This window comes from Macrotis lagotis, chromosome 1, assembly GCF_037893015.1.
Source record: "Macrotis lagotis isolate mMagLag1 chromosome 1, bilby.v1.9.chrom.fasta, whole genome shotgun sequence".
NCBI lineage: Eukaryota > Metazoa > Chordata > Mammalia > Peramelemorphia > Peramelidae > Macrotis > Macrotis lagotis.
In genome coordinates, this window is record NC_133658.1 from 180,716,650 (window position 1) to 180,860,828 (window position 144,179).

Sequence of the window (144,179 nt, forward strand, 5' to 3'; positions counted from 1 at the left end):
TACAGTCTTTCTGTAATCTGAGAGAGAAGATGATAGAACTGAGGCCAACAGATCTAAATGCTTCTCTAGGCTATTGCTGGTCTTGTTTTGCAATGCTGTGGGCCTCAGGAACATCAAGGACCAACAAGTCCATTACATGCTTAATTGCTTTAGGGAAGCTTTTCCAAGGTAGCTGCAAACTCCATTTTTTTTCTCTAGAGCTGGCTCACAACTATTTTTCCACTTATCAATCTCTTTTCTTTCCTTAATGCATTGATATCCAAACTTCATACCCTATACTACTTCTGGTTGTATTTATCAAGATAAAAATGAAGAGTTGCCATCTTTAAGTAGCTTCACAAAGTTCATATTCAATCAGGGAAATACATATACACATGAGTAAATAAAAAAAAATTTGTAAAATACAAGGTTTTTTGGATGAAAAGAGATACTAGCACATGTATAGATAAATAAATATAATCTAATTTGAGAAGGGAGAGAGTACTACAACTGATGAGATTGGGGGAGAGATTTAGAGAATAGGAGGCATGTGAGCTGAGGATTGAAAGAAGATGCAGATTTTGATTGGAGGGGATGAAGAAAAAATGGAAAATGGCCTCTATAAATGCTCAGAGGAATAAGATAGACTGATTCAAGGAAGAGTAAGGAGTTGGAGTTTGGCTGGAATATAGAATATAAAGGTTGAAGAATATGAAATCAGTCTGGAAAGGCAGGCTCGGCTTGTGGTGGATACAATGACAAAGTAGAGCAACCATCTTGGACCAACATGAAAGATTTACAGAGCAAAATTCTCTGTGGCTAGAGGATCCAGATCTTCCACAGACAGATACTAACTCAGATCTTTTGAAGAGTTTTGCCATCATCATCTTTCAGTCCTATTTCACACTAAATGACAAACTATGAAAATTTCATAAATGAAATCCTGACCACAACTAGAATTCCTACATTGTCAGTATGTTGTCCAAATATACTCAGAGAAGGTTAGCAAATAGGGTTTCTTGGGGTTCTATTAAGATGGTCAACTAGGGGCAGCTAGGTGACACAGTGGATAGAGCACTGGCCCTGGAGACAGGAGTATCTGAGTTCAAATATGGCCTCAGACACTTAATAATTGCCTAGCTGTGTAACCTTGGGCAAGTCACTTAACCACCTTGCCTTAAATACATTTAAAAAAAAGAGGCAGTCAACCAAAGGCAGCTCAGGACATCAAAGAGATGCTACTGGGATCTATTATAACTGAACCTTAAGCAATAAGCCCTCCATTGCACGTGCTAACATGAAATAATAGCAACTAGGTGGCATATTGATTGTGCATAGCTAAATTAGATGGATTTTCTATGAGGGCATGTTATAATAAAAAGAAGATTAGGCTAACAGTCAGGAAACCTTGATTGTTTCTAGTCCTGGTTCTACCCACTAATTAACAGTGATAATGTCTTACATCTTGGACCCATATAGCCTGGGTTCTCAGGTTCCTCAGCCACAAAAGGAGAATAATATGTTCTCTTCTCATTTCACAAAAATATTGAAAAATGATACAGTAAGTGAGATAATATATGCTGTCATTTGTAAGTCTTAATGTGCCATGAATAAGCTGGTTATAATCATCATCATCATCATCATCATCATTACTGTTATAATAAAGAAGTTGAACCAAATGGTTCCTGGATCACTCTAGTTCCAAATCTATGCTTTTATGATTCTTTAACTGATAAAACTTGTGAAAAACCCTTCTCACCTTTAGTGTACAGGACTCTTTACTAGTTGCCCAGATTCTTAACTTCAATCATCATTGACTTATCCCTCTTGTTTATATCAATCTAACTAGTCACTAAATTCCATTAGAGTTTCCATCTAAATTCATTCAATCACTACATTTCTCCTGCCAGACATGGGAAAATGGCCTATATAAATGCTTACTATCTTATACCTGATTACTGCATTTGAGTTTAATTGACCCCAATGATTTCTTTCTCTTTCTCAGTAATACTTTATGTTAACAAATTCTTATCTATTGATGAGTTGAATAACTGATGATTCTTTGATATATGTAAAGCCCTGCAAAAATTCAAAATGATTATCTATGTTAAGTCATGGAGGCAACCATGTATGTGTTATTACCTAGATTGATCTAGTCTCTCATATACATAGAGAGTAGTAAGGTCACCTTTTGTAATTAAAGTAACATTATAGAACTTTAACCTATTCTGAAACACAAAGTAAGGATCATCAAGGATACAGGAAAATACAAATAAAAAATTCAGTTTAAATGGAAAATACCAATTCGGTGATATAGAATTAGATTTAGATGATCCAGAAAAAACTTTCTGTGAAGATTTGAAATTGAAACTCAAGTTTATGTCTACCCCTCCAGTCTCAAACAAAGAGCTGATCATATGAATTTGTTTTAAATTTGGTGGTTCCTTATATAATCTCCTATTATCATACTTTATAAGAATTTTGAGGGAAGGAGGTAGTAGCCTGAGGAGTTGGGAGGGTGAGGGCAGGGATCTTCAACCATTCTACTGTTTGAAATCTAAACCTTTGAGTTCTAGGATATTTGGCATTCAGCTTCATTTCTCTTTTCTTTATTGGGCACTCAGAGTCTCAAATTTATTTTCACCGCTTTGATCTTTTCAAAAGACACAAGTGATAAGTTTTCAATAGCCCTAAGTGTCTCATTTCAGGTCACCCCAATGTACTTCTACCTTTATTATACTAGGGGTAAGGAATCATTGTGCCTAGTTTCCATGGGAACCAGAATTTCTGTAAAGAAAAAAGACAAAGCCCTAAAATGGAGTTGAAAATAACAATAGAAAAAAGATTCCTCATAGTTGTAAGCTTGAAATACTGTAAAGACAAAGACATTGTAGTGTGTGACTTAGCAACACAGAAGAGAAAAATCACTACCATTACTACTTGTAAAAGCTTTAATTTCTCTTGAAAATGGAAAAAAGGAAGGGAAGGAAAAGAAAGGAAGGAGGGAGGTGGTGGAAGGGGAAGGAGAGGAAAAGAAGGGAGGAAAGGAGAAAAGAAGAGAGAGCAGGGAAGGGAAGAAGAGGAGAGGAGAGGAGAGGAGGTGAAAAGAGAAAAGTGAGTGGAAAGAAGGAAGAGGAGAAGAGAAAAGAAGAGAAGAAGGGAGGGGAAGGGTGGGGATGAGGCTTTTGGGAACTCTTCTGGAAACTTTCTCCTATGGCTTGGATCTGTACTATGCTGAGCCACTCAGCATTCATCATTTTCCAAGAGATTGGTATGCTCAGACTTGGAGTATAGCTCAAGATAACAAAAAAAGTGAGCTTTACAAGAAAACATTTACTTTATTTTAATGTTGCTATGAAATTAGGAGTATTCTGAGAAGAACCATTATAATCCCCTGACCCATTATATGCCAGGCTTAGACAGACCTGTGAAGAGTTTGTTTTTTAATATTTTCCAACTCTTTTCACAACCACCACTCTCCCTATGCCCAACCATTAATGTTTTGGTTCTATATTTCACCAGGACTCCTAGGGGGTCGTGCCCTTGTGCTATTCCTAACTTCTATAGCTGTCCATGGTCCCTTAGTACAGGATGTTAGGATTTTTCTTAACAGTTTTTTTCCTTCCTCCATCAAAACTTAACTATTCTGTGTCCTCTTTTCCAAAGGAACAGATATATACCAGATGGCTGATTCATCATGAATCTAATAAATTAATCTTTGCTGATATGATGATGGTTACTAAAAAGAAGAATCCTTGATCCTATAACTAGAAGAAAACTTAAACTTTCCTGATAGTTTGATCCATCTTACCTTCAGAGATGTAAAATATAATAATATAATTATTCCCATTTTATAAATGAAGTAACTAAAGCCTAGGAAGCTTGTAACTTATCCTAAACATCTCATCACAAATGAATTTCTTAACAGAGGTCTTCAGAAAAAAATACCATAACCCCCCTCCCCAATTGTCATTCTACTGGTGATAACTTTCAGGCACCAGGGGGTTAGTGGAATGTTTGGGGATAGGCAATGTGTGGTGATATTCCTCAAGAATTACTTTGTAGATAATCATATAATTGGCCCACGAGGAGGCCAGCCCTAAGGAATGTGTTTTCCTACCCAAAGCCACATAGGAATTCATAGGATCTGGCAGGAACCCTGAAGGTTATCTAGAAAATTCCATTCCTTCCCAGTATGATGGCATCAAAACTACACAAAATAGTTGTCCAACAGGCTTTGGGCAATTTCCAAATAAATCGATTTCAAATTTTCCCTTTTTCTCTTCCTATTGCTCCATAAACCTCCAAGAGCATTTCTAATTAAAAATAAACTTCTAAATTGCTCAGAGCTATAAAGGATATTTTATTTAAATTCAGAGGACCAGGGTTCAAATCTTGTTTCCCAGTATCTCAGTCACCTTCACCATAAAATGAGGAAGTTGGAGCAGATGCTGCCTAGGCTCTAATTCATGCACCAATGAAACGTTTCTGGATGGAGGCTTTCTTCATCAACCAGAGGTGAAGATAATGGGAGCTTCCTCTTAAGAAGACATGAAAGTTTCTTTGAGCTATGCCCAGAAGTTTTCTTCTCAATCCAAACCATACTCAAGCTTTTTTGAGACTGTGAAATTGGACTGGAAGTCTCTTGGATTGATAAGATTGCTAGTATTTCCTGTTTCCAGTCAGCCTTGCAATATCACAAGCATATCCTTTCTCTCTCTCTCTCTCTCTCTCTCTCTCTCTCTCTCTCTCTCTCTCTCTCTCTCTCTCTCTCTCTCTCTCTCCTCTCTCTCTCGGTTTTTATACTTCCACTTACCATCCCAACTGGATCCAAGAAGTGCAAAGAAGCAAAAACAAATATGCAAACAAAAAACAAACAATGGGGAAAGTACCAAGGAAAATAAAAGAACTCTTAAGTTTTGGAACTTCTAAATGAGTTTCATTTCATTTCCTCTGGAATCTGGTTTTCTTTAATCCTTTAGCTATGAATCAGTATAAAAGGTATGTAAAGATAGAAGCTCCAAACATCCCAGACATTAGAAGGGTGTCCTCCAGGCTCCATGGATCTAACCAATTTATAACAAAATGACTGATCTCCAACTTATGAAAAACCTCAGTATTGGACAAATTGGGCTTGGCTCTTTCTCCTATAGAGAAAAGATGACTATTTTGAGTGAAAAAATAATGAATGACTTAGCCTTCTTCTATGGAAAGCTGGCATACAGAACTGCAGGAGAAGAAGTCAAGAAGGTGATTGACAAAGGAGAAGATAAGCTAGTGAAGACATGAGAATCAGGAGGAACACAAATATCTGTGGGAATCACTCAAAACTTAGAAAAGGAAAAATTATTTCCTTTAGAGGAGAAAAAAGAAAAGCTTTTAAAAAATTTTAAAAAGAAGATTTATAAGTCAGGTATATAGATTTCTATAGATAACAATATCTATAGATATCTATATATATATATATATAGATAGATAGATATAGATAGATATATATAGATATGAGAGCTGCTAATAGTACCTACATTTTCCTCACCTCCCTGTAATTAAATCCTTGATATTGTATTTAAGAAAATCAAGTAATCAGAAACTCTCTATACTAAATACCTAACAATTTCTAGACTCTGTACTAAGTCCTGGGGATAAAAAGCAATGAATGAAACCATACCTACATGTATTATGTAACAACATTTAATGAAGGAAAAGGAATAAGTATTTACTAACCATTACTATGATCTAGGAACTGGCCCAAATTCTTTATAAATGCCTCATTTGAGCCATACAACAATCCTAGGAGAAAAAATTATTATTGGTATTTCCATTTAACAGTTGAGAAAACTGAGTCAGAGAAAATTAATTGATTTTTCCAGGATCACATAGCTAGTAAGTATTTGAGACTAGATTTTTTTCATTTTATTTTCAATTTGTAGAATAAAACAAAAATTTCCATAATAGTACAGTAAAAATGATTATAAACAAAACTATAAAGCTACTATGCTTAATTTGTTATTCCTTTCAAATACACAATAAAATTATCATGTGGATTTCTTTTCTTCTTCCTTCTTCCCAGCTCAGAGATGGCTATTATTAGAAACAAGAAACTAGATTTTAATAATAATCATAAATACAAGAACTGACCTTTATATAGTGCTTGCTATGTACCAGGGACTATGTTAAGCATTTTACCATTATCATACCTCATTTGATACTCACAATAGCCATGGGAAGTTGGTACTATTATCATTTTCATTTTACAGATTAGGAAAATGAGGCAAACAGAGGTTAAGTGATTTGCTCAGGATTATAGATAGTAAGAGTTTGAGGCAAGATTTGAATTCAGGTTTTCCTAACTCCAGGGTATCAATTTTTTTTTCTTTCTTGTCAAGTCCCACTCTCCACAACATCATTTGGTGTTTTCTTGGCAAAGACAATGAAGTGGTTTGCAATTTCCTTCTCCAGCTCATTTCATAGATGAGGAAACTGAAGTAAACAAGGTTAAATGCTTTGCCTAGAATCACATAAACTATTAAATGTCTGAGAATAGATTTGAGCACAAGAAGATGACTGAATCTAGGACCAGCACTCCATCTCATTGTCTCTTATGAGCCAAATAATATTACTATGAAGTTACAGGTATGAGGCAAATAAGGTTATGGGGAGCCATTCTTTGAAGTGTAAGATAGAGCCCCATACTAAGAGCACTCTCCTTCCTCCACACACACACACACACACACACACACACACACACACACCCCTTGTTTACAATTTTCCCCTTTAGACTTATAATAGAGATATGATAGGAGATCATCATATTTAGCCCATTCTAAATTTACCACACCATTCTCTATCCATCTTCATACCATGCTCCTAACATTTCTTCCATTGCTTTGCACCCTTGATTGAACAACCAAATTAATATCACCAGTCATGGAAAAGGACACATCAATCGATTTTCCTTATGTACTTATTCCAGTAATTTCTCAGAACCAGTTACCCTTTCCTGGCTACTACTCCCCTATGTGTTATCTTCTATTAAAATGTAAGAAACATATGAGGATAGAGACTCTTCCTTTTTTTGTATTTGCATTTCTGTCACTTAGTATAGTTCCTGGTATAAGAACTTAATCCATGTTTCCATTCATTAACAAGATTTTGCTTTGTAGGTTTCCAATCATAAAATATCATTCATTATAATAATATGTATTCTTGTCTTCTCCCTCATTAGATTATAAAACTCCTTGAGGGCATGAATTGTACCATATATAAAATTTGTATGTACTGTATGTAAACACATTTGCATACATACATATAGTGTGTGAACACATTTTTAGGTGGGTAGATAAATGCATAAATCTCCTGGTACAGATGGGCTAGGCTAGAGATCTCTAGGAAAGATATTTCCACAAACTTCTTGTTTCAATGTCCTCAAAGGATAATTCATAGATTTGGAGCTGGAGGAATATGTCATTTTGTTTGACTCCAACATTTTTCAAATGAGGAAACAAAGATAAAAAGATTTGTCAAAGGTCTCAGATGTAAGTAAACTATAAAGCCTGATCTCTTGCCTCCACTAAAGCTTTCTGTTGTACCAAGTCAACTCTGGGATGATTGTCTGGGACATCAATGAAAGCTTACTGGCCAATAACTAGCCAATACAGTCTCTAAATGTCAGAAATCATTATAACTACCCTTACATACTTCTCAATCTGCCAGCACTTAGTTCTCAGTTAGTCTCTCAGTATAGACAGGTGACAATGACCAGGCTCTAGTTGGAAGGCTATTTCTAGTGCTTGAAATGGCTCTCAAGAAAAGCTCCATCCAGTTCAGCTGAACAACCAATCTACTCCTCAAAAGTAAGTTGAATTTCCGGGAGTAGTTTGTTCCCCTTCACATTGGGCCTCTAAGGGCTAGCCTGATTCCAAATATTACTTAAAACGTACATAGTGCTTTGTATCTTCAAAGAGCTTTGCAGACATTAACCAATTAATCTATTTTTGGACCAATGCCAGGACACACTATCAAGATTTGACAAACTCCGTGAACACTCTGTAGTTATGATGGAATGTAAGGTTTGTCTATTTCAATCAAAACTGAAGCCAAACTGAGACCTTCAGTTGAAGGAAGCCTTGACTATTTAATATTTAATACAAACATCCTGTTCTCATAAACCAATCCCTTTTTAACAACATAAAACTTTATCATTAGGATATAACAGAGCAAAGATGGAAAAAAAAGGTTATAAACTTTGAAAGAACAAAATAGTTAATGTTTAGAACTTTCAAGTATTTAGAACTGACATGCAGATGTGCAGCTGTAGTAGCTTATGAAGTCTTTTTAACATCTGTTTTAATCTTCCTATGAATGCCAGATATTAAAGGTTTGTGTTTTATTTATTTTCTTTATAATGTGTAGCTATTTACTCTCCCTTTTAAAATCTCCCACCCCCCCAAAAAAATCTTATTTTATTTTCATCATTGTCCTGAAGGGGAAGGAGAAAAACAGCAGTCCTGGAAAATAACAGTGTCTTGGTTAAACCAAGGTCAAGCATTGTGTAGGAAGCTACAGCCCATGCATCCCCACCCTGCCCTGCCACTGACCTGACATCTAACCCAGGAGGACCACCCTCCCTGTCTCTTTCTATCCCATTCTTCAGCAAGCCATCCTTCAGAACTGGCCTTCTTTGTCATTAATAGAGCCAACTGGCCAGACATGTTAGAATATCACTGTGGCAAAATAGCTCTACTTGTCAGGCTCCTGAGCCTTGGACTACTGGATAATAACCAAGACCACCAAATTCAGTTGGCAATCTGGACTTGATTTATAAGCCAACCACATGGCATTTGTTCTTCTCCCTGAATGACAAGTTAAATTGCAGGCTTACTTTGGGCTTCATCTCCAACTGGCCCATGGGGATTTATCTGGGTAATTTTGGCTAGTGTGAAAATACTCATAAATTTCCAACCAGTGAATGTGAACATGCTATTACTATACAGTTATATTATCATGTCTAAAATACAAATTAATTAATTCTGTCACAATGAGAGTAAGGACAGAAAGAAGACTCATTTATATGGTGATGCAAAGATAGTAAAGGAATATTTTAGGCACTGTCAACTGTCAACAAGTAATGGGCTTATGATCTACTATGAAAATGTTGTTGACTATGAATACTAGGAGTTTAAACTCAGGACTAGATATTAAAGTGCTCATGTTTTAAAGTTTCATTTAATTAGACTGGCAAACTCAGACATTCGTTAGAACTGCATGTAGAACCTCCTAACTCCATTCTGCTTCTGTAGAACACTTCTAGCTCTTTATTCAAATCCTATTCATCCCTCAAGGGTCAGCTAAGAGTCCTCCCTCCTCTATGAAATCTATCCAGGACCACACCAATTCACAGAAATTTCTCTTAATTCTTATAACATTAATGTTCTACCATTTAGTCCACTCTTACTTATTGCCTGTGATTGTTATCTTTTCATATAGAAAAGAGAAAAGAAAGAAATAAGTATGTCCCAGATACTGTGTAATGCAAATACAAGTAGAAAGAAAGAAATCTCTGCCCTCAAAGAACTTATATTCTAACTTGCTGAGGAAGAGAATACACAAAAAGAAATTGAAAGGGGGGGAGAGGGAGAATGAAGATATCTGGCAAATATTTCTGACAGAAAGTCTGGAATAGGTCCAAGAGGGAAATGAGAATAGACAGACTTTGACCCTACAAAAAAATGGAGTCTCTGGGAGAAAGTCATCAGAAGGAGGAGAAGAGGAAAATATTGTGGAGGGAGGGATATTATGGGGTAAGCAGGGTACATGAGTAGTAGTTCATTACAAGTAGAAGGGAATCCAGGTGCTAAGGAAGTTTTAGGACACATCGATATCTTATCCCCTTATCTTATTTATAGAAAACAAGAATGGTGTTTTGTATTTTGAATAACAAACATATCAATTGATACTAAGTATACATACTAAGTACAGAATAAACATTTGGTGTTTGATAATTATGTTTAGATAGTAATGCACAGTAGTGAGCAGGTTGGTCTTAGAGACAGAAAGACCTGGCCTCAAATCACACATCTAAAGCATATTGGCTTTGTGATCATTGACAAGTCACACAACCTCTTGCAACCCCCAGGTAATTCTTTTAAGACTATAAATTAAAGAGGAGCTACTTACCTGCATTGGTAGAAGGATATTTCATACTGGGATTTCCATTAAATTTTTTAAAAAATCAAAGTCTGGAAGAAAAAAGGTTTAGAATGGATATTCTCTCTTAAAACTACATGTCTTGTTTCCTTGTTTTGATTCTTTTATTCATTTGAATAATTTTCTCTTGTTGAGTTTCTTTGCTTTACTCCATCATTTTATTCTTGTTCCTTTCTAGATTTCATCCTCTTCATTAATCTCTACATCATGGGTACTCAATGTTTTAGCTCTTCTGGACCACATTGCCCAATAAAACTAGCCAAGGACCGCATGCAGAATTTAATATTCATTTAGGACTATAATGTAACCCATATTACCAATGAATATAATAATAAAATGTAATAATGTAATAAAGTATGGGCTTTGAGGGCCATGGGGCCATGGGTTGGACACACTCTACAGGTAAAAACTGCCTATTTATGACCTCTACCAGGAAATTGTGCTGGACAGTTCCAATCACAGATTAAAAAGGGTAAGCATTAAAGGAAATTCTTTGAGGAGAGAACTAAATTAATTTTGTTTGTGTTCTCCCACAGCACTGAGCCTGGTGTCTTTCACACAGTATGATCCTAATTAGTATTTGTTGAATTGCATTAAATTGCAAATACTAAGTGTCCAATAAATATCACATGAATATATACAAGTATCTAGTAGGTCACAGTGCCCTGCTCCTACTCTAAGTAAATAGGCATTTATTAAGTATCTACTCTCTGCCAAGCACTATATGAGGTATTGCCTTGAGTGCCTAGAAATAATCCCTATTCTCAAGGAGTTTATAGACTGTTTCTAGAAACAACATGAACATATTGAAAACTATATAGAATAAACCAAATCATAATAAATACAAATAGTAGGATGGATTTCAATGACTTATAACATCATCAGATCAACTACTCAGTCACCAGTAAGAAAAATTAGCCTCCAATTGGCAGAGTAGATTAGTGGACCAGAAGTCATTTTTTCTATACCTGTTTCACTAAGATTACCTCAGTATAACATTTTGATTTTCCAGGTTCATGCAAATTATCAATTGGAAGGAAGCCATTCTCATCAGTCCTATTTCCCTATAGTATTCAAATGCATTCCAATCATCAGCTCTCAGATGCCCAGTGACAGACTGGAAAATAATAGTAATAATAATGATAATGACAATAATAATCTGTGACCATCATTAAGAACAATAATAACTAGATTTGATACAGTATTTAGGGTTAATAACAAACATTTTATGTATCATATATATATATATATATATATAATTTCATTTGATCCTTCAAAGTAGGTACATTTTACAGATAAAGAAATTGAAGCTAAACCAAGTAATTAATTTTCAGAGTCAAAATGGAACTCAGGTTTGCTGACTCCAAATGTAGCACTCCATTTTCAGTACTATCTAATTGAATCAATAAAGACAAAGCTGAAATGACAGGGCACTGGATTGGTCAAAAGTGGATAAAAGGTGAAGAAAGTATGTTGTCTACATACAGGAGACTGGGTCAGCATTGCTTCCTGGGTACCACACATATCTACATCCCCATCTTCACGATGATCAATAGGGTTCCTCTCCTGGAATGCCCTGCCTTCTTTCCATAAGACTACTCCCACCATTTTTCTAGGTTGTGCTGAAATATTTCTATGTCCACTGTCCAATTCAGTTGAAGGCTTCTCTAATTACATGCCTCCAGCATCTATTTTACAATATTTAATTAAATAGGTACTTTTTGATAATGTGGAGATTCGTCTGCAATATACCATCATTAAGGATCATCATTTTATCCTATCAGTCCAGGTTTCACCATTATAACTTTCCTCAATGCACTTTCAATATAGCGACAATTGAGAAAAGAAATTAAATGGGAATTTGGAGGGAGTTTTGCAGAAGCAGCAGACAACACCTGAAGGACAATAAATGACCCAGAAAAAGTTTAGAAACTCAGAAATTCATAAAATATATTTATGGTATTGTATAATATCAAGAAAAAAGTAAGGGAAATCCATAAAACTAGAAAACTTCTTTGGCCTGAAGGGAGAAACAAAAAATTATATATGGATTTTCCAGATTCCAGGGGGACAAGAGGACATCAGGCCCCTAATTTCCATGATATGGAAGGATAACTCTATCATATAATATCCTCAAAAAAGGTAAAATTTTTCATTTTGTCTATTTATCCCCAATATCTATACCCAATGCTTTTCACATGGTAGTTCTTTAATTAATACTTGATGAATTGAAATGGACATGCAACTTTCAGTTGTTCTTGAGTCTCTGACATCTTGGACAATTTGAGCTATATTACTTTCTTCTTGAAGTCATAATTCAAAGTCAGCAAAGCAACCATGAGCAAGCAGAGTTTCTTTCTGACTAAAGTGATTCACCCAACATAGGGATTGAATCTGTAACCTTGGCCTATTAGCATCATCCTAAAAGACAGCTGGTCCATATGGTTACACATAGCTACAAGTGAATTAATAGCAGCTAAAAACATAGAAGGCCTTCTGAATATTGAATCTGGGTGGTTTTGATTTCTTTGAAGCCAACTATTTTGGTGGTTATTGCACCAGCTTCAAATGAAAAGCCCTGATTTAAAAAAAAAAAAGCAGACTGAGAGATCTCTTAATTGTTATCATTAAGACACTAATCGCAATGGCTGTAGAATGAAGTCTTCCATATTACCCACAGACGAAATCAAAATTTTCTTTTGAAATCTTTTAGATTTTTTTCAAAAAAATAAGTATTTTCATTACAATAACTTCTTCCCAACTATTGTCTGACAAGAAAAAAAAGAGAAGTTGAGATTTTTTTAATCACATTTTCTGATTGTGTTAATTAATTTAAAATGAGAGCCAAATCTGGATTGTATTCTTAGGAACCTAATAGGAAGGATCAGGTGTTTGGGGACAGAGAGGAGGAGACAAGAAATTACACTTTGGTTTCAGAGAATGTAAAAACATATTCATTTAGGTTGAGCAAAATCTCCAACTCTAGCCCTTGTCCTATTCTCTCATTGGAAAGAACTCTAGCACTGCCTATGAGGGATCTCTTTGAATCTGAAAAAGGTGAGGAAAACAACAAAATAAAATACTTGCAATGCTAGTAGAATGTAAGCATCCATTTAACTTCCTATTTCAAAATCCTCTTGAATGGATGAATGATTACCTATTTGGTACAAAATAGCTGACCAGATGCTACCAGGGGTATAGGATAAACCAAGTACCTATACTCACTTTGAGCCCATTTGATTGCATTTAATAGATTGTTGTTGCAGACCACCAAACCACTTAAAGATTTATTGGCTCTCCAAACACAATGTAAAATAAAAGTCTGGTATTCTTCTAGGAGATTTTTATACTTCATGGTGCATCTGGACTTATCAGGCTATATTTTTCCCAGACATGTTTCAGTACTAAATATTGTTCCAATAAAGGTTAATTTTCCTAAGCTCTACCAGACATGGTCCACCATCATCACCACCACCACCACCACCACCACTACCATCATCATCATTATTATCTTCATCTTCATCTTCACCATCTTCACCATCATCATCATCATCATCATCATCATCATCATCATCATCATCTTCAATTCCTTAGTTTATCTCCTGCACACTTTTCCTCCATCTCTTCCCTCTTTGTTCACTCCAGTTCCAAGGCACTTAATGGTACAATAGATAGAGCACTGAATCTGAAGTCAGGAACACCTATGTTCAAATCTAACCTCAGGCACTTACTAGCTGTGTGACTAGAGAAGTCCCTTAATCTCTCTTTGTCTCAGTTTTTTCAACTATCAAATGGAGCTAATAAAAGTTCCTACCTCACAAGGATGTTGTAAGGATAAAATGAAATAATATTTGTAAAGAGTTCTTAGTATAGTATTTGGCATTTAGTAAGTCCTATATTAATTCTTATTCTCTCCTTCTCTCTCTCATACACCTAAAAACCAATATGATACCATCATCAACTACCTTGGTGGCCATCATTAAACCTGCTTTAGGGAAAGGAAGTATGAGTCTGAAACACATGCCACCCAGAGATCCTTTTCACCTGTTTAACGAAAAGGAATTCATTTGATGTTGAAGTGATATGTAGAAGCACATTTCAGGCACTGGATGTTGACCAGGCAAGCTTTCCCTTGGGTAATATCAGTGTCTGTAACCCTAACTCCTCTTTTGACATTTTTGTTTTAAAGATACCAGGACTGTAGCCTCACTTGACTATGGAGAGAAGAGTCTTGGAGCCCCCTTGACAAATCAGTCCTCCATTAGCCGGGTTAGTTTGGTGTTGTAAACAGAATGCTCTCCCAATCTGTTTTCCAAACTGTACTGTATATAAAGCATGTGTGTGGCAGGAGATGATAGCACTCTTGAGGCTTTCAGCTCTCCATGTTTACAGCCTATAATGGAAACCACAAGTTTCTTCTTTTACCCAAATCAGTATACATTCCTACAAGCCACAGGCAAATTGGGGAAGGGAGGGGGTTGGGAGGAGTTCACAATGAGTCATCATTTTACATTTTTGACAACTTAATGAGCTTCTAGAAGTGCCATATTAGCCAGCAAAACACACACACACACACACACATACACAAACCCACACCCCCTTTGTTTTCTTTTCACCAAATTCAGCAATGATTCTATTTGTACTTGGAATTCCTTGAGCATCATCTCTCAATGGCTTTTATTCTGGAAGGTGAGTATGTATCTCTGTTATAGAAGAAATGGAAGACTGACTTTTTACGAACAAAAAACATGGAAAAGAAAACAGCATCTCTAAGTGAATAACCTCACAAGTGGGAGGAGGAAAGGTTTATTTCTCTTAGGTTCCATTAATCCTTTTGGAAAGCCCATTCCAGAGGTGATGAGGAGCAGAAGTAATAATATTCAGATATATGAAATAGCAGACTTAGCCAAGATTTTCTGTGCTTACAGACAGATGATAAATACAGTCAATGTTCTAAGACTACAGCTGTGTGCCTTTAGATCTCTCAGATCTATGTGTGTGATCATTGAAGATTTTCAAATTATCTAATGGAGCAGGCTCCAAATGATTTGTGCAGCTTGTCTCCCAGTCACACAAACTCTACTTTTTACCTCTATCTGTCTCTCTTTGTCTCAGTTTTTCTCAGTCTCTATCTCTCTCTTTGTTTTTCTCTGTCTTTGTCTGTCTTTGTCTCTATGTCTCTCTGTCTTTATCTCTATCTCTGTCTTTGTTTCTCTGTCTCTGTCTCTGTATCTCTCTTTTAGTCTTTCTGCCTCTCTCTCTCTCTCTCTCTCTCTCTCTCTCTCTCTCTCTCTCTCTCTCTCTCTCTCTCTCTCTGTCTCTCTGTCTCTCTCTGAACTAGATATAGGTACCAGATACAATATGGGAGAGAGGATGAAGAAACTTCCCATTTCTTAATTTTTGAATATGGCTATTTGAGTATATACTCAGTAGAAAAGAGGTGCAATAATATATAGTCAAAGGGGCGGCTAGGTGGCGCAGTGGATAGAGCACCGTCCCTGGAGTCAGGAGTACCTGAGTTCAAATCCAGCCTCAGATATTTAATAATCACCTAGCTGTGTGGCCTTGGGCAAGCCACTTAACCCCTTGCAAAAAAAAAAAACTAAAATAATATATTGTCAATAGGTTGGCACTAAAGTTATTAAGACCTGGGACCAAGCCTTATAACTTCTCAGTATCCCCAGAAATCGCTCTCAAATGAAAAGTTAATATTGTTGATCTCTATCACTGGAGAGTTATTAATGTTAAAACTTCTTACACCAAAGAATGCATGCTTGCACACATGTACACACACACACACACACACACACAGCCCTACCAATTATGTATGTCACCCATCCATGGATATATATATATATATATATACACACATACATATATATATATATGTATGTGTATATATATATATATATATATATTTACAGATGCGTATATATAAAAAACCATGTACATAACTCTCATGTGTATTATATGCATGGCATGTGATACATGTGTCATGCACGACCCCCATAGGTAAATAGGGAGCAGTACTTCCACTAGACAGTCTCAATTCTAGAATTTCGCAACTATAATCATTCCCTCATACCAGTCCTGTATATAAAGATGTAAGCCTATATACAAGCATATCATGCATATATATATATATATATATATATATATATCAATGTATGACTCTGTATATATTTATGTGTATGTATGAATGAATCATGAAAATATATATACACATATATATCATCTCATGCATTGCACTGTACATGTGTATATTATATATCACAATGCATATGATAGATGCATCCATGCAGAGTCATTGTGTCAACATTCTGTGAACATATATGTGTGTATAGATATCCATGGAGAATTACTTTGTGGATTGTACATGTCTTCTGTGCATATGGCATGTGTGTGCACACATCTTTAGAGAGTCACAGCTTCTCAGTGCTCTGAGACATCTTTCTAGAGTAACAGGCTATAAATATATCTGACAGTTGAGTTATGTCAGGATTCCCTTTACCAATGAAATCATAGCTTTCACACAAATGCATATGGGTGCTTTTACACACATAATATTCTAGGTGAGAGAAGCCAGAAGGGTAGTTCACTCTTCATTTTGGACCACATGGGAAAATATGATCGTTCCATTCAACCCCAACAACGCACCAGTAACTTGGTAGGATGGGATAGGAAAGCTGACAGAAAGAGACTGGTTGGATAGAATGATCATAGTTGTGAAATTCCAGAGTTGAGAATGTCTAGTAGAAGTACAATTCCCTGTTGCACTGGCACTGTGACTTGGTAATGAGAACAATTCCTCATGAATTGCTAAGCTCATTTGATGCTCTTCTTGTGAAAGGACGAAGCTGATTCAGCCTCTACAGCTAACAACACAGAATCCTGCCTTCTTCCTTTTCCTGTGCAGAAAACTAGAATTAGGGTGCCCCTCATGTAGGCATTCAACCTCCACCACACATATGGCAAAATCTTATTGATTAATTGATGTTTACTACAAAGCAAGCAGAAACTGAGCTTCCTCCAAAGCCTTCCTCAAAGTACTTTTTGGCTTTTTTACTTACCTCTCATCACTAATTCTATACATGCTAATAAACAAGCCTGTAGGAGATTCTAAACATATGTACTTATTATTTAATGTGAAAATTCATCTTTTGGATGACCATTTTTTGATGATGAAAGAGTTAAATAAAGGGGTTATATAAGAAACAACCCACCATATAAGAGAAATTTGATGAATTTTTCTCCCTTTGACTATTTGGAGGGGAGGGAGGAAGGCAATAAGGGTTAGGTGACTTGTACAGGGTCACAGAACTAATAAGTACCTGAGGTTGAATTTGAACTCAGCTCCTTCTGATTACAGGGTCAATGTTCTAGCCACTAAGTGCTGCTTGAGTAGCTTCTATCCATCTACTCCCATAAATCCTCCAAGGGACAAACTGATCTTCCACCATACTCTTGACATCATGTCAGTGAAGAATTCTATTGTATATGAAATAAGAGGATTTCAGAGAGAGAGAAGAAAATTCAGTAGCTAGCTAGGTTTTTAATCTCTTTAACACACTTCACAGGGGTCATCCATTCTTTGTTTGTAGACCTCCTTTGAGGGAAAATTCATGCCTACTACATGGAAAGTGCTATGCTAAGTATTTTTACTCATGCACATTACCTCATTTTATCCTCACAAAGAAGGTGCTTGGGAGATAGGTATCATTATCATCCTCATTTTACAGATGAGAAAACTGAGACAAACAGAAGTGACTTGCCTGGCCATGCAACTAGTAGATGTCTCAAACAAAGATTTGAACTCAGAAAGCTGTGAATCCTGGGCTCTACACACTGTACCACTAGTTACCTCCTCGTCAGATATTTCTGAAACCAAATTTCAATTCATAGCTTTTACAATTTCTATTTTACACTGATTATTCCTAGTTCTTTCCTCTAGGATCCAAAAGAAGAATCATTCTTTCATGTGACAAGTTTTGAAGTTCATAAAGATAGCTATCCTGTTTCTCTTTGTCATCTCCTCTTCTTTTCTCTCCCAATGACTGACTTTGACTCAACTATTTAATGATTGACTTTGACTCAAAGTCCTTTGTCATATAGGTTGCTCTTCTTGGGATAGTCTCCATCTTATCAATGTTGTGTCCCCCAACTGTACACAAGACTTGAGATATAGTATGGGCAGGCCAGGGTACTATGGAACTATCACCTCCCTATTCCTGGAAGCAAGGTCTTTAATTATAACCCAATACCATTTGAGGATATCATATTTGTATATTGTGTGTTTTGGCTGCCATGTGACACAGCTGATTCATATTGAGTCTGTAGCCCACAAAAACACTTTAATCTCTTTCAGACAAACTACTATCTAACCATGGCACACCCATCTTTAACTTCTGAAATCAATTTTGAATACAAATATAAATCAATTTTTCCTCAATAAAAGCCCATCTTAAAATTCAGCCCAATTCTCCCTAGTCAAGTCATCTACAATGTGCACTCCTCCTAGTTTTGTGTCATCTGAGCCCTGTAGAATTTTAGTCCAATTTATGTTTCAATCCCACAGTTCATGAGAATCTGAGAAGGAAAAAAGGAAGGGCTTCTGTTGTCTCTTTTTCTATTTATGGTAAGTCCTTTCAAATGGCAAAGTGAGAACCTTAAATGTATACTGATTCAACCTGACAAGCCATTAACCTGATTTAACAAAGGTCAGTTCTGAGTATTTATTGATCTGATCCTTTTGGTAAAGGCTTTCAGAGGACACTGCGTCACTTCAGTCTGTAGCCCACAACTTGAGACTTCATTGGCTAGAGAGGAAAAAGAAAAGACAGCAACCCATAGTTCCCCTTTACCATTGGTCAGAGAAGCATGGGCATAAAAACCCAGGCCAGCAGTCTGAAACCTGTGGACAATATAGAACTCTACTTGGGACCTAGGACAGCAAGATCTGCAGATGGGGGAAAAACATTCTTGATTCACAAATAGGTTTCTTCTAGACAAAACCAAGAAGCACAGGGGATCAGTTTTCTCTTGTCTCTCCCTTTCTGTCTCCAAAATTCTTCTTAGGAACCTAAGAACTCTGCTTCCTAGCGTTATTACTTTAGATCCACCCCAATCCACCAACCTCCACTCTCAAGTCTGCATTCCTTCCCTTGCCTACAAGGAAAGGGATTTTGCCCATTGCACAGCTCCCCATCAAAACTGATTCAATCTGAGTCCCAATTCCCTCTGATGGGATAGCTAAGTTAGCCTTGGCCCTTTTTTTAACCAACAGTTGGCAGGTTCCATTTTTGTAGAAAAATAATTTTAAAACTAAAAAGGGGCTTTAGAAAGTGGTTTTGTCCAACCCACACATTTTATAGATAATGAAATCGAGGCCTAAGGGAGATTAAGTTCTTTGTCCAAGGTCAGAGAGATAATAAGGGGTAGAAATGGATTTCAGACCCAAATCTAGTGCTCTTCAAGCTATACTGTGCTTTCTTTCCTGCTTCTTTAGAGCAATAGCTAGCTAGGATTTTTTGGTACCTCTTAAAAATAACAGCAACAAAGGGTAGGTGGACACATCTTATGTAGATACTTGGAGAAAAAGCAGGTATATCTGAAATATTAGGAGTTTTCTTAAAAGACAGGACTACTGCCAGGAAAAAAGAATATACTGCAATGGTGTTATTTACATTCTTTAAATATCAATCCTAAGACAAAGTTCTAGTGACCCTGCCCCAGTATCAGATCTGCTCCTAGTCTCTGATTGGATGGAGCTCTCCTTTCATCTTCTCTACACAAAACTCCTTCAGAGACCAATAATTTACTTTGACCATCAGTGTGTCTTTGCCTCTCTCATTTCTCTCCATAGTTCTCACACACATACACACAGACACACAGACACATATACACATACACACAAATTTAAATGCAGAGACTACAAACAAGTTTGTCTATTATTTTCCTCAACAAATTAGTTGAGAACATAAACAAATAAATATGATATTGCTTATAGGAAGAAAATACAGGCTGATGCTGGAGTGACCGACTCCAGTAAATTAAATGCCCAGGGCCTCACCGCTTTCATCTGGTCCTAATTTTAAATCGGTAGTAAGCTGATATGTTTTTTCACTTTCATTATAGCTTGTTTTCATCTAGTTTATATTTCCAAATGAACTGTTTTTCAAGCCTGAACTGTCATATTTTTTTTAAAAAACTACTTCAAAAAAGAATGAAAGCTAGCCGACCCAGTGGCACCATAGTCTCTTGCCTCTCCAGCCCACCTCAAAGATTGGCTGTTCTCTGAATCAATTCCATTCAGGAACCAAAGACTTTTAGAAAAGACAAAGAAGGACAAAAGGTAGCTCTCTCTTTCCATCTATGCCTCCATTCTCTTTCAGAAATGAATCAGGGTTATGATCTGAATGGCGGAAATAGTTCAGCCCCTTCGACACAATGCCTCCAATCCAATCTCCTACGTGAAAAAAAAACATACTCTCTAGGGTAGGAGACAGAGTTGAAGAAAATTGGAAAATAGAACAGGGAAGAATGGACAAAGTCGTGAGGAAAGGAAGGAATCAAACTTATTCTATTGGAGATAACTGCTTAAACACTTCACAGATAACTTATTTAATCATCACAACAACCCTGTGAAATTGGTTCTATTATGAACCTCATTATACATTTGAGGAAACTGAGGTAGATAGATATTAAGTGACTGTGTAAGCCCATCAGTCACCCATAACACAGTTGTCATGTTTTGCTACTAAGCAGAAGTGATGTGAAAATAGTGATGAGTAAAGAAGTGACAGATCCCTAGCAATTTGCCTTGCTTTGTGTACTGAAAGGGATTGCCCCAAAACCTTTAATCCTAGAGAGGATTCATCAACAAATAGGATGAATGCTAATGAGAATGATCTGTTAACACTCACATCTCCACCCCTTGCCCTGCCCCTGGGTTGCATGGGTAACATAAATGTAATCCATTTGTTCCTCCTAAGTCATCAGGAGTGACCCTCATGGGCCTCTGCCAGACCCCCAGCTGCACTAGTATCTGAGGATCAGTTCATTCCCCTGGGCAGATGTGCTCACTCCAGGAGAGCACACTGCTTCTGGGCCAAGGGAGTGCTCACTCACACACAGCGGGAGGCATGGCAACACAGGGGTTGTGCAAACAGAGTTAGGAGCTCCCACAGAGAGATGGAGTGGGCTAGGGCTGTTTCAGGGGCCTCACTCAGGAAGCCTTCAAAAGGGGCTAGGGGATCTTGAGAGATTCATCTTCATGTGTCTTCCATATTCTGGAGTTCTTTCTCACAATCCAAAGATAGTCTTTTTTTCCCTCTCAGAGAAATTACTCAGAAAACCAAGAACATGTTTTCCTAACTAAATGAAAAAGTTTAACTTAACATCCTACAGTATGAAAAAATAAATAAAGAGTCTCTCCTATCCTCTTGGCTACAAGGAGATTGGAGGGCTGGAACCTTGGCCTTGACACTCTTCCATTGCATTCCCTTCCTTTTGCTGAAACTTGCAGGGCCCTTCTCTCTCTCTCTCTCTCTCTCTCTCTCTCTCTCTCTCTCTCTCTCTCTCTCTCTCTCTCTCTCTCTCTCTCTCTCATCAACCTTTATCCTTTTAGCCCCCAGGTTGGAGCAATCTTTCTTTATCTCTTTCAATCTTGCTTTCTGTTCACAAGTTTCTATCCTCCCCTTCTCCTCCTCTGGAGTCCCAACAGATTTTCTATGTCATTGACTCTCTTCCAGATATCAATGTTCCCAATTATTTTTAGAGGACTCCTTTCTACTATTCTATCCCTAATTACTTAACTCTTCTTCTAATCTGCATTTCCTTCATAAATATGCCTTAGCCTCCAAGACCTTTAAAATGAATAGCTTCAAAGCTGTATAACATCAAAGGTAGAAGACCTGCCCTTGAAGTCACAAAAACCTGGGAGCAAATCCTCCTGTGTCTGATGCAAACTGGTGATCCTGGGTCAGTCATTGTAACTTCTCAGTGTCCAAGGCAACACTTTAAGACAATAAGTAAAAGAGTAGCCAATTTTCATTCTACTCTGTAAGTAGAGTGAGTATTCATATCAGAACCTCCACCATTGAGATCACTGGTCTGGAATCTGACTGAAAGACTTGATTCCAGTATATTCATGAGAGTCTGAATCCCACAATAACTCAGCTCCCAATAGAGGTGTGCATATTTCTATGCAAAAGCCAAACTCTTCAGCTTTCTCTAAATAAACTAGGGCTAAAAACTCTTATCATAGAAGCTGGCATTATTCTCCATAGAAATAGCTACCTCTAGCTCACCAATCTTATAAATAGACCATAGTGTGAATAGATCCAGGGTCATCGAGTGTTAAAACTGTGGTTTTGTCAATACTGAATCTTCTATATTTTCCTCTCTCATTATATAACCCCCACCCCCCAAAAAACCTATCAGAAATCCTCCTGTTCTTTCCCTTTTAAAGTTAAGGACCCTTTAAAGTATCTCTCTTAAAAAACTTATTTTCATAGAAAAATCAGGCTAGCTCACTTATTTTTAGGTATTTTCCCTTCTCTGTCTGAAGCCATAGATTTCATCATTGTAGACAGGAGTGTGCTGGAAATGCTTAACAATCAGTTTTTGGGGTGGAGGGGAGAGTATATCCTTGTTACATTTTTAAAAATTTAATCTATATTATTGACTTCTCCTCTGTCAGCAGAGTCATAAATCAAGTCCTAATTTGTAATTTTTATCAAACTCCAAAGGTTGTAAATGATCATGTTTAAAATTTAACAATTGGCTTTCCCAAGTCCATAGGAGCTGGCTCCAGCACACCACTAATTGTAGGGAACTCGGCGAGGAAACCCATTGCACTGATGCAGATGGGAAAATTTTCTATAACTTGTAATTTTGGAGAGTTGTAAAGGAATAAGGGACTACTATTACTACTGTTGTATTTCCCACTAATGTTTCAGTATGCAAGTGTCGTATCTAAAGACATGAAACTAATAGTAGAATTTCAGGCTTCAGTCAATAAATCAGAGAGATAAGTTAATGGGTTCTTTCCTCTAACTTTGAATTCATATTTGTGCTATAAGTTGTATTCCTCCTATCAACGATCCAATTCTGAATGAGTATGACCAGTGTGTTAGTTGAACAACTCCATTTTACACATTTTTTAGGAATGATCTTCTGTCTAGTCCCTCTTACTCAATTGATCATTTTTTCATCCCTTTCAAGATTCAGGAGTATATAAGCTCTTGGCCTATTTTTGTCTTTGACTTTCCAGTCCCCAAACGAATTCATATGAGTTCATAGGGGATAAATTTGCAAGAATCCTTAGAATTCATCAAGTTCATCCTCCTACAAATGAGGAAACTGAGATTAACAAAGGAAGTAACTCACCAAAAGAGGTATTAAGAAGCATTTCCAGAATTCAAAATCATTTCTCCTGATTATAATTCTCACACTCGTTCTTCTATACAACATAGTAAGTGCTATATCTATAGCTAATTTTGATTTTGATTTTGAGTTTCTGAAGGCCTTCCTCTCCAAAGCCCTTATTTTTCTAACAGACCCCCACCTCCCAATCCATATTTTGTACAGACATAATTTTAAAAAAAGAAAAGAAAAATCTAAATTGCTCTACTCTGAGAATCTGTTCCCCACATTCCATATCTGCTGTATCTCTTGACATCATGCATAATACATAGTAGAATTTTGAATGGTATTGATTCAGGGACTTTACATATACTGCTCTAATGACCAAGATTTGGTTAATGATTCAACAACCTCTGCACTAGATTAAACAAGAATTTCTGCATAAAAGTTTCTCTTATTACAAATAGGCATAGTCAAGTCAAAAGAATTCAAGGTTCATTGCATCAACTAGAAATCTGCAGAGCTCCTTCAAGACATCATATAAATTGGTTAAAGAAAGCCATAACAACTTCTATTTGATCAGAAGCTCACCAAGTCACGTTAGCTAATTGATTCTCTGTAAGAATTCACATGGTTAAGGCAATTTAAGCACTTATAATTCCTTTAAAAAATTAAGTGCCATAAGATCTGATTCTTCTTGAGACTAGGTATTGTTTTACACTTAGGAAAACAAATTAATTTATTTGCAAAAAGTGAAGGCATAAGATAAAAATTTCTCCATTGCATGGTTTTAGAAAGAAGTGATCAGGGCCAAGATAGGAACTTTTCAAGTCTGAGAAACCTGCTTCAATATTTAAGAGTTTGTTTTTTAAGCTTCTAGGCCCCCCCACTGCCTTGGCCATTTTCCTTTTCTTAATAAAACATAGTATTTTCTATCTGGGCATATTCCAGGAACTTAAGGGATATAACCTACACCATTCCTTGAACACTTCAGGCGAAGTTCCATTACAAAACACTGGAGCAGTGGAAATCAAAGGCTTTTCCCAGTACAATTGCTATCCCAGCTATTTCCAAAAATGTCTGATATAACCAAATTCTAATTTTCTACATATTTTAGCTAGTCTGGGAGAGTTTATCAGAATAGAATTTGATTTGTATTAGTTCCTTCAGGTTGGGTGGAACTGGTAGATACAATAGGGAAAACATGATGTAAGAGAAACTTATAGCACAAAAAATTGGGCTATTCTCCACATGACTCTTTTCAAGTTATAGCTTCCAGCATTACTGATACCATTGCATTGTGTTTGTAATAACATGGATGTCCAATGCTTTATATTTGCTCTTTTAACTTTTTTTATTTCACTTTTGCATTATTTTCTCATTCAATCTTCACAACAATCCTAAAGAAGGTGGTAGATTAAGTATAATATCCCTATTTGACTAGAAAACAAGAGCACAAGATTAAGTGCTTAATGTCACACACTTAATATTAGATATGAATAGGTATTAAAACCCAGGTCTCTCAACCCCCAAAACCTGATACTTCTTTTCCCAAAAGATTGAATTCTAAACAATCAAATTCTATGTTGTCTAGACCTGGCTCCCCATCCCACTGCTATTTTAGGTCTGACATGAAACCTCTCAGGTGCGTATTTTTAGATGTTTGGGCCTTCACTCTCAAAAGGGATCACAACATCATGGAGGTGATGCCATGACAAACATATGAACTGGATTTGGGTGCAGGGCTGGTGTGCTAAGTCATCAGAATCATTTTCTCCTCCAGAGCCATCTGGGTCCACTGGCTGGAATAACTGTATATAGCAAATCAGGGTTAAGTGACATGTCCAATGTCACACAGTTAGCAAGTGGCAACTGTCTGAGACTGGATTCCAACTCCCATCTACTGATTCCAAGGTCAATGCTCTATTCAATGCACCACCTAGCTGCCCCTCAAGTGTGGAGATATAGATATAGATATAGATGATATAGATATAGATGAGAGATAGAGATAGAGATAGAGATAGAGATAGAGATAGAGATAGAGATAGAGATGATAGAGATAGAGATAGAGATAGAGATAGAGATAGAGATAGAGATAGAGATAGAGATAGAGATAGAGATAGAGATAGAGATAGAGATAGAGATAGAGATAGAGATAGAGATATAGAGATAGAGATAGAGATAGAGATAGAGAGAGCAGTAAACCAGATCTTTAAGATCTCTTAATGATGCTTTTATACATCACAAATTCAGTTATAGAACAGGGTAAATATGCCCCTTGTATGTTACAGTATACACTGTACACAGTAGGTATGCTCTCCTATGTGGGATATTTCTCCTTAATAGAATGTAAATCCTTGAGATAAGAGACTATATTGCTTATTAATAAGCAAGTATAACCCTTAACTCAAAGGGTCATTTGATTAAGACTCTCTTCTTTGGTGGAGAATGATTACTCATTGCCCTGATCCTATAAAAGTAAATTGGAAATGTAGATAGAAACAAAGAAAAAGGTAGTCCTTGTCCTTAACGAACTTATAGTCTAACAGAGAAAGTCAACATAAATAAAGGGAACTGAAAAAAAAATTGTATCTACTGGTTGGTCTGACTCATAGGAAGCATTTAAGTGTTTTTCCTTCATGTATTCATTTAAAACATGTGTTGAATTGAAGTAAATAACCCAAAAAGCCTAACCTAAGCATATTATTCTTGTCCTCTAATGCCAAATTACAATGGGACTATGTACTACTTATAACTCCTTCACATTGACATATAAAGTATGACTATTTTCCAGTTAAGAACTACAATACCCAAAGCTATAGAATATGTTTTTGTTACTCTAAACTCATAAAGTGAAACTTGCACACATAACAAGAGTTTGGGAGCTGCAGCATCATAAGTCCTAGCATGCTCAGAGAAAAGTCCATTTGTGCAGGTGATCATGTAAACATTGGACAGGAGAAAAATATTTGGGACCTCAGCAAACATAAACCAAATACTGAGGGCATTTCATTTTTTAATTGATATTTTGTTTTTTCCAAATACTTGTCATGAAAGTTTTTTCAACATTCATCCATATGCATACATTTATTTTGAAGTTACAAAATTATCTTCCACCCTCCCTTCCCACCCACTCCCCTCAATGGTGAACAATCAGGTTAACACTTTACATAAATACTTTTGATAAACATGTTTACAGATAAGTCATTTTCCATATGAGGAACTAGGATTAAGGGAAAGACATACATAAGAGAGAATTTTTATAAAGGGTTCATCAGTTTCTGAAGCGTTTTGTTTTATTTTGTTTTATTTGTCTTCCTCTGGATGGGGATAGCATAGTCTGTCTAATACGGTTGCCCTAGTTCTCTGAATTGCTGAGAGGAGCTGCTTCCATTGGGGTTGATCATCTCACATTGGTACTGTTAATGTATATACATTGTTCTCTTGGTTAACAGTAGGATTTCTGCAAACATAGGTATTCAAACAACTGCTTGCCATAAAAGTTCAGACAAGAGAGTCGGTTATGCATCTGGAGGTAAGATATGGTAAGATATGTATCTAGACCATGTTGGAGAAGTTGACGATTTATCTCACTCCATCTCTCTCCAAGATATATATCAAGTGTGGTAGGTTACATTCTATTGGTAAAGTCTCAAGGTGGATCTTCTATTTTCCCTACTATTCCAGTGGTAGATAGGTGGATGATGGATGAAAGGGGGGGGAGCATTATTATTTGCTAAGAAGTGGGAATATAACATTTTCTAAATACTTTGCTTTCAAGGAGTTATATACTAATTGGCGGTGGCGGGGGGGGGGTGTTATAGGTTTAGATATAGGGAGATAGATCTTATAGGCTTAAAAGTTCATTTGAAGGGAATATGACAGGGTCCAAGAGTCCTCAGGATACAAAGATAAGTCAAATGGAATTATTCAGACATGCATGCAATAGCAAAGTGAATAGTCCTCCATTTTACTGTAATTATTGACCTCAGCTCATCCAAGCAGTGTGAGTACCCTTGTCCATATGGTGAAGAATGAGAGGAAGGGAATGAATATGGTTAGAAGAATCTGGCCCAGTATTCTGCAATCCTTCCCACAGAAGTGCATTGTGGATCCCCAAAAGGGAGAAAGGGGAAAGGCACACAGTAAAGAAGGTCTGCTAAGTCAGTAATGGCATGATCTCAGAAATACTAGTCCTAGACCATAGGGGTGGATAGAAAGTGTCAAAAGATGCTCTCTATGCATGCCTATGACCTAGACTTAAGATATCAGAAGGAAGAAAATGGATTGGGTTACCTTTGGGGAATCTATATGCAGCTAGGTGGTACAGTAGATAGAGCACCAGTCCTTGAATCAGGAGGACTTGACCCTAGATCCCTGACATTTGCTAGCTGTGTGACCTTGAACAAGTCAGCCCTGATTGCTTCACATCCACGAACAAATTCAGTCATCCTGATTCATTTCTGGTCACTGGACCCAGATGACACTGGAGGAGAAAGTGAGGATGGTGATTTAGCACAGCACCCCCTCACCCAAATCCAATTCACTTGCATGACATGACATCACCTCCCTGATGTCATGGTCTTCTCTGAGAACAAAAGACAAACATCATCATCAAATTAGAAAAGGGTGCAACTTGAAAAAAATAACCTAGATCTAGGGGCAAACACAACTCTGCTAAAGACAAATCTCTTATTTGATTGTCCAGCCTTTGGGATTTCTACCAGTGAAAAAATATATCTCTTCTTTCCTCAAATCACTGCTTAGCTATTTCATTACAGTGTCCACAGTTCCTGATTGGCTAATGGAGCAGGAACTAGAATCAATTAAAAAGGAATCCAAGTTGAATGAAAGCTGAACATGCAAGGTTTACAGATTGTGGAAGTTTAGAATGAATAATAAGGAACAGAAACTCCCCTGAGTCTGTCATACATTAAAAGTCAGGGCTTTGCAAGGACCTAATTTTAAAAGTTAGTGGTAGAAATAAATACAGAAAAAGAAGCATTTTATAATTCAATTTAATAATCAACCAACAAGCATTTATTAAGCACCTTTGTGTTCAAGTAGATAGATAGGTACATGGGCAGATAGACAGACAGACAGACAGGCAGGCAGACAGACAGACAGGCAGACGGATAGATAGGAGATAATTTGTTGTGCTTACTATGCACTAGGTACTATATTAGAAATAAATATAAACTTTTTAAAGTGTCTACCCTAAAGGGATTATATTCTAACAAGCAAAGACAGCACATAGAAGGGAACAGAAAAAGTTGGAGTTAGAATAAAGTACTTAAATGATAACCCATTCAGGAACTCACCAATCAGAGGAAGGGAAGACTACAGGGACAAGAGGTGTCTGTCTCTAGGATAAGAAAGCACCTGAAACAGAGAAGGGAAAGTCCAGCGATTTAGGTGCCTATGGGGAGAGGCATTATGTTATGATCTGGAGATACAAGGAAATAATCAGAGCAGTCCTTACCTTCAAGAACCTTGAATTCCTATTGAAATTAATTATAATTATACTTACAAATGAACAAACATGCTCTCTCTCACACACACACAAGTTAGTATAACTGAAAATGTGTGAATGAGATTGCATGCAAAGCACTTTGTCCATTTTAAAATACTTATAAATGTGAGCTATCATGATTTAGACAGTCAATCAAATGCATTTATTAGGCATCAACACAGAGCTGGCCAATGGAACTACAAAAAAAATAATAGTAAAAACAATACCTGCCCTCAGGGGGCTTAGGATTCTAATGAGGAGATAATATGTGCACATAAAATACACATACATATGCACACACACACACACACACACACACATATATATGTATAAATATATACATATACATATACATATATATATAATATGAGGTAATTTGGGTGGGGGAAAACCCTAGCAGCTAGGGGGATCAGAAAAACTTCATGTAGGAGGTGAATTTGAGCCAAACTATAGTAAACTAGGAATTCTAAAGCACAGAGGAGGGAAGAAAGGTTTGAAACAGGTCATGTGTGAGGAACAGCAAGACCAATTTGGCTGGTCCATAGAGATTGTGGAGAGTCATGTTTATTATCCAGGCCCAGTTGTCATTGTATACTCCCAAAAGGAAAAATGAAGGGAAGAGCAAGTGAAGGGATTACTGAAAGCCAAGAATCCCAGACATGATATAAAAAAAAGGAGAGCTAATCCAAGTGTTTTTGTTCCTGCATCCTCTGCAGTGAAATACATAGAATTCAGAAACATTGGTCTTCAGGGCTCCTTAATAAAACCATCTTAGTCCTTTGATAGCAGCACCATCTTGTCTTTGTAAACTTCTGTACCTTCTTGGGAGACAACTGAACCATCTTTAGAGTAGGAAGAATTCCACTGCCAAGGGATAGAGGACAGGATCCATTCTGGGTACACTCATAGGATCTGTGAGACTGTTTTCTTTCAACCAGGGCATTGCAAACGCACTTCTCTCACTGGAGAAGAAACTTCAAGAAAAAAATAATTATTCTTGTCTGCCTTGTAATATATATTAAAAAATGTTCAAATGTGGCTTTCCAGGGAATTTGGCCAAATATTTGTAGACACTAAATCCAGCTTTATTTAATTTTAGATTGCCTTCATAGGCTATTATGAAATGCCCTTTCATGCAGTTGGAATTTTTTTTAGAAAGACTGAAACATACTTATTTATATATTTTTAAATTTTCAAAAATCTTGCAAGGGTTTGGAGTAGAGGCTGGTAGAGGTGTTTCCCCTTCCCTATTATAAAAATTCTGCTATAATTAAAGGGTCTTCAAAAAATGCCAAGCATGTGAGGGGGATCTCACTACCATAACTGAACAAAGTCATAACCTTCCAGGAAAAGCACTGTATCAAGACAAGAAGGTCATTTTCAGATAAATTGTCTATTTTATTACTACCTGAGGCACGTAATCTTTCTACCAAATGCTTGGTGAATTGAATGCCAGTAGGTTCTATGCCCATTTTACTTTTATGAGTTCACATCAGAAACTAGATAATTAGCACAAAAGTCTATGTGAAATGTTGCGTTTGTTGGAGTGTTTGTTTTGGCTTACTGAAATCGGCTGATATCCAATTCTTCTCCACCCCACCTTCGTTATATTTATACTGTTATAAAGAACAAACTTGGATCCATACTTAAATATGAAATTCTTTGAAACTGTATTCGTGCAGATCTTTTTATCGGAGACTCACACATTAACTCCCTTCACAATTGACCCATAGGTTGATTGTTTAACATAGCTTTTCTAAAGGGCAGGTTTCACAAAGTAGCGACATTGTTTTTACTTTTCTTAGCTTTCCAGGACAATCAAAAGGAAGTGGAGCAGAGACAGCTTGCTGAAAACTCTAGCAGCCCAACGAGCTCCTCCTACCTCCTGTCTCGTGGGTATGTTCATCATTTATGGTAGTGCAGAATGCTGAGCCAGGTCCTCTAACGACAATTTCTTATATTCTTTCATCCGCTGGCTGCTCCCTCCCAACTCCGGATTAATGTCAAGGCTGGCTGAGTCAGCCTCCTGAGTCCAACTGGAGACACTTCAGTCTCTGAGAAACTGGGCTGGCTGCTCGTTCTGTTTGTCAACCAAAGGGGAAAGGGGGCTCTCTTTGGATCCCTGGAAACTCCTCTTTCTCTGATTTCAGCCAGTTTTATAAGCCCATCAAGAATTCTTTCACCTCTACTTATGCTGCATCTCCAAAATTACCTACTGACAGACCACAGCATTTAGGAATGGATTTCTTACAGATACCACCATTCTCTCGCCATGCAAGGCCTGCCAGATAAGAAAAAACTGAAAAAATTTTAGTTCCCTCTACTCCCAACTTCAGATATTGCAACTACCTTCCTAGATAATATTTGCAAAGAGAATAGCAGTGTAGGGTATGCAAAAGGTCTTAAATAAATACTTATTTTCTTCTGTTCTCTCCCCTTTCATAGGGTATTTGTAATATTCTGAAATTATAAAACATTGTTCTAAAAAAAGATTGCTTTTAGTTGCTCAGGTCCATAGCTTAGTCAGTCAACATGAATTTATCAAGAGCCTACTATGTGCCAGATACTGGGGCTACAAAGAAGAGGGAGAAAATAGAGCTCAGAGAATAATTGGAGGAAAAGCCTAGGTCAAACAAGATATAGTCAGGATCAATCAGGTATGATAGCAGTAGAACACTGGAATTAGAGTCAGGAAGACCTGACTTCAAATTCTGCCTCAGACATTTAACATGTGACCCCAAATAAATCACTCAACCACTCTTCAGTTCATTTTCATCTTCTGTAAAATAGGGAGAATAATAGTACCAACACCCAGTGTTGGGGGGAAAATAGGGGCTCTTGGCCTGGGGTTTATAAAAATAGATAAGTAGATGACAGATAGATGATATATGGATAGAGATAGAGAGAAATGATTTTAATTGTTTATTTTTATAATTCTATGTATTTTACTGTAAGTGTTTAAAAATATTATTCTAAGAAGAGGCTCATAGACTTCACCACTGCCAAAAGGATTGATGATGTAAAACTAGGTTAAAAATCCCTGGGATAAAAGGTATAGATAGATAGACATAGACAGATATAGAAAGATAGATGTGTATAAACATATACTCATATATACATACATATTTTATGTTTTATGCAGTCACAAGATACTATATATTATATATGCATATATAACATACATAATATAGAATGCATTGTACATGTGTGCATGTATACATATAATGTGTCCTATACATTTGTGTATTTGTATGTGTATATATACATCTATATTGCTTAATAAACTTTAAAATAGCTATTATTAAAAATCAAATGAGGAAATTCTATCTACCAAAACATGCCATCACATTCTCTAAAATTTAGAGATTATTTAGTGACTTCCCCAGAATTACATGGTCAATTTGTATCCTATGCAAGATTTAAATCCAGGTCTTTCTACTCTAAGGCCAGCTCTCTATACATTGCACCATACTGCAATGTACTAAGTACTAAAGATACAAAGACAAAATCCATTTGCACTTTCTGTGCAATATAGACACCCTATACACAAATAAATAAAAGCAAAATAATTATAAAACTATAGCAAGTAATTTTAAGAGGGAGTCAGTTCTAACAGTTTAGGGGAATAAGGAAAGTCCTCTTGAAGAAAGTGGCATTTGAGCAGAGAGGCTATGAAGAAAATTGGGATGTCTGCAAGGTAAAGGTGAGGCCTTCATTTCAGACACCATCAAACACCTGTAAAGAGAGAGGGCTCAACAGCAGGCTAGTTTGAGATAATTAGGCATAAACAGGTGGCACAGTGAATAAAGCACCATACCAGGAGTCAGGAAGATCTGAGTTCAAATTTGTCTACTTACATGACCTGGACAAAGTCACTGAATCCTGTTTGCCTCAGTTTCCTCATCTCTAAAATGAACTGGAGAAGGAAATAGTAAACCATTCTGGTATGTTTGCCAAGAAAAAGTCAAATGGGATCACAAAGAGTAGGACATAACAACAGCATACTAGAAGTCCTTTTTGAAACAAAGTCTCAGTAAAAAAATCTAATTATCTTTGTTAATGGATAGATAGTTAGGGCTAAAGTATAGAGTTTGAAAGGGTTTGTGTAAAATTACTTAGTTTTTAAAGGCTCCATAGAAATGACTAATCCTAGAAAAAATCAAATGACTGAACCTTGCTCCTGGAGCTTCTCATTACTCTATAATGACATTGACCCTTCTGGTTGGCTAAAGTCTAAATTGCTGTTTCCTATATATATATAATATTATAACCCTAATCTATTTACATCCTGAAACTGTTCCAAGCCCCTGCACCCTCCCCTCATACCTAGAATCTAGAATCACAGGCTTCCTTTCAAACTCAGTTAAAGTGATGCATTCTATCAAGATTACGTGAATACTTCCTCTGCCAGGAGTACTTAAAAGTCACATGACTCATCCAGGGTCATACAGCCAATAAATAACAAAGATAGTCCTTAAAACCGAGATGTCCAGAGTGGCTAGGTGGCACAGTGGATAGAGTACTGGCCCTGGAGTCAGTAGTACCCAAGTTCAAATCCGGCCTCAGACACTTAATAATTACCTAGCTGTGTGACCTTGAGCAAGCCCCTTAACCCCATTTCCTTGCAAAAAATAAAAAAAAAACCCAGGGGCCAGCTTTCTATCTATCATACTAAGTTTTCTTTATTACTTATTTTAAATTTTTTAGCATATACACATTTTTCCTTTACAAATCTGAATTTTTGACATCATGAGATAGCTTTTTTTTAAATCTTTGTATGCCCAGAACTTATTCTAAAGTGCCTGGCACATGTTAGATATTCAATAAATATTTATTAGACATTTTATAGCACTTTAAAGTTTACCATGCCCTTTTATACATATTCACAACAATCCTGTGGAATAGGATAATCAAAATTATTTCCATTTTACAGATGAGTAAACTAGAGCTAAGAGGAATAAAGTGCTTTGTATAGAATCAATCAGTTAATAAGGGTATGTCGTAATTCAAACTCAGATCTTCTTGACTCCAAATCCAGCATCCCCTCCACTACAAAACCTAGTTGTCTCAGGGACAAATGATCGTCAAAGACAAAAAGCATTAGTCTGATCAAAGAATCTGTTTCTTATATTTTAAATCAGTAACCAGGTAGGTGAAAATGTTCACCAAGTCATTTATTTATTCATTCAGCAAATATTTATTAAAAATTTGAGAAAACTAGCAGCTACCTCAATCTCTAAGTTCCAAAATTATTCCGGCAAAATTAACTTCTTGTTAAAGATATTTTTCTTTTAAATACCACATCCTACCTTTGGAGATGACCCCTAAATATAACTATGCATTATGATCAGTTCTTTATAAATACTCCATGGCAGTGATTGTAACCTGGGTTCCATGAAATTTATTTTTTTTAATTTGATAATGGCATTTCATTATAATTGTATTCTTTTGTAATCTTATGTACATTTATGCATTTGGGGAAAAAAAAACATAGTTTTGAGAGTAGTTCCATTGGCTTTGCCAGACTGACAAAGTGGGAGGGAAGAAAAGGGGGACGGGGAGAGGGGAGTATGATGTGGATATAAAGTTAATATAAAGTTAAGAACCCTTGCTCTAGTCAGAACTTCCATTTCTGGGTAATGGTAAAGAGAGTGCTTAGTATGAACCAGAAACCATTCTAAATGTTTAAGTGAAAACCAGAATTGGCCCATAACTAAGGTAAATATGGCATTTCCCCAGGGGTATTTGATCTAGTTGTAAAGGTTCCCTAGACATATTTTTATGGTCCCTTTTTATTCCATGTATGCCAAATCCTATTGCAAATTAAAAATGTTGTGCATGTAACACCCATGAAATAATTTATTATTATCCCCACCAAAGTCTTGTCCTGTCAGTATATAAAAATCCACTTAGAGCTTTTCTCATTGACAGTGGGAGTTGATACACTTTCTGGCTTGGCAGAGTTGTGAGGTAGATTCCATACAGATCAAGAATTCAACATGCTGCCAATTCAATGACACTTGTGTGGGGCCATTCAAAGGGTGTGACCACCAAGGCAGCTACCATAGGCACACTGAAGGAGGGGGCTTAGTCTGGCTGTCCTCCACAAACTGTTGTTTTGGCTATCCTCACTTCCTTCAGCTAGCAGCAGCCACACCTACTCCCTTAATTGAATCTGGTGGTGACCTGGCTATAGCTCCCTTTTCTTTCCCATCTAGAAGTTGTAATGGGCACCCTTCCCCTCTGCTCAAGCATCATTACACTTAGGGACTGGTGTATTATTGAGAAAGGGAGTACCCTAGATAAATAATTTCTAGCCCTGAGTGATATTCCTATTTATTTCTTTCCATGGAGACAATTCAAAGGGATATTAGAGTAGGCAGTACCTCCGGAGTTTTATAGTTGGAAAGGATATTTGGCCAACCCCTCTAGTTGTACAGATGAGGCAACTGAGGCAAAAGAAATTAAGAGATTTACCCAAGGTCATATTAGTTATTTCTGGAACAGGGAACAGAAGCCAGTTATCTTTATTCTGACCCAGTGCCCCCCGCCTTTTCTAATCAAACCATGGTGTTGCTCACCTCCTATTTCAAGGTTCCAAACTTTACTTAAACTGTCCTATTCCTAAAAGTTAACAGGGAAAGCTCATACTCTCACTCTGGAATAAGTCTTAAAATGAATGATCATGGAAAATGTTATTAGTTTAAAAAGAATCTGTACAGAATCAGTAAAGTTCAAAGCTGGTTGTTTATGGCACAATCATGTTCTGAAGAAAATGGTTTTGTTGGAGACAGGAAGCTCAGCTTACTGCTCAGTGTACACAGCTCCTCCACCACATTATTTTGTACTATTTCATAAAAGGGAAATTCGAGGAATACTCCATGGCTTCTCTTTGTCTGGTGAATAGCAAGGTTAGCAGTTTACTGACCACTGGATTGCTCTTTCTGGTTTTGGCATTAGACTTGACCTTACATAGAAATATGAGGAGGATAAAACATTTCTTTTTCCAAAAAAAAATGGATCTTTCTTCTTTGTTCCAAGTGAAGGGGAAAAATCCTCTGCATGATTACGGAAAAGGTCAATATCTAAAAAGTATTGAATTAATAGACAAATAGATCCTACATTTTCTTTCCCTATTAATCATTCTAAATATGATAAAAAGGCTAAAAAGACTACAGTACCCATCTCTCCACATTTCAAGACATACTCTAGTTATTCTGGCATTTCAGAGCATCTCCAAAAATGATAGTCTATCATTTGAAGTAGATTGCAGCCATATTCAACATATTCCAATCACTTCATTTGCACTAAATTGTCCGGTCATCCATTATGTAGTTAGACAGACCTTGTATTCAGTCTGATACTTTTGCATCTTATTTGCTGTAAGCTAGAGCATTGTGGACTACATAACATGGCTCTGAACAGCTGAGATAACAAAGCAATGGTCTGGAATGCACACACACACATACACACACACACACACACATTCATTCTTTCAACTACTTCAACATTTCTCTATTATTCCAAAATGCTTTAGCACTTGTACTTTTTTCCTTCATTTTCCTAAAAACAAAGAATATATTCCTCATAAAAGGATTGTTTTTAATGCTAAGCATTTAAAGATATTCTTTAGGTTTAGCTCTTTATTAATCTAATGATAAAGTATTATTGATTTACAAGATGCAACTCATCCGATATGCATCAGGCCTGCAGGAAAAAAAAAAGTTCAAAAATTAAAAATGGGTGATGTCTTTCTGGCAATAGTTAGCTGAAATCAGCCAATGGCAGACCCTGTCCAACTGGATGGAAAACAGCTCCATTCTTTCTGTGTGTTCTGTTCACTTTTGTGCCTGTGTTCCAGATAGTCTGCATTCATATGCATATATTTTTACATTAAATCTCATTTTGCAGATCCTATGGTCCAATTTGAACATTTATAATTCCATTTCCCTCTTGTCCCACAGAAAGCCTCATTCACACCAAAGTGATTTCAAAAGCTAGAAAGAATGTTATGGCAGGAATCAAAGCCAACATTGCCATACAATCAGGCTGGAATTATATTCACTCAGAAAATCCAAAAGGAGACCAGTTGTTACTATCTCCTCCCCTGCACCAACAGAATGAAAATTTTCTTCTTCAAACTAAATTCTTTTATTTGTTTCTTTGGATATCTGGCACCTGGAACAGTTCTTCATGCATCTAATAGTGAATCCATAAATGTGTGCCAAATTGAATTGCTTTTTTTTCCTATTTTCAATAACATCCAAATGAAATCTGCTAAAGGACTTTTATTTACTTTGTCACTTGTTTCATTTGAAATAATCTTTCTCTTCACATCTGCTTAACCTTGCCCTAAATCTTCAAAACTACTTAAGGTCCATTTTCTCCAAGAGCAAATGGAACTGACATTAGCAATAGAATGTAGCCTTAATTCAACTAGCTCATCATGCTGAAAAACTAGACTCCTTAGAATCCTTAGAAAACTTAGAGCACACATGTGGCACCAAGTGCTTACACTCTCACTCTAAATATATTAACATACAATTTGTATTTGTAACTTTATGGATGATAATAGTTCTTCCCACAACACAAATTCATTCATATCTTCTCATTCTGAGCAATTCTTGTCCATGATTTGCCATAAAGCTTGACCCATGATAAAGATCTTCCTCTAATTTTTTTTATATTCCTCTCTCTCTCTCTCTCTCTCTCTCTCTCTCTCTCTCTCTCTCTCTCTCTCTCTCTCTTTCTATTTCTTTAGAAGGCAGTGAACTTCTAAGCAATGAAGAAGAATATGTGGAAACCAGTTAGCCACTCTTTGTTGCTGATCAGTCATTTTCAGTCATATTCAACTCTTTATAACCTATTTGGGGTTTTCTTGGTAAAGAAACTGGAATGGTTTGCCATTTTCTTCTCCAGCTCAATTTACAGATGAAGAAACTGAGGCAAACAAGATTAAGTAATTTGCAGAGTCACACAGCTAATAAGTATCTAAGTCCAGATTTGAACTCAGTAAGAGTTTTCCTGATTCCAGTCCAGTGCTCTATTCAATACAGTACAAGTAACATTGATTTTCCCTTACTCTAGCTCCATGATCAACCCACCTTCATTGGCAGTTAGACATAACTATATGTATAAATATGTATATATACATATATTTTTGCATGATTGCCTTATAATCAATAATGATTTGTCTTTAGATTAATGAGGAACTAAGCCAGATTCTAATAAATTTCTGTAATTTGCAGTATGTCACAACCTTTTCATTTCACATCTTCCTTTCCTTTGAAAAAAATAGTAATGTTGATTCTTAGGAGATTGGAGTATTAAACAATTTGCAACCATTTAACATCTCTAGGGGAATATTGGTGTTTAAAAAAAAGAAGTGTTTTGTTGTTTTAAGAAGTCTAGGGTCATTGAAAGTCCTGGGTGATTTCCAAAATTCAATACAATCTGTTCTCTTGATCCTTCTTATGTATGCACTATGTATTCATGCAAAATGCATGAAATCAAAATGAAACTGTGCATTCACATGAACAGGCCCATTGCCATTTAATTAATTCTCATAGTCTATTTCTGGATTGTTCCTGGTTTGCAAGCTCTTTCAGGGTAGGAGACACATGTTCTCAGAACTTTAATGTAGAGGCAACCTGGCATGATGGGAAAAGCATTGGCCTTGGAGTTATAGGACCTATATTTATATCTTCCTTTTTAGAGGGAGGATAGTCAAGTAACTGTGAATGAGGAATAAACCATACCTAATAAGATTTAGGCAAATCTTCCTGTGTATTTGTCTTTCTTCCAATTCAAAGAAAAGGCCTCCAATTCTCTATGCTTCAGATTCCTCATTTAAAAAATAAGGAGAATAACTCTAATTCTACATACTTTATAGCAAGTTTTGAGGAAAGCGTTTTGTAAACTGAAGTATGAATTCCTAACAGTAAGCTCACAAATTGCAGGATAGTATCAATCATTACTGACTCACAAAAGCATGGTATAAAGCACAATTTTAAGGATATGCATGATTAAAGAAAGATTGGGGCATAGTGGATAGTGAGACAGTTCTGGAATTAGGAAGACCAGGGTTTCCCCACCTCTGATCCATTCTGGTTGTATGAAAAAAAAAAGTCACTTACTTTCTCAACATTCCAGACTGTAACTAGCAGAGTAAATGATAATCAATATTAAAAGATAGCATCTCTCTACCAGTGAAATTACTTAACCATAGTTCTTCCCCCCCAAAAAAAACTGACAAGTAAATTAGATCATTTTGGAAGAGATTGATCACCTGAATGTTAGTTACACTGGTACCCTTGTTAAATTAAAATGAGTAGAAGGAACATTCCAAAATGCAATGTGGATCTTCTCTGGAAGACATAAAGATTACACACAAACTTCTCACATATCAGTGAGATCACTAATACATCCAAATATGAATATACTATATCTATGAGACAATGCTTCTTTTTTGTGGCTCTACTCTATGAATATTCATCAGCAAAGAGAAAACAAAGACTAGCCAATCAGTTCCATTTAGAAAAAAATGGTTAAATGTTTCAAAGTACAGAGAATATATATGTATATATATATATATATATATACATCATATAAATATAAAGTAGACAGTACCAAATCTAGATTAGTATCTTCTTTCTTCAAAGACAATGTTTGAAAGAGTCCAAGAGGCTTTATTTACATTTTATGTATAGTATCTAAGGATGCACATTACTATGTTTGTCTTAGGACCCTGGAGTTTAATGATCTCTCTAAAACACCAAGTGAAGCCTGTGGAGATGACATTACAGTATCCAATTACAAAGGCAAAAAGATGTGAATGTGAGTCTGTGAAGGCAACCACAACATAATCTACTTCTGGGTTGTTCTCTGCTTGGAGAATGCTTCAAGAACGTCTTTTTGAAAAATATTTCTTACAAAGGAAATGGTTCAGGATGTAATAAAGACATGTTTTCCAAACTAAATAGATGTGTTTATATCTTGTGGAATAAGAAAATAAACATAAAAACAGACAAATCCCCACTTGGGTTCAATGTATAACCCCAGGGTTGGGCTGTCTGGCAAAGCTCTTTGTCCTTGGCTCACACTCCCCTTCCAGGTCTCCTCCATCTTCCTTTGGTCCCTAAACTGCATCCATCTCTTTCAGGCTCTGTCTGTCTAGGTTTCCAAAATATTTTCTTGGCTTCATTCCTTAGCACCATTCAATAAAATTGTTCGCTACCTTGGGAGTGTATGTGGTAATATACTTTCATAATATATTCCTAGAGTGATATGTCCCAATTCATGTAAACTGGAATTAGATCTCACAATGAGCTCATGAAGATGGCCAGGAAGTGGACAAAGATTACATCACTGTCTGAAGATGAAGCCATCATGGCAATGTCTACTTAGGGAAGGCCTCTTTCAATGGCAAACAAAAATTCAGTGGAATCAGGACTTCTGAATCTTCCTTTCTTTTTTCCTTCATTTAAATATCTTGGACTTTTTATGGATGGGTGTGGAAAGGGAAAGGGAAAAATGCCTTCTTGGCGGGAAATATAGGGTGGAGAGAAGAATTTGGGACCATTGGTTTTTTGTGGGGTTTTTTCTCCCATAAACCCATCATAACGTCCTGATGTGAGGGGAGGTATGCAGATAGATACTGGTTTTGGAGTCATAACACCAGAGTTCAGAACTCAATTCTTCCCATTTGCTAATCAAGTATCCACTTAACTTTTCTGAATTTTCATTTCTATATCTACAAAAGAAAAAGAGCCTTCCTGAGACAATGGATAGAAGATAGAGAGGACTGGATTCAAGTCCCATCTCTAACTCATACTGGCTGTATGAACCTGAGCACGTTACTTAACCTCTAATTTCCCTCAGTCATTCTCTAAGTCTATAAGTTACAACTAAGGTATTGACTTGAATTGGCAGGTCAATTCAGGTCCAGTTCCCAACCCAATCACTATCCTACAAAAGGGGAATAATACTTTAAGCATCTGCTTCATAAGATGTGAGGGGGGCAGCTAGGTGGTGCAGTGGAAACAGCACTGGCCCAGGCATCAAGGAGTACCTGAGTTCAAATCCAGCTTCAGACACAAAACAATTACCTAGCTGTGTGGCCTTGGGCAAGCCACTTAACCCCATTACCTTGCAAATAAATAAATAAACAAATAAGCAAACAAACAAATGAATGAATGAATGAATGAATGAATGAACGAACAAATAAACAAATAAGATTAATCTGAGGATCATATGAGGGTAACATATCAAACGTGTTTTATAACTATAAAATTGTCAGTTCTTTATTATTATATAAAAGTTGATTGTCACCCAGTGGTGAATGTAAGAAGTATATGATATATATATATATATATATAGATATATATAGATATATATATAGATATATATATGTGTGTGTGTGTGTGTATGTGTGTATATATATATATATATATATATATACACATGATGTGTATACATTACTAATCAGTTGATATATAGGCATCCATTAAGAATCTACTATGTACTTGCCACCATTTTAGCTTCTAGGAATACAAATACCAAAAAAGTAGACTACCAGGATTTCAATAAGCTTACATTATAACTATTTTTTTTGTAATTAACTCAATAATTATCAGTGGAGACCATGTCCCTCAATACCACTCAGAGAAGTTAATCAACTCAAGTTTTGAATTCCACTAGAGGACTAAGATCTCCTATTTAGTTGCTGAGTGAATGCTACTCCTACTATTAATAATCATCACGATCATAATAACTATCATTTTTATATTTAATATTTATGAAGTATATTATATACCTTGGATATAAACATATATAAATATATAAAACATAACATGCAAAGTATAGCATCTCATATGATCCTCACAAAAACCTTAGGAAGGTTTAGCACACCTAATTTACTAACAAGGAAACTGAGTCTGAGATCAAAGGACTTGTACAGGGTTCCTTAACCAGTCAATGTTGAGGTGGGATTCAAATTTAGATATTCTCAACTCCAAGTTCAAAGGATCTATCCACTGTTATGTAACTGAATAAATACTTATTTCTAAACATGTATCTTGCTACTCTGAGACCAGACTTTATAAGTCACTTAACTACCCACCAAGACACCAGAACCTACCCAATACAAATACCTTGCCATGATGCCACTAGGTCATCAGGGCCTTCCAACAAAGGTTTATGTAGGACAAATAAAGTAGAAAATGTCATTAAATATATGTCTGATTGAAGAAATAATAATTGATTGATAATCTACATATTCCATTTATTCACTATCAAGAGAGTTAGAAGAAAGCTCCTACCACCATGAATGTACAGTCATGAATGGATTACTGTCTAAATTATTTAAGCAAGCATCCATATTACTGAGGTAATGTGTTTTCAATTTCATGTATTGTCTAGCAGCTTAAGTCCATAAGTATTATTTTATATTTGGTCATATTTGGATAAATCTTTCTATATATGTGTCATTATTTTTTAAATCTAAAATATAGACTTCCAAATCATCCCTTTAATCTGTTTCTGTGTCTTACATTTTCCAAAATTTACCTACTTATAATATTGTAATGAATGTTTCTCTAAGCTTTTTTGAACTACATTTGCATTTATTGTATCACCATTACATTGCCCCTCTAGAATTGCCATGGCCATATATGGTGGTAGTGGTGGTTTGACATTGCCAAACAGTCTCCTTTTCATTGTTCTCTTATTAGAACTTGGCACCCATAGGTTTTCAAACCATTGTTAGGCCATTGTCTAGAAATCAAATTATTTGCTTAGACTTGTTTGGACACTATTGCATTTCCGCCAGTTTTCAGCAATTGGATCATCTACCCCAAAGCCTGCAAACATTGCAAAATCAACCTTTCAAGATCTTAGTTGTGATCAAAAGAATTACCTATATTCAGAGTGCCAATCAAAAGGCCATTTTGGGGCCAACAGTAGACTCTGTTCTTTTTCCCGCATTTTAATTGTCCATTTTGGCGGGGAAACTGTTCCAAGAGGAATTGAGGTGAAAAGGAATTGGGAAACAGAAAAGGAAAGATTATTTTTTAACATTATCTATCATACCAGATGCAAAAGAAAATATGATTCAACAAAAGGGTTGCTTTAAATTCAGAAACAGCACAGATGTCTAGGAAGCAAAGGATGGGGACAAGGCCTGAGTGTAGATAAATAAAGATTAAAGAAGAAGAATTTACATACAAGAGAAAAAAAATTGTGTTACCACAAGGAGTGTGGCACTTGGAAAATTGCCTGAGGATGTGGTCACAGAAGACAGATGGACAAAGTTAGGAGGGGTCAGAAAGTAAAAGATAAATCTTTATTACTAAATCTATTGATGTAAAGGTTATTTTGTTAGAATTTTTCCTATTGCTTACTTCATCCTTAGTAATCAATTGTTTATCTAGGCTAAAAGAATAATACCTTTCAAATTTACAAAGGCTTTAAAATCATAAAGTTGTTTTTATAAGACTCATGGTTAAAGTAATAGTGTTATAGTCAATCACACTGAGTGGGGATAATCTTTGTTATCTGGGTTGGTTCCCTGGAAATGAAGAAATTTGTAGGTATAAAAAGTAAAAAACAAAAGATATCAACAAAATTATATTTTAAAGAACCCAATAGAGGTATTTTAAGTGATCATTTTGATAGGGAAATTTCAGGCACTGTACCACAACACATTGTTCTGGCTTCAGTAATGAGGTCATGGAAACCAACATTTTGTCTTTAGTGACCTTGTTCTAAGGGAGTCCTGCTAAAAGGGGAAGGAAAATTCTAAAGAGAACTCAGAGGGTTCTGAAAGGGTGAACAGTCAGAAAAAGTAAACATTTCTTCACAATTCATGAGCTCTTTGGGAACTTCAACAGTTCTCTTGCTATTAAACATTTCACCATTTCTGCCATATGCTGGGAAGCTCCTCTATAGGTTCAAGAATTTAAAATGTCACTCATACATCACATGAAGAAAACAGCTGCAGAATCCTCAATAGGAAGAATGGTTCCATTCACTAAATTTCACAATAGAAATATATTTCAAAGAAGTATTTTAATATCGAAGAGGTAACTGAAACATATTTTTGCTAAATTACAACTATATACATGATATATATATATGAATCTTAAGTATATGTGTATATATATATATATAATAAAATATTTTTGCTATCAAATGGAATAATATGTGCTAGTGAATAAAGTACCAGTTCTGAAATCAAATTCAGCCTCCAATATTTATTAATTGTGTAACCCTGGGCAAGTCACTTAGCTCTATAATTTAAAACATTTTTTTTCTCAGAGTTGGACATAAAAATTAAATTTCATCCTGAGTTATCAATTTGAAGATATCTGGGAGGGCATGAATACATTTAATATGAAGACTGTAAATAAAAATCTTTGATTTCCCAATTAAATTCATTTTCTTGAATGAAGCAACATTCCCACATCTACTGGATTTCTAATGAAAACCTATGAGATTAACTAGAATCCAAAAATAAAATCATAAAGGATATGCAGTGTCTTTGATCTCCTTCTCTATCAAGATTCTATTGCTACCCACCTCTTCCACCCCCTCCAGGCAGTTCTTACACTATTTGAACTAGAAACTAATGCTTTAAAATGTATCTGAATAAAGCGTGAACTATATTAATTTCAATAGAATTGATTTTCTTTATAAACCTATTTATTTTGCATATTTACAAGCATTATTCTGACAAAGTGTTCATGAACTTTATCAGACTTCCAAGGGAACTTATGAAACACACACACACACACACACACACACACACACACACACACACACACGAAAAGTTAAAAATGCCTTAACTAGATGATCTCTAGGACAACTTTCATCTCAGACACTGAGTAATTTTTTGTATCTTTAATTCTAATGAAATTTCATAGTATCCTAATGGAGCTGGAAGTTCAAACTCCCTAAATTGATATTAAATAGCTTCTATAAAGTGACTTCAGCATGTTTCTTCTGAGTTAGCTTGGCAGGTCTACTCAGCTTCACTCATCCACTCCTTACTTCATGCCCTTTCTCACACTGAGGAGTACCTGAAATCCTGCATCATATTCCTCTCCACTAGCCAATCCTATATTACTTCACAGAGTGTATTCCCCAAATCTAACCTCCTCTAAGAAGACTTGAAATCTCTCTCAATCAGTTTAAAGCAATGATGGTCCATGACCCTCATTATAATAATATATTGCTTTATATTGAATTAGCCTGATATAAATATATCTTAAATCTCCGATAATACTGTAAGTTCCTCCTGGGCAAAAGCTTTATTCCTCACGTAGTAGAAGTGCTAAAAACATATTAGATATAAATGCATTTTTAAAAATTAATGAATGAATAAATAAAAATCTATTTCCATATTAAAACCAAGAAGGGCATGTTAATACAAACATTGATCAAGGAAGTTAGATGGCATACTGAAGGGAGTGCTGGGTCTGGAGTCAGGAAGATTCATGTTTTTTGAGTTCAAATCTATCCTCTGACACTTATTGGATGTGTGACCTTGGGCAAGTCACTTAACTCTGTTTACCTCAGTTTCCTCATCTGTAAAATGAGATGGAGAAGGAAATGGCAAACCACTCCAATATCTGCCAAGAAAACCCAGTAATGAAAACAAGGTATGAAAAAAAAACTGAATTTCTTACAGAGAGAGACCTGAAAGCAAGAGAGGCTGTTACTGATTCCTTTGCTATATGATTTAGACTTATTGAAAAAGACACTTTCTGAAATGGAAAGAACAGTGAGAACCCCAGTTAAAAAAATTCTGCTATTTCTATGAAGAAAAAAAATTGATCGTTTTGGATAAGACCCCCAAAATTAGTGTATCGAATATAGAGAAGAAAAAGAATCATTTAGACAGAGGATTTTCTCTTTTTCATTTTATATGGCACCAAAGTATTTTAAAATATCCACCATCCCATCTTAATTGTAGATTATTAGAAGTCTGAGCAAACCTGTTTGATTTGGAAATTTTCTTTGGGCTGTAAAATATTAATCCAAAAGAATGTTTTGGAAAGTTCCATTTTGACTTGATGAGTTTATTTGTTTTTTATTTCCAATGGTCCCGGTAGTCCTGTAACCCCTGAGGCAAAGACTGAGTCATTACTACTGAATATAATAATACAATGAGAAGTTTAAGACCTGAGAAATGAATTATATTTTGTGTTTCTGATGAATCTTGGGTATTTGAGTTGAAGTACTGGCAAATAGTGAATCAAGAAAACAGTTTTAAAGATATAGTAAAATACTTCCATAAAGAGTAAGACAATGTGGGAAAGTGGATATTTTAAAGCACTTTGCAAATTGTAAGGTACTATGCCAAATGCTAGCTTTTATTTCATGAAAGCTCATCATAGCAACAAAGATGAGTAAATTGATGACAAACTGAGAAATTGTTCTTGCCCATGTATACCATAAAAGAACTCAAAACACTTCACCATTCCTCAGAGTGTCCAGAAACAGAGTAACTATATATATGTAAATATATATATATTATATATATATATATACATATATATATATATATATGTATGTATGTATATTGTAGGCCTTGATTCTCAAAGGGGACCAAAATGACATCATTATGTTGGAGTCAAAGTTTATTGTGGCTGATCAGATATGATGTGATAGAGTTCAGAAAGCTCTATCACACAGGTCAGGCACAAATAGTCCATATGAAGATTTGAATGAGAAATGTCACTAAGTGTATGCATTTCACATTTCTTTTGAGTTGCTGCAATTCTGCTTCATTCATAGAACATAGTACCTTCTTTGTTGTGGTTCACCATGTTTGGCAGTCCTTTGCCAGTGTCTCCCAAATCACACAATTGATTCCAAAGTTCTTCAGAAATACTTTGAGAGTGTCCTTGTATCTTTTCTTCTGACCATGTGAGCACCTCCCTTACCTGAGTTTCCCCATAAAATATGTCTTTTAGGCAAATGTACATTTGGCATTTCAAAATGTGGCCAGCCCATCAGAGTTGCACTTTCTGTGGAAGAATTTGAATAAATCCATATTAAAGATGCATATTTACACATTCAATTATAAAACAGACATAGAACTTCATTGTAGGTAGAACTACATTATTATTTATTGCCCAAGATTTCATTTGTATCATCCATATTTTTTTAACATGGAAACCTATTGCTATACTAGAACAATTCTGTGCCTCCTAGAGGAGAATAGCATTACTTAATGACTATCAAAAGGCTATAGACTTCCAGTTATTGCTTTTTTCTGTGAATTTCATGTAACCAGCAGCAAGACTTTTCAAGCCATGAACCCTCAGAATGCTTTTTCACTGTGCAAAGTTTACTGTCTTAATAGAAATAGAACCTTTAACTCTGGCATGATTAGAACATTCTCCAAACTGAACCAAAATAGCTCTTTTTATAGTGGTTTGGAACTTGGAAATTGAGGTGATATTCATCAATTGGGGAATGACTGAACAAATTGTGGTATATGTATATGAAGGAGTACCATTGTTCTATAGGAAATCATGGAATACAGGACTCCAGAAAAGTCTGAAAAGACTTGCATGAACTGATGCAGAGTGAGATGAGCAGAACCAGAAGAGCATTACACTAACAACAACATGGGGTAATGATCAACTATGATGTACTTGTTGATTTCAGCAGTACAATAATCAGAGACAATTTTAAAAGTTTTGTGATGGAAAATATTATCCATATTCAGAGAAGAAAGAACCTGTGGAACTTAAATGAAGACCACAGCTGATTATTTTCAATTTTTAAAAATTGTCTTACACATTATGTCATTTGTTTCCTCTCTAATGTTTTCTTTCTTCTGTTTTGATTTTATTCTGCTCTAATAACATGATCATTTTGGATCTATGTTTAGCATGGTTATAAATGTTGAAACTACATCAGATTGCTTTCTATCAGGGGGGAGGAGAGTGAAGGGAGGGAAGGAAAAAATATAAAACTCAAAATTTTACAAAAAAAGATTGGTTAAAAACTACCATTGCATGAAGTTGGAAAAAGTGAATAAAACATTTTTTAAAATTTTAAAAAGAAATATAAAAAAGAAAAAACAGACTGCCTATAAAGAAACCTAAAATCTCAGTGTTCGAAGGTTTTTTTATCCAATTTTTCACCCTCTACAATATGCCTAAAAGAGAGGTCAAACTATCTTGTCTCAGAGACCTCTAGTGAATGTCTAAGACAGTCAATTCAACTTTAAAGAGTTCTCTTAGGATATTTTTTTTCCTGAAATTAAGCCTAAATCTTTTGCTGCCTCTCTTCCACCCATTGCTCCCAACTCTGTCTCCTAGACCACATAGAATAAACTATTTCCTCCTCAATCCTTTAAATATATTTTTAAAAATTGTTATCCAAACATCTCTTTTCCTTCAAGATAAATGTCTCCATTTCTTTCAACTGATTCTCATTAAGCATGATTTGAAGGTCCTTCACTACACTTCTTTTCCTTAGCAAGTATACCCCTTCACTAATATAGCTATGGGTTTGGCGGGGTGGGAAAATCCAGACTTGAAATTTAATTAATGAAAGAAATTTCCAGTATGGAAACTCAGTCTGCTAATGAAGATCAACAATTCCTCTATGATGTATAGTCAAAATTGAGAGGTTAAGTGATTCACCCATGATCACACAGTTACTATGTATCAGGGACAGAATTTGATCCCAAAGAAGTTCTAAGGCCAAGGCTTTTTGTTGTTGTTCAGTTATTTCAGTCATGTCTGGCTCTTTGTGACCCTTTTGGGGGGTTTTTTGACAAAGATACTGAAGAACTTTGCCATTTCCTTCTCCAATTCATTTTACATATGAGGAAGCCGAGGCAAAAGGGTGATTTGTCCAAAATCACAGAATTATTGTGTCCAAGTCTAGATTCGAACTCAAGAAGATAAGCCTTCCTGACTCCTGATCCAGCATGTTATCCACTGTACTACCAAGGTAGACTTTTTGAACTGTTATGCTGCCTTTCAAATAACTAATGATATCTTCATTTAATGCTAGAGTTCTAACAATGAATACTTACAAAGGCTAAAAACTGAACATTTTCTAAGAACATTTTATCTAGACTATTTTTTTATACTCTCTAAGAACTTTTTATAAAGTATCTTAAGTTGTTATCCTAATTTTTATAAGCTTGTATATTGTTCAATTCTCAAGAGATTTGAATCACAAAATATTCTGTTCTTAACAAAGAAAATGGACTTTCCCCCAAATCTGGAATACTGAAGATGAATAAATTGCATGGCACAAATAGACTTGGATACATTATTCTCTAGGTATTTGAGACAATGAAATAAATATTAAATAATTATAAAACACCATTTGCTACATCCTTTTGCTCTAAAAGTTCTGATAAATAGATTTTTTTCTTAATTGTAGGCACTTAATTGATATTCATAATGATAACCCCTGAGATTTTTATTCTAAGATACTTTTAAATTGTTAAAGAAGTAGGGAGTTGTTTGTTCATAGTTTTAATCATAGTAACTTAAAGGTTTTTTTGTAATTCAAATATTCTGAAATTCCATCATCTTTGAAAATAGTTTACATAACATTTCTCAGTTAGCTAGAATGAGAGATTTACCAAATTAATCTGATTTCTAAACTGTTTAAGGAAGTAGAACATTACTGTTCATCTATATATTTTTCATACCCAGGTTTCGTCAGAAAGACATGTAATGCAAAAAAGTAATTTTCATATCCCAATGTCAACATCAAACTATTTCTGTGTCTTACACTCCTTCCATTCACACTGAGAAATGTCCATTATCTATTTGACTTCTGTTATCTCCCTATGCACTCTAGGGAGAGAGAAGGTTTCAAAGTGACAAGTGATTCTGAAGTGTGTCAAATAACAAGCCCACAGGACAGAGGCTAGGGCCTTCAGAAACATTATTCACTCTCACATTTTGGGTGACAATTCTAGTGAGCTGGTGGGGAACAGAGCAAAGGGAGAGGTGAGGAAGACAACCTGTCCTGGGAATTGCATGGCAAATAATATTAAAGAGATTTGAGAGGCTCATCTAATGATTTAGGTGTACTTTAGAATTTTGTTGTCTCAAATATTGCTTAAAATAATGTAGGTCGTTAGCTGAGGTTAAAACATTTTGGATATTTGAATATGTATTGCTCTTCTTTTGATAGCAATTTGAGCATCTCCTCAGATGCAATCTGCAACTTTCATCGAGGACTTTCCAAACACTAGTTTGCCATCTTCCTTCTAAGAGCAGAAAATATACATTGTTTTAAGAATTGTTTTATTTTGATTCAAATAAACTCATCATTGGAGGATGAAGTTCACAGCATTGCAAAGTTTAAATTTGTACTTTAGAAATAATCCAGTTAACATCCTCAATTGACAGATGAGGAAACTAAGGGCCCAGGGAGGTTAAGGGAATCATTGGAGGTCATAATAGGAGGCTGAGCCCTTGGACTCCAAATTGGATATTCTAAGCTTCATAGAAGCTCATAGTTTCTTGGATTTATGGAGTATTGATAGAGTAATTTTCTTTGTACCAGATTTCTCCGACTATGGAAGTCTAAAACTTCTTGAGTAGATATGCCTTCAAAATGAAGGCAAAATGGGAACATCAGACATACAGTAAGCAACTGATTTGGGTGCTCTTGTTTTCCCTCACTAATTTTAATTTTAATTCAGATAAATCAAGTAGAAATTCCAAGGATAGCAGACACATTAACCCAGGCAACCTTGAGAAAGGACACCAGAGAACTAATTTATTGTGAGCCAGGTATCCTAAGAACAACCATAATTATGTTTCACTTGTAATAGAGATTCATCTATCCCACCTCTCCTTTACTTGTATACCACTTTACTACCTCTTAAGAGTGATCAGTCTACTAACACTAGCACCTTCCCTGTAAGAAAATTCATCTTTAAATAGCCCTGTTGAAACGTCTCTTTAAATAACCACAATAGTAAGTTTTCTGCTTCCGAAGATAAGCACCTGCCTTCCATTCTATACCAACATTTTCCCATCACACATACACACACACACGTACACACACACACATACACACACAAAACTCTGTTATTTCTATTCCTTGTCTACTGTTGTTGCTGCTGACACACTTTGAATGGGCATTTACCCCTTTAAACATTTTCATGGAATAGAAACTGCTTTACAACCACTTTAAATTAGGGATTCATCACCCACCACAGTGGGTGGGTGTAAACCCATTACATTTAAGGAAGTAGAACATTACTATTAATCTGTATATTTTCATACCCAGATATCATCAGAAAGACATGTAATGCAAAAATGTGATTTTCATATCCCAATGTCAATATCAAACTATTTCTATGTAAATCTATTTTGTTGAAGACTAGTCTGTTCTGTGACTTGCTCTAGATTACCTAGAAAATAAAATTTGTCCGTCATTCTCAGCTCAAATCTGGTAAGTGACAAATTCTTAAACTAGAAAGGTATCATTAATGATTATTCATCAATGATTCCTTGGATTTTAAAAACCTTGGGTAATTCTTATAATTTTAAAATATGATAAAATGTTATTGTGAGGAGAATGTAATGGTAATTTGCATAACACTAAGAAAAGCATTAGAGATTCTGCTCTTTGCTACTTGAAAGTTGTATAAACAATATAACAAAATAAATGTTATATTCTATAAAAACCTGAAAATGACACAAAGCTTGAAAAGATATCTGCTTTCAAATGACTACATCATGGTCTCAAAAGATTTCAACAAGTTAGAATTATGTGCCATACTTCCTAAACCAAAATGTTAATAGATATGTATGGAAAGTAATATATTTGGGTTAACAAAATGTGGATGGGGAGACAAGAATAGATAGCAATTCATATGAAAAAAGACCTGGAAGTTTAAGCAGGTTACAAGCTGAAAGGAAGTTAAGAAATCATCAGTCACATTTTGAATATTATGTTCAGTTCTGGATGTCCCATTATAAGTAGAAAATTAATCAATGTTTCATAAAATAAATCTGGCTTTCCATATTACCATATTTGTATCTCACAGCAACTCTTTGAAATAGATGTTGCATGCAGTGCTATCTCCCTTTATAGGTGAAAAATTGAATGTATAACTTGCCCAAGTCAATCCAGCTAGTAATTAGGAGGGATGGACTTTGAATATGGACATTCCAGACTCCAAATCCAACTCTGTTCAGCACACTATACCAGCTTCCAGATGGATTCACTCAACTGGACTTCACTTCTGAGTTATTAGATTCAGTCATCACTACTTAGAAATAGAAAAACTTTCACTTGTTTCAAGTAAAACCACTGTAAAATCACAATCACATGCATGAATAAGAATAAATCTTTTATACAGTGCTTTGGGGGTCTATAAAGGAGTTTCCTTATAACAGTCCTGAAATATATATCATATAAATATTGTCTCCAATAATTAGAAGAGGAAGCTCAGAGGGGGATAGGCATTTCTTATCTGGCAGTGTTTGAGCCAATCCCAATCCTTCTATTACAGGGATGTTGTAAAGAAGATTCAAGTTTCAGGTAGGGGATTAGATTAAATGACTTTAAGAGTCCCTTCCATTCTAAGATTCAGTGACCAGTTAGAAAAAGTCATTAAATAGTTCCTATAGACTTGGACATTTTTAAGTTTAGAAAATGATTACAGAAGTAGGAAAGGGAATAAGCATTTATATAGTGCTAAGTCTGTTCTAGATAAAGTGCTAAGTGCTTTTTACAAATATCTCATCTGATCCTCACAACAACCCTGTGAGATAGATGCTACTATTTTTCTCATTCTACAGTTGGGGAACAGAAGCAAATAGGTGAAGTGATTTGCTCAAGGTCACAACTAATAAGTGTCTGAGGCTAGATTTGAGCTCAGGTTTTCCTGATTCCAGACCCAGGGTTCTATCCACTGTGCTACTAGCTGCCTAGAAGAACCTTCTAGGAGGGATAAGACTTATATTCATCCAGACCACACAGAACTGAACTGATTTCATTTGTCCCATTCCTCTTCATTTTAGATCCCTAAAATGCCTTGATGAGTCACTTCTTATTGGTTGGTCCTAATGAATCTGTAATTTCATCTTTGTAGGGAATCCCCATTTGGGGAATTTCTATCCATCATTGTATATCAATAAATTTTCTCTAAATCTTAAATAATTTAAGAGATTAAGTGACCCAACATCACATTTCTTGCTGACCTACACTCATTTTAGATTTCTTTAATTTCCCCATCATGTCTCCAGGCCATGCATCTACCCCCTCAATCCCACTTTTTAGGTTTCTTTTATGCATGTTCCCTTCTCCCTACTGGATTGCAAATTCTTTGAGGGCATGGACTGGAATTCCTTTTAGTATTTGCATCCCTAGCACTTAGTACAGAGCCATTGAATGGCCATTATCACATAACTAGTATATGTCAGAGGCAGATCTTTCACTCAGGGTTCCCTCTCTCCAAGTTAGCAATGCTATCCATTCTTCCCCTTGGTTGTGTTAATGCCTTTTGTGTTGGCATTTTTCAGATATGGGCTACATAGAAAATTATCAAACCAGGGATGTTTGTACCACAGAAGTGAGTTACTAGCTTCATAGAACCCTAGCCCACTAATGAAACATCTCTTTATCTTGGAAACATCTATTTTTTGTGACAAAGAGTGCCTAGAATGCCAATTAAGTGGCTAAAGAAAGTGTTGGCACTAGAAGTCATAGTGGGAGTTCTTATTGGATTTAATAGAAGTCTATTGTATTTCCAGAAGTTTCAGAGTGCCTGAAAGAATATCCAAAAACCCAATTGCTTATTTATTAGGTTATTTGTTTTTTTCAAATAAGCTGAAATAATTGTCAGAAAATGATCTTTACAATAGTCTAAGTACTAAGTGCTACATTATTTGCTCTTTCCCACTTCTAAGTTAACTGAAGGGTCCAGATGTTACTGGCAGACTGTGCCTCAAAATGTCTCTCCCAGTATTAGGCCTTTCCAAAAAATTAATCCAGTACATCGAATTGCTGATCAAATGCCGAGTGTCTTCACAAACCAAGCATTTTTATGTTTAAGAATCTGAAAGTCATCCTAGAATTTCCTGTCCTTGCTCAGATATTATGCAAAGTCTATTGAAATTCATCAGGTTCCAGATGTGTGTCATAAATTGAATTTGACTTTATAGGTTGTGGGACCTCTCTATTTATTCCTAGAAATGGAAAAGTTTGGCCAGTCCAAGGCCCTCTTTATGACTTTGGTTATCTTCTCCTCTTTCCTTAGGTTACCTTGCTCCCCTTGGGTGTCTAACACCTGACACCAAGTCAAGTTCTTAGACCAGGTGGTAGCTATATACGAAAAAGTTTTGGCAGAATATAAGACCCCCTAGAAATGGGACATTCTGTATTTCCAAAGCTTCTTGGGTATTTTTTAGTTGAAGGGGCACTTAGCTCTGGAAAATATGATTTTCTGGCTCAAGGAAAAGTTTTTAAAGACTTATAAAAATTCCCATAAGACTTTTTGGACATCAACTAGCTTTTACTAAAGAACATTTTTGTAAATGAATCAGAAACATATGGATTAAGTTCCCTCGAATTACACGTGTGTTTCAAATACTAAGGAAATAGAGTCAGGCAAAGAAACACAGAGAATTTGCTGGATTCACTATTTGACAATACCAGGTTGGATGAAATAGATGAATTACCTGTATCTCCATACTCCATATGGATCATGGTTAAATCTAAAATGAAAAAAGTTAAAGCATTATCTTGAGATCCAACTATGTCCTCTAACTGAAGAAAGACAATATGCTTTTTATGAAGATCTAAATTCCCTAAAAAGTTCTTTTCTTTTAAAGGAATGTTGTGAAGCATAGATTTTATATGGACAAACTACAGAATCAAAGAATCTTAAAGTCAGGAGGAACTTCAGAGATTATCTAGTCTACAGCACTACTGAATAAATGACAATTAGTCATAAACTACCCTTCCTCCTCCAAGACTTCCTATGATGAGAAAGTCAATAATTATTGAGGTATCTAATTTCACCTTGGGGCAATCCTAAATTTAAGGGAAATATTTCTTAAATTGACAAGAAAGAATTCCAAATTCCATTCATTTTTCCTACTCATTCCTCTTGAGCTAAGCAAAATAGACTGAATCCCTCTTATTCTTGACCAGTCTTCAAATATACATTAAGACAGAAATCTTGTCCTACCTACCCTATCCCCCAAATCTAAGTCTTCTCTTCTCGAGGCAAAACATTTCAATTCCATGAAATGATCTTTATATGTGGAAGGATTTCTTGTCCATTCACCATCTTTGTCCTCTTCCTTTGGATACACTCCATTAATCAATGACTGACCTTGAATATTCTCTTTCAACTCTTTCAATTCTCAACTGAACTAAAATCTAGGCTGCATCTCTTTATTTTGCACCAAGAAAGATTTCATCATATTTATAAATGTTCTTTGAGCTCCTAATCATCTTGTCAAAGAGAAGAGGCTAGTCTATTATGATCTGTTCTCAGTGATGGACACTTCCCTCTTTAAAGAAGTAAAAATTCCAGATAATTCACCTCGATTGAATTGCTTATGTGCTCTATGGTTAGTCCCTTGTTAGGCAACTTGGTGTTCCCTCAATCTCAGGGACTTACCATACTAGTATTGAACTTGGTATAGTTACCTTAGTTCTCAAGCATAAGAGCTACTGGGATTCTAAGTAGCTGGGATTCCAAGATTAGATCATCACACTAAATTTAGTTAGTTTTCTTTAAAAATGTATATAATTGTCTTACTTTCAAATATATCAGGTAAGATTGTCAATAGGGACAAGCAAGGTTATACAGTTATCCCTTCCATATTGTAGAGGTTAGAGGAAAGGTATTCCTACAATCCGAAAAATTCCCATTAAGTTTTTTGACTCTCCCTTCATACCAGAGAAGTTTAAATTTTTTTCTTTCTTTTGTGGAGTGTTTACAGCACCTTATTAAAAAGTTTGGATTGATATTACACAATGCTATACACATTTTATGTTTATTTGAGTTTCTAAATTTTTTTCTGTCATCTGTTGATCTTTGCATATCATTTGTAGCATCCATAAAAACTCCTCCCCAAATCCCACTTAATTTCTTATTCAAACTCAAGACATATCAAATCCATGATGGGGAAAGTCATGATGTGAAAGGAATAATGGTATATTCCAAAGAATCTTATAAATGTTATAACAAATATAGAATAATTGAGTCCATTTATTGTTTTTTTAAGGTTTTTGCAAGGCAAACAGGGTTAAGTGGCTGACCCAAGGCCACACAGCTAGGTAACTATTAAGTGTCTGAGTTTGGATTTGAACTCAGGTACTCCTGACTCCAGGGCCAGTGCCCTATCCACTGCACAACCTAGCTGCCCCCCATTTATTGTTTTAATGCAGAAATTATTCTTAGCCTTAAAAAGGAAGACATTTCGGGGGGGGGGTGAAAAACTGAACTCAAAGTCAGAAAAAATTCATTTAAGTCCTACATTTGAAAACATAATGGTTGTATGACCATGGGCAAGTCATCAACCTCACTGTATTCTTAGGCAACTCTCCAAAGTAATGAAAAGGTTCTGACCTCCAAGAGAGTATTCCTCCTCTGGAAATTTCCCTATAACAGCAACATTATAAATTCTAGTCTGTTAACCCTAATCAAATTTCATTTCTCCAGAAAGTTTTAAGTAATCTCTTCCTCAGTAAGAGATCATCAGCTCTCATGCAGCTTAATGTACATTTCTTACGTTCTCATGGCACCAGAGATTCTCAAATTATGATTTGAGAACATATGAGGATCTCCAAGACTCTTAGAGGGTCAACAAGGTCAAATTATTTTTATATCTGTACTAAGATGCTTTAATTTTTAATACAATGAATATCAATAGATTAACCTATATAAACAATAATTCTTTGAGGGACCCATGAATTTTCAATAATATAGATACTGATACTAAAAAGTTTAAGAACTGTTGTGCTAGCCTACAATACTAGAATTGAGTATTGTAAAGTATTGCTTATGAATGTGTATGTGTTTTTGTGTATCATATGGCCCCTAATAGACTGATCATTGCCAGACTCCAGTAGCTCAGAACATCTTAGATGTTTCTATTCTCTGCACTCAGCACAATGCTTTGTACAGAGTACAAAGGTGTGTCAAAAGGTGTGTAACAAAAGCTTGGTTTCTGGAAAGAACAGTGGATTTGAAGTTCCATCAATGGTTCTGCCATTAAACTATCTAACTTGGTAGTAAAAGGAATGAAATCCTTTCAAGGCATTTCTGACTTATAAATTTACTTCCAATAAGAAGCTGAGAAAAATGTCCTGGAGATTTTAGAGAAGCTAAGAACTTAAAAATAGAGGAAAGAAAATAGCAGAGAAAATGTTTGAATAAAACCAGGTTACGGGTACTGATCCCAAGAGAAGGCTCCTAGCCAAGGCTTGAGGTATATACCAATTATGTCCAGAAATATCCTTTCCCACTCTACTCCAAATATTTCACTCCAAGGTAGTATATTACCTGGTAGTCTATCAATTAGAGATTTATTTGGCTTCACAATTATCCTTTATAAAAGATAAATATCTCTACCAAGGTAGAGGTTATCAATCATTCAAAACTTTATATTAATTCATACTAAATTGCATTTCCCCTAATATCTGCAGAGAGAAAGGATATTTGTTTTGTTTTGTTTTGTTTTGTTTGGGACAGGGAGGAAAGTAAAGAAGGAGATAAGAAATTTGGAAGAAAAGAACATAGGTATAAATAAAGTCCCTAATGAGAGGAAGACTAGGAAGTAATAAGAGTAATAAGAGAAGTGAAAGTATAAGCTTTACTTAATTTTGAAATTTGTCAGAAGTCATAACCAAAATGGGGGAGGGGAGAGAATATCATATCTATCTAGATAAAACATTCTAACATATATATGTAAAAAAATTCTCTACAAAAAAGGATTTATGTGTACTTTATTAGACTAAAGGTCTTCCTTTTCCTTCATGTCTTGAAACATCATCATGCTGCTAATTGCCCATAGGAAGACTTTTCATCCTTGCTCACAACTGGTACTCTAAATTTCTAGTTATTTCCTCAACCATGTATATGAGCCTAATAGTTTAGGCACATCTTTAATTTTCTTCCTACATATCTTTAGGTACCTTTTCATAAGAACACCCCTAATTTTCAACTTTATAAATTTGCTTCCATGTTATCTAAAATCCTATAGAGAGGGGCAGCTAGGTGGCATAGTAGATAGAGCACCGGCCCTGGAGTCAGTAGTACCTGAGTTCAAATCTGGCCTCAGACACTTAATAATTACCTGTGTGACTTTGAGCAAGCCACTTAACCCCATTGCCTTACAAAAACTAAAAAAAATCCTATAAAGAAAGTTACAGGTCTTTGGGGATAGTTTATGTTAATATCACTGATTGAATATGAGCTATTTTTTTGGAAATCAGCCAGCATAAGTACTAATGAAATAACCTTTATATTGACTCGGAGATTTTTCTACTGTATAACACAGGTAGTCTTTGTTCCCACAGACATATGCTCTGATACAGATTCTATCAAAAAAATCTTTTTTGAAAAAAAAATTGAATATCTTGGACTTCTACATTGATTTAAAACAAAAATTCACTTTCCTATGACATGTATCAGAAGTAACCAGTATAAAACACAAAGCACATGTAGCTAAACATCTTTAGCAGTATTTAATTTTTAAATGATACTAGATTTGAAAAACAAACAGTTCTATATTCATAACATGAAATATATTTCTTATTACAAAGACCTAGCCTTGGCTTTATGGAATCAAACAAAAATACCATCAATAGCCCCAGATATATGTCATTGACTTGACACAATTCTGTTTGTATGCACTTTGTTTACACCTCTCCTATTATTTTTCCCTTTATAGTCCTTAAAATTTCTTTTTGTCAGCTTCCATTTGCCTCATGGCTTCTTCTTCTCCTGGGAAAAAGGGTGGATACCTTTCTTGGAAATGAAGTTCTGTAGAAGCCACATAATGTATAAGGAAATCAGGTAAGCAGGGATGATGCAAGGTGGATGTTCGCCAGGCCTCCAGGCTAAAGAGTACCATGAGATCTTCTATATATAAGAGAGGTCAGGACTTCATTTATACCCTTCTTTGAGTAATAGCACAACTGAGATCAGGAACTCTGATGTGCAGACTACTTACAAAATAGGTACTTAAGTTGAGAGAGGAAGAAAAGGAAGTGAATCCAGTTGAGAAGCATTTCAAGGGAAGAGGATGCATCTTTAAAACTGAATTTATCACCATATTCTACATTAAGCTCTTTCTGATCCCTCCAGCTACAAGTAATTTCAACCTCCAAATTACCTAGTAATAATTTTAAATTTATTTATATATGTACATGTTGTCTTTTCTAGCAAAATGCCAGCTCCTTGAGGGTAGGAACTGTTTTATTTTTGTCTTTGTATCTCTATAACATCATACAATGCCTGCCACATAGCAAAGACATCCTGGGCTCCTAGTTTTAGAGGTGCAAGGGATCTTACAGTTGAGTTCAAGGATCCCATTTTATAGCTCAGAAAACTGAGACTAAGAGAGGCTAAAGGACTTGTCCATGACCAGAAAACCACTCTTCCTGACTCTAATATCAATTTTCCACACTTTACTCTAAAAGGGACAGCACCAAAAAAAAAGAGAATGGTTTCCCACCTTATTTCCAGAATTTGTTAGAATTAGAATCCTTAATGGTCAGACCTACAGTAAATTCAGGCCACTGATAAAACTAGTCAGATGCCACAATGTATATAATATTCTATCTCTGTTGCCCCTTGTTTATTTGCTAAGAGGAGGAATTGTGTTTTAACATCCACATCTACTGTATGATGAAAATTGATTATTGCAGTTATGTTATGGTGATTTTAACTTCTTTGTAGCATTTTCTTCATTTGAATTAATATAATTATTTTATCTATTATTCTTTACTTCTTGTTGAACTTTGTTTTTGGAATAAATTTCCAGAATAAATCATCTTAATTAAAAAAAAGAATTACTGTTCTTGACTGGCATACAACCAACACTTCCCCTCTCAATCATTGCTATCCAAAGAGCACTTGTGAAAAGCCTTCAAGTGAAGAATTTCCTTTCTAAAAATTCATAAGATTTTGAAGACATCAGAGACTCTACCAAAATGTAGAGGTTTCCCTAACTGATCTAAACCTATTTCAGTGTTAAGATAAACATTTTAGTTTATATTTTGCACACTCATTTTATCTATTCTGGTGTATACTCATATTATATTCTATAAGACAATAGCTCTTTGAGGGCAGGAACTGTTTCCCTTCTGTCTGTGTGTCACAAGTGCCTTGCAGATAGAGGACACTTAAAAAAATATACTTGCTGGTTGATTGATTGAGGCAACTAGGTAGTTCAATGAATAAGAAAGTTGGACTTGGGGGTGAGGAAAAGATGAGTTCAAATCTAGCCTCAGACTAACCAGTTTTGTATCTTTGAACAAGCAACATATCTTCTCTCTTTCCTTCAGTTTCTTTATCTGTAAAATGTATAATAATATTTTCCCCAGGATTACTGAAAGGATGAAATGAGATTTTTAGGATTTTTTTTGCAAGGCAAAGGATTAAGTGGCTTTCCCCAGACCACACAGCCAGGTAATCATTAAGTGTCTGAGGCCAGATTTGAACTCAGGTACTCCTGACTCCAGGACAGGTGCTCTATCCATTGAACTACCTAGCCACCCCCGAAATGTGATATTTTTAAAGAATTGTAAAGGTTTATATAAATTCTAACTGTAGTTATTATTGAGGTAAGATAAAAGGTTGCAAATGACATAATCTAATTTGGCCTCTAATGTTTCTCTTTCTACTTGGCCTCATCTCAAATAATCTCCATTTACAATTTTCTCTCAATGGATTTATTCATAATGTATATGCTCTGATCCCACTGTTGGGATGTCTGGGATACCAACACCAATTGTTGGCTATGTTTTTCATCTCAATATCCTTCCAGGTATTCTAAATGTTCCTACCTCTCTTTTAAAGGGAAGATACCACTTTGGAAGATACCACTTTGAAATCACTTTGTCTGAATCAGATGAATGTCATTTAGTCATCATTATCATCATTATAATAATGATACCCAACATTTATATGATACTTTAAGGTTTGAAAAATACTTTATATATGTTATCCCATTTGATCCTTACAGTAACCCTCATGACTAACATCTACTATCTTCTAGACACTGTACAGAGTACTGGGGCTAGAATGGAGGAAGGAAGGAAGGAAGGAAGGAAGGAAGGAAGGAAGGAAGGAAGGAAGGAAGGAAGGAAGGAAGGAAGGAAGGAAGGAAGAAAGGAAGGAAGGAGGAAGAAGGAAGAAGGAAGTACTCCTTTCCTTTAAATAAATGCTATTATTCTTCCATTGTATAGATGAGAAAAATAGAGATAAAATGATTTATCCAAGGTCAAACATTTAGTAAGTTTCTGAGGCAGGATTTGAATCAATATATTTCTGATTTCAAATCCATTTCTCTATTTTTTCCATCTAACTATCAAGTACCTTATCTTTTTTAAGTTAAAACAAGAAAGAGAGCAACTATGACCACCAAAGTGATAAAAATTTAAAGTGCCCTAAAAATGGAGCCTTCAGGTCACAAGGAGAAGAGTTTCTAAAAGGAGAGAGACCTGTTCTCTGTACTAATCAAACCTTAAGAGCATTTCATATCTAATTCATATCTAAGTGGTTTTGACCTTTGTATTGCTTACTTTACCTGAATAAATTTAATCTCTCCCGGGATAATTCATCACCCTAACTTAGTCCAAATGCTGGGAGATTCAGCTTGGAGGCACTGTAATATGCTGTCCACAAGTAACTATACTCACATTGCTGACCTCATTTCCTTTTACCCTAGGTAATAACTGAATAGTCCCCTGAACTCAAAGGCCTGTAATTCACTCATTAAACCTATATAACTCTCTTATTTCCTGGATAATAATCCATAAGGGTGCACAGTTTGTTAACAATACAGTCGGTCAATGATTCTTAGAAGCAGACTCTGGATATCATAAATTTTACCTACCAAATAGTGACCAAAACTCTCTCCACACATGGAGACACTCTAAATCAGAAATATATGCCTCATTGAGGAAGTTTCTTCATTATTCTAAGAGTGTTGGAGAACCATATTTTCAGTCATAACATGAGCCAATCAACTAAGAGTGGGATACCCTGAGTCATTCTACTCCAAGAAGGACCATGAAGCTAATAGCACATTTTCCTCCCTTACCCTCCCTCCTAATGAATCACTGCAAAGATGCATGCCTGAAAGAGGACATTATCAGACTATATGAAAGAAAAGTACAGAGAAGAGAAAAGAGAAAAGAGAATTATAGGTAGAGAGGGTGATAAAAAAATAGAGAAAACTCTGAATGAAACATTTGGTTCAACATGTCAGCACTAATGATCTCATGGATGACAATGCAATATGAATTTATGTGTTGGTGATCCATTCTCTTGGCCCTGAAACCTTTAGCCACATCTGTTACCTTTCTCCAGGGCAAATAATGGCATCTGTCACAGGAACCACTAGCATTAAGGTAAATTCTGCCTCTAGAGTTAAGCCATAAAATAGAAGAGATGCCTCTTCTTTGACCTGAAAGGACTCAGAAATGGAAATCCAGTGGACAAGAAAGTTTGATCCAAATATTCATACTTGTGGAGCCATGGCATAAATTCAGCTCCTCATTCTTGCCAGTCCATGAGATCAGGAGTAGGGCAGAGGGGGAAGACGGATTAAAGGGTGGGACAATTGGCCCAGGAGGCCCCCATAGGATTATGGGAGGATAAAATGAGATCATGGTTGTGAAAGCACTTAGAAAAGGAAACCACAAAATTAATTGATCATATTCTTATTATGACTGTCTCATCATGACATAGATGTGAATGTTTGATTTTGAAGGTTATGTCCCAGTGGATCTCAAATGAAGAAGGAAGGTTTGGGGTATGGAAATCATCATAATAAAAAACACACATCATTCTTTTTAAGTTTTGCTAATTGCTTTATAGACATCATCTCATTCGATCCTCATTACCACCCTGTGAGATAGGTACTATAGAGATTATCACCATTTTACAGATAGAGAAAATGAAGCCGAAAGAAATGATATGACTTTGCTGAAGGTCATATAACAAGTAAGCATTTGAGTCAGGATTTGGACCTAAGTCTTCTTGATACTATTCATTTTGTGTGATGACGGATCAGAAGTCTGTTATTGGAAAAACAACCTTAGTGCAATTTCCAGTTTCCTCCTGATCCTATGCCATCCACCCATGCCCATTTTACATCTCTGACCTTGCAGGGGATACTTGCAGGAAGCTACATAAATTCCTAAAAATTCATCCTGTTAGAAATTCTAATCCTTTATTCCAAGAGCCACAAGGTTATACAATTCCCCTTCTCTTTCTCAACCTATGGTAGTAATTCTGTTCAACAGGATGAATGTTTGTACCTCTTTAATTTTTTTTTTCTTTTCATGTACCATAGATGACATCAATTGTTGCAGCAATTAGCTGTAACCAGAGAAAAGAATTCATTTGTTCAAGACTTTTGAGACTCACTGGGCAAAACATGAATTAATGGTTTGGCCCATGGATTAGTTTTGGGATTGTTTGTTGCTTTTTTCTTTCTCAAAAAGATGGTTAAATATTGCTAGACCCTCCTCCTAGAGAAGGACAAAACTGACATGAATATTCCAGAAACATAATAAACCTGACTATCATTCCCTTTCTCAAAAAACTTCAGTAGCTTCTCAAAGCCTCTAGGCTAAAGTATAAATGCCTCCACCTGTCATTTATTAATAGTGTTCCAGACACTGTCAAATTCTGAGGCTTCAAAAAAATAGTCCCACTCCCAAGGAGACCATAAGGGTCAAGATAATATCGAAACATCTAAGCACATGCAGAATATATACAAGGATAAATTGGAGATAATATCATAGAAAAATATTAAGATTAAGGAGAACTAAGAAAGACTACTAAAAGATGGGACTTAAGCTTTGACTTGAAGGCTAGGGAAGTCAGAAGGCAGAGGTAAAGAGGAAGAGACTTTTAGGCATGAGGGGTATAAGTTGAAAAAATGGAAAGATAATAATGGCTTTAAAATTTAGACAAAGGGTTTTGTATTTGATACTGGAGGCAAGAGGGAGTCACTGCAATTAGTTGAAGAGGGGTGGGGAGGGAAGGAACTGGGTTTGACATAATCAAAATTGACCTTTGGGAAGAGGAATTTCACAGTGAGTTATGGGGAGATACATAATGCAGTAAAACCAACCAGCAGGCTATTGCCATTAGTCCAGACACAAGATGATAAGACCTTGCATCAGGGTGGTAGCATTGTGAGAATATATGAAAAATCCTGTGACGGGAAAAAAAAAACAGAATTTGCAAACTGATTGGATAAGGGTGAGAGAAAGTGAGAAGTAAAGATAACATCTAGGTTGTGAGCCTGGGTAACTGGGAGAATGTTGATATTCTCAACAAATAAACAAGTTTGAAGGAGGAGAAAGTTTTTGTGAAAAGATAATAAGTTTTGAGAATGTTGATTTTAAGATATATACAGGACATCCAGTCTAAAGTGTCCAATAGGTCACTGGAAATGTGAGACTGAAGGTCAGTCAGCAATATGTAATATGTCAGCAATAATAAATATGACCTGGAGGAAGGACCAGCAAAGAAACCAAGGAGTCATTCACAATGTGTTCTGTCAAAAGCATAGTGGGAGGAGAAGAATTGGTAAGTAGGCCATTTTTGTTAATAATATAGACTGAACAAAGGGAAACCATATGTAACAAATCTGGAAAAGTAGATGACAGACAACCTTTGAGGCTTCCCTCCTTGGGTTCTTCCTCTGAAACTTTGTGATAACATTAATAATACTACTAAAAGAGGGTCTTTAGGTAATGCAATGGATAGAGCACCTGTCCCAGAGTCAGAAAGAACTGAGTTCAAATCCAGCCTCATACATTAATATCTTTGTGACCCTAAGTCACTTAGTCCTCTTTCCCTCAGATTGCCCAACTGCAAAATGATCTGGAAAAGGAAATGTTAAAACATTATAGTATCTTTGCCAGGAAAACCTCAAATGGGGTCATGAAGAATCAGAAACTAGTGAATAACAACAAAAACAGAAGAAATAATAATAACATAGAATTTATGTAGATGTCCATCAATTAGGGAATAACTGACTCAATCTGGAAAGATGTGTATGAACTGACACAAAGTAAAATGAACAGAACCAGGAAAACAATGTATACAGTATGAACAACATTATGTGATGAATAACTGAACTGTGAATGTCCTAGCTCTTCTCAGCAATACAATGAGCCAAGCAAAGTACGAAGGACTCTTGAAGGAAAATGCCAATATCCACATGGAGAATTGATGGACTAAATGCAGATTGAGGTATATTTTCTTCAATTATCTTATTCTTTCTCATGATATTTTTTACCTTTTAATCTGTTTCTTCTTCTTCTACAAGTAAGACTAAAAATGGAAATGTTATACCCAATACCATATATAAGCTGTAAAACTGCCTACCATTTTTCAGAAGAGGGGAGGAGAGAGAGGGAGGGAGAAAAGTTTGCAACTCAAAATTTTGTAAAAATGAATGCAAATGTTTTCAAGATAGGGAATTGAGAGAAAAATAAAATACTATTTAAATAATTTTAAAAGAATTTATATAGAATTTTAAAGTGAATAAAGTGTTTTACATATGCTATCTCATTTGTGATGACAAGAAGAAGGTTGTCCCCAAAACAGTTGTCCCCAACTGGAACAGTCTGCCTCAGGAGATAGAAAGCTCACCTTCACTGACAATCTTCAAGCAGAGATTACATCCCCACTTATCAAATATATTTTAAAGTGAATTATTTTTCCAAGGATGATTTTTTACTCGGCTGCTTCTGAGATCTCTTCCAACTCTAAAATCCTGTGATTCTGTGAATCCACAAGATACTATTTTGAAGAGATAAAAATCAGTCCATTAGCACAGGAAGGGAAATATTGACCATTGTAACATGAACATATTGTGATGTTCTGCCAATATAAAAACAATGTGAAAGCACCATTAAAGAGAAAAGCAGTCCTTTCCACTTATTTGGCATATGCCAACTTGTTTCAAAAGATAACACCCTGTGGTGGAGGTGGGGAAATGGGAGGTTCAGCTGGTCGGAGGTTGATTTAAAATGGAATACTGCAAAATATAAATGTCTATCAGTAGTGGCTCAACCAGAAAAAGTACATACTTCGTAGTTGTCACTTGTTAGCTGCTTCAGTGGATAAGTATGCCTTATTTTTTCCACATGCTCATCTAACAAGCATTTGTTAAGGCCCTACTATGAGGCAGACATTGTGTTGGGCATCAGCTTGTTTCTTTAAGGCTAGACTTGATCTATGATTGCATTAGTATTTTTTCCTAGTGAAGAATTTTCCTTTATCAATGGACATCTGCATCTGCTCTGCAGATCTTCCCAACTCCAAGTCCAGGTCTCTTCTATGCCCCTCTACCTTTCCTTGATAAGTGCTAGTGCTTTGAAAGTTAAAAACAAAAATAGTTTCTATCATCAAGAGTTTACCTACTACTACTAGATGGAAACTATATGTACTAATATCAATAAGCAAAAAATATAAACAAAGAAATAAGAAAAATAATGTGGGGTCAGGATAGGCTAAGGGGCTAACAACTGCATGGAGATATTGGAAGAGGGATCAAGAATGTTCTTCAGGAGGTAAGAAGGTGGTTGTACTGGAGCTGAGACTTGGGGAAGCCTAAGGACTCTAAGAGATAGCAATGAAGAACAAGAGCATTCTATGGCTAGAGGACTATCCTGGAAATGACACAGGGAAAAAGATGGAATGTCCTAGATGGCATAAATTGGGCAGTTTGGCTAAGATAGTTTTTATTGGAATAATAATATTAGCCTACATTTTTAAAGTACTTACTATGTGTCCAATACTTTGCTAAGTCCTTTTTACAAATATTATCTCATTGGATCTTCAGAACAACCCTGGAAGATATGGGCTGTTATTATCTCCAATTTAGAGATGAAACTGAAGCAATCAGGGTGAAGTGACTTGTCCAAGGTCACACAATTGTTTAATATCTGAGTCTGGATTTGAACTTGAGTATTTTTAACTCCTGGTCTGGCACTCTAACTACTGAACCACATGTGCAATCATCCTGGAAAAGTAAATTGTAGCCACATTGTGAGAAATTTAATTGCCAAAGAAGTTTATATGTAATCCTAGAGGAATCCAAGGAAGCCACTAGAACTTCTCAAGCAGAGGAGTCATGCAGCAAAAATTCCACCTATAAGACCAATGAAAACTAGGACCAAGAACCTAAAACACTGAGTCCCAAAGCAAGAACTTAAATTCTCTAGTTACTTATGCTTTCTCTCTCCCAGGTATCTTCCTCCTGGTTCCAACAGTATTTCACCCACAATGATCTTAAGTTAAGGAATTAAAAAAAAAAAAAATAGAAGGGCGATATGAACAAGGAATGCAATGGACCAGGTTCTTATACTTTGGGAACTTCCCCCTAGATGCCAATGCTCTTTAACAATCATCCTTTATTTCCATTACCAATATACCATTACTCAGATGAAGCATGTTTGTGATTGCCCATAGTAGTCCAAAGGCAAGGATACATTGTTCAATGATAACTCATTTCACATTAAATATCAGAATCTTACTCACATGGCTCAGCTACTTCGCCCACCTACAGCCTGAAAAATTTATTGGAGGTGGTGCCTCTGTGAACCTGAGGGTATTAGTGGGGTGTTGATGGGTACATCAGCAAAACAAAAACTGTAAAATAAAGAGCTGCCCCCACAAAATGGAACCCTACCAAAGAAAAAGAAACTCTGGCACAAGCATTGAATTGGCAGCATTCTTCTCTTCAAGTGATAAAGAGGAAAGCTTGTTGAATTGGAGAACAGGAATAAAATGTGAAGGAGCCTCTTGTTCCCTAAAGCTGGTAGACTAATTGCAGAAGGGATCTTGTTTGGTAAGAAACTGGAGAAAGTTGAAGAGTTAATCATGCCTATGAACTCTGCTTGTAAACTGATGTATGAATTGAACCACGTTGCCTACTCCTTTGAAAGAACAATAGCCTCCAGCTTCAGAGCAATGGGCAGATAACAAGTAGACCTCCCAGGTAGCCAGATAGCTATAGCTGATGATGATTTCATATCATATAACTAAGCACTGAGGACTTTTTGGTTCACTTAACTATGTTAGCATGGGCACTGCATTTTCATGACAGCTCTAAGGCCTTTTAAATGTTTTCTCAGTCCCATGGCTCAGGTCAATAATCTATAAGAAAATGGAACTTGCCTTTAAAAGGAGGGAAGAAGAGGAAGAATGAGGAGGGAGAGGATAGAGAAGCACAAACCTAAAAGCAATTCAATAAACCACCTCTCCTATTAACTTTTTATTAGGTTTCAATGAAAGAATGATGAGCAATGGAATCATGAGAAGATCTGAATGAATAACAACTCAAATCTAGTTAGTCCTCTAAAACTTGCAAAGTACATTCCCTAAAAAAGGCATAAGAGAGAGATAAGGCAAATATTTTCCTCCTTATTTTCTCACCAAGGAAACTGAGGCTCAGAGAGATTGATTTCCTTGCCCACAGTGCTAATAAGTAATAGATACCATTCTCAAACCAGGTCTTCTGACATCATGTTTGGGTTCTTCCCATTATACATGCTCTCTGTCTGGATACTAATCTCTAGACCACCATAGATAGGCTATGTTACTCCAAGTGAATCATTTGAACTCTTTGGGCTTCAGTGACCACAGGGATCTTCTGAAAACAATGAGAAAATTCTGTCCAGCATTCTGAGTTCTTTGGAAAAGAATCCTTTTTAAAAAATCTCTGTTCTTGTTCCTCCTGTTAACCAGATTGATGTGCATGCCCCCTGGATCTAGCAATGGGCTTTTGACACCAAACAATTATGAAAATGTAATGGTAGGGGGTGGCTAGGTGGCACACTTGGATAGAGCACAGGCCCTGGAGTCAGGAGTACCTGAGTTCAAATCCAGCCTCAGACACTTAATAATACCTAGCTGTGTGGCCTTGGGCAAGCCACTTAACCCCATTTGCCTTGCAAAAAGAAATGTAATGATAATTAGGTAAAACCACAATTACAGTTGTAAGTACAATTGCAGAGAAAGGGAGGAAAAGGAGATAAGGTATACATAGGTATACATGGTATACAAAGGATATACATAGACATGATTCCTTAGAGGTCTAAAGTCTAAGAAAGATTTAAAGTATACTTTTGAAATTACAGTAGATGCTATTAACAAGCCTTGTTCAGACTTAGGTTTGACAGAAGGAAGGCAGTCTTTAGAAATGAAAATGTTTCTCACTCTGTGAATAAATGCTATTAATATTCATGAAAATAATCTATACAATGATAATTATTAAAGCAAAAATAACTGATATCTATCAATAAACATTTATTAAGGATTATGTATCAGACACTATGTTAAGCATAATAATAATTGTTATAATGATAATAATAATAGCTGGCATATATATATATATATGTATATATATATATACATATATATATATATATATATCTCACTTTGAGATTTAAAAGTGTTCTATAGCCATTATTTCATTTGATCCTAAAGAGAAATCTGTTAGGTAGGAGCGATTATTAAATTTTTATTTTGTAGTATGCAATAATATGTTATATCCTCATTTTTCAGATGAGAGAAGTTAAAAAACTTGCCAAGGGTCACACAGCTATTAAGTTCTAAGGTAGGGTATGAACACAGGTCTTCCTGATTTCTAGTTTGGTGCTTTCTTTACTGCACAACCATCTGCCATGCATATTAAGAATATTCTTGAATAAGGAAGGAAAGAAATAAGCATTTATTTATTAACTGCTTACTGTTTCCCAGGCACTGTTCCCAGCACTTTGCATATTGGAAAATCAGATTTGATGAAGAAGGTCTATCATTCAGATTTGCAGTATTCAATTGGATGCTTTTGCCAACAGCTTCCTAATTGGCTTCCTATCTCAATTATCTTAGCACTGTAATCTGTCCTCTAAAGGTAACAGGTCATGCGTGTGAATGATCATGTCACACTCAACCCAACAAACTTCCTTGCATGCACTATGTGGAATACTACTTACCTACTTATTCTTCCTCATGCTATATTGTCTCCAGTATAGGGATGGTCCATTTATGCAAATATCTTTGGGAGCCATTGAAGATATTCCATGTACAAAACAATACAAGAAGTGGTTGGATTTACACATGGGAATCAACCTATATTCCCTGAAACAAAAAGTTCAACTTTTGCCAACAATATGATGCTGCAAGTCTATGAGTCATGGAATTTTGCTGACTCCAAAGAATTAAAGCTCTCAGTCCCTGAAAGGGCAAGACATAAGTATGCTATAGTATATAACCCATAAACGAACATATGGTTGGAGAAGAACATGAACCACTCATGTTGGAAGATTTAGTGATAACTGATATAATACAGTGGTATCCACTCAATCTTTAAAAGATTTAGAAGGTCCACAACATGGTAGGCAGACCCTAGACAAGAGTCAAATAAGATGAGGAGTGAATAGTTTGTGACTGCATTGTAGGAGTAAGTACCCACATCAGTGAGGTTGTAGATCTATCTATCAATAAGCATATATTTATTAAGTATTTTCTATTTGCTAAAAAACTGTGTTACATCCTAGATAAATAGAGAGAAAATGTGAAAATAGATACTGTTATTAAGGAGCTTCCTTTCAACAAGCTAAATACAGAATTAATACCATAGAGAGAAGACAACTAGCAGAAGGTGATTTTGGAACTAAGTCCTGAAGGAGGTCAAAGATTCTAAACTCGAAAGGTGAGGAGTTAACACATTCTAGGCACAGGGGAAAAGAATGCAGACATAGAGACTGGAGACAGTATAGCATGAGGAAGAATAAGTAGGTAAGTAATAGACCATATAGTGCATGCAAGGAAGTTTGTTGGGTTGAGTGTGACATGATCATTCACACGCATGACCTGTTACCTTTAGAGGACAGATTACAGTGCTAAGATAATTGAGATAGGAAACCAATTAGGAAGCTGTTGGCAATAGCCCAGGAGAGAAGTAGAGTATCGTATCTGAACTAGGGTGATGTCAATGTTAGTAAACAGAAAGAGATACAGTCAAGAGATGTCATAGGGGGAAAAAGGACAAGATGTTAAAATTTAATGGATCTATGGGGTGAGAGTGAGAATTTGAACCTCAGTAAATGGAAGAACTGAAGTGCTTTTATAGTAACAGGGAAGTTGAAAAGAGGTTTACTTTGGAAGGAAAGCTATATGTGTTCTTATTGAGTTTGAGATATTTATGGGACAAATAACTCATAAGTATGTGGGATGAGTTCAGGATAGGGACTAGGATCGGTATATAGGTCTAGGGAAAATCTGCATCATGATGATAATAAAGCTCATGGAGGTCAATGAGATCACCAAGTGACAGAGAAGAGAGAGAAAAGAAAATTCCCAGGACAGAGGCTAAGGGTACACCCAAAGTTACTGGGTGTGTCATGGATAAAAATCCAGCAGAGGAGTCTGGAAGGAGAGGTCAGAAGAGAAGGAGAAACTAGAGAGTGGTATGAGGAAAACCCAGAAAGGGCAGAGTAACCAGGACAAGGGGTTGATCAAGAGTGCCAGATGTTGCAGAGCTCAAGAAGGATGCAAACTGAGAAAAGGACCTGTAGATATGAAAATTAGATCTTTGATGACTTTGGGAGGAGTAGTTTTACTTGAATGATTAGGCTGGCAGCCTGATAGCAGAGGTTTAGAAGAAAGAAAGAAAGAATACAGGAAGTACAGTATCAGATCTTAGCAGCTAGCATTTATATAGTGTTTTAAGATTTGCAAAGCGCTTCATAAATATGATTTTAATAATTTAGATAAGGAGGCTATTTTATGCCTATTTTACAGATGAAGAAACTAAGGCAGACAGTATTAAAGAATCAATGTAAGAAGGAATAAATGAAACAGTCTAAAAATATGGCAACAGAGCCACATGCATCAGAAATAATCAAACTATATTGAGAATAATTAATATTTATTTGATGAATCAGAAATTTCTTCCAATAACTCAAGGTCAAGTATATACAGAAGGTTATCCACATATTATATGCACAGTTACATGAATATACAGAAGTTTTAGCTCACAAAGGATCCTAACTGACAACAGGTCAGATAGGCTCTAATAATTGTATTTTTATATCAATCAACAAACAAGTATCCACAGAATGCAAAACAAGGTTGATAAGGAGATGCAAGTTTAGATCATACATGTACTCTGTCTCAAAAGAATTTATAATCTACAGGAAAAAAGAGCAATAAAGTAGTTATAATACTCTATGTAATAAAATAAGTGATTTGGAAAGTTACAAAGCAAAATGCTATGTGAGGTCTGAAGAGGAAAATCTTTATTCACCAAGCAGGTAAATATTCTTAGAGAGTCCATCAAAAGATGGTTGAGAGATTAATGGATGAAAAAGGGGAGAAAAGGCATTCCAGGTAACAAATTGAGCAAAGAAAAAGGAAAAGTTTAAGCACAAAGCATGGTCAGGAGGCAGAGAGTTGTCTCACTTGATTGGAATATGGAGTTAAGTGAAATAAGGCAGGAAAAGTAAGGTAACACAATGGAGAGTCTTGAATGTTAGAAAAAGGAGTTTGAAATTAGTAAGCAACAGAGAGTCAGAGGGGCTAACAAACATACAAAAGGAGTCATGGTCCCTTATGGTTAAGAAGAAAGAGTTATCAATGATCCAAGTCTTTAGTTCCCTGAGTCAATTAAATCTCAAGAATGGATTCAAAACCTTTAAGTGCAAAAAACCAATTCACTTGACAAGGAACTATAGCAGTTCTTCCTTCTACCTCATATAGGTATGAATAAGCTTTAGAAAAGCAAAGAGTTAGTATGGATCTTAGAGATGATCTGGTTGAACCAATTTTCTTAATAGAAATTAAGTCTTGAAGATAACAAGGTATTTGTAAATATTACCCACTTAGAAACAAGAAAATGGAAAACCTGAGACACTGCATCTGATCCAAGGTCAAAAAGCAAGTCAAGGTCAGAGGAAGGATTAGAATCCAGGTCTTCAGATTCCCACTTCCTAGACCACCCAGCCTTGTTGCCTCAGCTGCATCTTCTTGGTAGCTTAAGCAATCTGTGATTGTGGAGGCTTAAGCAATCTGAGAAAAAATAATAAAAACAGGACATACTAGCAAAAAAGAACAGGTGTTTTTAGGTGGTGGTGTATACGGATGATTCTTTGACCCTGAGACACTGGTGTCCCTAGGATACTCCTCTTCTGTGGTTTTAGATACTTTAATTGCTCATCATCTTTACTCCAATTCCTGTTTTTATTGGTTTTTTATTCCCCCACTGTTTTATCCTCATTTCAAATTCATATGACCTTCTAATTTCCAAGAGTCTGACTTTCTGAAACTTGATTTGTTCTATTGATTTCCTGATTTGAGATCTCAGTCTCCTTGTTATTTGACCCTTGTGCAAATGTGAATTGAACGAATCAATTTCATTGATCCCTTCAGAGAGCTGCCAACTTAGGCAAGTATCCTCCCAGGCTTCTTTCTCTACTGGCATGCTAATTGAGACAAAAATTGGATTCTTCATCTTCCTTGAGTTGCTACAAACTGAGGAAACCAGTTATGTGCTTTGTTTAGGTGAGAGCTGATTAGTCACTTGACTTCAGGACTTCGCCAGGGCACTATCACAGGGAAACTAAGATAGTTGAAACCCTTATCTGCAGATGTGAAGTTAATGACTGCATCTTAAAGAGTACAAGAAGCCTCAGCTGGCTAATTCTGTAAACTAATCATTAATTTTTCCAGTTGTACTTCTCTTTAATATGTGTTAGATAACTACAGGTGGAATGCAAGTAGTTTATTCTTAGACTAAGCAGTCCTGGAGTTGCTTCTTCCACCACTGGCTATAATCTTATTATTTAGGCCACCTGGGTCTAGCTTCAAAATGTGACAACACCTGGTCCCCTTGTTCCTAATTTCTAGGATTTCTGAAAGTTATTATTTTAATACTTAGCACTATCCTTGAAAATTTACCTTTAATTCTTAGTATATTGATTATGTTCCAGGACTAAATTGGTGAACATAAATTTCCGTATAATTTAGCTGATTTTTTTTTAATCCACCCCCTTCTAAAGACTGGTAGCTGCAGCTCTGTGAATCTCTGATGGATTAGGGTTTCTTGTTTTGAAACCAACTCTTTCAGAAAAAGCATGATTATCACTCCAGTCATCCTAGAAAACAATTTGACTTATGCTAGTAAAATGACTAAAATATCTATATACTTTGACCTAGAGATTCCACTGCTAGATTGAAACAGAAAGTTCCAATAAGCAATAAAATAATAACAACAAAATAAAAATAAGACTTTTTGTAATACCAAAGAAAGTTCCCTATTTATCTAGTTTATCTCACCAGCTATGATAAATGAACCATGGGTTCATTTATCATCTCTATGTGTATAAATCATCCATATATACATATATGTGTGTGTATAAGTTTATATGTTGTTTTTTGCTTAATCATTTTTCAGTCTGATCCTTTGTGACCCTATTTGGGTGTTTTGGGGATTTTTTGGCAGAGATACTGGAGTAGTTTGCTGTTTTCTTTTCCATGTCTTTTTACAAATGAAGAAACAGAGGCAAACAGAATTAAGTGCCTTGCCTGGGATCAGACAGCTAGTAAGCAATTAAGTCCAGATTTGAACTCAGGATGAAAAAGGTAAGTCTTCCTGATTCCAAGACCAGTGTTCTAGTTACTATACCAGATCTATCTACTGTACCACCTAGCTGTCCCCAATATATGTATATGTTTATTAAAATATTGATATATTTTCTTTTTATATTGCATTTTCCCCAAATATAATCTTCTCCCCCCTCTACTCAGTGAGCCATCCCCTAAAATAAGAAAAGAAAAAAATAGTTCAGCAAAAGTGAATTCAACGTAGGGGCAGCTAGGTGACGCAGTGGATAGAGCACCCGCCCTGGAGTCAGGAGAACCTGTGTTCAAATCTAGCCTCAGATACTTAATAATTACCTATGTAGCCTTGGGCAAGCCACTTAACCCCATTGCCTTGCAAAAATCTAAACTAAAATTCATTACAAAAGTGAATTCAGCACACACACACACATATACATAAGCACAAACATATAAATGTACATATGTATAATGTATTCAAGCATAACCCGTGTTCTAAGGTCCTACCTCTTGGACACAACAAATTAGATGAATTTAGTTTTGCTGAAGTATTTCTTCCCTCTTTTATAATTCTTTGTTTCTGGGATGATTTACTGTGTAGAGATTAAAGAAGGATTATTTAGGAATAAAGTCAATATAAAAACAAAACATCAATATTTACAAGATTTATAAAACAAAATAATCATTGAAGCTTCTTCCCCTTTCAAGATTCAAAGGAAGACTTTGGAAAGTATATTATGTTCACCCTTGATAAGCTACTCCCATGCTTATTTCTTTATCTAGAACTTTCTTGGTCAGAAACTCTGAGAAAATGTCTTCAAAGGTCTGCTAATACTATTCTGATTCCTTAATTAGAAACCATTGAAGGAAAAATGTCTTATAAGATGATATCGTGAGTTAATCACAGGATTCCTCCTTCCACCTCCATCTTTTTATTCAATAGCATTTCATTGAACATTATCAATCACCTAGAATCTCCCTAGCAATATACTGGTTGCTGTAATAAAAAAAAAGTATTCTTCACCCTGAAGGAATGATTATCTTGCTAAGAAAAGAAATATAATAAGACATGAAACCTGCCAAGACAAGACAACAAATCAGTTCATCTAAAATGAATCATCAGAGGGGCAGCTAGGTGGCGCAGTGGATAGAGCACCAGCCTTGGAGTCAGGAGTACCCAGGTTCAAATCCGACCTCGGACACTTAATAATTACCTAGCCCTGTGGCCTTGGGCAAGCCACTCAACCCCATTTGTCTTGCAAAAACCTAAAAAAAAATGAATCATCAGCCAATGTTAAGACAAAATTACCTTCATTCATTTCATTCATTCAATAAGCATCATATACTGGGTCATTGCCAGTCATTTTGGCTTTTGTCTTGCCACTGGACTCTGATGACTCTGGAGGACAGAGTAAGGTTGATGACTATGCACAGCTCTGCCTCACTTAGACACAATTTCTGCAAATCAAGACATCATTTCATTATGGCATTGGTCTGCTTTAGAACAAAGGACACACAGTGACAAGTATCACACAAAATACACTGAGAAGGCTACAAAAATAATTATAGCCCCAGTCTTCAAGTAGCCTAATGTATAATAGAATTGAAGTAAAAGCAGAAATGGAAAAGACTAAAAAACAAACTAGAGATGCTAAATGTTTAAGAAAAAAAACATTACATTGAAGTTCAGAAAAAGAATAGTTAAAAGATAAGATTTATGGAAGGTATATTTGACATATTGGTAGAATTTCATGGATTCTAAGGAATGGAATTATAAATGGGGCAGCCAGATTATGTAATTAATATAGCACCAGACCAGAGTCAGGAAGAACTGAGTTCAAATTTAACCTCAGATATGTACTAGTTGTGTGACCCCTATTTGCCTCAGTTCCTTATCTGTAAAATGGGGACACACTGAAGAAGGAAATGGCAAATCACTCCTGCATATTTGACCAGAAAATCCATGAACAAAGTTCATAGTATCACATACAATCAGACTAAACTTAATGCCAATAGCAAGCAGCATGATCAAAGGTACATAGGTAAAAAAGTACAGGATGTTCTTTGAAAACAGTGAGTAAACATATTTCATCTAGAAAGCACAGTCATGAAGGGGAAGTAGTTACAAAAGTGAATTCAACACACATACACACATATATATGGATATAATACACATATATGGAAAAATGTTAATAATATATCATATTAAAATAACATTTTGAAGTTTACAATGTAACTGCCATCCACTCTAAATATGAGAAAACTGAGACCTAAAAATAAGATTAAATTAAGAAAGGTCAAATTATTTGCCTAATTTCATATAGGTAGCTAGTTTTGAACTGCTTCTTGAAAGTGAAAAAGATGAGTCAAATTTGTGGTAGGCTTAGAATGCAATGCTAAAGAGTTCAGGCTTTAATTTTAAGACACAGGAACTTAAGCAGAAATGTAGCTTTAAAAGATTAAGATTAATTCACTGTGGTTTTGTAGGAAAGATAAGAGGACTGGAGGATCAGAGCTTTTGGGGGAAGTCACTGCAATAATCCAGGTGAGAGAAAATGAAGGCTTAAACTAAAGTGAGGGCTATTGAAATGGGAAGGAAGGGACCCATTCAAGAGATACAAACTTTAACCAAAAGAAACTTGGCAACTGGAATTGACTCTGAGGAAGCAAAGGAGGAGGAGATTATTTCAAGGTTTTTAATCTAAGGGACAAAGGGGAATACTGGTGCTACTTAAAGAAATAAATAAGTCATAAGGAAGATAAGATTTTAAGGAAAAATGAATTCCTTTTCAGAAAATGTTGTGTATAGTTTTTCAATGGAACATCCACAGAGAGATGCTGAGAATACAGATCTAGAACTCAGGAGAATGTCTAGATCAGATATTTATACTTGGCAGTCATCATAGAGATGATAGCTGAAACCATAAACAATGATTAAGAGTACCAAGGGAAAGAGTGTAGAAGGTAATAAGAAGGGAGTTAAGGATAGAGCCTTATGAAATTCCTACATGCAGGAGACTGAAGTAGGTGAGTTAACAAAGACAAAAGAGAGAGAGAGAGAGAGACAGAGAGAGACAGAGAGAGACAGAGAGAGACAGAGAGAGAGAGAGAGACAGAGACAGAGAGACAGAGACAGAGTCAAATAGAGATCAAGACAAGACAGTTTAATGGAAGCCAGGGGAGATAAGAGAATTCAAAAGCTAGAGATAGTCCACAGGTGGTGGCCAGCAAGGAAGAATTCTAAAAAAATAAAGACTTCTGTGTTAGCCAATTAGTGATCATTGAGAGAAAAAAAAATTTAATAGGTTATTTAGGAAAGAAGTCAGAGAGCAAAATGATTAAATCTGCACCAAGTACCTTCATCTTATACCTTCATTTTATTTTATTTTATTTTATGAGACTAGGACTCCTTATCTCAACCAAGCTAGAAGAATAGAGGCCAATTTTGAGTCTACCCCACTCTGCTTATCAGGCATGGAAATTTTGACCTGCTATGTTTCTAACCTGGTACAGATTACCTTTCCTTCGATAGGCTAGTGTCCCCTGTCCCCCCAATTCCTTAGGTCTCACCACATTGGTGCTCAAATTAGTAAGGATAATGGATCAGCATTAGGCTACAGTAACTCAGAACTCCTGTACTCTGCCAAGCACCCTCCCATAAATAGTAGGAATTATGTACATTAGCCACTAGGCCAGACTGAACATTCATTTTCAAAACATAGTATCTTTTTGCATCCATTTTCTTAGTCCTAATATGACACTTGATAGTCAAGATATATTGGCTTTTCTCAAAGCCTGTCCATTGCATCTCTTTAGAATTGGGGATTTTTTTTGTTTTTTTTAAATGAAAAAAGAAAGGAAGTTTTATTATAGTTTGGTGAGGGAGAGGGCAGGGGAGGAGGAAAGAAGCAAACTAAGGTGTGGCAGAAATATTTTCATTTTCCTAGGATAAGAACAAAGAAAATGCAAAATCTGGGAAGTTTACTATCTGATAAGCTAGTAAAAATATATTGTAGGATATTCTACCACTTCATCTATAGAATAAATTTGGGGTCCAACATTCTGCTTGCTCTACCTTCTTTGCTTTTACCTAAATGTAAAGGTAGGTATATAGAAAACTATTCAAAATATTGAAACATACAAAAAAAGATATGAAAAGAACCAATTAAAAGATAAAAAGAAAGAAAATTATCTGAGAAGTGGAATTAGTTTCAACAAATACTCCCATTGAAAAGCATTGTTAAGTTATAGACAAGAAAATAAACTAGTTATCAAAAAATATATTCGGTATTATATCATAAGCCAGCCCTTTTTTCCATTCTACCACACATCGTAGAATTTTATAGTTGGATGATATGAATTGTTATGCAATGGAAAAATAAGCTAGCTTTGGAATCAAAAGACTTGGGTTCAAGTTCTATTTATCTTCTCTGGGCCTATTTCTATGAAAAGAAAGCAAAAAAATTAGACATCTCTAAGGTCCCTTTCATCTCCAAATCTATGAGCCTATAAACTTAGAATTTATCTTGTTGGTCCACTCATTACAGGTGAGGAAAGTAAGGTCTAGTTTCAAGTTAACTGACTTGTCAACTGTATTTGAAACTGCTTCTTTTCATCCCCAAACCAGTGTTCTTATCCTAGACACCAGTGGTGCCAAAATCAAATTGAAACAGGGGTCACTGATCCATATATTACAATCCCTACCATCTGTGTTTTGACTTAGGTTTAAAATTTAATATCTGGGTTTTGGGTGGTATTTTTATTTTGTTAAATACTGTTAAATAAAAAATATTTGTTAACATTTATTTTTAAATACTTTGTTAAAATTTTAAGTATTTGTTAAATATTTTAACCTGGCTTCTGATGTACTCAGAAGTTTGGGGTTACCAGTTAGGTATTTAGCATATCTGTACTATACCATGATGCCCCTGTTCTGAAAAAAAAGATTAATTTGTATTTTTCCAAATGTAAATGCATTTATTCATAGAATGTTATAGGTGGAAGTAGCCTTTGGTCCAGTCCTTTTATTGTACAAATCAATAAAATGATATCCAGTGATATAAAGTGATTTTCCCAGTCAGAGAACTATTTCCTTGTAGAGATTAGACTTGATAAAATGAAAAGTATTTCTTCTCCTTCACAGAACAAGAGAAAGTTAGTTTAAATTGTTTCAAGTGGCAATAAGCTAAAAGGGAAGAATGTCATGATAGTTTATTAGACTAGGCAAAAAAAAATGTAAGATATTTTTCTTCCTCAATCACAGAATTAAAAAAAATTCCAAGATGAGCAGAACCAGAGAAACATTGTACACCCTGACGGCATTGTGTGGGTGACGATCAACCTTGATGGACTTGCTCATTCCATCAGTGCAACAATCAGGGACAATTTTGGGCTGTCTGCCATCTGTATCCAGAGAAAGATTTGTGGAGTTTCAACAAAGAGCAAAGACTATTACCTTTAATTTATGGGGGGGGGAGTTATCTACTTATGTAATTTTGCTATCTTTTATACTTTATTTTTCTTCCTTAAGGATATGATTTCTCTCTTATCACATTTAACTTAGGTAAATGTATACCATGGAACAACATAAAGACTAACAGACTGCCTTCTGTGGGGGGTGGGGAGCAAGATTATGGGGAAAATTGTATAACTCAAAATAAATAAATCTTTAAATTGTAAAAAAAAAAATTCCAGGTTAGAAAGGGCATCAGTGACCTGGCTCAACTCATCAATGAAAAATAATCCCAACTTCCAAGAGACAAAGGATCATCCTATCTGTTTGAAGAACATCAGTGACAAGAAAATATCTCACATTGGAATATGCCAAAGAAAGAGTATTGACTCTAGGGTGAGAAGACTCAAGTTCCAATTCATCTCTGATTACTTGTGTGACCTCTTTCAAATCATTTACCTCCTCATCAGCAAAATGAGGGCATGAGACTAGATGTAGGTTCCTTCAATTTAGGTTCTATCATTCTATAAATACCTGGAGGCCATGTATAATTTTTTTCCTCTTTTTATTGCCTATCACAGTGCCTAGAAAGTGCTCTAAATAAGAGTGTGTTGAACTGAATCAATCTTCCCCCACTTATATCAAACCTGAATTTGAGTCTTTGTAATTTCTATCAGCTATGTGACACCCTGCAAGTCATATAACCCTGCTCATCTTAGTTTTCTCATCTGTAAGATGAACTGGAAGAGGGAAATGGTAAAACACTCTAGCATCTTTGCCAAGAAAATCTCAAATGGGCTCATGGAAAGTCAGACAAAACTGAAACAACTCAATAACAACAACAATTTCCACTCTTTTTCTCCAATTATGTTCTGGACATAAATTTAATTCCTTGACCACATGATGATGCCTTTAAGAGTTGAAGATGGCTCTTATGCTGCCTCTCGGGCTTTCAAACATGCTCAGTTCAAGTCTTTATTCATATGGCATACAGACTCTAGACTAAGTCTTGATCTAGTCCTCAGCATTTGGTTTTTAAGATAGGAGATGGACTTTTCAGATTTCTCTCTACTGCCAGAACAAGTTCTTTCCTTGATCCTGTCCCATCAATTTGCAAGGGCTAAAAGCACATTAAGAAGCTCAAAGTTGTTTTGTTTTGTTTTTGTTTTTTTAATTTTCTAAAGCAACCAAAAACCAAAATGAAGGGAAGAACCAAAGGGACAAAAACAGTGAAGAAGGAAGAATTTTGTTCTTAAAATGTGCTCTCTGCTGTGGTTTTCCTTTAATTGATCCCTTTCCCCACATAAGTAATCCAACTGGCATGAAATGCTGCTGCAGATGGAAGACTGAACTCCAACCCTAGTTGATTTTGTATTTCCTGGATGGCCGGTGGGAAAGAGTGGGACTTTTTATTTTTCTTTTAATGAGTGGTCATCTTTGTTTCCTCCAAAAACAATTATACGTGGTCCACAGAAATAGTCTCCGAGTGAGAGGCCCACAGCCTAACTTTTGTTCCCCACTCCTTCCAACTTCAGTTCCCTATCACACTCCCTAATCTTCCTCACAGCTGTGTTGGAAGCATCTTTTGTCTGGAAACAAACCAACATAGGTGGAGTTACACAATAGCTATTCCCCTCCTCCAATGCTTCCATAAGAAGTCATAGCTGCCAAGTCATTCTGTATACACAGTGTCTGCAACAGATCAGACCCTTTCAACACTGAGTTTGAAGAAAAGGGAGGAGGAAAAACAATTCAACTTTGATGTACCCTGGAGTACTCAATTTATTGTTATCATTTTGTTTGACCATTGACATACTAGACTCTGGAACCTTAAAGCCTATTATTATTCATAGTCCCATTCCATAGTTCCCATTGGGATGGAAGCAGGCCCATTTTCAAGCACTACCAAGTCTAATGAGCTCCTAGACAAAATCTAGAACTTTCTGTTCCTACCACTGGAATCCCTGATTGCCCTCTGCCCAATCTGATAGGCAGTTTGTCATAGTGGATAGACTATAGTGTTATAGTGGATAGAGGGCTGAACTGGGAATCAAAAAGATCTGGGTTTGAATTCTGTCTCTGAGACTGAGTGACCTAGGGCAAGTCATTTAATCTCCCTGGGTCTTAGTTCCCTCATTTGTAAAATGGACATTAATGGTCTTGATAGATTTGAACTTGATGACCTCTGAGATCACTTCCAGCTATTAATTAAATTATAAGTCCTTCAAATAATGATTCACATTCAGGTAGGACTCTTGATTTTTAAGCATTTTCCTTATAACTACACTATGAAGTAGTTACTTTTAAATCTTGTTATTCTCTTTTTTTCTTCTTTATTTTTTAAAGTTTTTCTAGTAACATATAAAAAATAGTTTTCAACATTCATCTTTTTATAAGTTTTTGAGTTTTCTATCACCTTCCCTTCCCTTACCCCTCCCCATGACAGCTAACATTATATTATATGTTACACATGTACAATCAAGTTTAATGTTGTTCCCATTTTTTAAATGAGGGAATTGAGGTTAAAGGAGGTCAAGATATTACAAAGATAGAGATTTTGTCTTTTACTTCATTTGTAGCACTCATGTACATAAAGTAGAAACTTAAATGATAACTGGTAGTACTGTGGACAGGGTGCTGAGCCTGGAGTCAGGACAGACCTGAATTTAAATCCAAACAGACAATTATTATCTGTGTGACCCTGGGCAAGTCATTCAACCTCTATCTGCTAAAATTTCCTCACTTGTAAAATGAGGATAATAATATTATTCACTTAACTCCTAGGTTCTTGAGAGGATCAAATAAGATGATAATTGTAAAGCACTTAATCACAGTGGCTGGCACATGACAGGCACTCTATAAATGCTATTTATTATTATTATTATTATTATTATTATTATTATATCATGAGATCACATATACAGACATGGAAAGGACCTTTGTACTCAAATCTACTCAACAAAATTTGTCACATAATTAAATAGTATTTTTTCCCTTTCAGGTGTGTTCATCTTGTCTCCCCAATTAAATCATAAAGAACAAGGATCATGTTTTACACTGCTATCCTGTCTTCTCTCCCTCCCCACTAGGGCTTAGTACATAGGGACTACAAAAGTAGCCTAACGAACTTGGATTCTAACCACATCAAAGAGATAAGCAAGAAGAATCACAACAAGTGATTGTGAATCATCTCTAATGACCTATCCTAAGATCTTTTTCCTTTCATGCAAACTTTCTCCAGACAGAGAAAGTTATCCAGAACATCACCCTTTGGTGATTCCATCCAGGGATTAAGAAAAAAGACAACAGGCCGCACAAACAGGTTGGTTTATACATACAACTTCCTCTCACTGGTTTAAGACATAATAAAAGGTTATGTCTCTTACCCATTAAAAAAAAGTTTTTACTCATTTAAAAAAAAGTACTTAAATGTAAGTTTTTGGAAAAATGTGGCCAAGGGTCCCTTGAAGTCTCCTCTGTCCTGACTTGTTGCTGCTATAAATAGACACTCATAAAAGAATCAAAAGGGAAACCTTTTAAAGGCTTATTCTGGGGTTTGCTACCCTCCCCACTTTATTTTTCTTAGTCCTAATGCCAAAAGAAAACAAACACTTATCAAAACCCTAATGGTGTTTATTCCCCATCTGTCCTTCAGTAGTGGCTGGTTGCCAGGCACAAGGACAGTTAAGTCTAGGCCCAAATGAACTTAATCATAGATTATAACATGTAGTCCTGGTACCACAGAAACAGCTCAGGTTTGTGATTAAAAAGAAAAAAAGAAAAAAAACACCACAGTGTGATTCTGTGTCTGTTTTGGAGCATGTCATTTTCTGATGATTTGGAGTAAATTAGATAAACTCCCATTTTATTTTAGAAGTTGCCTCAACATCTTCCTCTCCCCTGACCAGCAATTCTAAGCAGGCTCCAACACATTCAAGAAAAAATAAACTCTCTTTTCACCTGCTCGATTCATAGGATCAACTCAAACTTTGTGTGAAGGTGAGGCCCTGGCTGTATTACACCCCACTTGTCACCAGGACATCCCTTCTAAGGCAGAGCACCTAGAGAATACACATGAGTCAAAGTGTACTGGTCTGGGTTATCCCGCAAGGATTTTTGACTTCCTGATCGACATCATTTGCCAAAGGAAAATTCAACAGCCTTGTTCAGGTGGGAGGTCTCTCTAAAAGGATTCCAAGAGAAGAAGTTAGTTTTTTTTTTCTGCCCTTTTTTCCAAGTCTGAACAAAAAAAGGAAATCATTCCACTTTCATCTGTGTGTGTATTGCAGAGATGAGGGGGTGAGATGCATACATCTATGTGCTTTTGGCACCAGGTACTGGTTCACACACCCAAGGCCCTCATGTCCATAGCACAATTATCCTTTGGTGATGATATACTTCTTAGCAATACCTCATTATGTCAGCAGTTCCAGTAGCTTTTGTACTTACTCCATAGCAAGTTTAGAGTGCTTGGATTCACAGCAGCAGGGAAGGCCCTGGGAAGACTGGGAAGGCCCCAGTCAGCCTGGCAAACACATAGCAACTGGCTTACAGAGTTTGAGAGTGCCCATGCTAATGATGGGTTTTGTCTTGTTCTTGTTCAGTCATTTCAGTCAATCTGACTCTTTGTGACCTCATTTGAAGTTTTCTTGGCAAAGATACTAAAGTGGTTTGCTACTGTTTTCTCCAGATCATATTTCAGATGAGGAAACTGAGGCAAACAGGGTGAAGTGACCTGCCCAAGGTCACAGAGTGAGTTAGTGGCTGAGGTCACATTTGAACTCATGAAAATGAATCTGACTTCATATTCAATGCTCTATCCATTGCCTCACCCATCTATAGCCTTTCTTGCAAATCACAGAAATATCTAATAAATCCTTAGAATACTTAATTCAGGTTGGGAAGGGACCTCAAAATTATCTCATCCAATATTCAAATGTTATAGATGAGGAAACTGAGGGCCAGAAGTAAAGTGACTTGCCCAAATCTTACAAGTAGTAAAAGGCATTTTTGTCTCCATATCCACTGTTCTTCCCATGGAACCATTACCAAAAGGAATCCTACCTCTGACCAGCAGAATGTCAATTAATAAGCATTTATCAAGCAACTACTATGTAAGGTCCTCAAAGACATGACTTGCTTCATTTTTTGCCTTTGCATGCTTAGCACATAGTAGATAATTAATAGATGTTCACTGAATTAAATTACCCTAAATCTCTTACAGTATTCACTATTTTCCCTTTGGTTTGGTCTCTCATTCCTCTCCAGGCTCCATTCTGGACTTTCTTAGTCATGCCCTTAGAAACTCATTCAAGTTATTTCCATTTCTAGCATTCATATGCAGCCTCTCGCTCTAATTGGATGGCACTTCCCAGAACCTCCATTCAAAGAGGGTGTCCAGACCAGTCATGCCATTCCTTTTTCTCTCTCATCCCCACCTGGTAGAGTAGCCTCATCTCCCTTATTTCCTCCCAGCTTTCTTCCATGTGTTGTCTTCCCTAGCTCTTTAAGGATAGAGAATGTCATTTTTTCCATTTATATTTGTACCCACAGCACTTAGCACCACCGTATCTGACACAAAAAAAGCACTTAATAAATGGAGGTCTGTGGACCTAACTTGAGAATAGTTAGAAGGAACAATAGCAAATCGGAATAGCTAGCTATCTTTTATACAGTGCTTTAAAGTTTGCAAAGTATTTCACGTCATTTGATCCTTATATCAATCCTAGGTACTGCTATTATTATCCATATTTTGCCAACGAGGAAACTAAGAGAGATTTGATTTTCAATTCAATCAACATTTATTAAATGCCCATTATATAAGAGACACTGCTATTCAGTCCTTCAGTGACATTACCAGGGTCACATAGAGTAGTAAATTTCTATTGACTGCTAATAAATACTAATCAAAACCTGGAAACTTGAAGAAGTATGAACCTACAGTATGTGGGAAAAGGAAAAGTTTCCCAAAGGATAAATTTGAACTGTTTCTTTATTATAGTCCTTTAAAAAATCATACTTCATAGTACGTACATAATCGTACTACTGATAGGCAAGCCTCCCTGATAATAGCAAGAATGTCTCCCTGAACCCAGAGAAAATGTTTCTGTACTTAGGGCTGAGTAGGACTGATACAGAAATGTCTCTTTCCCAGGATCTGTCTCTAAGTGGAAAAGTTTACACTTGGAAAACTACAGCCCAAAATCTGAACGACTGAAGGTATGGGTCAATCAGGTCAGCTTTCCAGACTTACACTCTATACCTCCCCCCTTCTCTTCCTGCATCTCCCACACTCCACCTCAAGAATCCCTTTGTTTACAATTCCACCCAACTTACCTCCTAAAAGTAAAACAAGTCTTTCAAAAGGAAGTTTACAGAAGAATTCTCACTCACCAGACCCCAAATTAAAAATAGAACAAACACCAAGCAGCAGATTACTATACTTTGATTAAAAGATGTATAAATTCTACAAGGTAAACTGTTTTATTTATTTTTTTGGCAATTCCTCCTTATAATACGTGTGTTAACACTACTGACAAGAAGATAATTCCTAACTTTATTTATTTATAATCTTTTATCATTCCATCTTTCTCTATGATTTATAATCCTTAACCCTATTATTTATATTCATGTAATCTCCAATACTTGCACCAGTATCTATTTGTAAATGTTTGACAATCAGCCGTTCAAAAGAAAAATGTATTCCTAGTCTCATTTTAATATGCATTATTAATACTTTCTTCATCAATTTCTTAAAGTAGACAATCAAGAAAACAATAAATCAAGCCCTAACTTACAGAGTTCAGCAATTTTTGATTTGCAAATGCTTATGTTGAAAATTAAACAATCAGCTCTCATAAGACTAAAGTAGCACCAGTCAAGTCTTGATTACACTTCTCAGTTCTTTCCCCTTCCACTATCCTTGCACTGCTACAACTCCCTTCCTTCATCAACACTTGATGAATCAGATTAATTCTACACTATCCTCTACTGTTTGAACCCTTTCCTTTGTCCTGTTACTTATCACATTTTGCCAAACACCAAACTTAAATTACTCTCACCATCTACTTCCTTCACTTCTGTTCATGTGCTTTTTAAATGGAGTTAGAGAAAATTAAGAAATTCTGATAAATGGACCACTACAAATTAGTGTTATAAAATCTCAAGTAGACTGTTCCTGCAGCAAGGTAATATTTTTACAGCTCTCTAATCAGGTCAGTGAAGTCACTCACTCCAATAGCAATTTCAAATCTTTTGTACTTGCATGTTATTTCCTTCATTAGAATGTGAGCTTCTGGAAAGGCAAAGGACCTTGATTTTTGCCTTTCTTTGTATCACCAATAAGATGGTGAGAAAGTGAGGCTGGTGACTTTACAGAGATCCCCCTCATTTCAATCCAATTCACTTGCATGTCATGGCTTCACCTCTGTAATGTCATGGTCTTCTTCAAGAACAACAGTGACAGTGCCTAGCACATTGTAAGAATTTAGTCAATGTGCATTAACTGATTGGTGGTTCTCCCATCCATTTGCAAATAGATAGAACCATGTGAAAAATTAGTATTTTCTCTGTGCTTGAGAAGGACCTATCTGGTCATGAGTGAAGCAATGTTTCTCCAAAACAGGACTGAAGTATAAGATACAGACCAGAGGGACCCTAAGATCAAGAAACTGAAACCAGACCTCCAGGCTGAGCCTGCACTGTGTTATTTAAATTTTAAACCTCTATAGTAACACCACTTTCTTTGGGTGATTTATTTGCAGTTGATCATGCTATGGTCCTGGAAAGTTTACATAAAGACTTACATACATTTACCTTGGAATTTGAATTGTAAGAAAGACTAAAAAATCTCTGGCCCACAGCCTGGGGGTAACAAGAAGGCCACCTGCCAGTTAATAGCCATGATGCAATCTCTGGAAGTATAAAGAAGAAAATGAAATACAAACAATAACTTCATATGCTAAGAAGGGAGGAAATAAGTGTTTATTAAGACCTACTATGTTTCACACACACTTTACAAATGTATTTTAATGGAACCTTGTCTAAAGAATAATGGAAGGAAGGAAGGAAAGAAGGAAGGAAGGAAGGAAGGAAGGAAGGAAGGAAGGAAGGAAGGAAGGAAGGAAGGAAAAAAGATTCCCTTCTCTCATGGAGCTTACAATCTATCAGGGGAAAAAAAGCAAGCATTACTCAAGACACCATATGAGATATATGTATATACATATATATGTATATATACATATATATTATATATATATTGTTTTAGAGTTCTATATTTTGGAATCAGAAAAATCTAGGTTCAAATAGCACAACTGAAATTTTCTAGCTGTGTGCCTTGAGTAATTTATTCCCATTCTTTTTATCTCCATTTCATTATTCATAAAAGCAAGATAACACCTGAAGTTCATTACTAACAATATTTGTGAGGCTCTAATGAGAGAATGAATGTGTAGCTCTTTTTTGGCAAAGGAGCTAATAGTAAGTTTCTTTTTTTTAGATGGAAGAAAAGATTAAAAGATCATAGAAGACATAAATGTTCTAGAAAGGGGAAGATCAGGAATCTTTGTTCTTTGCTGAGTGAGCAGGAGCACAGAATGGATTGTACCATAGGTAAATGGATGGCAAGGAAAGAAAATAATATTCCAAAGTTAATATAATCATGAAGTCATAATCTTGTCTGGCTGACAAGAGTGATCAGCCTAGAAATTTTTTTATTGTTGTTTGCCTGGAAAGATGGACCTACATGCCACACCATGGGATATAAGTGAAAATGTTCCTGCCTCACTCTCTTCCCTGCTTAATTATTTCTTGGCCAAGCAATATTGCTACCCTCAGGAGTTTCCTGCTCAATTTAAACAGCATTTATTTTCTGGCTGTTCTTTTAAAAGGGGATTTATCTCCAGATAAAAACAAACTGATTTTTTGTTGTATCCTGAGTGAGTTTGCCATAAAGGATTATACTACATAAGAGAGTGGAGGTCAAAAGGGTCCCTGGGATCAGTTGCTTTATATTTAACCAAAAGTCTATACTAAACCCTCCCACACAAAGAAAAGTTCTATATGCAAAGCAGTTTTTAAAACATTAAAGCACTTATTTAAGATTTCTAATAATTACAATTAATAAAGATTTGTGAATGGACTAAATTATACTCTACCAAGTAAATAGAACTTAAGAAATAAACAACACCCAAGCAGGTCTTAACACACCTACCCACTCCTTCAAGAAGCCTATATCACAAGGGCTGAATCTTTTGGGGGAGTGTTATGGATCTTTTGGCATTTTGGTAAATGAAACCTATGAACCCCTTCTCTGAATCAGGATTTAAAATGCACAAAATGATATATATAGAGTTTACAAAAGGAAACCAATTACATGATGCAATTATATGTCTATATTTAAAAATAAATAAGTTCCAAGACACCAGATTAAACATCTCTGTTACAAAAGGTTTCAGTTCAAGATGTAGATGATGTGATGTAATAGAGACACTCTAAAAGGTTTCCTAAGACACATAAAAATTATTTGACTTGTCCAAGATCAAAATTACCAAAGTGTTTCAGAAGAGGAATTTGAACCCAGGTCTTCCTAAAGTCAATGTCCAGCTTTCCTATCAGCAATACCAAGTTGCCTATTATTTGACTAGACTGGAGTGGTGAAATGGGGAGGGGGTAGATTAAATATGGCTCTCATTCCATAATTTCATTTGAACATTATGTATGGATTAATGATATAGTAATATACAGAGCTATCCCAGAATTTGTAACTGAATATCAATGCAATAAGTAAGAGTGAGGATAGTTCCAAACATGAAAGGGCTTCTTATAAACCTTATCTTTTACATGAAACTTCACATATAAAAATTGATACCTGCAGCTGGAATTCTGCCATTTGAGAGATGAGTCAACATTTTAAGGGAACAGTAATGGGAAGTCTTTTGACCACTCCAAGGATATAAATTCAGCTCCTTTCTAAAAGAGCCTAGCAGCTTAACCAAAGGCTAGAGGTAGTTGATACTACAAGCAACAGGAAGAGCATCATCTGTTGTAGAAAACAGGCCTAGTGAAGATCCCTCACTCAGTAAATAACATCCAAAAGATTGAGGGAAGAGTGGAGAGGTGGTGAGGACATCACCTTGAAGATGTGAGTTGACTATTCTCCTTAATCTTTATAATATTTCTCTCTTCTCTATTTTATGTTTGTAGAATTACACTAAGTTTATGAGAAAAGGAAAGGAGATATTCTCCAGAAAAATCTTATTACACAATTCAGTAAATATCTTTGATTTTAATTAATAGCATTATTTGTTTACTCAAAGTGAAATACTTCAGGGCAAGAGTTATAGGAGTATCAACCCACTGAGCACCTTGAACCCAGATAGTTATCTTTCCAGGGGAATATACCTGATGAATTGAGGCATAACCAAAATGGTACCATACCTACATTTCTAAATTCTACACACACACACACACACACACACACACACACACACACACAGAAAACTTGCCTTACTAAAGAGTCTCCATTTTTTAAAAAAGATTGTTATAATAGTAATTAAAGTCTAAATTTCTTTCATCACTAGAATTCCAAGATGAAACCTTTGGAGCTATTTGTTTTGTTGGTTTCTCTTATACCTAGTCAAGTGGCATGATGAATAATATCCATCATGTCCATGTATGTACTCGACTTGAAATCAGAAATACTCAAGTTCAAATACTGCTTCTGAAACATAGTCTTTGAGTGACATTTGATCTCCACCTCAGTTCAGTATAGTTAATTCACAGAGTTATTGTGAAGATCAAACAAGATAGCTTTGTGAATATTAAAAGTGTCTCATGATAGCTAGTTTTGTTTTAATTTGTTTTAATTACCTATCTACCTTATGGGAAGTCAACATCAAGAGATCTGGTCTTTTATGGTTGGTTGGTTGGTTGGTTGGTGCTTGTTCTTTATTGAAGGAAATCAAAATGAGATCACTATGTCTGAGACAAAGTATGTCCGGCTGTGACTGAATAGACCAATATGACCTTGGAATGCTCTGCCACAAGTTGGGTACAAATAGTACATGTGAACACCTGGGGTGGGTACTCTAAACTTAGATGTCAACTTTCCTTTGAGCTACTTTAATTCTGCCTTCCTCATAGAGCACAGCACCCTCACTGATGAGGACACACCATGCCAGGCAGTCCTGTGCCAGGGTCTCCCATGCTGTACAATCAATTCTAAAATTCTTCAATGAGACCTTCAAGGTGTCTCTGTATTGAAGCTTCTGACCTCTTTGTGAGCACTTGCCCTGTGGAGCTCTCCATAAAATAGTTTTGGTTTTTTTTTGGCAAGTATATATCTGTCATTCTAACAACTTGCCCAGCCCATCATAGTTGCACTCTCTTTAGTAATATTGGAGTGCTAGGCAGTCTAGCTTGAGAAAGGACCTCAGTGTCTGGTTTCTTCTGTCAAGAGATCTTAAGAATCTTCCTAAGACAATTAAATGGAAGTGATTTCAGTTTCCTAATATGGCGTTGGTAGACACTCCAGGTTTCACAGGCATACAACAAAGAGGTCAGTACAACAGCTCTACAGACCTTCAGTTTGGTAGTCAGTCTAATACCTCTTCCCTCCCACACTTTCTTTCTGAACCTCACAAATATTGAGCTAGCTCTGGCTATGCATGTGTCAACTTCATTGTCAATGTGTATCTCCTTGGTCTATAATAGCTAGTAAGTTAACAGCACTCAAGGTCAGTATGTGAAATTATTTATCACTTAATTGGAGGACAAGGGAAGAAAAGAAAGAGAATGCAAAAATAGAAAGAGAATACAAAAGAAATAGACGACTGTTCTATGTTTTGCCAATTAAGCCAAAGACAAACCATTGAGGCCCATCTAGAGCAATCTCTCTGATTTATTGATGAGGAAACTAAGTCCCCAAGAAATGACTTGGCCAAGGTAACACAGATAAGAAATGGTGAAGACAGAATATAGCATGATGTTTATTATGTAGAATGACAGGCTGATAGGGTACTTTCTGGCAGTACTCTCTGCTAGCTTTCATTATTGCCTGGTATACTCACTTACCTTTCATTTCCTTGCCCCTCTTTGGAGCTGTTTCCTGCCTTAACAGGAAATATAAACTCTGCCTAACTCTTTCTATGACACCAATACGGTGCTGATGCCTAAACCAGTAAGAGTTAAAACAGAGAAAGACCTATCTCCTTAATGAATATAGATGCAAAAATCTAAAATAAAATCTTAGCAAATCGATTACAACAACTAGGATAATACACTATGACCAAGAAGATTTATTCCAGGGATGCAGGGTTAGTTCAATATTAAGAAAACTGCTAGTATAATTAATTATATCAATAACAAACCTATCAGAAATCATATGGTTATATCAATAGATGCTGAAAAAACTTTTGACAAAATACAACACCCATTCCTACTACAAACACTAAAGAAGAATAAATGGGTTTTTCCTTAGAATAATAAGCAGTATCTATCTGAAACCATCAACAAGCATTATATGCAATGGGGATAGGCTTGAGGCAGTCCCAATAAGATCAGGGGTAAAACAAGGATGCCCATTATCACCACTACTATTCAGTATCTTATTAGAAATGTTAGCCTCAGCAATAAGAGAGAAGAAAAAGAAACTGAAGGAATTAGAATTGGGAAGAAAGAGACAAAACTCTCACTCTTTGCAGATGATATGATGGTATACCTAGAGAATCCCAAAAAATCATCTAAAAAACTACTAGAAATAATTAGCAACTTTAGCAAAGTTTCAGGATATAAAATAAACCACATAAATTTGTGACATTCCTATATAAGACTAGCAAGATACAGCAGAAAGAGCTAGAAAGAGAAATCTCATTCAAAGTAACCTCAGAAAATATAAAATACCTAGGAATCTATATACCAAGACAGACTCAAAAAGTTTTTGAAAACAATTACAAAACATTTCTCACACAAATAAAATCAGACTTAAATAACTGGGCAAACATCAACTGCTCATGGATAGGCTGAGCTAACATAATAAAAATGACAATTCTACCAAAACTAAATTACCTGTTTAGTGCCTTACCAATCAAAATTCCAAAAACTTACTTTAATGAGTTAGAAAAACTTGTAAGCAAATTCATGTGGAGAAATAAAAGTCAAGAATTTCCAGGGATTCAATGAAAAAAAGTGCAAAAGAAGGTGGCTTAGCCTTACCAGATCTAAAATTATATTATAAAGCATCAGTCATCAAAACTGTCTGATATTGGCTAAGAAATAGAGTGGTAGATCAGTGGAATAGATTAGGAGCAAGAACAAGAAATAATTATAGTAATCTACTGTTTGATAAACCCAAAGAGTCCAGCTACTGGGATAAACTCTCTCTCTTCAATAAAGACTGTTGGGAAAATTGGAAGTTAGTATGGCAGAAACTTAGATTAGACCAACACCTCACACACTATACCAAGATAAGATGCAAATGGATACAGGATTTAGACATAAAAAACATTATTATAAGCAAACTTGAAGATCAAGGAGTAATTTACCTGTCAGATCTATGGAAAGGGAAGCAGTTTATTACCAAGGAAGAGATGGAGAACATCATTAAAAACAAACTAGACAATTTTGATTACATTGAATTAAAAAACTTTTGCAGAGATAAAACCACTGCAACAGAATCAAAAGAAATGTAGTAAACTGGGAAACAATTTTTACAACTAGAAATTCTGACAAAGGACTCACTTCTAAAATATGCAGAGAACTGAGTCAAATTTTCAAAAACAAAAAAAACATTCCCCAATTGACAAATGGTCAAAGGATACACAAAAGTAATTTACAGACAAGGAAATCAAAGTGATCCAGTCATATGAAAAAATTGTTCTAAATTATTACTTATTAGAGAAATGCAAATTGAAACATCTCTGAGATACCACCTCACACTTCTCAGACTGATCAATGTGATCAGAAAGGACTATGATCAATGTTGGAAGGGATGTGGGAAATTTGGAACACTAATACACTGTTCATGGAGCTTTGAACTCATCTAACTTTTCTGGAGATAAATCTGGAATTATGCCCAAAGGGCAACAAAAATGTGCATACCCTTTGATCCAGAAATACCACTACTGGATCTATACCCTGAAGAGATTATAAAAAAGAGTAAAAACATCACTTGTACAAAAATATTCATAGAAGCCCTGTTTGTGGTGGCAGAGAATTGGAAATTAAATGTCCTTCAGTTGGGGAATGGCTTAACAAACTGTGGTATATGTATGTCAAGGAACACTATTGTTCTATTAGAAACCAGGAGGGATGGGAATTCAGGGAAGCCTGGAAGGATTTGCATGAACTGATGCTGAGGGAGATGAGCAGAACCAGAAAAAACATTGTACACCCTAACAGCAACATGGGGGCGATGATCAACCTTAATGGACTTGCTCATTCCTTCAGTGCAACAACCGGGGACAATTTTGAGCTATCTGCAATGAGAATATCATCTGTATCCAGAGAAAGAATTGTGGAGTTTGAACAAAGACCAAAAACTATTACCTCCAAATTAGAAAAAAAAACTGTTATTATATAATTTTGTGATCTCTTATACTTTATTTTTCTTCCTTAAGAATATGATTTCTCTCATCCCATTCAATGTGTACCATGGAAACAATGTAAAGACTAACAAAATGCCTTCTGTAGGGGGATCATGGAGGGAAGCAAGAATGGGGGGAAATTGTAAAACTCAAAATCAATAACATCATTCTAAAGAAAAAACAGGAAACATAAGGGCAAGGAACTGAGGCAAAGAGTCATCTTAGTTAGCAAGTTCTTTGTGTTTCTGATGTCTCTAATGTACCTTCTTGCTTGATTGCTTTGAGTTTCCAGCTTCCACAGATCTCTGCATTCCCATTTCCCTGAATACTTGATTATTCATTTCCCATGACTCTGGTTATTGTCTACCAACTTGATTTCTCACCTGCTATTTACATCAACTTTGACTATATATGTATATCCTGACTTCAACTGGCCTATCTGACCGACTCACACCCTTGCTCTGGTCTCTGATGCCTGCTAGGTCCTTTTTGATAGCTCCCTATCTCTCTTGCTTCAAACTCCCATCTGAAACTATACCCGAGGGTATCCATGCCCCAAGGTACCATTTAACACGGTATCCTCCTCAGAGAAAAACATCATCATGTCTATTTGGTAAGTTTGATACCAAACAATCAGAATATTTGTGATAGAATCAAAACTTCTATTCCAAAATGGAATAATTACTGGATGAGAGAGGCCATGTGGACATTGAGTGGGTACATTGTATAAAGGACCTGTGCATTATATGAACTAGATTATCTCTAAAGTCCTATCTAACTATAAGAATCTGTAATTTGACAATCATGTCCTGAAATCAAGTCATACATTGCTGCTTGTTGGCTAACAAAAATCCCTCATTCAATCATAAACTTTTTCAGGATAAAATATAGTGACATGGAGATAATTAAATATTCAATAATTGCATAGAAAATGGATTATTTACTCATTATAAAGCAAATACATTCAAATCTCATAGAGCTAATATGGGAAATATAATAGCTGGAAGGTGAAAACTACGATACTTACTTCATATCATTTGTACTCATAACAACCCTGGGTGGTAAGCATGGTTATAGTCCCCTTTTTACAGATGAAAAACTGAAACAGATAGTAAGTGACTTGCCCAAGTCACACAGCTAGTAAGTATTTAATGCAGGATATGAACAGAGGTCTTCCTTATTCACTGCATCACCTAGCTGCCAAAATTAGACTAATCTTGGGAGGTGATACAAATTCATTAGTCATTTTGGGGAGGCGATTAGAACACTGGATCAGAGAGAACAAAATTCCCAGTAGTAGTCACTGACATTCCAAATGTTGTGATTCAATGATCACATAGAATAGGTAAGAGAAGAATTTGGCTCAAGGATTGACTCAAACAGTCAAAGAAATAGTTCTGCAGAAAAAAAAAAGACAGGGCAATACTTAGGTGATGAGGCCTTCTCAACTTGAGTTACTACCATTGGGCTCATTTCAAGTTTGGTAATCAACATACTAAATAAAGATGGTTATCTAAAAGTGTTAAGTCTGCCCTGTGTTAGAATGTAAGCATAATTAAAGAGGCCTAAACCTTTGTTCAGAACCTCTATGGAGATCAGTGTTTGAGTGTTGAACAGAGGAGGGAGGTTAATTGTTGGGTCAGATTTCTAGCCTATGACTTGTAGCAAAAACTAACAGAAGTATAGAAGTTGCCACAAATTTATGCATGCTAAGCTGACCATAGATTCTAATGAAGGAAATTTTCAAATAAAATTTTCATCCCTGGCTTGGGATGAATGTTCTTCAACATTTATTCTCTGTTTTAAAAATTGGCATTTCTTGTATTTTGTATAATGGGGGAGGGAGAAGATGGCAGGGAAAAGAAAGTTAGTGATGTCATGAATAAGAGAAACATACCAGTAGGCTGGAAACTCACATCAGAAAAGAAAGCTTTTTGAGTTGAGATTCAATGTATTTTCTGATTAAGGTCTGACAAAGTAAAAAAAAAAAAATGACCAGAACACAGGCAATTGCAAAGAACAAATGCTTCTTGAATGCAAGGTTTACTTTCTTTGCTTTTGTGTCCTTAGTACCTACAATACCTTGTATTTAGTAAACTTGGAATTTTTGAATGTGAATCATTCATAAAAGGAAAACTTTTCCCATGAATTATTGAGGGTTGGCTACAGTTAGACTAAGTAGATGAGATTTAGCAAAATGTTCAATGTTGATGTCAAAATATAGAGAAGAGACTGTAGAATTAAATATAGCCTATATTTCCCCAAAATTGTAGTTATTGAAATTTCAGGTACTTATTATCATCTAGATTAATTTTATGTCATTTTCTATGTCAATTATTCCTCTTTAAAATTGGCACCTGCCACAGTGCCACAAGATCTTTACATTAGAAATTCTTTGGAGAAGGTTTGAGCAGCAAAATATTGACCAGCAGCAAAACAAATACTTATTGTATCCATGGAACCAAACGTGTTTAAAGCATTACAGATTTTTTCCTGTAGCAATGTAAAGTTATCATATTCATGTATAGAATGATCTTAGTATTCATGTAGCAATTATATCAAAAACTGTTTTTACTTGTATAACATGTTTTTTTCAGTTTCTCAACCAACTATCAAATTGTTTCCAAAATAACACAAAAGTTTAACATTTGAGTGTAAACAACTTGATCAGATGCATTAACATGCCCTCAGTTATGTTCCAAAACTCTGCACTAGAGTAGCTCCCCTGTTCCACTCTGTTCCAGCATCATCAGCTTGTAAAATCATGTGATCAATATGTTACAAATATTTGCATTCTTGTTGCACAAACATCAGGCTGTTTGAAGACCATACTCATTTATCAATCACATTACAAGCCATCCTGAAACTATGATAGACTATCTCAAATGTTCTGTTTTCTGATGTAAATTTATCCTCCTCCTAAGTTACTATTCTCCCGAGAGATTTTTAAAATGAATTGACTGGCAACATTAGTTAGTTCTTCAGTTGAATATCTATGGAAATACAGTTGGTATGCCAGTGGTAGAAGAGAAAAAAGTCTCATCTAAAGAGATTCTTTCCTTACCAAGTTAGTTAATATATAAATTGGGTTTTTTGTTTGTTTGTTTTTTAGTTTTTTCAAGGCAATGGGTTAAGTGACTTAGTGAAGGTCACACAACTAGGTAATTGTTAAGTGTATGAGCTCACATTTGAACTCAGGTCCTCCTGACTTCAAGGCCGGTGTTCTATCCACTGCACCACCTAGCTACACATAAACTGGGTTTTTTAATGAAGTAATATGCATTGGAACATTAAGCATATTAGTTATAAGAGAAAAGTAAATATTTAGTATTGTAACTTTTTTCATCAGTTGGTTTAGATGGCTAAAATTTAAAAAATAATTTCTATTTCTCCACAAAAGAGCTTAGAAATTTCTCCTATTTCCTACCACATATTGATGTGATTGAGCATTTTTACTTTATCCTTGCTTTAAATCAAAATACATTAATGGACTTGATGAAGAATCAAATTTAAGACTGTGTGTCTGATGTTGAGCCAAATATTACAAACCTTTATTCAAATTAAAAAAGCCCTTCATAGAAATTAAATTTATTATCACATTATGTTGAACAGCTTTCAACTTAAAAATTATTTCATTAAAATGTTACTTATATTCAGCCAAATTTACAAAATCAAGAAATTTAATATTAAGTCCAGTAGAAGATATTAAATATATGAGATGTTGCTAGATTACTTCTTTTAATTTTTACAGAATGTATAAATTAAAATGTAACCCTTGTTCCAATGTCCATTGAAATATAGTTGTCTCCTTATTGGTAAAGCTGAAGACCCTGTCCTATGTGAGGAGCAAGGCAGAGTTAGCAATAGTTTCAGTGAGGACCTTTCAAGTAAAGTTTTCAGCAACTTGAAATGGGGTTGGCTTCTTCTATCTTCTCTCTAAACTAGAAGCTGAGTCCATGCTAAGTTCAAAGAACACTCTTGCTCAGAGAGTCCCAAAAGTGGAGTCCTGATTGAATCCTAGCTAACAGGGCCATATTACTGCACTTTGGAACAGGATTACAAAAATCTTAAGAATTATTTTATAATTAGATTTATTTTTTGGTTTTCATAATTATAGGCAGAAAAAACAATTTGCATAAAATGTTCATTTGCTCTTCACAATAACCATGTGAGATCAGTACTATAATTATTTCCATTTTGTATTTGAGGAAACTGAGGCAGACAAAGATGACTCAGGATCACAGCAAGTGTCTGAGGCTGAATTTGAATACAGTTTTTCCTGACTTCAGGTTAAGGTTGTATTTACCCCTATAACATCTAGTTGCTTACCACTAATCAAAAGTAGAACATTTAGACATTCATACACTTCATAACATACAATAGCTTAACTGACTCCTACATTACTTCTATGAAAATTAAATAGAATAAGAGGAAAGAAAATGGAAATAACAATTATAGATGGCTTTCTAAAATTTAGTCAAAAAAATAAAGATATGTGTTGATACTGAAAAAGAATATTTGAAGATTGAGGAGACATGGGAATATTTGTAGGCAATGGGGAAGCAGCTAGTTGTCAGGGAGAGATTGAAAATAATTGAGTATGGTGATTATGGGGGAGATGATCTACAAGAGACAGGATAGAATGGTATCCCTTGTGCATAGACAGAGGTTTTGCTTTGGCAAGGAGGACAACCTCTTTATGTGAAAAGAGTGAAGAAGATACTGTCAGATGGCACTTGATTGTTATGAACTGAGGAGGAAGGGGGCAGCTAGGTGGTACAGTGGATAAAGCACCGGCCCTGGAGTCAGGAGTACCTGGGTTCAAATCCGGTCTCAGACACTTAATAATTACTTAGCTGTGTGGCAAGCCACTTAACCCCGTTTGCTTTGTAAAAACCTAAAAAAAAAAAAAAAGAACTGAGGAGGAGGGACAAGGAAGCTCTTTTTGAATGGCCTCAATTTTTGTCAATGAATCATCAGGCAAGGTTCTTAGGGGATGAGATGAAAAGAACAATGATTGATTTGAAGAAGGATAAAAAGGTTTGGAAAACCAAGCTATGATGAATGTGATAGTGAGAGGTGTAAAGGGATGGTTTTGCCTTAATGAGGGACCAGTTGAAATTCTGTAACACAAATTCATGGTACACCTTGTCAACATGGTTTCATAACTATTCCTAGCCTCCATTCAGGAGCACACAAAGACATACAAAAACAGAAGATGATAGGAGTAATCCAAAGTTAAAGCTTAGCGGGGCAAGAGCAGCAATAAGGTAAGCTGGCAAGTGACTCAAAAGAAGAAGACAATGTAGAAGGGTTTACCAAGAGGTCAAAATAGGTAAGGGAGGAAAGGTAGCTAGTTCAGGGGTGATCGCCCAGGAAAAAATGAGGGTTTATAGTAAAAACAAACAAAAAATGGTGATTGTGATTTCAAGGGAGAGAAAAGAGTAGACACAGAAGACTGTGATCAGATAAGGGAATTTCAGAGTTGAACACTGAAAATAGATCATGAAGATTTTTGCCATCTCTATGTATAGCTGAGATGAGGTAGAAAAATATGTTATCGGAAATGATTTAGTTTTTTATGATGTTGGGGAAAATATGGGGAATGTGTCTAGGATTATATAGAAAGACAAAATTAGTCCTGATCCACAAGAAATTATCCTCTTTTATTTGTATGCTAGGCAGGAGATACATCAGATAGGTTGTTGAAAGACCAAAAACAAACACAATCAAAAGTAAAAGTGACAAGATCTCATTGTCCTGTAGAAAGAAAACTGGTCGGGGTGGCTAGGTGGGGCAGTGGATAAAGCACTGGCCCAGGAGTCAGGAGTACCTGGGTTCAAATGCAACCTCAGACACTTAATAATTACCTAGCTGTGTGGCCTTGGGCAAGCCACTTAACCCCACTTGCCTTGCAAAAACCTAAAAAAAAAAAAAAAAGAAAGAAAGAAAACTGGCCCTGAAGTGATATAGGCATGGCTCAAGTGACAGTGGGTTAGTCCAGTCTCTCAGTGTTCTCTGACAACTCTCAAAGGCTAGGTTACAAAGAGATGATCAGGAGGCAGCTAGGTGTCACAGTGACTAGTATATGGGGCCTGGGTACAAGTCCTGGAGTCAGGAAGACCTGAGTTCAAATAGTACCTCAGACACTTTATAATTACCTAGCTGTGTGTCCTTGGGTAGTCACTTAACCCCATTGCTTTGCAAAAATCAAAAAAAAAAAAGAAAAGAAAGAAAGAAAGAAAAGACAAAGACAAAGAGATGCATCAGTGGAAAGGCAGTGGGATATTATTCCCACAGCAGGTCTTCCCTTCATTCACAGACCTTAACAAACAAACAAACAAACTAAACAGCAATTAATACCAAGCAGTTAGGAATGTCATATGAAACTGAGATTCAAAGACAACACCCAAGAATGCAAACAAGGATTAAAAACATGCAAATTAGAAGAAAAGAAAGGAAAAAAAAGCAAAGCAAAGGAATGGTGACAATTTTAAAGTTCAATAACTAGCAGAGTCCCAGGAATGGAAGGACCTCAACAATGCTGACCAGCAAAATGTCAGACCAGTAAAAGCCATCTCTTTTCCAACTAGAAAACTTCCTAGAAAGACCCTAGTAGGCAAGCCCCGGTTGTGAGATTTGGTCAAGCTTGTAGGCAGAATCAGGTTAGGGATACCCGGTTGTAATGAAGGGATAAGGGGCAGAAGTGAGAGAAAAACCTAGTTGTCAGCATCAAAGCTCCAATCCACCCCGCCCCAGGCCAAAGTCAAGTGAATGAATCCTTGTGGTGCTTATTCACTGACAACCCCTGGAGTTTATAATCTAAGATACATATATTAAATTGTGTATCAAAAGACATTCTATGACAGACATATAATATATGCATATATACATATGTAACTATAACACATACATATACTTATATGCATCATAGTGAATAAACATTTACTAATGTGTCACATTGTATAAATGTATAATATGTATGTTATATATGCATATGTATGTGAATGTTATACATATCTATGTATATGTTTATTTTATGTATGAATGTATATATGTATACACACACACATATATTTTCCTTAGTGTTTAGCACAGTGGTAGGCAGACAGTACTTCATCCAATCATTCATTTGTCAATAGATATAATAATGAAATATATTGTAATCTCCAAATCTTTAGATTAAATCAAATGTCTGAATAAGCAAAGGGCTATGTACATTATGAGTGTCAGAGGAAACTATAAGTTTTAAAGGGGTAGAATCAGAAGGTACCATCATTCCTTTTCCAGTGAAAGTACTCACACCAACACCTGCTCAAACTATGTAACACACTTTATATTTCTCCTATTTAAATGAGATCAACCAGCTCCTCTTCATTTGTGAAACATCTTTCTACTTGTTCGTATCCAAACAGTCTCGTTCAGAGTGTGAGAGCCTTCAGGAGCAGTATCTGTGGCACAATCCAATGTCCCTTGTACATTTCTTGATAAAGATTCTCACATTAAAAACCCAGATTAACATTTTTACTGGGAGTCAGTAATATTAGAAAATGGAAAAGGAAAAAGGATGAAAAAAAGCAAGTATTAGGATAATCCTTCTACTGGAAAAGTAACTTTTTTTTTCCCTGAATGAAAGAGAATAAAAGTTTTCTCCCTCCCTGCTCTTGAAACCTGCAGTCCCTGCTGGGTGCCTCCTTCTAATTCCAAGCCTCTCCCTGAAATCAGGGAGGCCTGGGCCTTTGGGATGCACCCTGGCCTTTCCGCATGACCCACCGTGCTTACAGCTCCCCTCTCCTCCATCCTAATTTATTCCATATTAGAGGAAATGAGAGTCCCTGAAGCAAGGGAGGCAATCATCCTCATACAAACAGTAACTCCGCACTTTCCCACTCACATCCGTTCAGTGTCTTGAGAAAGAAGGGAAGAAACCCTGTTCTCTCCCTGAAGCTTTTCTCATGTTCAGTAAAATCCTGAGTGGCTCCCTCTACCTTTATTTAATTAAGCTTTTTCAGTTCTAGCTGAGCTCTCTCAGTGGCAGCAGGCCAAACACCAGTGGGCCTGTTTTTGGAGAAAGTAAACAGCCTTAGGATTGCAGCTTTCTCAGCTTCTAGGAGAATCTAAAGAAAACAGCATCAGGTTTGCACAGACATATAAGAAGGAAAAGGAAGGACGAGCTATTCTTAGGATACAAATAAACATTTGTACCGTTATAGGTACAGCATAATAAACCATAAGTGGAAGCCGACTGATTGTTTTTTCCTATGAGACTTTTAATTCAGAGCAAGCTCAGTTTTCAAATTAATCCTCTGATGACAGAATTGTATCTCAGGGTAGACAAATCCAATCTTGAAAAGTCCCAGAATCTTCAAATTTAGAGATAACCAAGAGATAACCAAGTTACTCTTCTTGCCTTCCCCATGGGCTTGGGTATTACTATAAGCCATGGTCATGATTCTCAGTCTATAGGACCACAGACTCACTATGGGTAGGAGAAAGATGGGACACTGAGTCCAAAAATTAATATGAAAGTGCATAATGTTTGTCCTTCATTTTGAAGAAGACCATGAAATGAGAGAGGTGATACCAAGACAAGCAAGTGAATTGGATTTGAGTGAGGGGGATGCCATGCTAAGTCATCAGCCTCACTTTTCATCTAAGGTGTTACTGAATTCAGAGTTGCTTTCTGTCATTGAATTAAATGGAATATTTCAACTGTCATTGTATCATCTCAATTAATGAACACTAATAATAAAACTACTATCAAATAGTACATGACCTCTTTGAAGGAAAGGAACGTTTTCCATTTTGTACAAATGAAGAACATAATGCAACCAGCTCAAACCTTAAGAGTCTAATGTGAAATTTTGAGTGAACATTTGCATGTCAGAAATCAGCAATTGTCACAAATTGGTATGTGATTTATTGTTTTGTTGACTGTCTAGACCTTAGAAAACGTTAATAATACAAATTTTAAAAAGAGTGTATGTGTATTTCCCCACCATCCACATCAAGGACAACCTGGTTGCTAAACTTTTACCATCTGCGTTGCTCTATAAATATTGCTTGACTAGAAGGGTCAGGGAATGAACTCACCACTCAATATCTGGTAACTATAGATTAATAATAATTAGAATAATGACAATAATAATAACTGGTGTTTGTACAACACTTTAAAATTCACAAAGGGTTTTATATCCATTATCTCATTTGAGTTTTACAGCATCTCTAATCTCCTCAATTTTCCCCCTACGCTTAGCACAGTGCGTAGTAGATAATAAATATTTGTTGGATTTGTTTGGATTGTACTAAGGAAGATCTAAGAAGTTTGGAGATATTAAAAGGGATAGTGACAAAAGTTGGCAAATAGTAATTTTGGGGATAACTAAGAGAAAACAGTATCAGACCAAAGACTGTAAATTATTAATTATTAACTTATTAATTTATTATGCACTTCAAGAAACCCAAGGCACTAATTTGGAATGAAAAGAGAGCATTATTTTTTCTTTTAAGAAAATGTTTTATAACACCTTAATGCAAAATGAAATAAAAATTCAAAGGGGGGTATAGCAAAAAGTTTTCAAAGCTTTGAAGTAAAGTATCTTGAATTGCCTTATTTTAACCCTTATCAAGTTTAACTACACAACCATGGGTAAATACACACACACACACACACACACACACACACACACAGAGAGATTTCAAATGTATAATATTGCATATTTATATAACTCAATTCTAACTATGGATTAATGTCTTCTAGCTAATGAAAAAACCTGGGTAATTGAAAATAGGTGAATGAGAAGCATTTTGTAACAATGTCAAAAGAGAATCTGTCTGAATTTGTTGAAATATGCCTTCCTTCCTCTTCACTTCATGTTTCATTTTAGCCTCTGGATCAAAATATTCACTACATTAGTTGATGTACCACTTTTGACAGGCTTACCAGTACAAATCAATCTTTTGCTACCTTGTGTGTGCAGTAGATCAGTTGCTATGTACATATATCAGGTGAAAATTTGGTTGGTAACTCTCCAGCATTAGCTTTCTTAGTAATTGCCTGACGGCAGTGTTCCACACCTCTGGTCTACCTGGCTTGCAGCCTGCAGACCTTCTTATCAAAGGCCATCACAAATGCTAAATTAATCCTATTCTCAGCTCTAGGCCTCTGCCACAAGCTCATAACCCTTGAAGTCCTACCTTTCTGGTGGGTTAAACAATAACACTCATTGCTCCTATTGTTGAATGAGATATCATTTCTTTAACCATGTGAATCTCCTCCTCCAAAGACCAGAGATTTCTTATTGCCTGTAGAATGAATATTAAACTCTTCTGTTTATACAGAATAGACTCAACTTTCTTGTATTAACCAGTATTACTCCCTCTTCTTCATTTGTAATCCAGTCAAAACTGGCCTCTTCGTTGCTCACAGTCACATATCATGCCTGGACATTCATTATGATTAGAATCTCTTTGCTTCTTCCTTTAAGACAAAGTTCAAGAAAGTTCTACTTGAAGTCTTTCCTCATTCCTTCAAGAACTAGTGCCTTCTGTCCAAATTACCTGGTATTTGACCAGTTTATAACAATGTAAATTAATTTACTTAATATTTATATATATATTCACACTCATATTCTGGCCCACTAGAATGTAAGTTCCTCATCAGAAAAGGGTTTATTTTTTCATTCTTTGTATTCACAACACTGGATGACAAAACTATGTCATTGAAAATAAACCCATCTTTGAAACATATGGAACTATTCCAAGTGAAATTCAACAAAGGTAGAATGACTCTCTGAGCAAGATAGCAGTTTATCAGCAGAGTATGAACCTGATCCTTGTTATTCATCCTTCATTTTTAAACAGGGCCAATGATATCGTGATGAGATGGGTGATGTCTTAAAAAATAAGTGTGTATGAACTGGTTTTAAGTGAAAACAGAGTTACACAAAGATATTAGCCACACTTTCTCTTCCAGAATTATCAAAGTCTAGTCTCAAAACAAAGATTACTGGGAATGGCCTGAGATGCAGTGTATAACTCTGGCTTATTTAGTGTCTGATCAAGCTCTGTATCTCCATAGCCATGTTGCCTAACTGCCAACCACTAGTTAGGCAATCTAACAGTTGGGCACCACCTGATGATGATGATGATGATGATGATGATGATGATGATGATGATGATAATGTCTAATGATTGCCTTAGTGAGCCAAAAAACCCTAATTAGAAGAACAGCTATTCTTTTAGGGTAGCTAGGTGGCATAGTGGATAGAGCACCAACCCTGGAGTCAGTAGGACCTAGGTTCAAATCCAGTCTCAGATACTTAATACTTGCTTAGCTTTTTGACCCTGAGCAAGTCACAAGCCCATTGCCTTGCAAAAAAAAAAAAAAGTACAGTTCCCCTTTTATAGTTTTTGAGCAGTACAGAACAAAGATCAGGTCTTTGTAGGTGGGGAAAGAAGACAATTGGTTATGGTGTTGGTAAAATCATGGGAGGTAAGGACAACATGACTGGTTTCAGAGTTGGAAAATGGAACTGAGGGCTAGCAGCAACCTCCTTTTCTCCTGTAATTAAGAAATATTCATTGCTTGAGTTCACCTGCAAGGTCAGAGATAATGAATCAGACTCCTTTCAGTAGTATCCTTGAAGGATAACTTGGTGGTGTAAGATTCTAGACGCCCATGAATTTTCCCCTAAAAATAGCAGCTTTTCTTGAGGTAAAAATAAAAGAGTGATTAGCAGGACAACTGTATTTCTAAACAACTCATTCCACAAAATCTAAATTTCTGAACTAAGTTCAGAGAAAAAGAACTATGACATGGGCACTTATATGAAAAAAATCAATTAATTGAAATAGAATCAATAAAAAATGAAACAGAATCAATTTAATATTTTTATTACCAGCCTCAAATCCAAACATAAAGAAAAACAAGCATGCATACAGATACCTAGTCTGACCTCTACAACATAACCAACAAGTGTTTTGGGGGAGGGGTTGGTTTGGTTTTTCCAAGGTAATGGGGTTAAGTGACTTGCCCAAGGTCACATGACTAGGTAATTATTTAGTGTCTGAGACTGAACTTGAACTGTGGTTCTCCTCACCTCAGGGTCAATGCTTTATCCACTATGCCACTTAGCTGCCCCACCTCCATGATTGTTATTGCAGTACTTTCCTAAAAGTAGCATGTATGTACTGTCTAGTCTCTATGATTTCCCATCTCTGTGCCTTTGTCCACATTGTTCTCCCTGTCTGGAATACTTTCTCTGCCATTCTATCTTTCAAAATCCAGATTAAATCCTAGTCCATCATGAAGTATTTTGTGCAATGAAAGAATAGGATTTGGGGGCGGCTAGGTGGCACAGTAGATAGAGTACTGGCCTGGGAATCAGGAGTACCTGGGTTCAAATCCGACCTCAGACACTTAATAATTACCTAGCCGTGTGGCCTTGGGCAAGCCACTTAACCCAATTGCCTTGAAAAAAAAAGAATAGGATTTGTAGGAGAGGCCCAGGTTTGAACCTGGGCTCCACTATGTACCATCTCTGGGACCTTGGATAAATCATTTAGGTCTGAGGTCCTCTCTTGACCTCAGTTTTTTTTTTTTCTTTCAAATGAGGATAACAATAGTTTTAATACCTACTTCTTGGGATTATTCTAAGGATCAAATAAGACAGTATAGGTAAAGGACTACAGCATTGTCACCTTCTATTATACCATTGAGTCTTCCCTGTCTCTTATGATCCACATTGACCCTTAATTATCAGAAACTGCTGTGGAATTTATGCTATATTAGCAAACAATTATAGCATCATAGAACAATTAAAATTTGTATTATAATAGTGCTTAATGGCTTTCAAAGTCCTCTCACAGCAAAGTCAGTCAATCACATAGCCAGTAAGACATAGAATCTAGGTCTTCTGACCCCAAGGAGGACTGTGCTGATAAATGTTTAACAACAGCTAGCTTTCTGGTGGGGGGGAAGTGCATGAATAGAAGATTTTTAAGTTTAATCTATATTTTAAAACATTTTCTCCACCATTTTTTAAAATCTAGACAATCAACTGAATAATAAATCAAGCCCTGATTTGTAGTGTTTGACAATTTCTAAAGTGTAAATGCTCAATCAGCTTCCCAGTGGCTCTAGCAACCCCCTATATGTGCTTACTACAATAATGATAATAATAATAAAAATAACCTTGTTTTTTTCCTTTTGCTTTCTTGTTGTTGGTCTTTTTCATGTGAGAATGAATGAATGAAAAGTGAATGATTGCTCCTCTTAGAGCTAAAGCGAGAAAGGAGTGAAAGATGGAGGGTAGGGGTGGGGAACAATGGGGTGTGACATGGCCTATAATCTTGTCTTCCCAATGAATCTATAAGTTTTTTATGGTCCAGGACTATATAAAGATCAAGTCCGGATCTTAACTTCTGTATCCAAGCCACCAAGTACCAGTACTTTGAATTGAATTAGGCCCTTATCTATCTCACATTTTTATTGACCAAGAGAGAAAGCCAAAGGTTAAAATTCAGACCTTTCTTTCTTAAACTTTGAAGAACTACAAAAATTTGAGTTATTACTATTACTAACATTCTTTCACATCTACCCTGAGAAGAAGATAATGTTTGTAATATTACTCTTAGTTTATAAGGAAGGAAATAGACTCAGTCAGAAAGAGGAAGAGACCTACCTATAGGCATGAAGCTTGTAAGTGTTAAAGCCAGGCTGTATACCCAGATCTGTCTTGATTCCAAGTCCAACACTTATTCTATTACACCCCTTAGTGGTCCTTCTAGGTTACAGATGACTTGTTGCCATGGGAACACTAGAAGAAAAGAAGACCTGGGTTAGGCAAGAAAATAGAGAGGTATTTCAGATTCTGAAACTTCCAACAAATTACAGGTGGTTAAGAACCCACCCCATAGTTACCAGTAAATATTTAGTTGTAGAAACTTTTCCAAATGACTAAGAAAATTCAAAGAAATGAAAAAAGATAGAGAAATGCAATAATGCAGATGGCATGAAATAAATGACTCTTTTTTGTTATTTTGCTTTTTGCTCAAAAAAATCTCCTTCTTAGCTTTGAGATTCACTTCCATGGTCCTTAGCCCCAAGCCAAGTCAGGGATGTGTTCAGGGAAGTCAGAGAGGTCAATCTCAATTTCATTCTGCTGCTTTCTCCATTCCAAATGGCAACTCCCTAATTAAGAAGGAATTCAGAGTCAAGAAGTGAATGGCTGGCTGTGGGTTGGTGGGGACCATTGTGTACTGAAATTTTATTGGGGAAAATGAATGAGGCCTCCTAGTCCTCTTCACAAAAACTGCAAACTGACAGGAGAAATCCCCAGGCTACAGGGGTGGGGTGAGTAGAGAGAAGCCAAGGACTAAACATGAGTGGGCATTGCTTTAGAAATTGCTTCTCACTTACCAAAGAGAGGCAACCACAGCTTTTGTTCCATGTGCTCATCATCAGAGTCCTGAGCAAGAAATTGGTCCAAAATATAACAGAGATCATTTCCTCCCAATCATAAATAACAGTGTTTTCTCTTCCTGTATCTCTCTGTGTGTGTCTCTCTCTATGTCTCCAATCTCTCTCTCTCTCTCTCTCTCTCTCTCTCTCTCTCTCTCTCTCTCTCTCTCTCTCTCTCTCTCTCTCTCCACTGGGCTGCAATACATGCACAGTTCAAATGGGCTAGAAACCAAGAAATCCTGCCTAAAGCAGCAGTAATGCTTTATTCCCCAAATGTCTACTTTAGCCCAACAACATGCTTTTGCATTTTAGCTTAGACTCTCCACCCAGCAAACCAATCTGTATTCTTTCTGGGTGGCTCAAAGAATAGTACATTACTGTGGAAACTCCCATTTATTTCATTTACTGCCATTTATAATATTTTCCACTATTTGTAGATAATGAATTCATCCATTTTTTTTGCCAAGATTATGCAGCCCACTGCATGAGCCAAAATGCACCAGAATCCTTCTAAAATGTGTTACCCTTCATTTTCCATGATTGCTTTAGTTGTTTCTTTGGAACAACCCCAAAATCAATTGTATTAACAATGCTGAGCAATAAACTCAACTGTCACACTTGCTCCCTTTGAAGAGCGGGCGGGGGGAAACAGAACTCTGGTCACCTTTTGTGTGCCAGAATCTAAAGTGTACAGGTTAATCAGAGCCATGCCCTGAGAAAGAGTCACCTGCAGTGGACCATTTCTCTCTCCAAATTGTTCTTATAGTATTCTTGTCAAAAATGTAGGCAGTTACTACTTTATCTGATTTTCAGTTGACAGTGCTGTGGCCATGACTTTTGTCAAACAAACCACATTCCAACAAATGCTCAACCTACAACATTTAACTAGTGGAGCTGCAGGACTCTGTTGGGAACTGAGGATATGGCAAAAGGACAGATTTCATTTTTCATGGGTATTTTTCTTTAAGAGAAACTTTGCATCTTCCTCAGGCCAGGAAGAGCTGGGCCTATGTGGCATATAAACTGGAAAGCTGGATGCCTAAAGACTCCCCTGGAAAGAGTTTGCTTTCTACCAAACAACATCCTCCCTGCAAACCATGATGAACAAAGTCACAACACCACTCTACTTTTTACACCCTTTGGTCCGCCAGCAAAATTGGAGCAATAAATATGCCAACAGCTCATTCTTCTCTCTCATGTGTTGTCGCTGTTTGCTTTGGCAGCTTCCACTGCCATGGGGTCTGGAGAGAAAGGGGACATTCTGGACCATGAACAAAAAGTGGCAGCCAACTAACATTCAGCACCAAATTCCCATTGATGAATGTAACTACATCAGGATGTTGGGTATCACACTCATCTATCCACTACCAGTCATAGTACCAAACCCCAAATAGATAGAGAGCTGAACTTAATGGGGGATGGAATGGTCAAGGACAAAGGAAGAATGTGCAAGGACAAGGGGAAACTAATGTCTTATTACTATTGAAAAAAGTAACCTTATGGACAATCCCTATATTAGGGGGGAATAGTTTTGGAGCTTTGACTCATTGATAATCTCTCCTCAATTGTCTAGAAGAATCTTCATAGTTGATCCACATGCCCTCCTTTTAAAAAAAGGTGATTTTCCAATGTTATTCTTGACCTTTTACAGCTTTTCCTCTCAGTGAACATTCTCTTCTGCCTTTTCTCAGGGTAACCAGTTAATTTTTACTCCATCTGTCACATGTATCTTTGCCTCCAAAAGACCATGCCCAATGTGTGAGATGGAAGCTAAACTAACTTTGAGTTGGAGATGCAAGAAGTCCACATGAAATCAAAAGTACAGTAGTGAAGAGACATAAAACAGGCAGTTTACCAGTAAGTCTGAAGACAGAACCACAAAGGACTTGAGATTCAGGAAATATAGACACCAAGGGAATTTTCACAATGATCTGTATGGTATGGACCATTTGTCTTTCTGACTGAGGTCACCAATAATGTGTTTAGGAAATGCCAGAATATATCACTGATAGAGAGGATAGAAGAATGTGAAAAATGTCTCCCAATGTTCTAGCTTCCAAGAGAAGACCAATTCCTGCTAAACAATATGGAAGAAGAAATCTAGGAAGGATAGCAGGAAGAAAATCAAGAATGCTGAGAAGAATCAGAACCAGAGTCAATAAGTTAATGGATGGAAAAATATGATAGGGAGGGAGAGAGGAACTCTGTACTAAAGGGTCTTTCCATAAAAAGAAGAAGAACCATTTCAACCTCTGCAGAATAATGAGACTTCACAGGGACTACTCTACAGTCTCATGGATGTAGACTGCGAGGATTCCCTATTTTGACATAGGTATGCCTGAGAAAATATAAAAGTATTTAATAAGTCTTTTCAAGGATGAAATTGTTACTGGCCTTGTAACAGAGCCATTAATTTCAACCATCTGGCATATTCTGTGTCTTATGCAGTTTAAAATTCAATCCAATACACTAGACCATTCCCAAGGGCACACACAACACAGGGAAGCAAAGACAAACAGGAAAAATCACCCAAGTTATTAGACTCCTGAGTCTAATTCACCAAGAATCATCAAAATAATGTCTTAACCTGGTTTCCTTACTGTCTCTTCATCCAATAAACTCACCTCTATATTACAGTATAGAGGTAAATATATATGATCATCCCCAAATCCTGGTTTACAGATGTTTAAAAACAAAAAACAAAGAAACAAAAACCAAACCAACTATTTACAAGTTTCATTATAGCTATTAGCAACAGCAGCTATCTTTTTGCTCTCACAGATCAGTGGTCCTACCTCAGTAAGTGTGGTCATATTCCAAGTAGTTGAAGAAATCTTGTTACCCCAAGAGAAAATGCTTATTAATGTTGAATGGTGAGGGCATGTCGAGAAATGGAAGGTAAAACAATTCATCCCTGATATGACTATCAAGCAGAGGTAAAATTCCTTTGCTAAGCATTCAAAACCCCTCACAAATTGACACCACATGATCTTTCCAACCTTATATCAATCTAATCCATGTTTTCAATATTCTAGTTATCTGGACTTCTCTGTGCTCCTGGAATAATCCTTGTAAATTCATGCCTCCATATCTTTAGTGTTGTACCCTCAAACTATAATAATCCTTCTTTACCCTATTCACCTGTGGAAAGCCTTCTTATCCTTTAAAGAAAACTAGACTTAGATGTTATTTCTCCTTAAAGATTTCTCTTATTCCACCAAACTTCCCCCTTCAGACTTTAATTCTATTTGCTCCACACTTCTCAAATCATGTATGTGAAATTGTGCTTTAAAGATATTTATGTTATGGGCGGCTATGTGGTGTAGTAGATAAAGCACCGGCCCTGGAGTCAGGCATACCTGGGTTCAAATCCGGTCTCAGACACTTAATAATTACTTAGCTGTGTGGCCTTGGGCAAGCCACTTAACCCCGTTTGCCTTGCAAAAGCCTAAAAGAAAAAACAAAAAACAAAGATATTTATGTTTGTGTCTTATTGCTCAATAAGAATATAAGTTCCATAAAGATGGTAACCACATCTAATATAAACCTGTATTAACCCAGCACAATGAGGTACACAGAATTGAAGCCCAATAAACATCTGTTGAATGGATGGATGACTATTTGGGAAGTCTTCCTGGAGTGTCTCTCTGAAATATGACAGAACTATGACTCAACTATGACCACTAAGTAATTACTAATAAGTGATCCTTTGAGGAGACATATGTAATGTATTTCTATTAACTTTGGAGCCCCTTGGAAGAAACTTAAGGACTTAAGGAAATAGATAATTTTTTCAACAGGTCTCGCTTTTGAAGGTGATAGCTTGGATATAAAGGAGGGAAAGAGAAGTTAATTGTAAGAAGGGGAAGAAATAGCTAGATAGAATGTTGCAGGAAAGGCTTTGTTTTCTAGACTCTGGCTTTCTTTTTAAAAATTTTATATTCTATCTTGATATCTTGTTTTTTCAACAAAGAATGAAAAAAGAAGTGGCAAAGGAAATGGGGATGCGATTCTGAAATTATATACAGTAGTCCAGTGATTCCACATCCCTATAAAGAAGGGAGAAAAATGTCTTTTTCTATCCTTTCTTTGGGGTTGAACTCATTCATTATAATTACTTTGCATTCAGTTTTTGTTATCAGTATTGTTCTTTTCATTTAAAGCTTATATATTATTTTCCTTGGTCTGTTGATTTCACTTTACATTACTTCATAAGTTTTCCTATTCCTCTCAGTATTTTTATATTAATCCTTTATATTTTTAACAAGGCAGGAATATTCCACAATATTCTTGTACCATAATTTATGTAGACATCTGCTAACTGATGGGCATCAATTTTGTTTCTAGTTCTTTGCCACTATAACATTTGCTTCTCTAATCATTTTGGTGTATGCAAGACTTCTTATTCCATCTTTGACCTCCCTAAAAAATATGACAGCATTGAAATCTGGGAGAAATGGTAAAGACATTCTAGTCACTTTCTTAGAAAAAAATGGAAATTGATTCCCAGAACAGTTGGATAATCCACCATCAGTATATGATTGTACCTGTCTTTTCACAATCCCTCCAGTATCAATTGTTAATATTCTTTTCATCTTAGCTAATTTGTTAAGTATAAGAGGAAGACCCTGAGTTATTTTGGTGTGAATTTCTCTTATTATTAGTGAGTTGAAGTAGACTTTTATAGTTTTCAAATATCATTTTGAGAATTATTTGCCGTCATCCTCTGACTTTTCAATTGAGTACTGGCTTTTGCTTATATATTTGCATAAATTCTCTATTGTACAGAATCTTGAAGATATAGAATCAAAACATTTTGCTTCACTTTATATCTTGTGAAGTTCAAAATGATTATTTTTATGTTTTGTGACTGCCTCTATCCTTTTGGTTAGGAATTCTTGCTGAAACCATAATTTTGAAAGATACCTGATCTGGTTTCTTTTTAAATTCTTTGATGGTATGATCTTTAATATTCATATTGCAAATCTGTTTTGAGTTCATTGTAGTATATAGTGTAAGATATCTGGTTCATAATTTCACTTATTCAATATTTGTTAAAATTTAAAATCTTTTCATCATTATAACAACTTTGAGTCACTATTAATTTTTGCAGGAAAAGCTACAATATAAAGTGAAAAATTTTAGTATCTTTTTTAAAATTTACAACCATATAGAACAGTATAACTTTATAAAAGCAATAAAAATGGCTACAGTACTAACAAATGCTTTTCAGTCTAAAAAAGAGAAAACAACCACACTGCTGTTTAAATATTATTTAAAATCTAAGTTTATATGTATATATACTATGTGTGTGTGTGTATATATATATATATGTCATTCATTTCCTATATTGTCATGCTCCCCATATGATCAATATATCCTTGATGCATTTAATTATATCACACCTGTTTATTTTTGCATGAATTGATAGTGCCTGTGTCCAAGTTTTAAGCTGGATTATCCAGCTTCATTGACCCAGATTCATCTTCTAAAAGCACCTTCAAATAGCATATTTCTGGACAATTTAGAGATAGCTCTCAAAGACCAGTTCCTGGAACATGATTTGATATTCCAATCGTTTGCCATGTCTGGTCATTTTAAAAAAAGAAAATATCAGTTCTGAAAAGGAAACAATCAAACTATGGCTATTAAATTCTTGTACTCTAAAACTACAAAACCAAAATTTCTCTTCTAGACCAGGGACAATTGGGTTCCCCCCCCCAATTCTTCAATTTCTAGTACTCCCACTGCTTTTACTGATCTGGTTTAAATTGTGTGATGTTATCAGGTGATAGTTGCAATAACACAGAAAATGATGGAGAATTTCATTCAGTGCCACATGGGGTGGTGCTGGTCCCCAGAGCCAAATCCTCCCACCTCATTCAAAAAGGTCCAACCTGACTTTAAGCAAAAAACTCTGGTCCTATAAATTGAGTAAAAGATTCCCCTCTCATTAAAACAAAGTTTGAGGCTCTTGTGGTATAAGATGTTTAAACTATGTAGAATCAGAACAATAGGATCCTGGAAAGGAAGAGAAGGCATTTCATGAAAACCCCAAATGAGAAAGAATATGTATGACGAGAGACGGTAATGTAATCAAAAGTTATTGAAATACATGGTAGAGGGAAGGGAAAAAAATCAAATAAGTCACAGATTGTCAGTTGGATGGGGGAAAGCATGTAATTCCCACAAACCTATCTTCTCTATAATCTCAAAAAATGGTGGTTTAATTTTCTCTTAAAGACCTCCAGTGAGTAGGAACTCACTATCTCTTGACACAGCCCATTCTTCTTTTGTGTAGATCTAATTGTTTTTCCTTATATGGACTCCAAATCTGGTTACATGGACTCAAAATCCAGCTCTTTATAACTGTTACTAACTACTCCTAAGTCTATCTCTGGAGCCAAACATAATAAATTGAATCACTTTCAAGCAGTTGGAAAGAGTGCTGCACTCGAAGTCAGAAAGACCTGGGTTCACATCCTGTCTCAGACACTCGCTATATTAAATGTATTTAATCTCCATCAGGCTTCATTTCCTCATCTGCTAAAAAAGGGGACAATAATAACACCTCCTTCACAGAAATACTGTGAAAATTCTGGAATTGGATCAAACACACTTATAGGATGTTAAGAGATTAAATAATATAGTAAATTAAATCTAAATGCTAATTATTCCATATGATAATCTTTCTGATTCTTAGACAAAGCTAGCATGTACTTCTAGGATGAACATCTCCAGTAATTTAAAATGCTCTTGAGAGCTTTCACTATACTCTGCCTCCTTTCTAAGTTTGTCAACATTTTTCTTAACATGTGGCACCCAAAACTGGACCCAAGACTTCAGATATGCTCTGACCATGTTGAATAACAGCAGTAATATCACCTCCCTGTTTCCATACACTATGCCTCTCTTGATGCAGCCTGAGATTGCATTAAATTTTCATCCTAGCATTATATGTGTAGCTGATCCATATTGAGCTCACAGGCCACCAAACCCCAAGAGCATTCTCAGGTGAATTCTATTCAATCTATATCCCTTCCCCTTCTTTTGCACTTGTGAAGTTGATTTCTTGAACTCAATTGCAAGACTACATCTATCCCTTACTAGATTCAGTTCACCATCTTATCCATTGGGACTTTTGTGAATCTTGACATAGAAATCTTGTGTGTCAGATACTCCTTCCAGCTTTGTGTCTTTTGAGTCAGGGTAAGATAGTGGATATATTACAGAGACCCCTGAGAATGTGAGAAAGTGAGATATTGAGTCAAGAGTATAAGGGAGAAAATATTGGAGTAATAATCAATGAAAGGTGAAAAAAGTGGTACTAATTAAATGTCAAGGTTAGACAATGGTAGGTATTTCAGTACCTGCCGCAATATCCTTGACCATTGTATGATCTTCACTAAAGAAATCCAAATCTTGGAGCTGCAGGGACAAGTACCACAGTTTGCATTATGGAGGAAATTCAGAGTAAAACTTTCATTATCAGTCACTTACACGTCAATGAATCCATGGTTTCACTAATATAGATATTCCCTCCACCAGAGCAGATATTAACCAATTGATTCTTTCTCTTCTGGGTTTTTAAGATCTTCCAAAGACAATCTACCTAATAAGAAGATACAATCAGATAACCCTATGGCCCATGGAAGTAGCCATTCATAGACTGAGTATCATGGTTGGGGGTTAGGTACAGAGTAAAAGACAGAGAACAGTTTGCTGATAGTGGAATATAAGGTAGGGACTTAGTAATTACTAGCATTACCGTGCAAAAGTGGAAAAGTACCTGAGCTGCTTGAGCTATGTATTTATGAGTCCTTTTATTTTTCCCTGTGTAAGAACTGAATTGGCCCTAGAATTTTTATAGCCCTTGGTGTACAATAACAACAACAAAATTTATGCTTTGAAGTTTATAAAGTGCCTTACAAATTTTTCATTCTATTCTCATAAACCACAAAAGATAGGTGGTCTTATGATCCCTGTTTTATAATTGAGAAAAACTGAGGCAGCAGTGTTTAAGTGACTTGCCCAGGGTCACATAAATGGTTAGTCCCACTAGCTGTGGGATGTTGGAGTTGAATGAAAAATGATACAAGCTAGTCAGTATATACTTTTATTTTCAAATAGTCTGTGTGAGGAATAAATCAATTCAACAAATGCAATTCAATAAATAGTTATGAAGGGCTTACTGTCTGCTAGGCAGTAAACAGGATACAGCCATGACCCCAGCACAATTTTCTGTGAGTATTAATAAAAGTCTTTGTGAGATGTATCATTTTCTCCAGACAGATGAATAGATTCTAAGATAATTGACTTGTCAGTGTTAACAACTAATATTGATAAGGGACTTTAAAGGCATCTGGCTTCTAAGGCAGTTTGCAAAGCACTTAAACCACAGCAACCCGGTAAGGTAGAAATTACAGGCATTATTATCCTACTTCATATGCAGGGACAGGCTGGAGCCAGTCCCTACTGACTATCATTAAACTTTCAGTGTGAGTATTTATATCTTGGAAATAAACAAATAATATAAATCAGGATTTGATTTCCTGTTTTATTGATTGTCTAGATTTGAGAAAGTAAAGAGAAAATATTAATAAAACAATATGTTAATTAAAATTAAGAGTGTGGTAGGCACATTTGTTAAATATTCAGCATCACACCACTGCATGTAACTCATGACCCAACACAATGTTCTGATTCAGTTTTTATTTTAATATATTATTTATTTTCCAACTACATGCAACAGTAGTTTTCAAAAATCATTTTTTGCTAGGTTTTGAGTTTTACATTTCTCTCTCTCTCTCTCTCTCTCTCCCCCTCTCCCCCTGACAGAAAGCAATCTAATATAGGCTATTCATGTAAAGAAGAATCAAATCAAATAAGAAAAAAAAACTATTAGAGAAAAAACAACATACTACATAAGATAACTTTTAAAAATTGAAGTTAGTAAGTTTTGTCTGAATTTAAACTTCACAGTTCCTTCTCTGGCTATGGATGACATTTTCTATCACGTCTTCTAACTCAGATATATTAACTGACTGTGGACTAAACTCTGATGCCATGTCAATGGACTGATGAGTGTCCAAGTCAAAGAGCTATCATACCCCAACATGGAAATATTGCTAATTTTATAAGAAATTCTCTTGTTATCCTAATTAACAAGAAATTAATAATGTCTACAAAATTATCCTCAGACACTCCCTCTATCTGAAAATGAGGAAACTAAAGTTCAAATAATTTAAGTGACTTCTCAGTGAACTTAGATAATGTTTATTACTAATATCATAATTCGAATCCAGGTCTTCTGACTTCAAATCCAAGACTCTTTCTTCTATTGTAGATTCTTTTTTGACTCTCTCAGAGAAGAAGGTTATAGTTCCCCTACTTTGAGTAAAGTTTTACTTTGAGTTCATCAATTAGGTTGTGATCATATTGAAATCTGAGTCAAATTTCAGACCAAATATTACAATTATTCCCAACAAGCTAATTGTAAATTCATCTTCTGAGTACTTTTCAGATAGTAATAGTTTACCCAGCTATGTGTCCTCTTCTGGAATAAGTTCTGAAAGGTCATCAGTGGAATTATTGCACAAGGTCAGTTCTTATCATCATCCAAACCAAGGAGAAGATTCATAATACTAAAATCACTATAACTCAAATCATCATCTTAAAAAATTTGATTTAGCAAAAATTAATTCCCATTTAAATTCAGTTACTAATAAGCAGTCTTTCTTAACCCTTGGCATGAGACCTTTGGTGACTGACTTCCCCTGTGTCTTAAACAAAGTTCCCCAAAGAGTACAACAGGAATTATTGGTAAATTTGCTAGTAAGGTGTCACCTCCTTATCCTCCTTTGTCACTTAGCTATCTCCATGGATGACAGAGATTGTCAAAGAGGAAGGGTCTGAAAACAAGAAGCAGGACCCCTTTTCTTGCTTTTCTTGATTAGATGCCTTCTATTTTCTAGCCACTGGACTAAGTGGCTAAGAATACAAAAAATAGTTTTTTTTTTCCTTCATGAAGTTCACATGGAAAGTATTCTGGTTTGATCTGATTCAGATAAGTCCCCTGGTAGTTTATGATCTATAATAGAATAAAGTGAGATGTTTGGAGCTCATTCAACAGTGAAAAAAAATGAGATTTACTTAGGCATAGCAGAAAAAAGATACTGAATAAAGATAAACATCCAGAGATACTTCTAGTTCATTTAGTCAATCCAATTGTCCATTATTTTCCATCAATAAAGACCTGGGGGAACTCCTAGAATTGATTCTTACTTGGAAAGTGCTATCGGCATCCTAAACCTTTAGTCCCCTAAGCCAACCAAGATTCCAGGATGGTCTCAACACCTTTTGAAGGAAAAACTAGTCTAACATGTATTGGGGGATAGAGATGAATAGATGATTGTTCTTCGTTTTCTAAGAAGACCATAGGAGGTGATGCCATGACATGCAGGTGAATTGGATTTGAATGAGGGGATGCTATGCTAAGTCACCAGGCTCACTTTCTCCTCCAGAATCATCTGGGTTCGGTGGGCAGATATGAATCAGGACAACCGGAGGTGGTCCTGGATGCAAGGCAATTGAGGTTAAGTGAAACGGTCAAGATCACACAGCTAGTTAGTATCAAGTGTCTGAGGATGCATTTAACTCAGGTCCTCTTGACTCCAAGTTCAGTGCTCTATCAACTATATCACCTAGCTGTCTGATATGGCACCTACCATAGAAAAGAACACAGCATTCGCAGGGGAGGGGAGCTAAGCCATAACTAAGAAGCATACCCTTGACCTGAGAGCTCTGAAATTTGGTTATAACATTCCTGGCAGTTTTCATATGGGAATCACTTTCAGGAAGTGATCAATAGATTCTTTCAATTTCTATTTACCCTCTGCTTCTAGAATATCAGGGCAATTTTCCTTGATAATTTTTGAAAGATAATGTCTAGACTCTTGTTTTGATCATGGCTTTCAGGTAGTCCAAAAATGTTTTAAATATCTCTTCTGGATCTGTTTTCCTGGTCAGTTGTTTTTCTAGTAAGAAATTTCACATTTTCTTCTAGTATTTCATTCTTTTGGTTTTGTTTTATTGTTTCTTGATTTCTCACAAAGCCATCAGCTTCCCTTAGCTCCATTCTGTATTTTAAGCAATTATTTTATTCAGTGAGCTTTTGTATCTCCTTTTCCAATTGACCAAATGTGCTTTTTACAGCATTATTCTCCTCATTTTTGGACCTCTTTTTCCATTTGACTCAGTCAGGTTTTTAAGACATTATTTTCCTCAGTATTTTTTTGTGTCTCCTTTACCAAGCTGCTGACTCAGTTTTCATGATTTTCTTGTATCACTCTCATTTCTCTTCCCAATTTTTCCTCTACCTCCCTTACTTGACTTTCAAATTCCTTTTTGAGCTCTTCAATGGTCTGAAACCAATTCATATATTTGCTTGGAAGCTTTGGATGTAGGAGCTTTGACTTTGTTATCTTTTTCTATCTATGTTAAATTCTTTTTTCAGTTGTTTACTCATTTCCCAACTATGATTTGATTTTAGCTCTTTTTCAAAGTGGGGCTCTGTTTGTTGGGTGGAGGAGAAAATGTCCCACACTTTGGGGGGATTTTGCAGCTATTTTCAGAGACATTTCCAGGAACCTTCAAGTTTTCAATTTTTCCAAGGTCTTCTGATCCAAGGAGAGGTTATAACTACCATCCTGGTCTGTGCTTTGATCTGTGAGTGACAAACAGCATTCCTTTCTGCCCTGGAACTGTGACGAGGGGCCCTGTTCAGTCACTGCAGCAGTAAATTCTATTATGCTTCTGTTCCTCTTCCTGAGACTAGGTCTCTAGACTGTGACTCAGATCTAAGGATAGGTAAAACAACAGTCCTGCTTCAGTGATAGCAAAGAGACCATTGTAATCTCCTTCTGACCTCTCTACTGACAATGGGTTAAGAGTTCTGGAAGTAGTTACTATTGCTGATTCAGGGGCTCCTGAAGTCTCCTCCTGGTCTGCTGGGGTCCAGTATGCTGTTGAAGTCTGGACTGGACTGTGCTCCAATCTCACCCCAGTGTGGTAGACCTTTCCTGTTGACCTTCCAAATTGTCCTTGGTAATCTCTGGGCTGAGAGGTCTGGAAACTATCAGTGCTGCCACTGACCCAATGGCTCCACAGTCTATTCCTGGATTACTGGGGCAAGTTTGGTCTGGAGTGGCCCATACTATCTTGCACACCTCTCTTACTGTGATGCAACAGACCCTTCTGACCAATCTTCCAAGTTGTCTTGGGCTGAAAAATTGTCTCACTCAGTCTTTTTGTGGGTTCTGCCCCTCTAGAATTTGGTTAAAGTCATTATTTAAAGGTATTTCTAGGGCTTTGAGAGAAGGTTCAGGAGAGTCCCTGCCTTTACTCCATCATCTTAATTCTGCCCCTAAAACTAATGATCTTTATGAATATTTATAAAAATTTAAATTGCTCATATTAAAAAAACAGAAAATAGAATACTTAAATAACTTTATATGGTATGGGAGGAGGGGGGATTGAACAAGCCATAAATAACTTCCTTAAAAAACTCCAGGATCAGCTAGAATTTCAAATAAATATTTTCAAACATTTAGAATGATTAATTCCAATACTACACAAACTGTTTGAAAAAATAAAGTAATACCTACATAGAAATTCCTCCTATGACACAAATATGACCTTGATATCTAAAGAAGGAAGATCTGAAATACAAAAAAATTGAAACAAAAAAAGAAAATTATAAATCAATTTTCCTAATGACTATGTAAAATGTTTAAATAAAATATCAGCAAAGAGTTTTCAACAATACATCACAAAGAGTATATCTTATAGCTAGATTGGATTTATCCTAGAAATGTAAGATTTTTTTAATTTAATTTTAAATTTAATTTACTATTAAGAAAATTATAAATATAATTGATTATATCAATAGCAAGAACAATAAAAATCATGTGATTATTTCAATATATGTAGGAAAAGCTTTATGCATAATAATTTTTAAAATATACATACACTAAAAAGTACATAAAAAGAACTTGCCTCAAAATGAGTAGTATCTATCTAAAATCACGAATAAATGTTATCTATAATAGAGATAAGCCAAATGCTTTTTCAGTAAGGTCAAAGGTGACTCAAGGGTAGCTATATATCATCATTATTATTCAGTATTGGATGAGAAATGATATCTCGAGCAATAAGACAGGAAAAAACTAAAGGAAAACAAATACCGTTACTCTTCTTAAATATAATTTTTGGTATATTTAAAGAACCCTAGAAAATCAACAAAAAAAGTTAGTTGAAAATATTAACTAGTAGAGTTGTAGAAAGAAGTCCACATAAATCATTAGCATTTCTATTCATTACCAACAAAATCCAGCAGAAAGAGCTAAAAAGAGAAACTCCATTTAAAAATCACTGTAGACAAAATAGAATAATCAAGAGTCTACCTGCCAAGATACACACTGGAATTATATGAACACAATCACAAAATACTTCACACAAATACAGATTTAAATGTATGGGAGTATATGAATTGCTCGTGGGTGTATCAAGTCAATTTAAGAGAAAAATAATGCAGCTTTTAATTACCTTATTCAGTGCCACACTAATGAAATTTCCAAAGAAATACCTCCTAGGCTAGAAAAGGTAATAATAAAACTCATCTGGGAAAAAAAAGAGGTGAAAATATCAAGGGAATCAATGAGAATAAAATGAGGAAAGTAGTCTAGCAATACCAGATCTCAAACTATACAGAAAAATTGCAATTACCAAAACAATTTAGTACTGGATCTGAAAATATATGCACAATAACTATTGTTTGATAAATTCAAAGACCTCAGTTACTGGGACAAGAACTCACATTGACAAAATTGTTGAGAAAACTGAAAACTAGTCTGGAAGAGACTAGAAATAGAGCGATATATCACACACCTTGTAGAAAGATAAGCTCAAAATAGGCACATGATTCAGACATAAAGAGTGATAAAATCAAATTAGTTAGAGCAAGAAAGAAACTACCTAACAGAATCTATGACCAAACAAGTGATAAAGAGGTTCACAAGAGGTGTAATGGATAATTCTGAATCTATAAAATAGTTTTTGCACAAACAAAACTAATGCAGTTAAAAGAAAAGCAAGAAACTAGGAAAAATCTTTGTAACAAGTATCTGATAAAGATCTCATTTCTAAAATATATAGGGGAACTGAATGAAACTTGCAAGAATAAGAACAATTCTCTATTTAATAAATCATCACAAGACATGAATAGACCACTTTCAGAGAAAATGATCAAAGCTATTAAGAGCCATGTGAGAAAAAAACTCCAAATCATTTATAATTAAAGAAATGCATATTAAAAACAATTCTGAGGTTACACCTCATACTCACCAGATGACAAAAATGGAAAACGTGGAGGGGTTATGGGGAAACAGTTATGCACTGTTGATAGAAGTGTCACTTTGAAAAGCAATTTTCAACTATGTCCAAAAGGCTATTAAACTGAACATACCTTTTGACTTAGCAATACAGATACTAGCTCTATACCAAAAGAGACCAAAGATGGAAAGGATCTGTATTTTAAAAATATTTGTAGCACCCCCTTTTGTGACAGCAAAGAATCAAAAACTATGGATAAAACAATTATAGCATTTGAATATGAGGAAATGCTTTCATGCTGTAAGAAATGTTGAAGGAGATAGTTTCAGAAAAACTGGGAATATCTGTGTAAATTGATGAAAAGTGAAGAGTGCAGAACCAGGAGAATAGTCCATATAGTAATCACAACATTTTAAAGATAATTAACTGTGAAAAATTAGTCATTCCTCATCTACCCAATGATCAACTACAATTCCAAAACACTCATAATGAAATTTGCTATCCACCTCCAATTAAAGAACTAGTGGATGAAGAATTAAGATTGAAACATACTTTTTTCCCTCCTTTCTTTCCTTTTTGGAACAAAACTAATTAAGAAATTTATTTTGCATGACTATATAATAGGTTTTAGTTTTCTTGCCTTTATCATTGGGTGGGAGAGGGCATAAGGAGAGAGAGAGAGAGAGAGAGAGAGAGAGAGAGAGAGAGAGAGAGAGAGAGAAAATTTGGAACTAAAAAAAAGAAATTCCTGTGCTTAAAATATAAAATAAATATTTTAAATAAAAATTTTTAATATTTTTAATAGAAAGAGGTAATACTTGAGACAGATTGTGGAGAATGAGTGGAATTTATATCAGGAAAGAAACAAATCCTCTATAGGAGTCTCCTAATACTTTGCCCAATTCCTTTCAATGGAGGGACTGTTTGCTTTGTTGTTATTCTTGTGTGTAGAAATCTCTCTCTCTACAAAAGAAACCTGAAAGCATCATGGAAATGTCCTTAGATACTTGTCCACCCTCAAACTGATGTTCTCTTTCATCATTTTAGAAATTATACCCCTAAAATCCTGTCTCAGCAGGAACCATCATCCTTTGAAAATAAGGTGTGCTGTCAGAGAATAACTCCCAATAAATCAAACTACAGTGAGTCTTTCTTTTTACTTTTTTACAAACCCATTGGAATTTTATTCTTGGATGGACAGATAACCACAGCACATCTCTCCCAAGTTTCCAACCCCACAAGCATTTTTCTTCATTTTAAACTTTTAAAGGAAAAATTCAGCATTTGCTTCATAATTGTACAATTTTAATAGAAGACAAAGAGAATGACAGAACCCCCGATCCCAAACTACCTAAAGAAGATAGACCAATGAAAAAGGTACAGAGAGTCATTTTCATGCCCCAGGACCAACCCAACAAAATTTTTAAGAATGTCACCAGGAGAACAATTCTGTTAGAAATAAAGCTTCTCAATGAGGCAAGGCATTTTGGACAACTAAACTTGGAAAAAAACTTGAAATTCTAAGGCAAATGAACCCTGAATCCTTCAAAGATTCCAGGCTCCAAATACCCTGAGATATTTCCTTTTAGACAAGGATAGTTTGAATCTGCAGTTGCCATTCTGTAAAAATGCAGTTTTCAAAAACATAGACTTTCTAACTATGAATTAAAAATTACTAACATATCTCAATAAAATATTTAATTTAGAACTTTTTAGCAAAGACAATTCAAATTCTAGTTTTCTTGGATACTTTTCCTTTTTCCCTGCCTCCCATCTTCACTATCCTGTTAGACTTTTTTCCCAAAGGTATTTTCTACTCTTGAAATTTTCTTCATCTCATTTCCCCTCCTTTTTCTACTAGTTTCTGTTCCCTCCTTTCCTTTACCTGCATTTTTTTCTCTCATTCACTCTCCAGACATAACATATTTTTCTCCCCCTTTAAAAGAAAGTCATGTTGTTTTGAGGAAGATGATTTCATTTTTATATAAATCTTAGGAGGTTTATCTGTCTAACTTCAGGCAAGAAAGTCTTCAACCATCAAGGACTCTATTTTTAAAGTCATTTAAATTCACCAAATTTTTTTCTGAAATTCCTTTGCATATGGGTCTTCAATGTCCGAAAACTTCTAGGCTAGAAACTTCCAGCTTTCTCTACCTTTAACCTCAGAAGGTAACCAGTCAGAACTAGCTGAGTAGGAACCCTCCCTGCACTATAAAATAACGGAGAAGTTCTGATCCCAGAGCTTCCTAAGTTGCATTGAATCATGGATTGCTGTTCTTTCCTTGAAGACAGTGGATCCCTTACAACTTCCCTGGTTATATCTTTACTTATTCCCTTCTCAGCCCTACTTTGGATAAATATGGTAGCCATAACCCCCATATGAAGCAGCTGAGGGCTCAGAAAGAAAGAAAGAATCATTGGACTGCCCTGGGATCCTTCCCATCTAGTCCCTGACTCAGAGACTCCTCCCTGGGGATGTCATTGGTCTTCTTTGAGAACAAAGGACAAACAATTTTCTTAGGTATCTCCAAATAAATAACATGGCTGGTCTTTCCCTTTGGCCATTCTCTTAAGTATAGCAAATAAGAGGGCCTTATACTTGTAGCACTTATGAATCATTTAATTTTTCAGCTATTGAGGAAGCATGTTCAGCATCCCTGTCTCAATTAATTTGATATAATGTAATCAGTGGCAAATGATGGAATTCTAAAATGAGATGATTCATGTCTTGGGTTCTATTAAGGCAAGACTGGTTAGTTAATTATATTCTCAAAGAGGACCAAAATGATATCACTGTGTTAAAGTCAAATTGCAAGTGTGTTCAACTGTGCCTGATCAGACCAATGTGAACTCAGAATGCTTTATCACAGGTCAGGTACAAATAGTCTGTGTGATTATTTGGGTTTGGTTTCCTAAACTTTCACATGTCCTGTTCCCTTTGAGTTTCTTCAATTCTGTTTTGTTCATAAAACACAGCACCCTCTCTAATGAGGGCATGCCATGCTGGGTGGTCCTGTTCCAGTGTCTTTAGAGTTGCATAATCAATTCCAAAGTTCTTAAGAGAGATCTTGGGAGTGTCCTTGTATCTCTTTTTCTGATCTCCCCGTGGGCCATTGACCTGCTTGAGTTCTCCATAAAATAGTTTTTTGGCAAGCATTCATTTGGCATTTGAACAATGTGGCCAATCCATCGGAGTTACATGCTCTATGGCAGAATTTGGATGTCTGTCAGTTTTAGCTTAAGAAAGGACCTCCATGACTGGCATCTTATTCTGCCAGGTTATCTTCAGAGTCGTTCTAAGACACTTTAAATGGAAGTGATTCCATTTCCTGTCATGCTACTGGTAGATTGTCCAGGTTTCACAGGCATACAACAGTGAGGTTGGCACAGTGGCTCTGTAGACCGTCAGTTTGATGCACAGTCTCTTCTCTCCCAGTTTCCTTCAGAGTCTCAATCACTGAACTAGCTCTGGCAATGTGTGTGTATCAACATTATCATCATCAATGTATATATCCCTGGAAAGTTCAATGCCAAGGTAAATGAACTTATTCACAGTATTCAAAACTCCAATTGTTGCAATTGATGGTTCCACATATGGATGGTATCATACTGGCTGATGAAGCACCTGTGTTTTCTTGGTGTTAATTGTTAGATCAAAATTAGCACAAGCAGTGGAGAATTGATCTATACTTTGCTGCATCTCAGCTTCAGAGGCTGTTTTGAGTGCACAATGATCTGCAAAAAAGGAAAATCATGTGCCAATACTCTCTGATGATTTTGATTATGTGATTTTTTTTTATTTGTGTGTAAATTGGATTTAAATGAGACAGAGTTGCACAAAGTTGCTGATCTCCCTCTCTCTTCCACAGTCATCACAGTCCAGAGGCAAGAGAGAGTCAAGCCACTGGTGATGGCTTAGGATGCAGGAAAAGAAAAAAAAAACTGATTGGCTAACCAATCTGGGATTAAACCTCTGGGGCATGTAAACCTGCTGAGGAATTTCATCAGAAGTCAGTCCAGTAGCAAAGCACTCAAGTAATGGTGGACTCCAGGTTTATTAGTGCTTTGAGTAGGTTGACCTTTCACAGATAGGGAAAGGCAGCAAAAAAAGGATAAAAGACAATAAAAGACAAATCTTCAATCAGTCTCAGAAAGTGACATACCAAGGACAAACACAGACAAACACAGGATAGATACATGAGAAAGGAAGCATCATCAAAGAACATTATTCCTTGCAACAGAGAGGAATCATGGCTATGAACTCACGAAAGGAGTTCCAGGAACCAGTATTTGTGAGATCACATATTGACAAGTATTCATTACAATTAGAATCAATTCTTCCATGGACCTGTGTGTACTTCTGGGACAATGTGCCCCAGACTTTTAGAATTATATTTTATACCAACTATTCATACTCTTTAAACTATGTAAATAAATTCTTTTGCTAATAGGTTAATTGATATCTAATATCTGACTAAATGATAAGTAAATCATTGGTGGGGGGGGCTAATGAATGATAGTTCTAAAAACCTGATTCCTTAAAGGATTATCTCCCTAGAATTCTGAAGAGCAGTAGACAGTTACTCTTTAGAGCTCTCAACACATAAATATCAGTACTCAGTTGGGGAAGTAGCTCCAAAAGTAGATTTTGTACTTTAAAGCCCCTTTCAATTACAGCAATGGGAACCTAACACTAACCACATTACCTTAGTCCTACTCTACAACATGTTTTAGTAACCTAATATGAGTGAATTGTCCTAGAAATGATTAATTACCCATCTACCACAGATCACCTGTCAGTTCAATGGTAAATGGATGTGAAAGAACGCAAGAAGCATGTGGATAAGGTATTAGTTCTGGGTTTAAATCCTGATTTGTGATTTTGGGTAGGCCTTCTTTAAACATAAGGGGTCTGGACTAAGGCCTCTGAGATCTCTTCCAGTTCTACATCTGTGATTTTTATGACCTCCAAGAAACAAAACTCAAAGAAGGATAATTATAGCAATCCTCCTTTCCTTCTCCCCTTCCCTCTCTACTTATAATCTATGGGATGGGTCAATTTTAAGGCAGTTATCAATACCAATAAAGATGAAATGATGATTGGATGATACAGGATGGAAACTCCATGTGACTATTTTTTATCTTTCTCCTTCTCTATGTCAAATCAGTTTCTTTCTCTGGTGCATCTAAGCATGGGGATAAACACTGATCGATATCATGGTTTTCTTCGAAAAATGGACCAAAAAAAAAAACAGACTGAGTCAATACTTTCAGGGAATTCTATGTCCCCAGTCTCCAGAGCTGCCCCACTAACCATTCCCCAGAACCCCTTCAGTGAATCTCTTCCTTCTCTAGGGTCTATCATGGTACAGTGTGTCAATTTTCAAATGTGAAAAATGCCTTGCAACACAACTCTTGTCATTCTGTTGCTATTCTTACATCTCTCAACTTTTGATTAGTGAGGCAAACCATGGTGAAGTCAAAGCTCTGGCTACAGACTGGAGCAAATTCCCAGAGTCTCAAGAGTGCTGTGATGAAATATAACTAGTATTGACCTACCTCAAAGGAATGCTATGAGGAATATGATAATGTATAAAGGACTAAGGAATCATTATCCCATCTCTCCCTCCCTATGGCATAACAGGGAGTAGGAGGACATATCCCACAACGGTGTATAGAGAATACCTGGAAGTCACTCCCTACCTCGGTGAGAGTTACAATGAAACATGGGTCAAAAGGTAAAAGGGATGAGGGAGTGTGGGGGAGGATAGTTTTTATAACTTGCTCAAGAATGATCATTCTTTTGTATGTCTTTGCTCCCTGTCTACTCTTATGGGAGGCATAGAACATGCCCATTTGGTGAGCCATTGCTTATAATATTGCTAGATCCATGTATGGAAATGAATTTGTGAGGTCAAGATCTTGAGGCAGTGTGTATGGCACACTGAATCTGGAGTCAGAAGACCTGGTTCAAATGTTGCCTCTATCACTACTTGGGCAAGTCACTTACCTTCTTTGGGCCTCACTTTCCTCATTTGTGAAAGTGAAGACGGTGGCCTGTATAAATTCTAAGATCCCTTCTAGGTCTAAATCTAACATTCTTTGAATTATAAAGTTTTTTTTTAAATCAGTTATTGTGCCTTTTTTTCTTTCTGTATGTCATTCACTATTGAGTTCACCTTGCCCCCACACTTTAAGATAAATGGTGACTCATTTCAACTTGATTTCTGAATGTTTTAAAAAAATTTGTTTTAAAATATACTAAGACAAAGTTGGCTTCTATTGCCTCTCCTTGTTCCAATATTATCTTATTAGAATTACTTTGAGTGTGTGTGTGTGTGTGTGTGTGTGTGTGTGTTTTAATCCACTTATCTGTGTTCATGTTATCTTTTTCCTGTGATAGAATATAAGCTTCTTCAGAGTAGAGGTTAATTTGTAAACGATGCCTAGGAAAGATATTTAATAAAATGTATGTCTTCTGACTAATAGATTGTAAGTATTCTTCTCATAGGTGACTCTTAGGGCTTCAAGGACTTCTACAAGAGGAGAGGTGAAGTATTGTGGTGACAAACTGTGGTGATGAATGAACTGAATCCCGAGAAAAGGATCTTGGGTTTGAATTCTGACTCCAACATTCACCAGCTATATGACTCTAACTAAGTCATTTCACTTTGCCACTTGGTCATTTCTCTTGCCCTACATGTTTCCCAGGACTATTGGGATGTGTTCCATAAACTTGAAAGCACTAGATGAATGACAGTTATTATTAAGAAGTTTTCAACTCCATCCCCTTTCTTGAACAAGGGCCATACCTAAATCATTTTATGCAGTAAAGAGGAATCTATCTTCTGACATCTCAACTTGAATCTTCAACTAAAGTCGCCTTTGATTCTTGACACTGAGAAGAAACAAACTATTCACAGGAATTTCCTGGTCTAGCCAAGGAGTCCCCCTCTAGGCAAAAAAGAACTTGAAATGATTAAGAGAGCTTTTGTATGGAGGGGAGGCCTCTGCTCACCCTTTGGCTGTCCCAACTGCTTCCAAGGATACACTCCTTCCCAGGCTGTATCCAAAGCTTCAGGCCCCTGTGGATCTTGAGAGGAAAGTGAAGAATCTCAGCCCTGAGCTAGCTGGAAAGCATCTCCAACACTCCCCGAGGGAAGCGCCTGGGGCCGGGAGGCTACCGAACAGCAGACGCAAGGGCCTCCCTCCACAGGAAGTGTCAGAGTGAGAAGGAGCAGGAGGCGCTCACTTAGGCAGTCTCGGCAAGCTTTGGCACTTGTTTCTTCTCAAAAGCCATTTGAGAGCCTGAGAGGAAGGCAGTGATAAAGGGCAGACAGAGTGTGAGATGAGCCCTCCAACAGCTGTGTGAAAGAAAGCCTGGAGATCCTTGGAGAAACTTTCCCTCTTCACCCTCCCCCACCCTGGGCAATGAAAAGACTAAGAAAGGGGGAACTGCTTGAATGCACTTTCCACGAGTTCCTGGCAGGCTGGGCTTGTTAGGGGTGGCAGTGTCTGGGTTGTTTTTTTTTTTTTAATTCAAGGACTACCTCAGTCATTCACAGGCTAAAAATCTCTGCTAGGGGAGCTCCCATTTGGGAGCTGAGCAGATACAAGACCTGGGAAAATCCTGACTGTAGTATTCTTTCTCCCAGCAGGGATCTATCTTGGAAAATCTCTCCCTCCTCCTCCAGTCCCCCCCACACCCCCCATAATCAAGTGTTACAAAGTCCTCCTGCTAAGAAAACACTGAACTAAGCCTCTTAATCCTGAGGAGCCCTTGGGGAAACCTCAAAGGGAGAAGATAAAACTCTCAATTGTGCTAATCCACCCAAGGGGCCAGTCCCTGGTATCACCAACTCCAAGAAAAGCTGGACTCCAGAGGGCACCAGCATGGTCACAGTTTCAGAATTCCAAGACAGACAAAATAGTACAATGTCATTTTATAAATAAGGAACCTCTGACCCAGCAGGGCTCACTGACTTGACTCAAGTCATATAAATAGCAGTAGGATTTGAACACAGGTCCCCTGATATAAAACAGGCAGTCTCCCCACCATACAGAACCACAGCCTCCACAGCCCCCTCTTTTTAGGGTTGTCATAAGGATCAAAGCACTTCTGAAAAACACTTTGCAGATTCTGAAATGCTATATCAATGTAAATCATTATCATTAACATTATCCATTTACAGGAAAGATTGACAATTAATCAACAGGCATTTTATCAGACATCTACAATAACCCAGGCATTAAGAGTTAAGAATTTTTTTAAAAAGGTTTAGCCTTCAGGGAGATTACATTCTAATGGGGAGATAAATATATGTACAGATACATAGAAGGCAGACACAAGGTAACCTTGTGAAAGGAACCAGGAAAGGCTTCATATGTAACTCTCTAAACTGTAATTTTTTTCAGAATGGGATTCAAAATAATTTGTTTTCTCTCCCATATTCACTAGTACAGTGCTAAATACATGTTAGATGCTCAATAAATATTTTGATTCCAGGAAGAAGAAGTTCCAGGAGTCATATAACCATTGCTATCCTTTATCTTCTTTGGAAGTTAAATAAATAAATGAGTGAATGGATAGATGAATAAATTAATAGATGGAATAGATAGATAGATAGATAGATAGATAGATAGATAGATAGATAGATAGATAGATAGATAGATAGATAGACAGAATGAAATAATAGACTATGCTGGATCCTTGGTGGCACAATAGAGTATTGGGTCTGGAATCAGGAAGAGTCATCTTCCAAAACTGACCTCTGTCACTTCCTAGGTGTGTGAACCTGGGCAAGTTACTTAACCTCTTGTCAGTCTCAGTTTCCCCAGTTGGAAATTGGAGATAATAATAACACAGGACTGTTGTGAGAATCATAAGATATAAATCCTCCCCAGAAAATGGTTCATTGGAACAGAATTTTCACAGAAAGTAAGAGATGACAGACCAAGACCATAGGGACATATAGCCTAACAGAGATCTAACTATGAAGAGGTTTAGGAATGTGGAGTCCTTAAAATTGAGTCATCTGGCAACTCAGAATGTTGTCTTTTTCCTCAAACAATGAAAACTCAGATTTTCTAATTAGAGAATTCTAGATAAAACAAAACACAAAAATCCACCAGATTTTATGAACACTCAGTTTCCATATCAGGCACCTTCAATGGCATCTAGGCACCTAGGATTGCAAAGTGGATTGAATATCAGACCTGGAGTCTGGAAGAACTAACTTTCTTTTTTTTTAAGGTTTTTGCAAGGCAAATGGGGTTAAGTGGCTTGCCCAAGGCCACACAGCTAGGTAATTATTAAGTGTCTGAGACAGAATTGAACCCAGGTACTCCTGACTCCAGGGCTGGTGCTTTATCCACTGAGCCACCTTAGCCACCCCCAAGAACTAACTTTCAATGTAGCCTTAGACATATAATAGTTGTGTGATCCTGAGCAAGTCACTTAATCTCTGCCTCAGTTTCCTCATTTACAACTAGGATTAATAGGTATCTATCTACCTTATAATTTGTGAGGATAAAAGAAAATAATTTTGTGCAGTGATATGCAAGCCTTAATGCCTATAAAATTACTATCTATCATCATCATTTATCATTATATTACTATTACTGTTATTATTCAGTGACTATCCCATGCAAATAAGACTTGTTAAGGCATAGTTGTACATGTTTGGTAAGTTGAAAATCCACATAATACACATAGACAGATGATAAGTAAACTAAGAAAATACTTCCTGATAATGAAGGTTGGGAGAAGAAGAATGAGCAAGAAAAGGAGAGTGTAAAATTTCTTCCCCAAGAGTTATTTCAGATAAGAATATTGTCCTTTTTTGCCTTGGCTGCCTGGTAGTTTAGTTTAAAAGAGACAAAAACTCAATAGAGAATCTTTCAGATTCCCTTCCAGGATTAAACAGAGATTATCTTTTAAGAAGGTCACAAGAGATTCTCAGCGTCACTGTAAGCTAGTCTCAACCTGTTTATGGTGAAGATTCCCCACATGTAGTGAAATCATTACAACTTGCCAGCATACTTTTGAAATACTGAAAACAGTATTAAGATACAATTCAATATTGCTGAGAACCTTTATGAAGAGTATCCCTAGAATCAATCAGTTATAACAGTGACTTCTAAGTTTTTTCAATTGTGTATATCATCAGTAAAACATTTTTAAGGATGCATATAATTATGGATTTATTTATTTACAAAGTATATATACCACCATAGTAATCATATAGTCATGAAAAATAATGTACATTTTTATAAAAAGACATTTAAGGGGATGAGATAAAGATGAAATAATATTTTATCCTAGAATCAACATGAAACCACTGGAGTTTGTTTAATAGAGGAGTAACATGGTTAGGCCTACATTTTAGGAAAATCACTAGGGTAGTTGTGTGGAGAATAAGATAAAATGGGATGAAAGAGAAAACAATAGGAAGTCATTGTAATAGTCCAGGCTACAAATAATGATGTAAGTATAGGTGCAGAGGAGGGGTTGATGAAAAAAAAAAATGTTATGAAGATAGAAATAACAAGATTTGTAATATGGATTATATGTATGAGTGAGAGTGGAAAATATTTAAGTTACAAGTCATTCAGACTGGAAGGGAGAGGGTACCCTCAAAAGAAATATAGAAGTTCCAAAGAAGGTGGGATTTGAGAAGAGAAGATAATTTAATGAACTCTGAAGCAAAGTGCAGTTTATAAATTCATGCTCTAACTACACACCTTGGTCTCCCACCAAAGTGAAAAGGGACAGAGATCAGGGCCCCTGCTTCTGGATGATGCCCTAAATGTGGAATCCAGCCATGAGAGTATCTGGGAGTAAGGATAGGGATTCTAGTGGGGAGGGAAAAAAGAGGAAGGTTTTGCTTACACAGCTCCTACAAGTATCAGGATTGCAGGTAAGATATGTCTCCTTAAGTACTGATGCCCTCAGAAGGGAAGAAATTGGGAACTTGTAGAACCATGTGATATCATTGAGAAAGGACAGAGTGGGGAAACCCTGGGCCTTAATGGGTGAAAGAGGTGGCTTTGTTGTAAATAAGGTATCTCAGATCCTTTGAGTTGTGCCTTGGACTGCCAAGAAGCTGGATTTTTTGGTATTTTTTTCTATCATCAGTGCTTAATACAATATCTGCCACATCTGTTGTTCAGTCATGTCTGATTCTTTGTGATCCCATTTGAGGTTTCCTTGACAATGTGGTTTGATATTTCCTTCTCTAACTCATTTTACAGATGAGAAACTGAGGCAAAATGATTAAATGACTTGTCCAGGGTCACACAGCTAGACACCATCTGAAGCTGGATTAGAGCCTAGGTCTTTCTGACTCCATGCCTGGCACTCTGTCCCTTGCACTACCTAGGTCCAATCTGTCACAGAGTAGGACTCTGAAGATCTTTGAAGATCACTTACCTGTAGCAAGGGGGAAAAGGAACATCAATTAGGCCAATCCCTGGAAAAAAGATAAGAGCAGGCTAGCCTGAGGAGAAATTCACTGGAGTAAGACCTATATTGGAGAAGAAGCACCTGTCAACTGATAGCTTCCTATTTTCAATAATTACTCTTGCTAACTAGATGCTAAGCTCAGTTTTTCCCCCTATGTGAAAAGAGGGCAAGTAGGACATGTATCCTCTAAATTTCAACTTCAATGGGTCAAAGTCCTAGTCACATAGCCTGATTACAACTCCAGAGCAGGAAAGAAAGATTTACAATATATCAATTACAAACTGTGAAACAATAAGAATGAAAGAAACTTTGGAATATTATCAAAATTTATCACCAAAAAGTATTCAGTAATATATATGGTCAGTAGTTAAATTGCCAAACACAGCTTGTGACCATTTAAAGGAAACACTTCATTTTGTCCACAGGGCTTCTCAGGCCACCATAGGATTGGATGGAAATTCAAGAATCCATTTCCTTTCTAATCAAGTCAAAATATAACTTCTCTAGGACCATTGAATTTCTATCTTATTAAAAAAAATCTCTTGGGAAAGAGAACTTTCACCAATAGTCCTAAAATATTAACAACTTGAGCAGCTTTCATAGTCCATCATGATCAGTGTTCCATATCCAAGGAATAAAAGATAATTTCTTGGGGGGGGCAGTTATGAGTATGAATGCCAATTATTCCCTTCATGTATTAGGGTTCTCAGGAAACCTGAAGAGCTTTCTTACTCCTAGAAGGGATCTTTCCAAAGCTACCATCTTCTTTGAATTGCACTCTGAATTTGAGGTTTGGAGAAGTTTAAAAAGAAGAAAAAAATTTGAACTGAGATACAAACTTAGAAGCCCCTCTCCATGATTTTTAGCTCAGAAAGACAACCTGGACAGGTGCTCTGAAATCCGATCAAGGCTTTCATAGAAGGTTGATGTAGTTTGGGAATTTATGGTGACACCTGAAACAAGACCATTGCCCAGCTTCATCTTCCATTGCAACTTCTTCAAAACTTCTATAAACATTCTGAGATCAAATAACAAAGATACTCTAAGAGTCATCTAAACTATTCTGGATTTGGTCTTCAAAGTCTCTTGAGTAACACAAATAAACATTTAGGTAAGATTCAGTCCTACAGAAGATCCTCTATTTGTCTAAAGAATATAGTCTGTGTCTCAAATAACCCTCCATGTTGATGCTATGTCAGGCTGCATTTCATGCACCATCTTCAGTTCTTGTGATCACAATCTGGCAAGGCTCTGGATGAGCTAGACATTAGTCAAGAAATGGCAAACATAAAGGCAAAGGTCCTCAAGTCGATGTCCCAAGTGAATCAACTGAAAAAACTGAGGATGTTTAGCCCCAGAGAAGAGATTAGTAAGAATGTGAAAACTGTCTTCAAGTATTTGAGGAGATGGCAAATGGAAGACTGCAACTTTTATTCTTGACATTTGGGAACAGAACTTATAATGCTGAGTACAAGTTAGTGAGGTAAATGAGGTTGGTTGTTTGCTTGGTTCTTGTCCTTCATTATCCAAGAAGACCAAAATGACATCACTATGTTTGAGACGAATTACAGTGTGTCCTATTGTGGCTGATCAGACCAATACAAGCTCGGAATGTTCCAACATGGGTTGGGCACAAATAGTCCATGTGAACACCTGGGGTGGGTCTTCTAAACTTGTGAATGTTGTGTTTCCTTTGAGCTATTTCAATTCTGCCTTCCTCATAGAATGTAGCACCCTCACTGATGAGGATAACGTCATGCTGGATGGTCCTGTGCCAGTGTCTCCCATGATGTACAATCAGTTCTAAAGTTCTTCAATGAGACTTTCAGAGCATCTCAGTATGACATCTTCTGACCCCCTTGTGAGCCCTTTCCCTATGTGAGTTGTCCATAAAATCATTTTTTTTTGGCAAGTGTACATCTGGCATTCTAACAACATGTCCAGCCCATTGTAGTTGCACTCTCTGTAGTAATGTTGGGATGCTAGGCAGTTTAGCTCAAGAAAGGACCTCAGTGTCTAGTATTGTTTCCTTCCAGGTGATCTTCAGAATCTTCCTAAGATAATTTAAATGGAAGTGATTCAATTTCCTGACATGGTGCTGGTAGACTGACCAGATTTCATAGGCATATAGCAATGAGGTCATCATAACAGCTCTGGAGACTTTCAGTTTGGTAGTCAGTCTAATACCTCTTCTCTCCCATACTTTCTTTCAGAGCCCCAACCCCCCACCCAAATACTGAGCTAGCTCTGGCAACGTGACTGTCATCTTCATTGTCAATGTGTACCTCCTTGGAAAGGACACTGCCAAGGTAAGTGAATTTGTCTACAGTACTCAAAATTTCTCCAGTTTCTGTAATAGATGGTTCAACAGTTGGATAGTGTGGTGTTGGCTGATGTTTTCTTGGTCTTAATTGTTAAACCAAAATTAGCATAAGCAACAGAGAATCAATCCATACTTTGTTGCATCTCAGCTTCATAGGCTGCATTGAATGAATAATCATCTTCAAACAGATCATGCATGAACACTCCCCCCCCCCACTTTGGTCTTGGCTTGTAACCTTTTCAAGTTGAACAATTTACCATTAGTGTCATAGCAGACCTTGAGACCAAGTCCATCCTCATTGAAGGCATTTGATAACATGATTGAAAACATTATGCTAAAAAATATGGGAGCATGGAAACATCCTTGTTTTACTCTATTGGTGACTGGGAAATTTCAAGAGCATCATCCACTCTCCAGAACCTGGGCAAGCACGCTGTCAGGAAATTGATAGACAATATTGATGAACTTCTCCGAGCAACCAAATTTTGACATAATTTTCCATAAACCCTCATATATAACAATATCAAAGGCCTTGGTCAGAGTTGTATACAAACCTCTGTTCTGTTCCTGGAGTTGTCGGGCAGCAAACACCTTATTGACTGTTCTTCAACCCTTTCTGAAGCCACACTGGCTCTCAAGTAGGTAACCATCTTCCAGGTGAAGGATCAGCCTATTGAGAAGGACTCTGGAATAACTAAAAGATAAATACTCCTGTGATTGTCACAGGACAATCAATTCCCTTTACCTTTAAAGAGATGGATGATGGGGGCAACCTCGGATTCATGAGGGATAACCTCTTCATTCTGTATAACCTGGAAAATTTCAGTCAGTTTTTGGATGAGCAATAGACCCCCACACACACACACACACACCTTGTAGCTCTCAGTTGTAGTAGAATCAGAACCAGGTACTTTGTCACTTGGAAGGAGCCTAATGGCATCCAAAACCTGTTCTTCAGTTGGAACTTCAGTGAGAAACTGATTAACTTTAACTTGAGGTTAATGGTCAGCGGCTTCTTCATTGATTGATGATGGTCTGTCAAAAACACTATGGGAGTGTTCAGCCCTTTGCTCTAGGATCATGTCTCTATTTTTAATCAATGTGGATCCATCAGTACTGAGTAGTTGAGATGCATCATATGTCTTTGGCCCATCAGGGCCATCATAAAAGCATTTTGGTTTGTTACTGTCTTCATAAAATTGAATTTCATCAGCCTTCTTACTGAGCCAAGAGTCCTGAATCTCTCTAAGTTTCGCCTGGACTTTACTTTTGATGGAATTAAATACTGCCCTCTTAGAAATGGATAAACTATCCTGTTGGTAAACCCTGAGAAGTATCATTTTTCATTCAGAAACTTCTGTTTTTCCCCATCATTTTCATCAAACCAGTCTTGGTGTTTGCAAGTCCTCTGGCCCAGATGAGTAAATGCAGTGCTGTACCCAGATCTCTGAAAGCTGCCTACTCCTTTTCTGCTCCACTGTTGCCAACTGTGTATTTTGCTCAGTTTTCTCTCCAAGTTAGCAACAAACTGTTCCTGCTCAGAGAGATACTCTAATATCTTGATATTAATTCTTCTAGTATTCATTTTGCCTTGCGGCCACCACTTCAGTTGAATATGGATGATTCTGTGATCAGTCCAGCCCTTTGCACCACACATTGCCTTTGTTATTCTCACATCCTGTCTGTGTCTTCTCCTTACAATTACATAGTCTAATAGATGCCAATTTTGCTACAAGTGTGCATCCAGGAAGTTTTATTGCATTTAGGTAAATGGAAGACAGTGTTTGCGATGAGGTCATGAGATATCAAGTCTTCAGTAGAAGGTGACCATTGCTGTTGCTGTTTCTAACTCTATTCCTCTCAAGGACTCCCTGCCATGTCTGGTAATCTATTCTACTTAGCATTAAAGTCACTCAGAATTATAATTGTCCTCCTTTGGTACATTGATGATAAGAGTTTCCAGGTCTTCATAAAAATTTCTTGAACTTCATCAGTGTTCATCATGGTGGGAGCATGGACACTGAAGATGATGGCATAGCATTTTCCTGGAAATGTCAATCTCTGTCATGAGTCTGTCATTCACACCTTTTGGTAAGTATTCAAGATTGTTGATTAGATTAGTTTTAATTGCAAAACCTACCCTAGCTTCACTACATTCCCTTTCACTACAACCACTCCAGAAAAACGGGTATCCAACTCTAACCACAGTAAATTGCCCTTCATTTGCCAGTCTTGTTTCACTCAGGGCTGCTATTTGGATACAATTACCTGCCGAGTTCTCTTACAACAGGAGTTGTTCATCTTTCAGATCTATTGAATCTTGTGTTGTCTTTGAGTATGCACATGTTCCATGCACCAATAGTAGTAGAATCTTCTTTGAAGAAATTTTTGTAGATTTTTTGGTGTCTCAATTGCACTGTGGGATTCCCTACCTACCATGGCAATCCAGGCCAGAGTTGGGTAAGCAGACAATTTTAAGGCACCTTTTCTAACCCCTTCCTCACAACAGGAAGTGAACAGGGTGATCCTTAAAAGGGCTGCTCAGCTGTTGTATCGCACTGTTGCTTTCAGGAGAGAAATGACCCTATGGCCTGGGCCACCTGTATGCAGGGTTGTGACTACAGCTCCCAGTGTATCCACACCTGCTGCTTCATCACTTGTCTGTTGCCACAGGACTTTAAAGAATGATTATGAGTGATGTCCTTTGTTGCATGCATAAATTGGATTTAAGTGAGATAGAGCTATACGAAATTAACTGCCTCACTCTCTCTTCCAAAGTCATCATAATCCAACATAGCAATACAGAGTCAAGACAACTGGTGATGACTTTAGATGCAGTGGATGATGTTGGCATTTTCAATGTCTAACCGAACTCTAAGCACTCCTCAGCACCTGCTTCAACTGGATTCATGGCCATTGGAAGGAATTGTTCTCCTCCTCCACCCATTCCACCAGTGGAAGACTTCCACAAATATAAGTATGAAATAAGGAGAAATGTCCTAACATCTAGAACTATACAAATGTGAGCAGACTTGGGAGGGATCTGCCCTCAGTTGAGGTCTTGAAACAAATCTCAGATAATCATTTGTCAAATAGGTGGTAGAAAGGATTCTTTTGCTTGGGGAAGGTGGGAGAAGGAGGATTTGTTTTGAATTGTCCTAAATGTCCTAAATGTCGAGAGACCTTTTCTGATTCTGAAATCCTATTATTCTGTGTTCTAATCATGCAGTAGAGTGAAAGCTGTTGAGGACTGGGAGAAAGATATAAATTCAAGTCCAGTCATTCAATACACAGACAACTCATTTAATCTCGGTTTACTTCAGTTTCTTCATTTATAATAAAGAGACAGGGCAGCCAAGTGGCTCAGTGCAGTGAACCTGAAGTAGGGAAGACTTATCTGGCTTCAGATACTTACTAGTTCTGTGACCCTGGGCAAGTCACTTGATCCTATTTGTCTTAATTTCCTCATCTATAAACTGAGTTGGAAAAGGAAATGGTAAACCGCTCCAGGATCTTTGCTAACTTCAAATGGGGTCATAAAGTAGACACAACTGAAAAAGGACTGAACAGCAACAATATAGGGATAAAAATAATTCCCCTCCTTCCTAAGGCAGGGTGCCTGGCATGTCATAAGTGTCATAGAAATGTTAATTTTTATTAAATGTTAATGATATTAAATAATTGTTAATAATAAATGTTAATTATTAATAATATATAGCACTTAGGAGTTTGCAAAACATCTTCCTTATAATCACCCTACTAAGGAGATGTGTGAGTCTTATTTTCCCCAATTTACAGATAAAGAAATTGTGTCTCAGAACTTAGGTGGTTCTCCTGTGGTTGTATGACAAATAATTTCTAGAACTAGGATTAAAAACCCAGTTCCTTTGCTTCTACCTTCAAGATCTTCTAGACCTATTTCTCCCTTCCCCCCCTAAAAAGGGGGGGGGGACTGAATTGCTTGTGTCTTGTGGTTTGTCAAATCTAAATATTTCCAAAAAGCAAACCTCAAGCCACAAATAGTAGACTATTTAATATTCTAGTATATTCCTACATTGTAACTTAAATTCTTTGCTACTGAACAAGACCATAGTATCATAGATTTAAAGCTGAGAGACATTTTAGAGACAGATTAGTCCAACAGCCTTATGGATGATGAACCTGAGGCCCCAAAACGTTCACTTACTTATCCAAAGTTATACAAATAGAGAGTAACAGTTAACAACATTTGAACACAGATCCCCTAACTTCAAACACAACTCTTTTTCAACATACTACTCTCTTCAATTTCCTTCCTGGCCTCCAATTAGATTATAATTAGGCTTGGACTCAGATGACAAGTATGTAAATCTCCTTTTTAAAAAAAAAAGTGGTTTGTTCCCTGGATGGAGTCTGATGAGGAAGATTCACTTCTAATTTTAGGACATTGGTCAAATGTACTTGAACATGTTTAGAAAGAGTCCCCTTAGCCAGATTCCTCACCTCCCCTGCCAGGATGTTCATTTAATGCCTGTCATATTTTCACTTAATACTATAAGCTTCATAAGCTCCGACACATTTGCAATCTCAGCATTATCAGAAAAGCTTGATGGGAATATGATCAGTGGCAAAGATTACAGAGACTTTGCAAACAGAGGAAGGCATGTTCCGCGTTAATTGTTAATGTGTTTCAGCCAATATGGCACTCTGACAAAAGCAGCCAGCCATGTCTAACAAGGAGGGGATCAGTCCTACTTCTCCTTGGGTACAGTATGCCTAAATAGGAGAATCGCCCAATAACCCCAGGTGACCAATTTATCTATAAATATATTATTGACATAATAGAGGCCTTTTTAATGGGATTATAACTATCCGGGCAGCTGCTCAGCTAGTCAAGGAGAATATGGTTGACAATAAGATTTAAGGGAAAGAATAGAGGAAAAATAGCAAACCTCTGGCCTGGCACACTTAAATGACCTCATTGCTTCAAAATAATGGGATCGTGTTGCAGATATGAAAAGAAAACCCAATATGCTTAAAGCAATCGCTTTTAGCACGCTCATCATCATTCCTCTCCCACTGTTCTTGGCTAAGAAGAGATTTAAAGAACAAACTAAGAAACCCTCATCTTTTCACACACCAGAAGCACATCTTACAAAGGCAAGATCTCATTGTCACAAACAACCACCCTTTAAAGGGGCAGTGCCAAGAACTAAAATGTCTCACATTTAGAAATATGTTCTGTTTCTCCTTCCAAGCCAACTTCTTACATAAAAATGTATACTCCCTTTAACATTAAATTTAAATGCTTCAGTGTTTCATTTTAAAAAAATCTCAAAAACCTTTACCTCAAGAAGCAACACAACTAAACAAAGAAGTTGAAATAAAACAACATCCTAAGGAAAATAACTTTTGCTTTCATATCTTAAAAGCACTTTTACTTTGATTTTTTAAAAAAACCTACTAAATGTATTTCTGAAAAGTATACATGCCTTGCAACCATGCCCAAATGAAAAACTAAAAAGTAAAATGACAAGGAATATAGATTCCTAAATGTTTTTATCTAATAAGTGATGGGGCTAATTAGCATCCAGATAATTGTGAGTTGCTAGAAAAAGCATTTTTATCTTAGTGAGGAAAATACTAGAATGATTATCATTAATCAATCCATTATGTGGTCCTCTTTTCATTTGTTGTTGTATAGTCATATCCTTTTTCTTGGCAAAGATATGGATGGTTTGCCATTTCCTCCAGTTCATTTTTAGAAGAGGAAACTGAGGCAAATAAGGTTAAGTGACTTGCCCAGGATGGCAAAGCTAGTGTCTAGAAATTATTTAAGTGTCTGAGGTCAGATTTGAACTTAGGTATTCTTGAATCCAGGCTCGTGCTCTAACCATTATGTCACCTAACTGTGCCATTTCATTGCCTTGCTCTAAATCTACAATTCTGTGATTGTGCCCCTGTTTAAATTATTTTCATGTGGCTTTAAAGATTCATTAATTGAGGAGATACCTGTCAATTGGGGAATTGCTGAACAAATTATGGCATATGAATGCTATGGAGTACTACTGTTCTATAAGAAATCATGAGTGATTGGATTTTAGAAAAGCATGCAATGAATTATAGGAACTAAGGCTGAGCAAATGGAGCAGAACCAAGAGAACACTGTACACATTAACAACAATATTGTGAGATGATCAACTATGATCTTAGCAGTTCAGAGATCAAAGACAATTCTTAGAGATCCACTATGGACAATGCCATCCACATCCAGAATAAAAAATTATTATCTGAATTCAAAGTAAAGAATACTATGTGCACATTTTTAAAACTTTTCTTATGCTTTTTCTTTCTGTCTCATGTTTTTTTCCTTTCCCCTTAATTCTAAGTCCTCTTCTACAATATGACTAATATGTTAAACTGGAATGTAGATGTACAACTTTTACCAGATTATTCACCACCATGAGAAGGAAGGACGGAAAGGAGAGTGGTAGAAATTTACAGAACTCATAAATTTGCAAATGGATGAATGTTGAAAAACTGCCATTGCATATAATTGGAAAAATAAAATGAAATTTCAATTTATTAAAAACTACATTCATAATTAGGATAGGA